Raw genomic sequence first — 121,896 nt, 5'->3', positions numbered from 1 at the left:
TGCTAAAAACTGTGTTTTAAAGTATGGTTAAAAACATTAGAATAACATGAAAAAATACTATAAAAATAAACATATGCTTTAATATTACTAAAACTATACGTAAGTCTTTTATTTTAGTATAAAGATCAAATTTTCAGTAACTGCCACATCCATCTGAATTTAATGTGAAATTATTTAGAAAATTAGTAATTGACATTATAGTGAAACCATCGTTTCTTTGTGGAATGTCATTGAAAAACACGAGAAATATATGCATAATAATATATTTTATTTTGATTACATGTTAATTTTAAAAAGTTTCTTTGTGGAATAACAGTGAAAAACACTCATAATGCAGGCTAAAACAATTATTTTAGAGTGACTTTCAGTAAATCTTTTCGGCGAATTGCTAAAATCTAAAATCTAACATCTAGGCTTTCAGTCCTTTTACTGCACATTATCAGTGAAATGTTCACAGCGTGCAAAAAGTTAGCATTAGTTGAATCTCTTTAAAAAATGATACTTAAACTACTTTTGAACTGTATTTTGTTACATAAATATATAATATAAGTCTAATGAGGTTATCACTTTATTATATGTGTTACTGTTAAGCCACATTTGCAGTATTATGTTCAGTCTTGGGCTTCTTATTTTGGAGAAGATATTGAATTGTTGGAAATGGTTCAGAGAACGGTGCTTGGGGTGGAGAGGTTGTCACGTGAGATATTAAAATCCTTAATTGTTTTCTCTTGATAAAAGAAGAGTTAGAGTGGATCTGACTGAAGGGTTCAAGATGGATCAATATTTTTCACACTTATCAGCGAGAATTAAAGAACTAGAGGACAGAAATATAGATTTAGGAAGCTAAGACAGTTTTATTTTTTTAAATTGGGTGGTTGGTCTATGGAATGAGTTGCTTTTGATCTTTGTGTAGACAGTAAATTTGAATGAATTTAAAAGAAAACCTGATAGGTATATGAATGATAATGGCTGGCTTTACTTTTTTTTTTAAATAGTTTTAGTTTGGCTTAGAGGATAGAACAGGTGAGATGGACCAACAGGACCCTTGTTATGTTATGTAAATAAGAAAGTTTTTGATTTATTATTATTTTTTCATTGTATTGATTTTTAAGATTTTGTGTATATTTCTCAGAAATCTTCATCAGTGCTGTCTAGTCAAAAGAGACTTAATTAGCGCGATAACCCCTCTCAGAACTTACATGTTCATAACGTGGTTGTTTGAAGTGCAAAAATCACATATTTCTGACAACAATCTAGTTCCAGATTTGATGGCTCGTGTTTACTTTCATTGTACCAAATGGTTCCCGAGAGTCTCGACTAATAAGAGGAGGTTTACGTAGTTCTTTAGAATCGTTTCGATAACAGCTTGGAGCTTCGTTTTCCGAAATAGCGTGGCTCCTGTCATGTGACAGCTCTCGTGGTAAACAAATAATTGCCATTAAACACTAGTTATAAATATTGTTGAATGGAGAAAGGCCTAGCATATTTAACGATGTTCCAATAATATTATTTAAAAAACAAATATATATAGAGGGTAACCCGTAAGTCCCTACCCATTATTACATCTTATGTATCCAGTGTATCTGTGTGCTGTCCCTCATTCTCGCAGCAAAGTATACCCACGTACTTGTCACAATACGCTCTTCAAGTATAAATGGTCTTACATCGGCCATATTTCTCTGAAAAACAAAAGGAACAAATTTATAATACATGCGTAATTGAATATAACATAATAACATATGGATGGGTGGGGACTTGTATATATACATACATATTGTATATCTCAGGACGGATGGTAGGGGTATTAACATTTACTAATAAAGTAGAGAACAACGTTTCGACCTTCTTAGGTCATCTTCAGGTTAATCTAAGAAGGTCGAAACATTGTTATCTGCTTTATTAGTAAGTAAAGTTTCTCGTCATCACGAATATATATATATGTAATTACATTCAAATTATCAATATACTTGTAACGATTACCAGTTTTTTCAGAAAAAAAAACCAGAAATATTTTAAAATATCAATAAGAATTTAGAGGAATTTTAGTAATAGAAAATATCCTAAGAAGAAACGATGAATGGCTGGTAAGAGCATCGTTGTTAGTTTGCGAAAGATTTACACTGCAGTCAAGCAGTAGTGAACACAGAGAAACTTGAGCATTTGTTTCAAACGAGTTCTGTTCACACAGTAACAGTGGTGATTGTGTGAAGGAAACGTCACATAATACATAAATTGGCAAACTTCCAAAACAGAATTACTAATAATCCTTCTTTTTAACATTAGTGATTAAATAAGCAAAACAACAACATAAAGAAAAACATTTTAAAGGTCCAATGAGAAGTAAAATACAGAGGTTAAGGTTCAAATCTAATTCCTCCTATGTTTTTGCCGTGTATTGAGCTAGTACTTCGCTAATACGAGAGTATTTTAGAAATAGTGTAGAAGTGTAGTAAACAATGTCATTTTTAGCTGCGGCATAACGGCTCACAGAACGGCTCTGAGTCTTTTTACCAAGTAGAAGCCTTTAACTTATAGTTCTTGATCGATTTGAGATCTAATTACCAACATTTCTATACTATAAATCCTGAACTGATGTCTATTATTGAAATTGACCTTCTGTGACTACGTCATGGTCCTAGCATGAGACATCCTAGTAACTGTTTATTTGTTTTTAAATTTTGCGAAAAGCTTTACGAAGACTATCTGCGTTAGCCGTCTCTACTTTAGCAGTGTAAGACTAGGGGGAAAGCAGCTAGTCATCACCGTCCACCGCCAACTCTTGGGCTACTCTTTTACCACCGAGTACTGAGATTGACTGTCACATTATAACGCACCAACGGAAGAAAGGGCGAGCATGTTTGGTGCGACGATGATTCGAATCTGCGACCCTCAGATTACGAGCCGATCGCTCTAACCACCTGCCCATGCAAAGCCTTTTGTAACTTTATTTGTTTTTTTATTTAATAACTATCGATTCTTCTCAAGATTCTAAACAGGAGTAGTTTTGAAAGGAAACTGTTATAGGACATGTTTTAAATTTAGCATGCTTACGTTTGGCTTAGCACTAAGCTACGTAATGGGTTATCTTCTCTGCCCACTATATTTGAAAAAAATATAGGGGCTTAAAACGGACCTTTGAATTTTATTTCTGGCAATAAATTAACTCATCACAGAGATTGTAGATATAATTATGTAATCGAATATTATCTAATAATTGTTACATTTTTATATAACAATACATATGCTGTATATCAAAATAAATTTAAAACATTAATATAATTATAAGAAATAATTAATATAACTATAAGAAATAAGAAATATAATATATTCTGGGGTTTGTTTATTTGTTGTTAAGCACAAAGCTACACAATGTTTTAGTTTAGTTTAGTTTTTTTAATTTCGCACAAAGCTACACGAGGGCTATTTGCGCTACCTATCTCTAATTTAGCAGTGTAAGGCTAGAGGGAAGGCAGCTACTTCTTACCACCCATCGCCAACTTTTGGGCTACTCTTTTACCAACGAATAGTGGGATTGACCGTAACATTATAACGCCCACACGGCTGAAAAGGCGATCATGTTTGTTGTGACGGGGATTCGAGTTCGCCACCCTCAGATTACGAGTTGAGTGCCTTAACCACTTGGTCATGCTGAGCCACTACACAATGAATTCTCTGTGCTGTCCCCACATCGAGCGCATCGAATCTCGGTATTTATTGTAGTGTTATAAACCTTCAGACTTGTCGCTGAGCCACCTGGTACACATTCAAGGGTTTTACAACAATATACACTAACCTTGGATGTTTATGTGCGAAACTATTCTATTTGCAAGCTCACAAAACATGGTCCTCTAGTGGATCAGCGATAAGTTCATGAGCACTTTACAACCTTAAACCGGAGTGCCCTATGACATAAACAAACAAAATATGCATTTTTGAAGTTCGAGGTGTTCATTAGAGGGAGCTTTAACTATTTATATCATTAATTTAATCCAAGTGGTTAAGGCACTCGATTCGTAATCCGAAGTTTCGAATCCCCGTCACACCAAACATGCTCGCCCTTTCAGCCGTGGTGGCGTTATAATGTGATGGTCAGTCCAATTTTCCTTTGGTAAAAGAGTAGCCCAAGAGTTGACAGTAGGTAGTGATGACTTCTGGTCTTACACTGCTAAACTAGGGATGGCTAGCGCAGATAGCCCTCGCGTAGCTTTACGCGAAATTCAAAAACAAACAAACAACCATTAATTTAATGACAGGTTTTAGCGTTAGAAAGAGCCTATCGATCTATGAGCAACATGCCTAACATTTACGCAAGCATTTCGACTCTACTACAGAAGCGTGTGAGACAATGAATATTTATGAGAGTCAGTTAACGAAACCGAACATGAAAGCTTGTTGAGTAATGAAACAATGTCTGAAGTTCATTTTAATACACTGCAGAATCAGCGACAGATACGATCTAAAGTTATGATAAAGATATTATAATAAACACGAATAGATAGTTCAGAAGAATTGTTAATTAAAATTTTGTTTCTTTTGTGAATTTCGCGCAAAGCTACACGAGGGCCATTTGCGCTAGCCGTCCCTAAGTTAGTAATGTAAGACTAGAGGGAAGGCAGTTAGCCATCAACACCTGCCGCTAACTCTTGGGCTACTCTTTTACCAACGAATAGTGAGATTGACCGTAACATTATAACGCCCCTAAGGCTGAAATGCAGAGCATATTTGGTGTGACGGGAATTCGAACCCGCGACACTCAGATTACGACTAGAGCACCATACCAATCTGACTATGGCAGACCATTAATATTATGCTAATTATTCCTGAATTTTCCAGAAACGTAGCGTAATATGTCAATTTTTGTTTTTTTGTAAGTCATAAAATCCATCTATGTTGAACATGGCAATTTTCGAAAAGCGCGTGGTTTTACTTCCATGGGTTTTGGAATACAATACGGATATATACTTCAAAAAATGTTACTTAACTTAAGGAGTCAAGAGACTTCTTGAAAAGTCAACATGGTTGAAAGCAGCCGCTTCAAATGGTGTTGGACTTCATTTGGGTCATAGTTGTAGACAGTTGTATCTGAGCCATAGGATATCTCTGAATTGGCCGTTTGAACTCATTGTGTGGTTGGTTGATTATTTTAGAGCAAAGACACACTGGACTACCTGCTGGGTCCACCTCGGGAATCGAGCTTCAGATTTTAGTGTTACAAGTCCGTAGACTTACCGGGGAGGGGACCCACTGTGAGTATGGCGTTTTTCAGTTGAGCAAATATTCCTTCACTGTTCATAACAAAGACCCACCCTCCAGCAATGAAGGACCCTACAGTACGAATAGAATATTTCTTAAGTATATTGTATATTTTTAAACTGATGATGGTGCAGAAACAAATGAAAATGAGGAAGTCACATTTTTAAAGAAATTTACGTAACACATGAAAGGTTTTAATTAAAAAGAAATGTATTGTAAAGTTTCAAATTTACGCGATCATTTTTTGATTCATAACTAAATGTGATATAACCTGCCGTTTTGATTCATAACTAAATGTGATATAACCTGCCGTTTTGATTCATAACTAAATGTGATATAACCTGCCGTTTTGATTCATAACTAAATGTGATATAACCTGCCGTTTTGATTCATAACTAAATGTGATATAACCTGCCGTTTTGATTCATAACTAAACGTGGTATAACCTGCCGTTTTGATTCATAACTAAACGTGGTATAACCTGCCGTTTTGATTCATAACTAAATGTGGTATAACCTGCCGTTTTGATTCATAACTAAATGTGATATAACCTGCCGTTTTGATTCATAACTAAATGTGATATAACCTGCCGTTTTGATTCATAACTAAATTTGGTATAACCTGCCGTTTTGATTCATAACTAAATGTGATATAACCTACCGTTTTGATTCATAACTAAATGTGGTATAACCTGCCGTTTTGATTCATAACTAAATGTGATATAACCTACCGTTTTGATTCATAACTAAATGTCGTATAACCTGCCGTTTTGATTCATAACTAAATGTGATATAACCTGCCGTTTTGATTCATAACTAAATGTGGTATAACCTGCCGTTTTGATTCATAACTAAATGTGATATAACCTACCATTTTGATTCATAACTAAATGTGGTATAACCTGCCGTTTTAATTCATAACTAAACGTGGTATAACCTGCCGTTTTGATTCATAACTAAATGTGATATAACCTGGCGTTTTGATTCATAACTAAATGTGGTATAACCTGCCGTTTTGATTCATAACTAAATGTGGTATAACCTGCCGTTTTGATTCATAACTAAATGTGGTATAACCTGCCGTTTTGATTCATAACTAAATGTGATATAACCTACCGTTTTGATTCATAACTAAATGTCGTATAACCTGCCGTTTTGATTCATAACTAAATGTGATATAACCTGCCGTTTTGATTCATAACTAAATGTGGTATAACCTGCCGTTTTGATTCATAACTAAATGTGGTATAACCTGCCGTTTTGATTCATAACTAAATGTGATATAACCTGCCGTTTTGATTCATAACTAAATGTGGTATAACCTGCCGTTTTGATTCATAACTAAATGTGATATAACCTGCCGTTTTGATTCATAACTAAATGTGGTATAACCTGCCGTTTTGATTCATAACTAAATGTGGTATAACCTGCCGTTTTGATTCATAACTAAATGTGATATAACCTGCCGTTTTGATTCATAACTAAATGTGGTATAACCTGCCGTTTTGATTCATAACTAAATGTGATATAACCTACCGTTTTGATTCATAACTAAATGTGATATAACCTGCCGTTTTGATTCATAACTAAATGTGATATAACCTGCCGTTTTGATTCATAACTAAATGTGATATAACCTGCCGTTTTGATTCATAACTAAATGTGATATAACCTGCCGTTGCTCTCCCCTCAGTGACACATCGGTATGTTCTCAAATTTACAACGCTAGTAACCGGGTTTCGATACCCGTGGTTGGCAGACCACAGATAGCCCATTGTGTAACTTTGTGCTCGCCTTCAAATGAAAGACAAGAACAAATACTTATAATTTTTGTATAACAGCGACAGTATTTATTGTAAATGATATTAGAGTTACATTTTTATGTACATTTTACGCCTTCATCATTTTATATTTATATATAGAGTAATTTTCTGTTTCATATCTAATACATCAGTTACCCTGATTAAAAATATTCAAGGGAACCCCACAGTTCGTTATTGGAAGTTCTTTGTTACAGTGATCAAATTTGCTTTATAAAACATCCGGGCAAACTCTTCTCAGTTTACCTTTGAAGAAGAAAGATCCACCTTTCAAAAGTGCTCGGGTTATAGGGTTTTATTCATTTCTATCAAGACTTCTTGGGCCTACGCGTTTTTTCTGACGTCACAACACATCAAAACATAAAAGGTGTGATTTATCATCGGATAAGCCCGCCATGGCCAGATGGGTTAAGGCGTTCGACTCGTAATCTAAAGGTGGCGGGTTCGAATCTCTGTCGCACCAAATATGCTCGCCCTTTCAGCCGTGTGGGCGTTATAATGTACGGTCAATCCCACTAGTCATTGGTAAAAGAGCAGCCCAAGAGTTGGTGGTGGGTGGTGATGACTAGCTGCCTTCCCTCTAGTCTTACACTGCTAAATTATGAACGGCTAGCTCAGATAGCCCTCGAGTAGCGTTGCGCGAAATTCAAAACAAACAAACAAACAATCATCGGATTAAAATCAATCTGTTTATGACATAACAGAGAAAGGTTTTCTTAGTTTGTTTGATAGCTTATAACGTATCGCATATCCTCACTTCTAACATTAGGATTTGCGTTTTTCAGTGACACTAAGTGAATCTCTTTAAAATTGAAACTGTTGGTGATAGTCCAAGATGCTCTAAAGTTAGGCCTCACAGTTGTTAAGTGCTTGATATAGAAGAAATTGTCTCTGTTGTTTGTTATTGCCTATGAACAACAGTAGATACAAACCGAGACCAACGACAAAGAGCCCAGCTATAAAATGGTGGATTATTTGTTATTTACACTTTTTAAAAACATTCTGTACTGTTTTTATGTCAGGGTGACATACTGTGGAAAGGGTCTCAAAATATTTTACCATTTCTAGCGAAAAGTAATAAATCTATTCGTCATACTATCTTGTTTATTAGTTCTTCTCGAAAAGTTTAGTGTTCAGTTATTTGGGTTAATAATATAGATGTTTTTGTTTATAAAAGGTTGAATAGGTCATATAAACTAGGGACAAAAGTTTCTTTCAAACACAAAGGCACTTTGGGCTATCTGCGCTCGATCTACCGCTGTTATCGAACCGCGGATTCTTTTCTTCTAAGTCCCTAAACTTACCCTTGATTTACAGACAGACTCGGACTGTTCGAAATGTCGTCACTTCTGCGTGATCTACTTTCTACTTTCGTAGCTTCGTCCTCCTAGGCCTTTTCTACAGGTGGACCCTAGTGGCACAGCGGTATGTCTTCGGTCTCACAGCGCTGGAAACTGTGTTTCGACACCCGTGGTGATTACAGCACAGATAACCTATTGCACAACTTCGTGCTCAATTACAAACATACAGACCAACTCTACAACTATCATTTTGTATTACACAGCTGTCTTATACTTCAACTTAGTTTATCCATCATGAATATCAGTTATAACAGTAACAGTTAAGCAGAAAAGCTAATGTAGTGACATCTTTTAAAGATCAACCTTGTCGCTTCCGTTGTTTTCAAACTTGATTTTCACTTTTGTTTCGAACATGCATGTGTAAACTAGATGTGTACTTAGAAAGCTCATATGTTGTAATCTAAAGAATGCATAATTTTTCTCGTGATTCATGGCATGTGTACGTTTAATGAACCTTGCGACAATATATAAATTGCAACATTAAGCGTCCTTTACGTGACGTAGTTTTAGTGTCTACTGTCTGACTGACACACTACTGTAAAGTGGAACGAGTAGTTAAAACATGCGACCTTTTGGAAAAATAGATAGTAATATCGATCATTGCAACTCTTAAATTTGATTAAATAATCGTTTTATCGTTTTGTATCTTTTCATTTATTTATCCGTCACTGCTTTTTCAATGGCCTAAAGCATAACAAAATTAATACTATTTTAGTAAGCTATACAGGAATTACATAAAGTCTTAGCGTAAACGGTAATGGAAACTATGAATAGAAGAACATAGTGTAACTGATTTAACTCGTTTTATGAATAGTTCACTTAAACACTGAACGACGTCTTTTATGTTAATTAATTAAAACGAACAACAATTTACAGAAAATTTCAATGTTTTCAATTGAGACATTTTTGAAATCAACGTAGATTTTTTTTTATATTAATTATACGAAAGACGTTTGTGGTAGGAAGTGCTGCTTTCTTTTTTTTTATCAAAATTTCAAAATTATGAGCGGGTAATTCTGAACTCCAGCGGTCTCTGATCTGGATATTTAGCCCTGGTTTCACACAAGGTGTCGTTCAAGTTACAAATACTACCAGGAATAACTTTTCTTTAATTCCAGTTAATAAGCTTGATATGTCTTTCTGCTGTAGGGTAAGGCATATTTTTTTTATTTCATCACTAGGGGCGCTACAGATTCTCATTAGTATTACCTAAAATCAAGTGGATAATCTATGGTAAATTAGGCTGTCGACACTCGCAAAACAAAATGAAAGTTATTTTAAAACTAAATTGCTTTTGTTTTGGAAGTAGACCTTGCAAACGTTCGACACAGTTTCTCCAATCGTGGTTCTTCAAGTAGTCAGTGTAATGCAGTCATATACGTGTTTATATAATGTGATGAATTCACATGTGGCGCGTATTTTTTTGATTGAATATTGGGCTTACACATATATACCCCTATACCCTGGGGGGTCAGGTACACCAGACCTCTTCCTCCTTCCTTTTCATTGTTAGAGTGGACTTGTTAGTATATTTAAAGTCAATACATGAGGGCCAGAGTGATGAACATTACTCAGGCCCTTTTCAGGGCAACGTCCATGTATATTGTACTTTTAGATTATCTAAGTCTAGAACATAGGTGGCCTGTTTTATTTTAGCACTAGTATATATATATATTTTATTGATTTTTAATACTTAATCTTAACTTAATGATATAATGTATAAATTAATCGGGGAGAGGTGTTTAGGTCTCTCTTCATCATATATGCAATATCTGTTTACTTCGCATAACAACTCATTTTTTCTAAATTTTTATCAAAATATTTTATTGTACTATGTAGAAGTCTATCTGGTATTGTTTGTGCATTTGAGTATTTGTGCATGAACTTTGAGGAAGTGGTTTTAGGTACTGTGTATGCTTATGTAATTAGTGTATTCTGTAATGTTTGGAGTTTGGTTTGTATTTGTTTTTCACTTATATTGATCCATGCAGGAGCTGCATAGTCTATTACAGGTCTAATGTATGTCTTGTATATTTTAATGATGTTTTCTGGTGTTGTTCCGTAGTTTTTACCAGTTAGACTCCTAGCATAGTTTATTTTTCTCCAAAGTTTAGTTTTTATGTTATTTACATGTTTTATCCAGGTAAGTTTAGAATCATATGTTAGTCCTAAATATTTTGCAAATGTAGCAGTTTGGAGAAGCTTTCCGTTCATGTAGATCTGAGGTTGAACTTTTTGATGTTTCGTTGATTCTGAAAACATCACTAATTGTGTTTCGCTGCATTTATTTTAATTCTATATTTATGACAGTATTCATTTATTCAATTTAGTTGTGGTTGTATGTTAGTGGCTGCAATTTCTGGTGTTGGGGCATTTTTCCATATTGCTACATCATCAGCGAACTGTGACGAGTATCCATGGTTTGGGTCTTTAAGTGGCATATTATTCACATACATGATGAAGAGAATAGAGACTAACCACCCCTCCTTGAGGGACGCCAGCTTCTGGAGTAAAAAACTCAGAGAAAGTTCCCTCTACATTTTCTAAAAAGTTAGATAACCAGCTAATAATTCCTCGCGGTAGTCCCATTTCATTCATTCGGAACCTTAGACCATCGTGCCATATAGTGTCAAATGCTTTCTTGATATCTAAAAAGTAAGCGATACATTTTTTTTTATTAAAGCTATTTATTATCGTTTTAGATAACCTAATTAACTGATCTGTTTGGTGTTATATCACACGTTTGTTTGTTTTTGAATTTAACGCAAAACTACACAAGGGCTATCTGCGCTAGCCGTCCCTAATTTAGCAGTGTAAGACTAGAGGGAAGGCAGCTAGTCATCACCACCCATCGCCAACGCTTGGGCTACCAACGATTAGTGGGATTGACCGTCACATTATAACGCCCCAACGGCTAAAAGAGCGAGTATGTTCGGTGCGATGGGGATTCGAACCCGCGACCCTCAGATTACGAGTCGAACGCCTTAACTTACCTGGCCATGCCGGGCCTGTTATATTATATAAAGCACGTTTAGTTTTTAATGTTGTACTATGTAAAGCACGTTTAGTGTTTGGTTTGTAGTATGTAAAGTACGTTTAGTGTCTAAAGTTGTAGTGTGTTTAGTTGAGTGAGCGTTTTAAGCCCACCGAGAATTTTCAGTTATTTTCCACATACATGTTGTCAGTCGCATGTATAGTTTTAACAACAGAACGTTAACCATAAATGTGGCTATGTAGCTTTGACCTAGTTATCAACATTACCTTACGATCAGAACAAGATAGGTACTTAGAGCGAAGCTACAAATCAACCTGGCGATGAGTACAGCTATTTAAATATACTTTTCTCACGTTGTGATTTATAAGGGTTAGAATGAATTGTTGGGTTTGGTTTTGGTTTGTTTATGCTATTTTTATCCGCAAGCCTTATTGTTCTGTGTCATTCAACTGTGGTATCACGTACTATTTCTCGTGAGAAAGATTGTTGTACAGGGAATATGCTAAGTAAAAGTAGATAATGCTCTTTCCCATGTCCATTTTTCTATTGGAATGACCAACAGTAACTTGGGTTGGGTTGCACCTATGCATAGAGGGGCGCTACTATGCATTTCTATGTACAATATTATGTTCTCTCTTAATCTGAAACAGAGACTGATGTTCACATTTAGTCTGAGATATAATGAGTTACAGTTACTGCTAGTCAGGGAGATACAGTGAGTTACAATTTGTCTAGGATATATATATAATGAGTTACAGTTTGTTAGAGAGATATAGAGTTACGGTTACAGCTAATCAGGGAGGGTTACGGCTAGTCAATGAGATATAATAGGTTATAATCTATCTAAAAAATATATAAAGAGTTGTGGTTAAAATTATTCCGAAAATTACAGCGAATTGCGGCTAGTTTCAGAAAGTTACTGGTTTAGTTGGTGTAAGTCAGTAGATAAATCTCACTAAAACACGTACTCAAAAGCGCTGTGTATCTTTTGTGCGACTGCGCGAATTAACTGAAAGAGACTCATTTTGCCTGAGTTGCATTGCTTTCAGTCTCCTTCTTCTTGCAAAAGTCCAGTCGTGATAACAGCTCATGCGAGGGTGTTCATACAGTGGTGCACTATAGTCCTGTTGTTTCGATATTTTTAAACTAGAATTTCACTGAAATATGCCTAAACTAGTTGCGTTTTGTAAACAAGGAAAGTCTACTGCCGACTGGATGCGAATATTAAACAAAAGCGTGCCTACTTGAACAGAAATAGGTTAAATAATTTATAATCTCATACATTCGGGAAACGTGAACAACCAACTTTTATTTAAAGATATTTGAGCCCCTTTACATTGGGGCTCAAAACATCTTAATCAGATGATGCACCTTCATTAACTGAAAACTTTCCAGGTTCACTCAGAGAGACATACTGTGCACTCTTTACTTATAACAACTAAACTTCGCTTACTTTCAGTTGATAATGGTTTTACGAGCTTTACGTCAGGGTTTTATTAAAGACGTCATTGGAAATTAAACATTTTCTGAAACTAATGAACGTAGAGAACCTTCACGTCCTGGGCGTCCGATAACTTGTCCATTTTATACTTGGGTATCAAGATGTTATTTTCACTAAACACGAAATCCTTAAAGGTTCAGAGAAAGAATAATGAACATCATGTTGACCTTGATGAATGAAGATAATGTTGTTCAAATGTTTTAATGGCTGAAGAATCGACTGCCTAATAAAGTGTTCCTCAGCTCTGATAACTTTCGGGTCTGGTAATATTATCTCGTATATATAGAGGAAAACATTATACTAATTGTTAGAAGTTTTTGGCTTACAATGTTTCTTCGTTCAGCATAGCCAGGTGGTTAAGGCACTCGACTCGTAATCCAAGGGTCGCGGGTTCGGATTCCCGTCACACCAAACATGCTCGCCCTTTCAGTCTTGGAGGCGTTATAATGTTTGGTCAATCCCACTATTCGTTGGTTAGAGAGTAGCCCAAGAGTTGGCGGTGGGTAGTGATGACTAGCTACCTTCCCTCTAGTCTTGCACAGCTAAATTAGGGACGGCTAGTGCAGATATCCCTCTTGTAGTTTTGCGCGAAATTCAAAACAAACAATGTTTCTTTTTTTAGTTGTGTGTATATTGCAGGGTCGTATTAGTTTTCTAGGAAGAGTTTCGTATTCATATCTACCATAAGTTAATACTTTGTCGAGAAACGCATGTTTTCCCAGTTTAGGTTAATAGCCGTGCTACGTAATGGAAGGATTTATTTATTTTTCTTGAACAAAACCACTCGTTTCTCGAATATGTTTAACAGACATGCAAATGATCGTATATAAGAAGACGTAGCTGGGTGCGTTTCCATGGAGATTGGAGTATTGCCTGCTAGCCATCAAGAACAGTCCAACTGAGACACGAGTTTACAAGACCTAAGTAAATATTCGTTCTTATTTATTACTGCTGTGCATGTAAAACTAACGCTTGAGTCCGCTAGGTGTAATTGTGTGGATTAATGTCTGAACGCCTTCGCATAAATTATTTATGTACCGCATTAAGGATTTGCAAAACACAAATAAGATAAAAAGATCAACCGGACAATGCTAGAGGACAAAAGATATGTAGTTTAATGTTTCAGCGAAAACTAAAATACTGCAAACAGAACCTAAAATCATGCAAATAAAGCCCATTTTATTAAGAATAAATATATCTGCTCTATTTCAAGCAGAAAAACAGCAACCAGGAGAGCAGAAACTAGGGGAAAGAGCAGGAATTGCAAAATTCAGAAAAAAAACAACTTTGTGTGTTATACCAGAAAGATAGTATTATGTACACACCAAATGCGATGTTTTGATACCAAATAAATGTCAACCACAGAGAGGGATATTAATAGTTTGACTTGACTTATTAGCCTGAAGTATGTAAATTAAACCAATAAAGTACCTCTTAACTTTTAAGAAAACCAGTTGGTAGACTTTCTGAGCTGAGTGAGGGAGATTCTGTCCTTGACCGATTAAAAATAATCATTAGATTTGAAATGAGCCATCAATGAGTGAATCAAGTTACTAACATATACTCTAAAAACACACACTAAATTTATCCATACATACATACACATATCTATCTGTCTGTCTTTAGACCCCGTCACATCAAAGATGCTCGCCCTTTCAGCCGTGGGAGCGTTATAATGTTACGGTCAATCCCACTATTCGTTGGTAAAAGAGTAGCCCAAGAGTTGGCGGTGGGTGGTGATGACTAGCTGCCTTCCCTGCTAAATTAGGGACGGCTAGCGCAGATAGCCATCGTGTAGCTTTGCGCGAAATTCAAACCAAACCAAACTGAACTGTCTTAACACAGCTAAGATTATGACGTCAATACATCTCTGTCTCAGACCTTTCCATTGGACAACCATAAGGCAATAAAATGATGACGCTATAGCAACTTCTTGATTACAGAGATATATACAGCAGTAAGTTGGGTAAAGACGCAATAAACGTGAGTAACATTATTGATAAATACAGAAAGATTAATTCCATCTCATTTTTTTACATTAATTTGTAACAAAAGTCAAGTAATACCTTATTTAGAAAATAAGAAATGTTAAAAGCAAATTTATTTTTCGTCCAGTTTAAACGATTCTGTATTTTTTAAAGCTACAGTGTTGTAACGTCCCAGAAGATAAAAATATAGGAGTTATTGTCATTTAAAAAAACCCGATGAAATGGAATAAAACACGCAATTAACTGTAAAAATAAATCCCATTTACCTTTTCCTCTAGCATTTTTAGGCTTACGAAATGCGGGTTCTCAAAATAAATTAGTTGTTGCACGGATCGAACTCCGGATTTCAATGTTGTAAGCCCCTAAGATCACTGCTCTGCCATGGAGATAAAGTCGTGGCACAATGAGACATTTGCGCTACGTTGTATCGGGTGAACGTTTGACTAACAACTGTTTAATTTGGTAAATTATCGGTACACTACACTAACTCTTGTTGCACACTTTCCTGTACAGAATCTAGTGCACATTTCTAATTGGTTGTCATGGTACAACGCTACTGACTTCTCTCTCTTTTCTTCTTTTTATACGTTTTACTAGCCTTAGGCTTTTCAACTTATAGAGGCCCGTTCGAGACAGAACCTTTACGTGTAGTACTTTTATAGTCATAGCCTGAGGCCTTCTCCTAATTAGTGTGAGGCCCTGGACTGCAGCCCGGTGAGCACATGCCTTAATTCGGTGTTGGTGTTACCTAATAGTTAGCGTTACTGGACTATACAATCTAAGAATTTATTATTTGCATCCTATTACCACATAAAAAAAAAAAAAAAAGTGCTACGCATTTCGAGACCGCGAATACGTCATGAGAGTAACGGTGAAACTCCACTACTATTAGATCATGCATAGTAGTCCAGTAGACTAGTTGCTGCTCTTTCATCATTTCGAAATTAGGGGCAGCTATGTGTGGATGGTCCTTCTGTAGCTCTGAGCGAAGCTTCTAGAACCAACAAACGATCACATTTTGGGAAAAGAAATGGTGGAAAACTAAAACACAGCGAAAGCAGTTAATCAAGCACGCTGATCAATCATAGAACCAGTACTTCGTGACAAGTCGCCAAACAAAAATTGTCAAAGTGAATCTTCAATCTTCATGAAAACACTCACTTTCATAAACATCCTTGATACGTACCGACACGTTGTTTAAACGAAAAGGTGAATAAAAATCTAGGGTAAACAGTTTATTCATTAACCCTAAATTGACTGTCCTCATCGACTTTTTAAACACAATTTAAGGTATCTTTGCATTAAACTACCGCTAGAAGAAAATTAGAAACTTAATTTTTTTTCTAAGTTTATTATAAAGAAGTCTGTAACAGTAAAATTACTTAACGTGATAAAACATTTGGGCACAAACGGTAGAGAGAAATATAAAGATAAATCGGAAATTTGAGAGTTAATATAGCTTTTTGAATTAACTAAATTGGCTAACGTTTTAGTTTTTCTTCATTAGATTATTAAATAGAGGCGTGTTGTGAAAAATATGCTGGGATATTTTGATAATAATACTGTTCCTCTAAAATTAATAAAATCTTGCTTGAAGCTCCTAAACAAATGATCTCACATTCCGATTCATGAAACGATATATATAATTGAAATTTTTAATTTGAAAGATACGTTATAAGCAGGTAAAGAGATACCTAGGATCTAGACAGTCATTCTAACTAATATTGAGGCCCAGCATAGCCAGGTGGTTAGAGCACTCGACTCGTAATATGACGGTCGCGGGTTCGAATCTCCGTTATATCAAACATGCTTACCCTTTCAGCTGTGGAAGCGTTATAATGTTATGTTCAATCCCACTATTCGTTGGTAAAAGAGTAGTCCAAGAATTGACAGTGGGTGGTGATGACTAGCTGTCTTCCCACTAACTTTACACTGCTAAATTAGGGACGGCTAGGTGCAGATAGCCCTTGTGTAGGTTTGCGCGAAATTCAAAACAAACAATCTATTACTGAATGCTAACCAGAGGGAAATCAATCAGCACTCAATACCACAAGAGCTTAGGCTAGCATTTTTTAGGGAATAACTACACTGATTGTCCCTCCTTTAATCCATCCACAATTCAATACTTTAACCATTAGACCGTATCAAGAGCAAATGATTAAGCCAGCAATTAGCAAGAGCATCCTCTGTCTGCATTCATGCAGAATTTACATTCCGGTAATTCAGTTGTAAATCTGAAACCTTATAACGCTAAAACCTGGATTTCAATTTCCGTGCTGCATAGCTTTTTGTGCCAAACAACAACAAAAAAACCAAACCAAAAAGACTTAGAAATTAGTTTGATTACTTCAATGTCAAGTTGTTTATTCCTAACTTCGAAAAATAAACGACGTTTAACAAGACAACAACAAAATTAATTAAATAATCAAACTTTTCTTATTGATTGTTTGAGATTAAGCACAAAGTTACACAATGGACTATCTGTGCTCAGCCCACCACGTATATCGAGTGTCTGCAGATATACCGGTTTGCCACTAGGGGCATCATCAAATGGAAAAATATACAAAATCCCTAGACTTATTAGTTGACTTGAACAGATTTCGAATCATGTTAAAACAGTGCAGGTACTAAAAATGGTGTTCGTTATGATAATAATAAAAAGTTCGTTATTAAATTACACTTTTTGTACATAATCGATACCACCCTACAGTTTCTGCACATCAGAAACTTAAGTTGATGAAGCTTTTGGGGAATGTAAATGTATTTCCAATAATAAAAGATGTGTCGTGCTTGAATGGAAACACAGTCGTAAAGAAAAACTATAGTAGGATAAAAAAACCTTTGCAAAAATCTATAAGGCTTAACTCAACAGCTGTAGTGAAATCAATACTTAACCTGGTAATGGTGAACAACTGACTTTTCACTTCCTGTTGGTGTGGGTGTCTGTAGTGTGAGCAGATACGTTGTTGTTAGAAAATTAAATTAACCAAATGTACAGGTCTTTAAACAACAATAGGTTCAAATATACGGGAAGTCATCAGAAGTTCTTTTTTTTGGGGTTTAAGTTGTTGTATAAGTAAGGCTTCTTTAATTTTGCGTTTGTTTATGTTTGTTTCTTTATTTAGTATTTGAGTGTTTCAACCAACTAAAGTAAATACAGCTCACGAATCAAAAAACCACGAAACCATATACTGCTGTATACCATATATTCCGGACATCAGCAAACAAATAACCAACATTTGGCAAAATTAGTAACAAAATATGACATTCCAATTAATACCAAATTTATTCAAAAACCCGGCACAAAACTGAGGTCTATACTATGTAAAAACTACACTGACAAACACCACACCAACATTATTTATAAAATACAATGTGATAACTGCCACGACTTCTATATTGGAGAAACAAGTAGAAAAATGGAAACCAGATTCAAAGAACATAAAAAGTCACCTTCACACGTTTTCGAACACTGCAAGTCAAATAAACACAACATAACCATAGAAAACACTCAAATACTAAATAAAGAAACAAACATAAACAAACGCAAAATTAAAGAAGCCTTACTTATACAACTTAAACCCAAAATAAACCAATATAAAGGAACGCCTTTATACCTCATCAGAAGTTCGCTGAGACGTGCCGGTTTTTAGAATATAAGCTCAAAAAGACGTGTTTTTCAAAATATAGGTTCACAAAGCTCTGCGACTCTTTAGCAGATAAATTACAACCACGTACAGATCTTTAAAAAGTAAATTCACAGGGGCATTTAGGTCACTAGAAAATACGTCAAAAAGACGCAGATTTTAGCAAATACGTTTACAGAGGTCTGCGATTCTTTAGCAGATACGTTTACAGAGACGAGATGTAGTTCACAGAAAGTGAAAGTCTAGAAATAACTTCGAAAAGACGTACAACCTTTAGAAATCCACAGAAATGTGCAACTCTTTATAAAAGTTCTTTTAACCTAAATTAAACTGCACGTAATAAAAAAGTTTGATTTTTGACCCCGTAAGTTGTGTAAAGTTTACCACGTGAATTTGAGTGATGAGTCTTAGCAGTGAGAATTGTGAAGAACCTAAGATTTCCCACAAGCCTTTGGTGCCTCACTCAAAACTGCAGGAAGAGATGATGACATTATCGGTAACTTAATTATGATAGGGGTGAGGGGGTTGGGGAATGTTCAAACAGTTTTATTAACTTACAGTTTCTGGTGCTGACAAATGTTAGACAAAATCAACAAGTTTTATCCCCGGGCGTATTGCTTGGTTTAATAAACACAACTTTTTATTCTAAGTATATGATTTGTACTGTTTTTCGTGTAATTTTCTTTCCGTAATAGAAAAAAACAGAGATCTAAATATATCCAAGTGTTTCTGTTTTTCTGTGAGTATGTTGTGCTCTAAGAAATCACAGAAACAGTTAGTAAACAAAGATATTTACTATTGACGGAAAGTCTTATATATGTTTTAGAGGCTAAGCTAGACGTAAAAAAATATTTTAAAACATTCGGGTTCTATATAAACCTATAAAACTTTACGACACTGAAGTGGTATTTAATGAAATTAAGGCATAAAAGACAACTTTAGTGCGAATTTATTTCGATGGGGCAACAGGAGACAAGAATCAATACGCCATTACAACGTTCTTAAACTACCCTATACCGCAACGTTTAAAGCTGATGTTAGACCATAAAACTAACTTTATAACTCGAATGTTGAGAAGAGATAACGATTCCAGCAGGAAAAGTAATCTCTCAAACTAATAAAACAAAGAATATAATGAAACGGATTTGAACCCTACTACTTTCTACTTTCTCAATCATTAAATTTTATTTTGGTTTAAAATCAGCCCAGCAATGGCTCATCTTAATAATGTAAAACAACAACAACAAAGATAGAACGAATGGTTTATTGTATGTGTTCACTTAGATCTCTAAACAAGTCTTTGAATAAATTACTTTAAGAAACTATAAGGAATAAGACTTACAACTTCTAACGTCATAAAATTAAGGTTGGAAAAAAAGTTACTGACATCACAAAATAACGTTAGATAAAACAGCTTCTGACATCACAAACTAACGTTGGATAAAACAGTTTTTAACATAACAAACTAACGTTGGATAAAACATTTTCTAACATCACAAACTAACGTTGAATAAAATATTTTCTAACATAACAAACTAACGTTGGATAAAATAGTTTCTCACATTACAAAGTAACGTTAGATAAAACAGTTTCTAACATCACAAACTAACGTTGGATAAAATAGTTTCTCACATCAAAAAGTAACGTTAGATAAAACAGTTTCTAACATCGCAAACTAACGTTGGATAAAACGGTTTCTAACATCACAAAGTAACGTAAGATAAAATATTTTCTCTCATCACAAAGTAACGTTAGATAAAACAGCTTCTGACATCACAAACTAACGTTAGATAAAACATTTTCTAACATCACAAACTAACGTTGGATAACATTTTCTAACATCACAAACTAACGTTGGATGAAACAGTTTCTAACATCACAAACTAACGTTGGATGAAACATTTTCTAACATCACAAACTAACGTTGGATGAAACAGTTTCTAACATCACAATCTAGCGTTGGATAAAACAGTTTCTAACATCACAAACTAACGGTACATAAAACAGTTTCTAACATCACAAACTAACGTTTGATAAAACAGTTTCTAACATCACAAACTAACGTTGGATAAAACAGTTTCTAACATCACAAACTAATGTTGGATAAAACAGTTTCTAACATCACAATCTGACGTTGGATAAAACAGTTTCTAACATCAGAAACTAACGTTGGATAAAACAGTTTCTAACATCACAATCTGACGTTGGATAAAACAGTTTCTAACATCAGAAACTAATGTTGGATAAAACAGTTTCTAACATCACAAACTAACGTTGGATAAAATAGCTACTTACGTTACAAATTCACAGAGAAGGAATACATTTATTAAACTACAAATTCACATTGAGTAGATACATCTACTAACATCACAAATTGAAATAAAGCCATTAACATCACAAACTAATCTACTATAGAAAGCAACTGTGTGTTCTGGGATAAAATACACGGTTGTGTATATATATATATCATTTCGTATCTGTTATGTATACGTTTCCACATTTCTTAATCAATCAGCACCAAACGTGTCAAAGTGATACAAGATAATGAGGAAGGCTAAGAAAGGGTTGGACCCTCTTCCATTTTCTATATAAATAAACGTAAATATTTGTTTCTTATTATTTCTTGTAAATAATCCATTCCTTATACGTTTCCATATTTCTTGATTAATCAGCACAAAACGTGACAAAATGAAACTTCTCATTTAATTTCATATCTAATTTCGGGAAAAAAAATACCATAAAAGCACAACTTGATATAGTTGGAATGAGAACGATCATGAAGGGGGTTGGTCCCCCCTTTTAATTTCATATTGAGATAATTTTTAAAAACAGCATGTATTTCTTTTTTATATTGGTGTCTTTCTGTATTTCTATTGCACAGTTAATGTTTATTAAGTTCAGTAAAAATACTTGAGCACCATTTCCTATTGTTTGTTACAAATGAATTGTTTATGCCACCCGTTCAATGGAAGAGTAATCCAAATGATATTGGATAAAACAGCTATTAACAACTCACACTAGACGATATCATCTATAAACATCTCACATCAGATATACCACAAAGGTTGGATAATCACAGATGTCAAAAATTCACATTACGTGGATACAGACAGGTACTTCATTTTCTCACAAGGTGAAAACAGATGAATTAATATAATTATAACATGCTACAAGAACTAACCTCTCCATTACAAAGTCATGTTTGTTTGAAATTAAGCACAAAGCTACACAAAGGGTTATCTGTGTTCTGCCTACTATGGATATTGAAACCCAGTTTCTAGCAGTGTGAGTCTGCAGATGTACCGCTGTGCCACTGGGGAGTAAATAAATTTAGTAACACAAATTTACTGTAAACATAGAAGATATTAATTTTTACAGCTGACACAACAAAACGACCATCAGTTAACTCTTTCATGCATTGAAGTTGATAATCATAATGGTTAAGTTGAATTTGATGTTTGTAATTTTCTTTATGTGATCTTTACCACATTATGTTATTATTATTATGCTAGTTTCATATACAAGAGAACAATATCTTAAAAACATCCATCTGCTTTACACATTACAAGTACTTTTGAATCCCTGATTGAAGGACTGGATAACATCACTAATCTATGGAGGGAAATAGTTCTGGTACGAAAAACAAGTTTACGACCATTTATATAAGCAAATCTCTGTTCAGTACAAGTAAAATAAAGTGTTTCTAAGCAACATAAATCTTTTGCATTGCCTTATATATTAGAAATCAAAGTCTGCAACATACAAAATAAAATTACATCTCTTTGTCTTCATACACCTTAGATACATTTCTAAAGCAGGTGGAAAAACAGAATATCACCAAGAGTCACCACAAAATGGATGGAAACCTAAATGAGACAAACCTGAACTAATTAAATGTATCACACCTCGGTTAGGTGTGACACACTCATCACTGCCTGAAGGGCAGCAAAAATCTTTTGCTCAATCCAGGCTGTTCTTTTCATTAAATCATTATATAAAAAAACACCTCAAAGTCAGCTCTTGTCATTCAAATATTTATCAAGCTTTCTATTAAATTCCACTAAATTAATTCCATCCACCATATATGAAGGCAACCACCCTTTAAGAAATAAAAATCTGTCTTAGTTGGAGATGACTTCTTTCCTGCCACATTGTGTTCCCTAATCTTGCCACTTGCAACATTAAATATAAAAAAAGATGATGCGTCAACACTATAAATTCCCTTAACAATCTTAAACATCTCAATCAGATCCACTCTAAATCTTTCTATCTACAAAGAAAACAAGAGTGATCAGAGAGGTTGCATACTCTCACCCTGTGGTTCTGTTTTGAAATTGCATACATTTATATTTCACCTTCAAAAACTCAGAAAATCCTTTTCAGATCCTGGTTTGGTTTGGTGTGTTTTGAATTTTGCACAAAGCTACATGACGGCTATCTACGCTAGCCATTTATAATTTACCAGTGTAAGACTAGAGGAAAGGCAGTTAGTCATCACCACCTGCCACCAACTCTTGAACTACTCTTTTACCAACGAATAGTGGGATTGACCGTCACATTATAACGCCCACACGGCTAAAAAGGCGAGGATGTTTGGTGTGACAGGTATTCAAACCTGCAACTCTCAGATTATGAGAAGCACTGATGACGTAACTATGGATTTCCCCACGTACCCAGTATGGAGAAGCACTGCACTCAAACTATTGGCAGACGTCGGAGATACAAATATTTTTTATTATTTCAAGCACAAACATGATTATCACAAGTAGCCATTTGGACTATGTCTTATTTATTATCAAAATTTATTTGTATCTCACTAGAAATTTTCTTTTCACCCCTTTCAAGCCCTGGGGGAACAATTTATCACTTTACTGTATAGGCCAATATAATATATAATAATTTGGGAGTTGTAACAAGTCGTAATATTTGTCTATACGTAATAATGTATGAGCGTATAGTCGTAATATATACACCAAAATCATAATGATTACGCTCAAATCGTAATGGTTGGCATCTCTGGATCTAGTGAAAGCCTGGTAGTGTTGTACCAGAGACTAGACTCCTGTCTTTAAAACATGTTTGTTAATATAATTTCCAAACAAGTTGTGCAGTAGTTACTCATAAAGCTGATATATTAGATGATTTTGGAAATGTATTTTAGTTTAAAGTATTTGTGCATTAAATGTTAATAAGGCAGTTTAGAAACACACATTAATACAGTGCAGTGAGAATGATGATAAATGATAAACTGTACTCTTAATCTTCATTCCATATAAACGACCCATCTAACTTCACTGATAATATAAAACTGAAAATATGTGTCTTGCAAGTAACATACAGGTAATCATATTTGTTGCTGTTGGGTTTTTTACCACAAAGCTAAATAAAGGGCAATTAGTGCTCAACAAGGTATCAAAGATTGGATTTTAGGCATTGCAAGCCTACTGATCCCTCGGGGGTGGGGACAATCATGTTTATCATAATTGGTACAAATTTTATTTTTTATTCATGAACATTAAAACCATCAAAACAATTTTTTATTACCTTTTAACTACATGTACTTGAGGCAATAAAACAACAACACACTTTTATTATTTCACTGTTCTTTACAGTGTTATTGAAGTGTTAACTTTTGTGTTACTATTAGAAAACATTTTTAAAAAACAATATCAATAAAAAAATGGGAAAAACTATTAACTTAATGCCAAGCACAGTACAATTAACACACACTGCAAACAAACATATTTTATTGAAAAGAACTGTAACAAATTCCTCGCAGTTTTTAAGCATCACATGAGACTCCTTATATATAAAGTTTACAATAAAAAATTGCACAACCAATCAAGTGGCACAAACTCCATACAATTTAAAAAAAGAACACATTTCATTAGAGAACACAAAAAAAAGCTAAAGGAGAAATCTTCTTGTGTTTATTATACTTAATTCACAAAAGAATAGGAGAAGTTGGAAAATATAGATTCATCACAATGTCACAAGTTATTTGAGCTCAAAGTTTATTCAAAAATACTATATAATGAAATAGGACTACATACAGAAACTTCCAAGACTAAATAAATAAACACATATGTCCTTCTTTACCAGTTCAAGTAAAGCCAAAAGTCAGTTTGTTGTTACAATAATGAAAACAAAATCAGCACAAAACCATTTTTTTGTCATCACAGAACTTTTTTTTAAAAAAACCATTTTATTTTGCAACAATGATAAAAAACCAAAATGTTTTCAAACAATGTTACAAATCAACTAGTAGCATAGGTCTACTAATGACCCTTGTTCCAATTATTTCACTAATTGTTTCTTTCCTCTAACTGAACTTAATTAAAAATGTGCGAATATAATTTTATGAAGTAGAAATTACAAGAAATTATTTGTTCTTATGTTACTACAAAATCTCTTGAAAAGAAACCATAATTAACGACATGATGCTAATGGAATGTTACAAAATAATGAGTGAAATAATTTATTCGACAAGAGTACCTAGTTTTATGGCCACAGGTCAACCCACGAGTAACATTTATCACCATCTAATCTAAGTCAGCTTATCATTAGTAAATAAGGCTATTATTGCAAATGCCATAAAATTATCTCATACTTGATGAAAAGGTACACCTTTAATTATGCATGTTTTTTTTTAATTTCTAAACACTGATGAATAAAGTAGAGTTCATGTAATTTAGAAAATCAGTTACATTTAAAAAATGACATGAAAAATGAAACTGTGATGATCTGTTTTGTTTTGAATTAAGCACAAAGCTACACAATGGGCTATCTGTTCTCTGCCCACTACGGGTACTGACACCCTTATATTAGAGATCGAGTCCACTGGGGGGAAAACCGTGATGAAGGAATGCAATTACTATTTAAACCCACAATCTGTGGGATTAAATATAAAACTTGAAACTACCACACCATCTTGAATGTTAAGTACTTAGATACAAAACCAAGTAAAGAATACAAAATTACTGAAGTAACAGCTCACTTTATGGAAGGGGCAGTTACCCTGAGCAAAACAAAACAATATGTTGTAGTACAAAAAAAAAAAAAATGTATTTTTTTTGTTAACTCTTGCATTTTTAACAGGCCAAAGAAATTTACCTTAGAGGGGTAAGCCAGGTCAAACTAAATTCAGAGTACCTCTAGAATTTTTACTTTGGCTATGTGCATGGAAAAACAACAGGAGCAAACTGGGTGAAATTAGAGTGACCCAGTAATTTGAATATTGGACTGTCCCTAGCCTCCTGAGAAGGAATTCAAGACTAAATTGAAATCAAGTAACAACTGTATGTAGAGCTTCAAAATCAGAACTTCATAATAAAGTAAGTAACAATTTTATTCTCAATTTATATTAAGAGAGTGGATGGCCAGCTTCAGTTAAAACTGTGAAAGATGTCTGGAGTTTGCATTGAGTGCTGTTACAGGTGTATGCCCCTAGCAAGTCAGTTACAGAGAGGGTCAAAATAAGTCAAGAGTATTTTATATGGGATATGAGTATGGGTAAGGTAGGTTACGGAGAGATTAATCTAAGGCCCAACTAACCACAGAGTATTTCAACTGGTAAATATGGTATTGTTATATTATTTTTGGGACCAACTAACCACAGAGTATTTCAACTGGTAAATATGGTATTGTTATATTATTTTTGGGACCAACTAACCACAGAGTATTTCAACTGGTAAATATGGTATTGTTATATTATTTTTGGGACTGATTTAAATGCTGCATGATCAAAAAGTTCTGTATGACAGAAACACGACTGTAAGTACACATACAACAACTGATTGCTATTGCTATGGTTATAAATACAATGGGACATAACACAGTATACTGCATAATTTACAAATATTGATATGTAAGTAGCTTGCACATGTCACATTATAAGTAAGCTGGAAAACTTAAAGACTGCAGTTACAAGTCCACTGCACAAAGTAAGTATACTTTCTTCCTTTCCCAGCATAAAAATCTTTCATAATATACATAAAAAAGTGTCATTCACAAATCAAAAAAATACTTCCAAGTATTTTTAGGGATAAAAGTGTTAATAGAAAAAAATTTAGGAAAACAATAATGATTCAACTTTACAATAAAAGTTACCTTGAATTTAACAGATAAGACAACATCACGTGTTCATGATCAAAAGATCTCCACTACATTATTATAAAAACTTTCCATGCTATTGTTAATTATATGTAATATCCAGAGCAGCTCAGATTTAAGGTGAAAATTAAAATAATTTCTGATTATTCACATTTTATATCACTTTAAACAGAAGAAAAAAATATGTTTAGTTCTTAAGTACCTGAAGCCTGTTATATCTACAAACTGCTTATTTCTTCTGTGATCAATTTTTGTTGCATTACTTGAAGTATCATCTTTAGATTAGATAATTTTTTTTACTTGAATGTAAATATAGACATCTGCACTAGTAAGTACTAAAATTTAATTTCATATCATCTTGAAAGCAATAGTTAAGACTATTTAATATTGATTAACAATATTTTCTGCAAACTAATTTGATATATTTCTTTAGTAATATCAGATAAACCTGATATGGATTATTCTGCATAACAAAATTAATCAATTACTGTACAAGGACATTTCTCCTCCTTGTTTGCAAAGCTTTTGTAGAAGATGTGAATTTGTCATCACTGTTTCTTTATAAAACAAAATCAAATATCCCTCACAAATTTTAATCTATTTACTTTTTGTTTCAGCCCCATTATTTTAAATACATTAATAGCTTGAAATCTGTTGTAGAAACCAACTGTATCTTGAAAGGAAAGAATAAAGAAAACAGATTAGTTGGTTTCTACAACAGATTTCAAGCTATTAATATATTTAAAATAATGGGGCTGAAACAAAAAGTAAATAGATTAAAATTTGTGAGGGATATTTGATTTTGTTTTATAGATTTATTGATTTTGTAGAAACCAACTGTATCTTGAAAGGAAAGAATAAAGAAAACAGATTAGTTATAAATTATATTACAAGAAAAAAAAATATTATAAAGTATGCTACAGTAACCAAAAAAAAAAAAAAAATTGAGGGTTAAAACTTCCAGTAATAAAATAAACAAATGAGGTCAGATTTATTCTTATTTTCTATGTGCTAATGAAGTAGCAAAAAGAAAAATCTGTAGTTTAAAGTTAACTCAATTCTTGGTTGGTAATAACTATATTTTTATTAATTAATCTTACATTTTGATTTGTTTCCTATTTCAAGTGCATGATTTACCTTTGGAGCAAACTACTTATTCTTCAAAACATTTGAAGACTTCAAAAAGATCATATTCACATTATTACCACCTGAAATGATCTGCTTAGACCTTAACATTCAAGCATATCGGCTGGATTGAATCATCACCATGTTAACTGAGATGCATAATGTTTTTACCCATTTACTCTAAATACAAACTACTTCACATCATGTTTGTTTTTACCCATTTACTCTAAATACAAACTACTTCACATCATGTTTCTTTTTACCCATTTACTCTAAATACAAACTACTTCACATCATGTTTCTTTTTACCCATTTACTCTAAATACAAACTACTTCACATCATGTTTGTTTTTACCCATTTACTCTAAATACAAACTACTTCACATCATGTTTGTTTTTACCCATTTACTCTAAATACAAACTACTTCACATCATGTTTCGTTTTACCCATTTACTCTAAATACAAACTACTTCACATCATGTTTAAAAGTTAAAAAAACGAGCATTTTGTTTACCAAATATGCAATCATTTAATTAAAAAATACTTATTATTTTAATATAATTAAATCATGAGTACTTTTATTTTCTTCTGATGCACAGTTTATGAACAAATTTTAGTTTTGTAAACATTTCTTTGGTAGGTCATGCTGAATTTCATCCAGTGGTATTCACTCCACACTGATGACACGAAACATGAGTAAACCATCGTGAATGAATTGTTGGTTTTTTTTTAAGAACTATACACTGTTCCTATCTGACAACACAAGGCTTTCTACATGTTTACATAGAAACCAAAACTTTTCTTTCCACAGTAGATAAGTCAACTAGTATATTTCTCTCTATACCTCTACATTGAGCTATGCTATGCTTCATTTTACTGCCTGGTCGTATCACTAAATCTAAACTGCAGTGCACATTGAGTATAGCTTTACTGGATTTTTAATTACATGTTGCAGTTTTGAATACGATAAAAAGCAGGAACTATCCAAGCTAAGTCGGTACATTATACAAAGGTATGTTCCTTACTTATTCTAGACCAAGGTGTACTCTAAGAAATCAAAATAAGTATGGTCAAGCCATCAGGTGTGATGTAATTAACAGCTTACCTGGCTGGAGGGTTATTTAGTTAGGCTTAGCAACTTTATTGCTTTTATTCCTCTCAGACAATAATTCCCTTCTAATAATTTTAATAGACAGTTCTAAAGATAATTCTGTAGTGAAACATTGTAATGGCACTTCAAAATTCCTATTTTTTTCTATCCTCACTTCCCACCTCCTAACTCTAGTTTACGATACCGTTTTCGTAGGTTAGACACAGGATCCTTAAAGAGCACTGGATCCAAGCGAAGACTTGACCTAACTAATGGCATGTATCCAAATATTTCAACGAAGGTAGTCATGCAGGCCTGCCTTTGAATAAAATGGTCTGGATCATTCCAGGGTATTGGGTACATCTTACCATCCACTACCATACTCTCCTTGTAATTCTTTCGTTGTGTCACTTTGATTGGTGGTAGCTTGGTCACATGACTGACTAGAAAGTTCATTAGAATATCCTCACAATTCTGTGATTGATCTACAGTTTTGTGCAGTACAGTGTGCAGATAGTAGGTATATAAGTAGTTGTAGTATCTGAAAGTAAACATACACAGTAACGGCAGGATACATAAATAACAAGAAGTATGAAGTTTTAATTTTTTAGTAAAAAATTGTTAACTAAATAAAATAATATAATATGTAAAGAGGTTTTAAAGTTCCTAAAATTAACAAATATTGACTGTTCAAAAAGTTATAATACCCGAAAATAAACACAAGTACATATATTTTTGGAGTGTTAAAAAGTAAACATGCGACAGTATAGGTGGTACTAGGAATTGTTCAGGTAATGACAATATAAATTACCCACACATTTCAACACACACCCAGATTACCCATTTGATCCAGGCCTATGTACTAAAGGAGACTAGTTCAATTGTCTTTTTGATTTTTTATGTCTACAGACTGACTGTTGAAAAACTCATTTAAAAAGGTTTTCATGTAGACATGAAAATTGATAAGCTATAGTTTCACACATTTTATATTGTGATAAAGTTTCGCTGTCTAGAATATGTGTAAGTGATTTTATCATTTTATAATTTTTTAATCTTCTCTTAAGAGAAAAATGTAATTAAACCACTATTTGAGAATTCATGGACCTAGTGTGATGTGTTTATTTTTGTTTTGGCTATTTAACATTTGTTTCATTGTTTTTATCAGTTTTCATGTATACATTATCACAATGATGAAGGAATTAAATCTTTTATAAAAGCCATAACTTAGAATGTCTACAGTGGGGTTGGGAGAGGGTCCTTTCTTATTTTATGCTTGGTTAATTCTGTACTGCCTATACAAAAGAATTATAATGTCAGGAGGCTTTAAATACATAAAGTACAAAGCTAATTTATAAACCTTTCAGCAGGGAAGTATAGAGTTAGTTCTCAGGTCATATATATTAAGAAATAATGAGATTCTGTTGAGATGTATGAACTAAGAGATTAAGCATTAGTGTACATGACTCTGTAGCATGTGAGGAAATAGATGAATAAAAAAATTACATTTTCATGCCCTAAACCAAACTTACAACTTTAACACTACCATCTATTAATAAAGAAAATGTTAAAAGTCAGAGTTAACAATGGAGAAGGGAAATATTCCTACATATAGTAAAATCTAAATGAAATAGCACTATGTATATTACAGTGTTATATTATGATCAAAAATTAAAGGAAAGCCCACCAAACCACTTACAGTCCAGTCATGTACCTGCAGTTCTATATCAATTCTATCTTCTATTTAGTGCATTTATGTATAATGCAAAAAAAAGTAAAACTTATTTTTTGGTTATTTATAATTCTTTTAAAACCAATGACATAACAGAAGAAACTGTGTGAAAATAAACTGCTACTTCTCATTGTGTCGTATTCTTCAATTATTTACTCTATCACACAAAATACTGTGAAAATTATTCTAATTATCTGATAATCCAAACAAGTGAAATGGTTGAAAGCTGTTCTCAGCTTTTCTTGGTAAACAGTCACTGCCGATTCAATTGTAGTAAATACAATTATTTCTTAATTTGGTTTCTAAATATACATTTTATCATTTATAGCTATGTACATCTAATAACTTTGTTTTGATGGAATTATTGGAATATAAAACAGAAAATAATAAAACAAAAAATGAGTAAAAAAAAAAAAAGATATATTTGACTGAATGGCCTCTCACATTTTTTTAACTTAAGTACATTAGTATCTGTAACTGTGTTTCATTACAACAGGTCTAGTGTTTTGTTGGAACGTGAGAAGTCAAGAAAATGGTCTATTTGGTGGTTGTTTAGAATAAGTTCCAGCTCTTAAGTACTAGTCTGCACAGACGAATAGCATGTTATTTGTATTTCCCCTAAACATTCTACGTTGATTTGGTTATCCCTTGCCTTATATTTTGTACCAATAAAATATGATTATAGTTCATAATTAAAATGTTTTTTTCATTAATTTGAGAATGGTCTGTAGCTTAATTTGACCATAAATAGATCTCTAAGAGTGTCCTTCCAGAAAATAACTGAGAAACAGGCTCTTACTCCCACAAGCAGAGATTGCTGAAGACTTCTACTGCCAAGGGTAAACACTAAAACTACATAACATTTGCAGCACAAAGAAAGTTATATAACTCTATACAAACACTCCATAATAAATAACATTTAAATTATTTTGAAACATTCACTGAAACAATTATATTTATCAAAGAAGTATGGTAAGTTGATTTGAAATTTACAAAATATCCTTAGACTACAGTATACGATCAAGGAAAGCAATATTCAAGTTAACCTTTCTTGTAGATGTTAAGAAACTCAACTACATACCTTATATGATCAAGGAAAGCAATATTAATGTTAAACTTTCTTGTAGAACTTAACTACATACTGTATTTGACCAAGGAAAGATATATTCACATCAAACCTTCCCTAGAGGTTAAGAAACTTAAGTTAAGGTACTCTATACTTTGACAAAAATTTAATACTTGTGATAGAAAGCAGCTCCAGTAAGAATAATAGAATATTCATTGGTCCATTTACTGGTATACCTCCAGCAAGATTTACTTTCATCCCAGTAATGAGATCGGGCAGGATATCCCACAATCCTCTCTGGATATGACTGCCATACTTTGAAGGCGAAGTCAATCTGTAGGAAACATTACCACGAAATGTATACACATCTTCTTAAGTTTTAAATTAATAGTTTTGAAACTAACAACAACTCTGCTTCAGATAACCAGTATCTTGCATACTCCCAACATTCCACACTGCTTAATGTGTTATCATGAGGAAAATTATTAGTACAATACCCCAAATTTAAATCATCTTGTGTGTTCCCATATGAATAGTTTTCATTACAATACTTCTAATAATTATAATATTTAAAGTATTATTATGGAAGCACTACCACTACACAAAATGTTTAATGTGTTACCATGAGATCTCACCACTTAAAGCAGTACAATGCTAAATGTGCTGACACTGTTTGGTGTGTTACCTTGGGAACATTTTTAATGCACCACTTCCACTGGTCACAGCAATTAATGTATTTACAAACAAAGTATCCTTAGGTAAGTTCAAGAACAGTATCTTGTTCACATTTATAAAAGCAATTTGTCACATTACAAATTTTCACATTATGATATTCCTTTGATAACTTATTACTACCCATATAACACTTTAATATATATTTAGAAGTTGAAGTCATTGTCCACGGATATAACTGAATACAACACTTACTTTTACATAAATATATTTAGTCTCTGGTATAGCTAAATCTTTTTTTTTTTTTTTTTTTCACTGAAATAACTAACAATACTTCCAGAGGTGTCACTAGGCACTGGCACATGGGACCTGTGCCCCTGTTCTACTAAATGGTATTCCAAATCCCTAGTTGGTGTCTCAAAAAATCATAATCAATATTATACTAGACACCAAAGACATTTGTACCTATGCACCCAAATCTTTTAAGTGCCTAGCAGTGTCTTTGCATACTTCTAGTGCATAATAAATATCAAACTACACACAGTTTGGCAGCACAACTATAGTTTACACCAAAGGATGTGCAATTCCAAGACAGTATTAAATAAACTTATTCTCTACTTAAAGGTTTTATTACTCTCACTGATTGGTAAATATCTATTACAGTTCAAGATTAAAGCCTAACTGTTAATCAGACTTGTGTAAAGTAAGTAATTAAGAATGACAACTAAGCCAGTTGCTTGAATTGCTAATAATAATTTTTTCCACAGATTGCACTTGAAATTCCACCTACTGTCTAATGAAAAAACAAAGAAACAAAAAATTCAGTCTATCAAACTAAGGTGTGTATGTAGAAGCATTAGCTAAATAGTAAATAACAGTTTTAAATTAAAGGCTGTTATATCTTCTAAGAATATCGGCACTATTACAACTTACGTCACTGTAATTTGGATAGAAAAAAAAACAGTAAAGAAAGGTAGGCCTACAAATACCTCTTCTGTAGATAGAGCCACATCTTCATCTAGGTTCAATATCGCATCAGTTTGAACAAGGAGATGTGGATGAAAGCGGGAACTGATTGTCTAGATAAATGAAAGATTGATTCATACAAACTGGTTAGTTGTAAAAGATATTTAAATGTTATTCTTGATGTTTACAATCTACCTATCCAAGCAATGATAACGGAAAGCATTTGTTTTTATTTGAAAGAAAAATCAAAAGGTGACAACTCTAAGAATGTTCATTTTTGGATTTCACGCAAAGCTACATGAAAGCTTTCTGTACTAACTATCCCTAGTTTAGCAGTGAAAGACTAGAGGGAAGGCAGCTAGTCATGACCACCCACTGTGAACTTTTGGGCTACTTTTTTTACAAAGAATAGTGTGAATGACCATAATATTATTATGCTCCCACAGCTGAAAAAATCAAGCATATTTAGTGGGATGGGGTGTAGAAACTGTGACTCTCAGATTGCCCTAATCATCTGGTTAGAGTTTAAGATGTATAATGTAAGTTAATTTTTTATCTTCAGCTTGGAAAGAAGAACTTGAAAAATAGTAATTAAAATGATAACATTTTTTGTAAGTTACACTTTTCTACTGTTACTAACATGGTTTAAGACTAACAAGGAAAAGTATATTTTGTGTATGAAATTAAATTATTGGGTATTTCTTACTATATTAAAATTATTGAGATGTTACAAAATGAGTGGGATAAATTAGTTAATTGAACAAATACAACAGAACATAATGGTTTTGAACCCATTGGTCCCTCTTGGCTGTCCCATCCTCTAAACTGAACAAAAACTATTAATAAATAAATTTATAAAAATGCTAAGCCAACCCTTATCATTCATATAGTTATCAAGCTTTCTCTTAAACTCACTTAAATTTACTGCCTCCACAACATCCAATAGCAACTCATTCCAAAGGTCAATCACCCGGTATCCCCTAGTCCTCCTATTCTCACCATTAAATATGAAAAAGATAATGCTTCAATATTATGAATTTCCTTTACAATCCTAAATATCTCAAAGAGATCTTTCATAAATCTTCTTTGTTCAAGAGAAAATAATTTAAGAGATTTCAGCCTCTCTTCATATGACAGTCCCTCCATCTAAGGCACCCTCCACTGTATCCTTTCCAACAGTTTAATGTGGCCCAATCAGTAACATACACAATGAAATCACAACCTCTTTAGAGTTGTATTTAATATTTCTGTGAATGCAACCTAAAATACCATTTGCCTTTCTACTAGCAACAGCATACTCCTTGGATGGCTTAAGAAAATGATCAGCTGTTACACCCAGATTCTGTTTGTTTCATGACACTGTTAAGGTTATTCCCATCAAAATAAAATGATCCAAGTCTTTTGTAAATCAGCAGCATCGTTTTCACAGCTAGCAACACCCAAGGCCTTAATGTCATTTATTGAACATTCCTTCACTTTAATTGCAGTAAATGCACTTGTTTATTTGGGTCACATGTGGAATTCATATATAACAAATTTAGTATAAATTGTTATTAATTCAAGAGATAAGAATAACAGAGAACATCAAACTTGACCTGCCTATTAAAGACATACAGGAGAAAATCAATAATAAATGCCACAGGTATAAGAGTTTTAACCTGGCAGATGGAATAAAAGATTTACATCATTTTCAGTTTTAAAAAAATTACAAATTGTAAAATGGATTATGAAAATCTAATACAGATTTTTTTTTAAAAGTGCAATAAAGGAAAATGTTAAAATGGAGACTGGGCCCTTAAAGGATGGTGATGGCATATTTTTGTTGAATACTATGAGATAACTAAGCTTTTAAATGCTCTCAGGATGGCTGGTATGGGTATCAACACTTACTCATAAAGCAGAGAACAATGTTTCAACCTTCTTAGGTCATCTTCAGGTTAATAAAGAGAGAGAGTTTGCAAACTTGAAGATGACCCAAGAGGATTAAGACGTTGTTCTCTGCCTGATTAGTAAAAGTGTTAATACCCATACCAGCTATCCTGAGATACATTTTTACTTCAAATGGGTTTCTCATCATCACAAATTTTAAATGCTCTATTTTATTTTATAAGAGATGTTTCTAACATTCCTAACATTCACAATTCTATAGTAAATTCTGAGATTAACCTGAATTTTGTACATATCAGTCTCTTGGTGAAAAAAGAAAGGTTGAGAGATTATAATGAAAAAAAGCACTAAGAGCAGACACAGTGTTGAAAAAAAAAGTTTAAAGATCAGATATGTGACATTAGGAGATGATAATAGATAATGGGCAGATGCCTGAGGATTGGAGAATTGTTAATGTTACTTCTATAGTCAATGGGAGTTGTTTTTTTTCTTTTCTGGTACTTATAGACCAGTTAGTCACATTTTTATTGTGGAAATACTTCTATGGTGTGGTAAAGGAAGCTTTGCAAAAGTCAGCTAATAAAATTTAGTGTTATAACAGAAAATTAACACAGATTCACTGAAAGCAAACCTTTTCTTACTAGAGTGTTAACTCTTACCAGGGAGATGGATGATGGAAAGGGCATAGATTTGTTGTATTTAGATTTTCAAGAAGTTTTTAACATGATGCCATACAAAATATTAGCTAAGAAAATCACATTGTTCAGTTCAAGTAAACTAGATCATAGTTTATTGTTAGTGATAAAAGTAAAACAGAATTTTAGGGTGTTTATACTCATAATGAGTATAAGTCATGACAGGTAATTATAGTTGTACACAAATGCTTAGTTAGGCCTTACTTGAAATACTGCATACAGTTTTACCTTCAGTATTTAAGAAAGTGAGACCTTATGCATCCGTGGTATAAACAGGATTAAGTAAGTATCTAAGAGGAAGGCTACAAGAATGAATTTTGGATTGAAAGGGTTATCTTATGAGCAGAGGTTAGACTCTCTTTAAGTTATTTCTTTTAATGAAGAAAGGATAAGAGACAATCTTATTGAAGTGTACAAGATTATACAAGGAGTGAAAGGGTAAATGGCCCTAATTTCTCTGTACTGTGTTCTGAAAACAAAAAAGTGAAAAGACACAAGTATAAAGGTTAGAAAAAGATGTGCAAAATTCCAATTAAAGAGTTTAATTTTTCTACCAGCTTCACTGATTTATAGAATGAGCTGTCACCAACAGTAGAGGCCAGCATGCTACAAGACTTTCAAAGGGAATAAATAATTTTCTGAAAAATAAAGGGTGAGTTTACGTCGTACTTTTTTCAAGGTCACAGCAGTGGATTTGTAGGGACAACCTTAATGAGTCAAACAATCCGTCCTTTTTTTGATGGATAGAATCCCTGTGTTTATATAAAACCTTTTCTGTTTCACAATATGCTTATATGTAAATATAAATATACTGGGTTCTAATATACAAAATGTTTGCTTATAATTATGCACAAAGCTATACAATGGGCTATCTTTGCTCTGCCCACCACGTGTATCGAAACCCGGTTTCTAGTATTATCAATCCGCAACCATCATTTGTGTCACTAGGAGGCTATACAAAGTGAGACATGTTGAAAACATTTTACAGTTTTCAAGCCTCCTGAATAAACAAACCCTTAACAGTTTTAACACTACATAATATTAAATAAATGTTTTAATAGTTTATTCTGTCTAAAGGATATGAGCACAGTATCTGACAAATTGCTGAAGTATTGTTTGTTTGTTTTTGGAATTTCGCACAAAGCTACTCGAGGGCTATCTGTGCTAGCCGTCCCTAATTTAGCAGTGTAAGACGAGAGGGAAGACAGCTAGTCATCACCACCCACCGCCAACTCTTGGGCCACTCTTTTACCAACGAATAGTGGGATTGACCGTCACATTATAACGCCCCCACGGCTGGGAGGGCGGGCATGTTTGGCGCGACGCGGGCGCGAACCCGCGACCCTCGGATTAGGAGTCGCACGCCTTAACGCGCTAGGCCATCCCAGGCCCTTGCTGAAGTATCAAATATTGAAATCTATGCAATATTATATTTATTAACCATCCATTTTGTTGTGAAAACTTTTCCGTATTTAAAACAAGGCGAACTGGACAAAAGTTTTCTTTGTCAAGAGATGAAAAAAATTACTAAAAATGTTATTAAAAATTTAAAATTTGGAAAAAGGGGTGAAAAATTCAAGACACGTTACAATGACAAAAACATTTGATTATGCAACTGAGTTTGATAGTTTTACGTAAAATCCTTAAAGATCGTTACCTTTTGAGTCGGTTGTATGATATTGACTGGAACAGCAACTTGAGGAAATTTACTAACGACAGGGGGCACTGTTTCTCCATTCCACAAAACCATAATCTGCAAATGACATTACTACATATTTTAACAAATGAATTAAAATAACAGAACATCTTTCGCTCTCTCTCCCTTTGTAATTGTACTCTTTTTTATATATAAATAAACAGACAAAATGATAATGTTAGTTGATAAGTATAACTTTTAATAAGATGGTATTTGTTTCTTCAAAGTGATTTTAGCTGACGTTGATCATGGCAGAGAAGTTGAATTTTGATGGAAGGGGAGCAATAACACGAAATGAGGCCCCTCTATTCTCTAACTGTGTATGTGAAAGGATTTGTGGGGAGCATGTAATTTACACTGCTATACTGATATAATGATGATTAATGCAAGCGTAATGAATAATATAAGCCTCTGTCACAATACAAAATCGTTATAACTTCTTACAAGTTGATAAAACATTTTGTAAATATGCCAAAAGTATGCCAACAAGAAAATAGGGATAATACAGCCATATATATGTATATCATCCCAATATCATTTTCAGTATTAAAATGGTTACAAGGTCGGTTATTTCGACAGACCTAATTGCGAGAGTCTGTCATTATGAAGTTCATTATGAAGTCTTGTTTTGATTCAACTTCATTTTCCTTGTACGTAAGTCTGAAGCTCTTAGACAGACCAAGTCGCGATAGTCTGTACTTATCAAGTCTTATTTTGGCTCAACTTCGTTTTCCTTGTTCGTAAGTCTCACGATCTTAGTTACACTACATTAATGCTGACATAACCATAGTATGATGAACATACTGCATACCAACAGTCAATAATATATAACTTCCAACTGCAGCAATATTAAAATCAAGTAAGCATTTTAAAGTATAACATTAGACTTTAACACTGAAAGTCATGTATGAATAAATTATCTATAGCTCAATCATCCCTATATTCATATCTGCATTTTTATTGACACTGCCATCCCTCATTCTCCATTTACAAAATGTTTTATTACTTCTTTTGCAACTTTCCACCTTATTGAAAGTTAGTGTATTCTATGAATGCGTGTAATAAAACTTAATATTATGTGTATTGATTTGTTTTCATTCCTTCATACATAACACAGGCATTGGCTCCTGATAAAGACATAGTCACCTAATGTTCATCTATTATTGGTTGGTAATTCCTGTGTCACCCTGTTCTTAAGCCTTTTAAAGGAATACCAAATTTCTGTGAAAAAGCTAACTTCAAGAGGTAATGGCGACATTCTTTATACTAGATTTTTTTAATTGCTAGTAGTTATTATGACTAAGCGATGACATTCTGCAGTGCCCAGAAACACAAGTGGATTTAAGTTTAAACTGACGTTAGTGATAAAGTAGTTATAGAGATATCTCGACTGAAACAAGAAAAATGAACAACTTGATGGGTTGGTCACTTTCTGGTTAGGTGTCTTAGCGATGATTTCTTGCATTGTTTTGGCGGTTGTTGGGTAGAGAAATAAATCAAAATGAGCGGGAATCATTTTTAAAGTAAAATTCTTTGTCACTTTTGATTTTGTTAGCTTGCATTATTTGTATTATGCCTATCCAGTACTTTGGCCATTCCTACATATGTAGAGTCAACCTAACCTATGATTCAAAAGTAAATGTGGATATTTTTGTCTTTTTTAGAAAGTTCTAGTTGTTTAGCAGTTGATTTAATGTGTTGAGTAATTCGTCAGACTTATCTGTAATCTCGTATAGCTGAATTATAATTATTAAATGAATAATATTGTACAATTATTTGGACTACTATTACAGAAAAGTTAGCTGCTTTAAACATATTACCGTTCATATAACAGATATGTGTGGCATAACCACTGATAAGAAGCATTTCTTTATATTGTATGCGTCTTAAACATCATTCGTTGTCTACTGCGGGGGGGACACACCTCCTGCTCATCTACTTTAATATCTAATACTAAATACTTGTTACGTCAATACCTATGCTGTAAAATACTTCTTGCATTACTAGCATCAAATTGTTATTAACATTCTAACAGGAAATAAATCAAAGCAGCCAGTTGACCATACCAGACTAAGAATTGAAGTTTCCAAGGTTCATCCCACCGTGCCGTTGAACATAACATGCTATTAGACTGACAGTGTTGCCCGTTGACTCACTTAAAAGCTGGACTTAGCTTTCAACCAGTAATTGAAAAACAGGGATGGCTATACATGAACCCTATGGTTCTTTGGCTTTAACGTTTTTTCTCATGAATACAAATAAAGAGCGTTTAAGTTATAATTCCCAATATCAATAAATTAAGTTTAAACAGAAAATCTTATAATTTTATATTACAAGAGACATTTGCTGCTCCATTACTACCAAAAATAACACTGATTTTCTAATTTATCAAAGAAAGCGGATAAATCACTTGGTTTTTCTTACAGGTGTGAGTACCTGTAACACATTACGAGTAAATGCATTACATTACAACTCACCAAAGGTTTTTACTTACTCTTGAAACAAACGAAGATTTGGCAACATTCGTTATTAGACGTGAAAGTGAAGAAGAGGCAGACACGATGGGCATTGTGGCGTAGATAATGGCTGTGAAATTAGATTTTAATGATGTTCCCAGGTGGCGCCAGTGGAAGGGAAAGTCTCGTAGCACATCCGAGAACTGAGGAAGTAATAAAAGTGCTCCAGGATGGGAATTCCAAACAAAATAACTTCGCGCAACGTGATAGTTTATTCTATCTTTAATAATCTAGAAAAAAGGATAAAACAAATAAAAACATATATAATTTGTTATCTTTACAAGAACATAGATTATTTTAAACTACGACTTCTGTAATGTAGTTTATTCTACAAAACTCGTTTTACTTTTTATGTATGGTAAAGTCCCCTGGTGGGACAGGGGTAAGCTTACAGACTTACAAGGCTAGAATCCGGGGTTCCATTCCCCAAAACTGATAAAACAGATAGCCCAGTGTGGCTTAGTTAAGAAGATAAACAAACAATGCATAGTAAGAGAAGGAAAACGTAATGGATTGGTCACAATAAAATAATGTTTCAACCACGTTCACTGATTTTTTTTTTGTATCGGGTTTGTTCAGAATTAAGCACAAAGCTACACAATGGGCTATCTGTGGTCTGTCAACTACGGGTATCGAAACCAGTTTTTTAGCGTTGTATGTCCACAGACATACGTTGTGCTGCTGGGGAACACAATAGGGTTCAAAAAAGACATTTTGGGAACAGACTCGAACACTTTTGTGTAGTAATTTCCGCATTCCAATAAGGCAATTCCATTTCTTTTCAATTCTTTGATATTTCAAATAATAAACCTCAATAACAATTAGCAGTGTCAGATTTGTAGGGGTAATCCATGGGGGCTTGGAACATCAAGGGACCTTCAGCATAGCGATAGTGCATGGGGCCTCTGACCGTCTAAATACGGCCCTACTAATCAGGCTTAGAACTACGCTTCTCGTTTCCTGGACATAACTTATTTCCTAAAGTAGTACTTGTTCGTTAAACTTAGCAGTATTCGGTCTCTAAAAATCATTAACAGAAGCCAGTTATTCTGGATATCGTCTTACACAGTTTGCTTATTGAATTTTTCCTTAAGTTTATTAGAGGGCTGTCTGTATTAGCTGTCCATAATTTTTAAGTAATAAGCTAGAGGGAAGACAGCTAGTGATCACCATCCACCATCAACTCTTGAGCAACACTTGTATGATCGAATGGTGGTACTCACAGCACTTTAGGCAACATGTTCCTATTCCACAACTTGATAGATTAAGTGGGAGTCGAGCGTCTTGACTACCAGATATGCTAGACCTGATTCACACTGACACATAATGCTTACTAATGCATTTAAATCTTAGCTCACTAATGTGTTTTGCACAGGTTCACTTATATTTATAGTTTAACTTTGTCGATTTTCTCTAACACTCTCAATTAGGTTGGCGTTAGTGTTAATAGCGTTCCACAAAACACGGCTTATAAAACATTTACATTAGTGAGTGCTTATATGCCAAATTTGTAGCAAGTTGTTAAAAATAACTTACAAACATTATTTTTTTAAAAGTAATGAGCCCACAATTAACATAATTTTATCTGCAAATGTAGAATTCTAGTTTTAGTCTTGTGCAGACGGTGGATCAGCCGGTAAGTTTGTAGACTTAACAAAACTCAACTCTACGGTTCGATTAACCGCTGCTGACAGAGTGCAGATAGCCCATTATGATCTCTGGGGAGAAAAAAGAAGCAGAGTGTAAAATAATTTTTATGGGAAATAGTGAAAAAACTTTGTTGAAGTGTTAGCATTTGCCACAATGTGTTCCATAACGTTCACATATGCCAATATTTACCAGCCTTCGGTAGATGCATTAATGGCTTGTGTACCAAATTCATACAGACACTATATGGACTTTCCAGCAGGATTCAGGCAGACACTAACAGCTACAAAGTAAAATTCATGCAAATACTAATAGCTTTCCAGCACTCTTACTAAAGACACTACAGCAGATTCTAGTGAAGTTTACGCAGACACTACCAGCTTTCCAAATAAGGCACGATCAGCTTCCCAGTAAAGTTCATATCAATACCAAGAGCTTTCAAATAAAGTCCATAAGGACTCTATAGGAGCTTCCCGGTAAAGTTCATAAAGACTATAGGAGCTTCCCGGTAAAGTTCTATGTTGAATTATCTCTTAACTGTTATACTTAGTTTACAACTACAACTGATCTCAGGACTGTTTAAGAGTTGTCCAAGATTTAATTCTCACATTGTGCTCAGTTGTAATTTGTATGTTTACTTTCAAAACTGTCTTATGTAACGTCCCTTGAAAGTGAAATTGTTAGGGTAGCAATTGGAACTATGACATCAATAATGAAATAATATCACACATCACTTCCTGAAACAGCCAATCGGAGTGAGGCGGTATCCTTTGATCGGTAGAGTGCTGCCCTAGATATTCACTGTTTACTCAACTTTATTTTACTCGACAGAATGCTCTATATTGTTTGGAAACTTTTACCAGTAGGAGATTATTTTTGACACTGCATTATTCATCACACCACGGAGAAGGAGTAGCTATTTCGTTTTCCTGAACTTCTTTGGATGTTTTAATTTCGTAAAGATAATTTAGGTAAATGACCATTACACTGAAATAAGAACATTTAGTCTTACACTGCTAAATTAGGGACGGTTGGGGCAGGTAGCTAGTCATCACCACTCACTGCCAACTCTTGGGCCAACTCTAACCAACGAAAAGTAGGATTAACCGTAACATTATAACGCCCCCAAGGCTGAAATGGCGAGCATGTTTGGTGTGACGGGGATTCGAACCCGCGACCCTCGGATTAAGAGTCGAGCGCCTTAACCACCTGGCCATGCCAGGCCTTCCTGGAACTTAAAATTGTCAGTGTGATATCATCAGTAACGTAAAGATGAGTAAGTTAAGACACAAACTTTACAGACTAACTACAGCTGAGACTGTTTCAAGGGATGAACAGTGTACATGACAATATTGAGGTTGGATGTAAAGGAATAAAATCGATGGAGGAAGTCATCCAACTAGCTCATCAGCGGTACACTACGTTTCAGAAGAATACGAATCACGCTATAACGAGTATGTAGCACGTGCTCGTTCTTCCGGAAACCTCGATAAGGGAGAGCACGCGGTTACCTGGGGAGATGGAGAGCGTACAGTGGGCTTGCATGTACGTCTTTACTAAGTCCATGATTGGATTAGACTCGCAGCTCTAGCAGACACCGTTGTCTGATTTGGGTACCACGCTTCTTATAAAACTAACAACTGTACACTGTAGTGTGATAAACTGTACTTAGAAACCTAACTTCCACACACGCTCTCATAACAAAGTTGTTTTTACTAACATAAGTTGAAACAAGTTTAAAGGCAAAATAGGTTAAAATATACAAAACCAGCAAATATATACGTGTATTTCATAATCCAAACAACGGGTTTCTGTGCAATATGACACATGATAAAACGTGTTTTTTTATCCCAACATGGTATGGTCAGCTAGAACAGGGCCCTTGACTCACAGTTCTCATCCCACAAAAGACGTGCGCTTTTTCAACTACGAAGTCATTATAAATTATAACGTTCTGGTTAATCGTTGGTAAAAGAGTAGCCCAAGAGTCAACGGTGGTTGGTGATGACTAGTCTTTCATTGTTAAATAAGAAACGACTAACGGCCTTCCTTCTAGCCTTTCATTGTTACGTTAAGAAGGGATAGCCTAGATAACCCTCGTGTAGCTTAGTTTTGCGCGTAATTCAAGATAAACCATTTTATCACATAATATGTTTCTATGCTGTACGACACACGAAAATGTATGTTTACTAACCGGGTAGTTTGTGCAAGAAATAAAAAAGTAAATTATTGTTGCAGAAACATGGGTAGCATGTCGATAGAAGTAAAAATAAATCGAAGTTTTATTGTAAAAGATGAAACAAAGCCAGAAACTTCAAACTCCACATATGTGTATATATATACACCAGGTAGGCCCGGCATGGCCAGGTGAGTTAAAGCGCTCGACTCTTAATCCGAGGGACGCGGGTTTGAATCCCCGTCACACCAAACATGCTCGCCCTTTCAGCCGTTGGGGCGTTATAATGTAACGGTCAAACCCACTATTTGTTGGTAAAAGAGTAGCCCAAGAGTTGGCAGTGGGTGGTGATAACCAGCTGCCTTCCCTCTAGTCTTGCACTGCAAAAATTAGGAACGGCTGGCACAGATAGCCCTCGTGTAGCTTTGCGCGAAATTAAAAAACAAACAAACAAATAGACATCAGGAACAAATGAGAAAAACAATAATGATCGAGTAAACATTCAAAATATATTGAAATAAGAGAGAATTTTCAACAGTTGCGGAACGAGAGATTCTTTTTTTTCATTTTTATTAGATATATTATTATGCGCTATCAATATTTAGCGAGGGGTATTCCCCACTTCAATTTTATTCTCATCGAGATCTCTATCTGCCAACTTGAAATTTTTTTTTAGGCAAAATTAATGTATGAGACTTTTGGGCGTAGTAAAATACATTAATTGAAAGTGTTTAACCTCCTAGTCTAAAATTGTAATTAGATCTCAAATCGGTCTAGATATGCCAAAGCTACCAGCTTGAAGTCTGTACTTGATAAAAACAAAACAAAAACTCAAAACTATCATATGAGCCCATTTGAGTTTTCAGAACCTGTTACTTTCCATGGGCTGGAAACTCTTCCTTATCATTACTTTCTTCAGATGTCCAACCATTGGCAAAAAGCATTCATTAGTCCTATCAGTTTCGTCAAAAAGAAACGAATCATTGGGACATGTTGTTGTTGGCTGTCAATTTAATATTATGACTTTTTTTTTTAACTCGCGTTCATAAAGTTTTAAATGTTTTTTCTTTGTGATTAAGAACTAACCAACATACCTAAACCGACTTCCTCCAATGGCACATCAGCATGTCTGTGGACTTGCGCCGCTAGAAACCGAGTTTCAATATTCACGGTGGGCAAAGCACATATCGCTCATTGGGTAGCTTTGTGCTTAATTCAAAACAAACAATCGACCTAAACCAACTCAAACGTACATAGAAATAGCTGATTAATCACGATAAGTGAGCTTCGAACTCTTGATGTTAGCATTTAATTTTAGTTGTTGTTTTTTTTTCTGGTTCTTTAGTTTAGAGTCCGGCATGGCCAGTTGGTTAGGCCGTTCGAGTCGTAATCTGAGAGTCATGAGTTCGAATCTCCATCACACCAAACATGCTCGCATTTTCATCTGTGGGAGCGTTATAATTTGGCGGGTTATCTCACTATTCGTTGGTAAAAAAGTATCCCAAGAATTGGTGGTGGATGATGAAGACCATATTCTGCTAAATTAGGTACGGCTAGCGCAGGTAACCCTCGTGTAGCTTTGCGCGAAATTCAAAAAAAACAAACAAACAAACAATTACTTTAAGCTTGAAAACAACTTCTTGTCGGTAACAAAAATATTCACACCGACACATTCTGTACAGTCCAGCAAACTGGACCAATCATCATTCCTCTACTTACTCCATAATATTAGCTTTTAGTTCGTTTGTTAAGTATCATTAACATAATTTGAGTTTAGTATTTAGTATTTACAGTGTAATTATAAAAAGAAGTTAGGCTAGACAGCAAGCCATGATTAGCATGCGACATTTTGGCTCGATAAAGGCTTCAGTAGAAGGGCCGAAAGCGCGCTAATAAAAAGGATTTCAATGTCGAGAAAAGTCCGAGTATAATTCTACGTAATGATTTACCCACGTTATGAGCCTTAAACAACAACTGCCAGAAATGCATTAATATCGAATTCATCAAGTTGCCCTTATCAGCATGCAGCAATAGAACAACAAGATAGTAAATCAACTTTTAACTCTCCCTGTAACTAGAACAAATATTAACACGTTCTGTCATTCTTGATGACATTGTCTTGAAGGCACGTGCGTAGACAAGCAGTAAAGAGATGATGAAACTATGCTAGACCTCTTCCAACGTTTTGTCTATGACATCATTTATTTATTATACATCAATTTGCTTCTACACGGGTTACCATCCTGTTGTATTTTTCCATTAAGAAACCATAACTTAGACATCGGGTTAACTTTACAGCATTATCAATAATTAAAAAATATTGTTAACATTTCATATAAACATAAAATATGACTAAACCATAGGGTTAATTTTGTAGCATTATCAGTCATTGAACTATATTGTTAACACATAATATAAACACTTGAAACACCTACTGACTTCCCCAAAAGGAGGCCTATGACCGCCTGGAGGAGTCACCTGTTTTAACAACTCAGACCAACATACAGTAGTGTGTTTTCTGTCAGCTATTCAGTGGACACTAAAAGCGCGTCACATGCGGGATTCTTAACGTTGTAATTTGTACTGTCGTTACGTCAGTAAAATGTGCACATACCATGAATCACGAGAAGAATAATGCACTCTGTAGGTTACTTTTAATTTTGGTGTTATTTACTCTTGAAACAAAATCCTTTCGGGAACCCTGCTGATGTACATCTGGTACACAGTACTATTATACATTGTTTAGAAGTAGAACACGGATACACTTCTATGATAAAAGCACATTTTTTCTGATGCTTTATATATATGACAAACTTATTTTTCTCTCAGTTGCTTCAAACAAATAAAAACGTAAAATAAAGAGCCAACATACATGCAATAAACTAAAGTGTTTGTTTAACGAAAAATTTTTACGATGATATGTGTTAAATACGTGATGCGTGTATTTAAATAATATCCTTTTCTAATAACAAAAATTTCAAAGTAAATGTTAAAGTTCTCCGAAAATTATTTGTCTAATAAGCACGTTTATTTTGTTTTAACCAATGTATTAGTACAGAATTAAAAAATAACAATTAACTCACGATACATTTCTTAATGGGACCCAGCATGGCCAGGTGGTTAAGGTACTCAACCTGTAATCTGAGGGTCGCGGGTTCGAATCCCCGTCACACCAAACATGCCCGCCCTTTCACCAGTAGGGGCATTATAATGTGACGGTCAATCCCACTATTCGTTGGTAAAATAATAGCCCAAGAGTTGGCGGTGGGTGGTGATGACTAGCTGCCTTCCCTCTAGTCTTACACTGCTAAATTAGGGACGGCTAGCACAGACAGCCTTCGTGTAGCTTTGCGCGAAATTCAAAACAAACAGACATTTCTTAAAGGAGGAAAATTCCAACCACCTTTCAACAGGTTTCAATGAATGAAGCACCCTTGGAAACAGGTTGTCACTAGCGCTCTAGCTATGACTCCAAATTCTGGCCTCTGACGTGATAATGATACTAAAGACACGTAAATAAATATCTCTATCTACATGAAGGTAACAGTACTTGTTACTAATATAATCCTAAGTACAAATCAGATTATCGTTGTATAAGGCGAGGAACAACGTTAGAGATAAAACACGTGAAAACTGAGAACATGAATTAGGTGATTAAGTCTTTGTGGTTCCAATCTCACAGAATAGGGGTTGCAATCTCGGGATTGTTTTTTCAGCCCTTTCCGGAACGGGGCAGGGGTGTCATTGATATTCCCAATTGTTTTCTTCTTCTCATGGCGATGATACACAACCAAACTGCATGAAACTTTGGGTAAACTTACTGAATAATATACTGTTTTGTCTAAAAATTCGTCTAATTTGTCTCTTTCGTTTTTAGCTGCGGCTCCTTTTTTGTGTTGTTTTTTTACCATATATAAACTTTAAGCCAATAGCTCCATTACCTTTTGACCGATTTGAGATCAAGTTGTAGTTTTGGATTCAAGAATCAAACCCTATCAATTCATGTGTTTGACCACGCCCAAGGCCTCGTGGATTAATTTACTCTAATCCTGCATAAAATAATTTCAATTTCAGGATAGATTCTGATGGGTAATGAAACTGAGTCGGCTATACACGTGCACCAGGTTTGGTATTGCTGGTGCACAAAAATATAACTGATAAAAAGGGTTTGGTTTGTTTTAAATTTCGCGCAAAGCTACATGAGGGCTATCTGCGCTAGCCGTCCTTAATTTAGCAGTGTAAAACTAAAGGATAGGCAGCTAGTTATCACCACCCACCGTCAACTCTTGGGCTACTCTTTTACCAACAAACAGTGGGATTGATCGTCAAATCATAACACTCCACGACTAAAAGGGCGATCATGTTTGGAATGACGTGGATTCGAACCCGAGACCCTAAGATTACAAGTCGAGCGCCCTAACCACATAATCACACCGGGCCTAACAAATATGAATCTGGTATATTAATACATCCTGCACACGTTGAAGATTAGGTGATACGTTTAAGTATTTTTTTAACATGACATTAAATTTTATTCATGAAAATGTTTGGTATAGATAACTTCTATAGCCATCAATGAGAAAATGCTTTACAGAAGTCGCGCACAAACACACACACACACACACATATATATACATACACACATGAACAATCGGATATTAGTAAATAACATATTTCTCCTGTTGGAAAACTGAAGACGAAACAAACAGTTAAAGGAGTCGCTATTCATTCGCTAAATTCCTACAAATATAGAAGACAATTTTCTTTTGAGAGCCTTTTATTTTTTCTATAAAACGTAAAGTTTATAATTACAGAATCTGTACTTATAGTAAAGCTACTAAAGGTATATATCTATGTATTTCAAGACGACTAGTATGGACATTAAAACGTTTATTAAAATAAAGTAGATATCAACGATTCGACCTTTTAAGGCCGTCTTAAGGTTTAAGGAAGTCGAAACGTTGTTCTATACTTTATTATAATAAAAGTTTTAATACCCATACCGGCCATATTGAGATACATTTTTACTTCAAGTGGGTTTCTCCTCATCAAGTACTACTAAGGGTATATTCCAGTCCCTAATTCTGTGTTACTAACCAGAGGAAAGGCAGCTAATCACCAGCATCGTTCCATTCAACATCCAGCTAACAGATTAACTGTCACGCCTATAATGCACCCATGGCTTAAAGTGAGGGAAATATTTTGTAATCGCCAGGACCAAAATCTGAAAATCTATTACCTTTAAAAATCCAGTGTTCCGATTTTTACAATAGGTTTACTGACCTTTACATTAGACCTTTTTTTCCCAATGTACAAAGTAATGTCACGGCGTCTCGAAACTGAAGACATGCGGTTGCTGGCTGTCGTCACGTGCCCTTTGGTTCGTGCGCTACACGCCAGCTTTCATTTTGCATGTAATTAACAAAGTGCTGCTACAAAGAAAACGGCACGTGAACAATGAAGCAGCAAGTTTCCATTAAATACAGAACACGAGTTACACCCTTTTTCTTCGGGCATAAAAGAACAAAATACATTTTCTTTTACAAAATTAATGTAATTAGCATATATGTAATCACTGTGAGTTACCGAACGCTAATGTACAATATGTCAGAACCAACAAACGTGTAGTTTAATAATTTTTAATAAGTTTAATGTTCTTCAATTTGTGATAATTGTAATTATTCAAAACACACGTCATTTTAACTCAAGGATTAGACCCAGCCTTAGATCTTGGGTTAAAATGGCGTATGTTTTGAATACTTGCAATTATCACAGTACTTCAATCTGTGCAAATTGTAATTATTCGAAACATACGTCCTTGTCACATACTTTAACCAAAGAATGTGGGTTGATGATCCGTTACTTCAGAAACGCCCTATACAATGTGGGGCCATGGGTTTCCTGCAAGAGACAATGGTCTAACAAAATTATTCGGCCACATCTGAGTGACCCACAAAATGGAGGTGGGTGTTATTAACTAGCTGTCTTCGCTCTATAGGCCATCACATCAAAACTATTTTGGCCCAAGATGGCCAAGTGGTCAGGGCGTTCAACTCATAATCTAAGTGTTGCCACTTCGAATCCCTCTTCACACCAAACGTACTCGCCCTTTCAATCGGAAGGGGGGGTATAATGTTACAGTAAATTCCACCATTCCTTAGTAAAAATAATAACCTAAGAGCTGGTGGTAGGTGGTGTTGATTGGCTGCTTTCCCTCTAGTCTTACACAACTAAATTACTGACGGCTAGCACAGATAGGCCTCGTGTAGCTTTGCGCGAAATTTAGAGCAAACAAAAACAATGTAAGACCACACACAAGTAGTTCTTTTGTTCAAATAAAGTCCTGGCTCTAAAAAAATATAAATACCACATTACTAACAAGTGCTATACTTCACGAAAATGTCACAAGAAAAGAATCTTGAAACACACATATCATTAACCTTGAACTTAAAACTTACAACAAACTGATAAATGGATTTTCGTTTTGAATTTTAGATTTTGAAGTAGTAAATTTAGCAATGCTTAGATTTTAATCATTTATCACAAACGTCGTTAGTAATACCAAGATATTGAGTGCTGCACTGCGTGCTTTCTTATTACACCTTGGGTATTATGAACATTACATTTAATTATACGTGGACGTATAATAAAACCAGTTAAATTATTAGAGGGCAATCAAATATGCTCAACCTTTAAAACGAACGTGAAGTTAGCCCATATCATGCTCGTAGAAATAACCACTTGGACATCAGAGATTGTAGCACAATACGGAAGAATTCGTTTGTAATTGTTACCACTGATACAGTCTGTGACAAATAGCGGCAAAATTCGCTGGTAACTGACATCACTGTGGAAGTTTGTAAAAATTAGCAACGAATTTCATTGGTATTTGATCCCATCGCTACAGTTTGTGCCAAGCAACGGCGAATTTGTCAGTAATTGATGCCACTGCAAAGGTTTGTGACAAATAACGGCGAAATTCGCTAGTAATTGCAACGATTGCAAGAGTTCGTGACAAAAAGGGGCGAAATTCGCTGGTAATTGACATCACTGTAAAACGTTGGTGACAAAGAGCTGTAATATTCACTAGTAATTGATACTACTACTAGAATTTGTGATGAAATAGCTAGTAACTAATATTACAACTTTTTTTAAATTATACTCCTTAAGCCTTGTACGCTCAACAGATTAATACATCGATAAGTTCAGGGTAGTTTTTCTTTTCTTTTGTGACCAGTCGAATTCACGATGAAATGGCAAACTCAGACAATGTCATTTACAGAAATTCCACAAGATTACATTTTTTTATTATATTAAACACGTGTGTTCAGGCCTTCGGTTATAAACGTATACCTGTTAAATAATCGATAGTCTGTTAGAGATGCACTACATGACCTAAAGTATGTGGACACCCCTTCTAATTAGTGGGCTCCGCTATTTCAGCCACACCTACTGCTAACAGGTACATAAAATCAAGCATATAGCCATGCAATCTCCATAGACAAACATTAGCAGTAGTATGGTTCCTACTAAAGAGCTCAGTGACATTCAACGTGGCACTGTCATAGTATGCCACCTTTCCAACAAGTCAGTTCGACAAATTTCTGCCCTGCTAGAGCTGTCCCAGTCAACTGTAAGTGCTGTTATTGTGAAGTGGAAACGTCTAGGAGCAACAACAACTCAGCCACGAAGCGGTAGGCCCCACAAGCTCACAGAACGGGACCGCCAAGTGCTGAAGCGCGTAAAACCGTCCACAGTTGCAACACTCACTGCCGAGTTCCAAACTGCCTCTGGAAGCAACGTCAGCACAGAAACTGTTCGTCGGGAGCTTCATGAGTGGGTTTCCATGTCCAAGCAGCGGCACACAATCCTGAGATCACCATGCGCAATGCCAAGCGTCGGCTGGAGTGGTGTAATGCACACAGCCATTGGACTCTGGAGCAGTGGAAACGCGTTCTCTGGAGTGATAAACCACGCTTCTCTATCTAGCAGTCTGACGGACGAATCTGGGTTTGGCGGATGCCAGGAGAACGCTACCTGTCTGAATGCACAGTGCCAACTGTAAAGTTTTGTGGAGGAGGAATTTCGGTCTGGGGGTGTTTTTCATGGTTTGGGCTAGGCTCTTTGGTTCCAGTGAAGGGGAAATCTTAATGATACAGCATACAATGACATTCTAGAGAATTGTGTGCTTCCAACTTTGTGGCAACAGTTTGAGGAAGGCCCTTTTTTGTTTCAGCATGACAATGACCTCGTGCACAAAATATGGTCCATAAATACATGATTTGCCGAGACTGATGTGAAAAAACTTGACTGGCGGCCCGCACAGAGCCTTGACCTCAGCCCCATCAAGCACCTTTGGGATGAATTGGTACGCCGACGGCGAGCCAGGCCTTCTCGCCCGACCTCATTAATGCTCTTGTGGCCGAATAGGAGCGAATCCCCACAGTCATGTTTCAAAATCTAGTGAAAAGCTTTCCCAGAATAGCGGAGGCTGTTATAGCAGCAGGGGGGGGGGGCAATTCCATATTAATGCCCATGATTTTGGAATGAGATATTCAATAGGCACATATGAGTGTAATGGTCGGGTATCCACATACATTTGACCATGTAGTGTATCTATCCTGTACAGTCACTTCAGTAAATTATTATAACGTTATGCAATGGTCTAGTCGGTTTCAGTGTATTACATGCAACGTGAGTTCTCAGGATTTTGTCAACAGTGAACATGTTTCAAACCTCAAAACAAAAATAACATTGGCAGTATGAACTTGTGTGACGTGTTTTAAGGCGGAACACCTGAAACAAGTATTTCCACTAATTTTAGCCTTACCTCTAGTGTGGTCACTACAATTTTCTCAACTGACGAAAAATAATTCTCCCAGAGAATCTGTGTACGTTGACGAAGCGCGTGGATACGTGACTTACTAATTGAACGAACAACATCAGGGACCTATAGAAAAAAAACAGCATATATACACATATATTCATGGTTAAGCGTATTATTTTTCAAACTGGACCTTAGTGTAAAATCAGAGAATATAATCTAGGTTTATGAACTGATAAAATTATTTGACACAGTTAACAAATACCTTGATAATTCTGACTGGTCAAGTAGGACATGTGCCTATAATGTTTGTAGCTTGTATTATACAGGTTTATTCTATTAATTCTTATTTAAAAAGTAACATTTAAATTTCCTTCAGTAACACTCATTTTGTTTCACATATATGTTTTAATAATTTATCTTAATCGTACAATGTAAAAAAAAAAATTTTAGTAAATGCAGAAATACTGCTAAGTGTTGTCTCCTACCTGAAGAAGCAATCGTTCATCAGTAGAGATTGTTGCTTTCCTCCAATCAATAACTTCTCCAAATGGGAGCTCCCAACCGTTGCTAAGCAAGACAGGAATACAGCCAGCTTGAAGTGCTTCGAGAAAACGAAAAGACCCAAGACGACGCCCTCTGGGGACAATGCAAAATGTTGCATTTTCCATCAGTAATTGGTAGTCCCATCTGAAAGGTGTAGTAAAAATTAAAATTTAATGGATCTAGTAAATAAAAACAAATCGTTCTGACCATTAACATTATTAAATTCGAACAGTGACTACATCTTTGTAAGAAAAAAAGAAACAAGTAATATATGTTGGCTTTTTTTTCGTAATCAGCAACAAAATGTTACGAATCGATTAACCTCGTCCAGCTGTGAAGATGCTAATGGTTTAAGCAAGACTAGTATGCCATTATTAGTAACGTCACGTATAAATAACGAATTACTAACATATCTCGCCTGTAGACAAAGCTTCTGATTAAATAACATGTAGTTATTAAGAACTTATGGGCCCGGCATAGCCAGGTGGTTAAAGCACTCGAATCGTAATCTGAGGGTCGCACACCAAACATGATCGACCTTTCTTTCGAGGGGGCATTATAATGTGACGGTCAATCCCACTATTCGTTGGTAAAAGAGTAACCCAAGAGCTGGCGGTGGGTGATGGTGACTAGCTGCCTTCCCTCTAGTCTTACTCTGCTATATTAGGGACGGCTAGCGCAGATAGCCCTCGTGTAGCTTTGCGCGAAATTCATAAAACAAACAAGAACTTATGATCAAAGGTTAACTACTCATACCGAATGGAAGTAGAAACGTTACATACGAATTAATAAAAATCATCTCCAGTGATGTTACTTAATTTCACAAATCCATTTATGTAATAGCTTTTTCCTTAGAGCTGCTGAGACATGTGCAATGACAAATAATAATTAATAATAACAGCCTTAATTATGAGTATACTATAGAACCATTCTTTAGAGCGCTGTTTTAGCATAAAGTCACTGAATCTCAAAGATGGATGAGTTTATAGGACTTTGAGGACATACAAAAAAAGTCTTACGTCTTTTTCTTCACTTGAACAAAAAAGAACTTCGGTACATTATGTGCTAAGGATTTCGTTTTTCCATCCTCGTGTTTGGTGTTTCCATTATACATACTTGTCCCTTTTATTGCTACTGACTAGTTATATCAAGCCTATTTATCATGCAGGCAGATAGTTTATCAAACTCAATCATTACATATAGGACGCAAGTTTCTTATCAAACTCATTCATTTCCAAGCTTAAAGTTTGTTTATCAAACCCCTTAATTTCAGAGAACACAGTTCATTGAGCCCTTAATCTCACAGGCTACTGTTTATAAAATACATTAATATCATATGTTCATAAAACATTTTAATTTCATAAGATTCCGTGTTTATAAACTCCTTAGCCTCACGGATTCAGTTTTTATAAACTCCTTTAATCTCAAAGAGTACATATTTTTTATCAAATAACTGATAAAGTATTTTATCTTCGATCATACAAAAAAGTCGTTTTTGTCTTTTTTATTGTTAATATCACGACGTCCTTGAATAGAAATTACCTAAAACAGTTTTGTTTGAGCCTGCATTAAATTCGTAACAACGTTATAAAAAATTATTTGTTTTGGAATTTCGCAACCAGCTAAACGAGGGCTATATGCGTTAGCCGTTCCTAATTTAAGTGTATGAGAAGGCAATTAGTCATCGCCACCCACTGCCAACTCTTGGGCTACTATTTTACCAACGAACAGTGGGATTAACCATTACATAATAACGACCCCAGGCTAATAGGGCGAGAATTTAATTTTGCACAGCTTTTGTAATTTTTAACTCCGCCTGTCCCCAGTGACACAGCGGGATGTCTGCGAAGTTTCAGTGGTAAAATCCGATTTCGATACTCGTGGTGCGAAGAGCATAGACAGCTCATTATGTAGCTTTGTTCGTAATTTGAAACAATAACTCCACCTAACGGCAGTAGTATCGTTTTCACTTGTATGTGTGTGTGTATACAATCTTCATCTAATATTGACAAAATTTGCCTAAAAGGCTTCAGAGTCCCTCAACGGTCAAGTATTTAATTTTTGGTGATGTAGCTCAAAGGTCAAATCCTTTCGTTATAATCGTGACAAGTTGGGAGTTTGAACGACGGTCAAAACTCTAGATGGCCAGTTGGTTAGGGCGTTTGACTCGTAATCTGAGGATCACGGGTTCCAATCCCCGTCACACCAAATATGATTGACCTTTCAGCCGTAGGAGCATTGTAATGTTACGATCAATCCCACTATTCGTTGGTAAAATAGTAGCCCAAGAGTTGGCAGTGAGTAATGATGACTAGCTGCCTTCCCTCTAGTTCAAAAACAAAGAAAACTCTACAACAAACTGAAGCAGAAAGAAGATCTGACACTTCCATATACACTTTTGAAAGCAAGAAGTTGTTTCATGTATAATTTAATTTGGTTACTTCAAAGGTAAAAAAAAATACTGCGGGACGAGTACCAAAAGGGTTATACTCCACCCTCTCCCCGACGAAAGTGTAAATCTGAGGTTTCCTACACAAAATATCCAAGTAATTTCAATCTCAAAACTGATAAATTCAGAATTGGTTTCTTAATGGCTACCTGATGCTTTTCTCTGTAATCGAATTTTCCACACATGATGTGTAATTTATTATTATGCTTAAACGTTATCTTTCTAGCTACCCAAACTTCAAGTTCTTATTTTCTCGGCCCGGCATGACCAGGTGGTTAACGCACCCGACTCGCAATGCTCGCCCTTTCAGCTGTGGGAGCGTTATAATGTTACGGTCAATCCCACTACTCGTTGGTAAAAGAGTAACGCAAGAGTTGATGGCGGGTGGTGATGACTAGATACCTTCCCTCTAGTCTTACACTGCGAAATTAGGGGCATCTAGCGCAGATACCCCTCGAGTCGTTTTGTGCGAAATTCAAAATAAACCAAACCTATTTTCTCATGTTGTTACTACCGAGAATATAAGCACCCGGTGGCTTAGGGATATGTCTAAGGACTTATAACGCTAAACATTGGGTTTCGGTGCCTGTAGTGTGAATGGCACAGATAAGTCATTGTATGGGTTTGTGCTAAAGGACAAGCAAAATTGCGTAACTGCGTGTTTAATAAGAAACAAACGATTTTAAGTTAAACAGGGATTATTTGTGCATTATTTTATAAAGGTTTTTTGTTAGTTCGTCTGTTGTCTGCTAAGTACAAAGCTACAACTGAGATATCTAGGCTTTCTCCACTGCACGTATAGAAACACGGTCTTTAGCGTTATATGTCCTCAAATTTGCCACCCAATCAACGGCGGGAAGGAGAGGGTGCCCAGCTCAAATTACCACTATACATTAATGTGTTGTCAGTCAGTCAGTCAGTAGACATAAAATGTTCTCACATAAGAGAATCTTAACGTTGCAATTTGTAATGTCATAAGGTCAGTAAAACGTGCGCACGTCAAGAATCACGAGAACACTTATATGCTCTGTAAGCCACAATACAGTGTGACATAAGAACGTGAAAAGCAAGTAATAAAAGTATTTGCTGCTGTTAACTTTGGTTTCATTTATTCTTAAAAAAACAACACACACACATCCGGGGACCCTACGAAAATACATCCAATATACACGTACGAGTGTATATGTGTGTGTCTAGTGTGCTATAAAAAAATACGGAATTTAAGAAAGTCGCGATCCTCAAACAGTTGTCAAACAAACAGCTTAGAAAAATGTGTTACACTAACGTCCGAGTCATGTGTATCTCCTCCGTAATTCTAGGAGTTATGTCGTGTGAAACAAAAACATGCATGGGAATTGTGTGTTCCTCTGTGTGACGCCTTCTATGTGCCTAAATAAATATTAAAAATTAAAGAAACTTTGCTGGTAGAACACGTTTATGATGCTTGTTTGTTTTACAGCAAAACAAAGAGGGGGTATTCCTTTTGTGTCCACCAGAGGAATCGAACCCCTGAGTCAAGCGTTGTAAATCCGTAAACTTATTGCTGTTCCACCGGAGGGGGGACCTCCAAGCAGAAGCGTAAACGAATGCACAAAAGCAAGCACGTGCCATTTTTAGAAAGCAAGTCTTCTACTGTTTGTTTTTAAATAGCGTGAGCACGTAGGAAAAATACTGTCACAATGATAACCCTTTAAAAAAAGATTAAAACCCGGCTGAAATATATCAAATATTAATTTGGTTTTCAAAAAGTGTGGGGAGGGGGAGGAGATATCCCGTGGTGCAATTAAAGACCTGGCTGGAATCAATAACACATTAGTAGTTGAACTGCAAAAAAACGTAAGCCTAATTATCACCATGGTTTAATTATTCATAACGCTAGATGAAATAAGTAACGATCTATTTGTAAAGGCGAAGCCACAGACGAGGAAGGTAAACGTTTAGCATGCTTAAAAGGTACTTTCGTGAAATGTGTCATTTAACAGCCCTGTCTTCGTACCTCATCGTTAAAAATTAAAATATTTAATTAATGTTCGTACAAACCCTCGTTTGTTGATTAATCTAACCTGTTGTTTCTCTCGTAACGAAATGTTCTTGAAACCAGATTGATTAAATATTCCAAGCAGCAACACCGCGTAGTTAGTTCAGACTGTCGTTAAAAAAAACTGTCACGTGACCTTTTTCAAAGCCTTCACTGTATAGTGTATATCGACTATCAACAATCGGTATAGGAAATAGTACAGAAATATGCATAATTTGGTAGTCACGCTTAGCATAGCAATAAGAAGAGATTTGGCATTGCGGATTCTTCTCACTGTTAGATTAACGTTACTTGTTATGAGTATCAAACTCTGTATTATGAATTTTATTATTTTGTACCGCAGTCAAATCGTATTATAAGGACTAGCCGATTACTCGTGGCACTAGTGTATATTAGATCCGTGCGTAACGTATTCATGATGTCATGTTTGCACCCTGTGAATGGAGAAAAATAAAGTTCTCTGTGTTGAGAAACAGTAGCAAAACGGGAAAATTGTGTCCCCTATTGCAAATCTAAATGCATACAGGATAAGAATTTCGCGAAGTTGGGGGTTGCATATCGTGTAGTAAAAACGTTTTTCTTGTATCATATACACAAGAGCTCAATTAACTTATTATAAGGCTTCTTTTCGAAACGAAAAGCGTAAAAATAGCGCATTTTCAACACATATACACAGTATTGTCGGAGTACTTGATTAACATGTTGTTTTGGTAAGTCAGGTCAAGATCGTAATGATAGGTTCGTCGACAGTGCAACAAGAACCACCCGCAATTCCATTAAGCGTGCAGCGGCCATGTTAAGTGCTGTATTTGTTCGAGTTTAACGCTAAGTAATGTATAAAATTACATCATATATTATTTTTACAAAATTTTGTCTCCCTTTCCCAACGGTGTCTGCTGAGAGGCCATATCTGTGTTTGACCATAATCAATTTTTACCCTAAAGATGCCCAGATTTAAGGGCAAAATATTGTTAAGTTTGAGAGAATCTTCAAGATTATCTGCGTTAGCCGTCCTTGGTTCGTTGTTTTGAATTTCGTGTACAGCTACACAAGGGCTATCTGCGCTAGCCGTTCTTAATTTAGCAGCGAAAAACTGGATGGAAGGCAGCGAGTTATCACCACTCATCGCCAACGTTTGGGATATTTTTTTTTGTTACCAACGAACAGTTAGATTGACCGTCATATTATAAAGCTACCACGGCTGAATGGGCGAGCACATGTAGTAAAACAGGGATTCGAACCCGCGACCCTCAGACTGCAAGTCAAGCGCCTTAACTACTGAGGCATCTTTATCAGTACTTAAGTGCTTGGAACACTAGCTGTAATACATTGGTAAACAAAAAAATATATTTAAGAGAATATTTTTGTAAATAACATTCTCATATCAACAGAATATAATATACAAGTTACTGAATTGTAAAATAATTCTGCTATCAAGACAAACCCAGAAAACATTCCTCGTAAATTATGATTGAATAACAAAATGATATCACCTGATAACAATATTAATGTACACTAAATAATATTAAAGCGATTACACCCCTATATTCCGAAAATTGAACGTACAAACAACTACTGGTGTATAAACCTAATGTTCATTAAAGTTATTATATTGCATAACAGTAACGTGTATAACTTTATATCACGGAAAAAAGCCAATAACGGTTTAAAGCATATCTGTAATAATTACAGAAACCTAAATTATTGTTACCCATAATTAAAGGTTTCCAATATTTTGAAAAATTATGTGAATTAGTATTATAATAATAGGATGAAGAAAGTTTAATAACAATTAACCAGATGTGTAATTTGATTAGTTTTGTTGAGCGGAAAATTCGATATTCAGTTCAGTCCTTGACAGAAGCCCAGCAGATCTGCTGAAAGTCTACAAGTAAAAGTAAGCTCTCAGTCCATAATAGACTTTCTTTTTGTAGCTCCTGTAATGCACTTTAAATATCTTACTCTAAGTTTTGTCGGTTTTTTTTAAGGATACTGCACTCCTTCTTTTGTCTCTTGAAAACATGGAAAGCACGCGCAATTTGGCAAAAAGTGAGCAAAATCCCGTCAAGGATTTTTAGTGAAGATCATTCTCCAAGAAAATTGTTGCAAGACAAGGGAAGTGAGAAAACGAGTAGGGAAACTTAGCAGAAATGCAAGGCCGCTGTGTCACTTCTTGTTCTGAACAGCTCATTTTACAGTAGAGTTGTGGTCAAGATTTCTACTGTCTCAGCTTGATATATTTAGTGCATGAAATGTAATAATAACATTGAATTGTGTTTTCACGGAAAATTATTTTCTACATAAGATAAGAAATACCTTTAAAATATTTCAGTAATGAACCATGAACCACGTCTTTTTTCATTCAGGTCTAAGCATTTATTCTGGCCTAAGTATAAACCGGAAGTTAAACCGTATGGATCAGGAAAGAGCGGGAACTCTCTCTCTCGTTGTTTTTGTATTTATATGCAGCCAGGAAGATCAGGTGCACTTGACATTTTCCTCCTTCCTTTTGTTTGTTTACGTGAACTGTTTAGTATATTCATAAATATTACGTGAGGGCCAGAGTAACCCGCATTTACTCAGTCCACTTAAACAGTTTTTGTTTTGCTTTTGAATTTCGCGCAAAGCTACACGAGGGCTATCTGTGCTAGCCGTCCCTAATTTAGTGTAAGACTAGAGGGAAGGTAGCTTGTCATCACCACTCACCGCCAACTCTTTTACCAACGAATAGTGGGATTGAACGTACATTATAACGCCCACACAGCTGAAAGGGCGAGCGTGTTTGGAGTGACGGGAATTCGAACCCACGACCCTCAGTATACGAGTTGAGTGCCTTATTCACCCTGGCCATGCCGGGCCAACTCAAACTGTAGCAATATCTTTGGTTTGGTTTTTGGAATTTCGTACAAACCTACTCGAGGGCTATCTGTGCTAGCCGTCCCTAATTTAGCAGTGTAAGACCAGAGGAAAGGCAGCTAGTCATCACCACCCACCGCCAACTCTTGCGCTACTCTTTTACCAACGAATAGTGGGTTTGACCGTTACATTATAACGCCCCAACGGCTGAAAGGGCGAGCATGTTTGGTGTGACGGGGATTCAAACCCGCGACCCATTATAGCCCGTGGGAAAGGGATGCACCTCTTGAAACAATATCTTATAAAAAATATACATTGTTGAATACATAACTCTTAAACTTGTTTGTGCCCTCTTTTGCTGAATAACACTTATTTGTTTGTGAGCAGAAGATCTTCATTGACAGTGACGTGTAACATAACTGCAATGCACCCTTCTGCCCACATATTTCTTAACCAATATCATCCGATCTGAATAGATGCTGGAATCTTATGCTCTTTACGGTCTGAAAATGATTGAAATTCCTTTAGAAGCTTATGTATGTCCTTCAGTATTAAAATCTCAATTTTGAGTAAAATGCGTCGACACGATAGATATGGCAGACAGACTGTGGTTGAAATGTCACTACAGATTATTCTTTTGTGAAATTCTAAGTGAATAAAGAATGTAGTGTTAAGAATATAATAGTTAGTTAGTTAGTTATCACCATTAGATTCCATCTAGGAACATAGGGCCGCAATCGCTTGCGGATTCTTCAACAAGTATTTAAGTGAGTAGGTTGTTAACTCACTGCACCGAGCCGTCCCTAATTTAGCAGTGTAAGACTAGAGGGAAGGCAGCTAGTCATCACCACCCACCGCCAACTCTTAGGCTACTCTTTTACCAACGAATAGTGGGATTGACCGTAACATTATAACGCCCCCACGGCTGGGAGGGCGAGCATGTTTGGCGCGACTCGGGCGCGAACCCGCGACCCTCAGATTACGAAGCGCACGCCTTAACGCGCTAGGCCATGCCAGGCCCAGCAATATCTTTAATCTCCGTGTTGTATGTAGCTGAATACTGTACTACTGTACCCTTTAATTATTATGGAAAACAAGACAAAATGGTGAAAACTGTACTTACACTCTTTGACTTGTAGAATTTTGTTGTAGTGTGTGGTTTGTTCAAACTCAACTATTTACAATAGTTGTTGCAATAACGATATATGGGATATTCTATAAAATATTTTTAATTTTCAATATATGGAAAAGTTTCATATGAATTTAGTTTGTTTTTTAACAACTAAATAGTTATGTCAAATTTGGTCTGGATCGGTCAATTTAGTTAGGGTGTGATACACCCACAGACAGACAGAAAGCCTACCTTGATTCTGGGTAGTTACCGTATTGGTATGGCTTAATATGTACAGCGCATACGCATGAAGAAAGTCCTTTCCCAGAATTTTATATCGAGTTTTGTCTCACTACGCTCACCAGGGCTGGACAAGAAAAATAAGGCAAACTTCACTACTAGTAGCACGAATTTTTCGATATATCAGTCTGCCCCCCCTCCCATTAAAGCCGATTTAATTTTTATAATGAACATATTCGCTATTCCTAAAATACTCAACCCTATTCCATAAAGAGTTAAGATTTTCATTTTAAAAAAAAAGTGTTGCTTTAAGGGGTCATTCCTAAAATATCAATGTGTAACTGCAAATATAATCGGTTTCAAATAGGTCTTCCCTGAATGAAACTAGCACAACGTTATTGGGATTCCAAAAAATCGATGTTAAATCAGTCGGTTATAAAAAAACAACAACATAAAACCAGTGTAATATAGAACTAACCAACGTAAAATAAATGTTATACACAAAGCTAATTCAATGTAAATCAGCCAAAAACAAAAGTTTTACTTTTCAAAGTAAAATAATGTTTACAGTTGTACATTGATTGTACATGACATATTGTGATTATAACTGTAATAAAATATGCTAAAATTACATTACCTAGATATACATATAACACTGGAGGTTATTTCCTATAATTTGCTCATATACAATTATCAAAAAATTTGAATTATGTTAATTAGTGGATGATTCAATTCGAAATCAATAATGTAGTTCTAAACTTTTGTCACTAGTCGATGAGAAACCGAACATCGTTTAGTGATTGTGTTTTTAATTTACGTAATACTGGAGATCTAAAAAATGTTATTTTTTAAAATTTCGCAAAATGTCAATACTATCTGAAAGAGTATATACTGAAGTGTACGACTTCAGGATAACATTTGATAATGTTATCACATAAGTCCAGCAAGTATCAACGTTACGTTTCGATCATAGTGGTAACTTTTGGTTAACTTTCAAATACATTCTGTTCTTCGTACACGCATATAAATATTTAGCTTTATTGGAAAGGGTTTGTTTGTTTTTCAATTTTGCGCAAAGCTACACGAGAGCTATCTGTGGTAGCCGTCCATAATTTAGCAGAGTAAGATCAGAGGGAAGGCAGCTAATCGTCACCACCCACCGTTAACTCTTGGGCTACTCTTTTACCAACGAATAGTGGGATTGAACTTAATTTTATAACGCCCCCACAGCTGAAAGGGTGCACTGGAAATAGGGGAAAAATAAATTATAAATGTGTCCGAATTACGTTCATAACAAAACAATGAAATATTACCGCCGAGTTTTTCAGGAAATAGCCCCTCCCCCCAAAAAACGGAGATACTTCGTGGAATACTGATGGACTCCGTCTTTCCGTTAAATTTTTGACTTCATCGTATAGGGGTTCATTCCCTGAGCAGCCATTATTAGAAAAAAACTATCTATGCCACATGTTTTGTTTTCATACCGGAGCTCTCACCACTCGACTACATAGCATGCTTACTTAGAAACATCAAAGAACACAAGAGTATATGATCGGTACCATTACAATTCGTGTATTTTATTTTATATTCAGTTTCATAAATAACAAACGTGATATGTTCACATTTATATATGCCGGCAGCAAAAAAAAAAAAGAAAGAAAGAAAATTATTGTATTGGCTTCTAAGCGAACACAGTTTTCAAGAAAATATATAACATAGTTTTCCAATAATTATCACGAACAGATGACGCTCCTATTTCCTATTTCATTTCCTTCGACAAATGTTGATTCGCAAATTCTTGATAATGGCAAGAAAAAGTAAACTACAGTTATTTAATTCTGAGAAAATAAAACTTCCATTTCACTGCAGTCTTGTATTTTCTCAACTAAAAAGGCGGTGGTGTTCGTATCATTATTAACGGTTCCGCGGGCTTGAAGATGTTCGCCCTTCCAAATGTAAGGGCATTTTAATATACCGACCAATTCCACTACTTATTGGTAAAGTGTAGTCAAAGAGTTGGCGGTGAATGGTGTTGACTAGCTAACTCCCTCTAGTCTATTAGTTCAAAATTAACGACGGTTAGCGCAGATAGCCCTCGAGTAACTTGGCGCGAACTTCCACATATCACAAACAATAACAATAATAAAGGAATTTCAGTCAAAAGAACAGTAGGACACGACGTGAAAATATTTATTGTTTTTCTAAAACTCACAACTCATCCCATGTTCAAAAACTCTTCCAGTGTAAATACAAAGAATTGAAACTTAGTTTTGTAGCTGAGAATAGATTTAGTTTATTGTTTCGCGAAAGACGATTTCACGAACATTCCCCTGTTTTTTTAGCGACCTGATAATTTTCCAATTTAGAACTTAGATGTTACAGCGAATAGACGCCACACTCTCGGTTCTAAGAAAATAGTTTTACTTTCACTAAATTTTTGACTCATAACTGAACTTACACTTTAAACTTTTCGAGTTTTAAAGAAGAGAAAACTAAACAATACATTTAATCCGAAATACCTCTGCGGATCTACAACGCTAAAAATCATGTTTCAATATCTGAAGGTGGGCAGAACACAGATAGCCCTTTGTACAACATTGTGTTTCACTACAAACAAATAAAACCTGAAATATCAGTTACATAGTCCAGGTGCTCTCTTCCCTCCCGTGGTTCAGCTTTAAGCTAGAAGATTTACAGTGTTAAAATTAGGGGTTCTATCCTTGCAGTGGACATAGCTCAGATACCCCATTGTGTAGCTTTGTATTTAACAATATACATTACGATTTATACTTGATCTATCAAAATTTTCTTTCTTTTTATTTTCAATATACAAAAAAGTATAAAATGAAGAAAACATTATAATCTTCCTAAATGCGACTCTGTGACACTTTTTCGCGCAGGTGTTATGTTACTTTAATATTATTTCGTCGTACTGTTATTTTTACATTACCTCATAACTCTGTCAGCGTTGGAAACTACTAGCAATATTCAAGATCAGGGACGGAACAGCATACAAATGCGTATCCTTTTACCTCATGTGTAATATTGCTGTATCGTTCACGTAACCAACTGTATCTCTCTAAGACTGGTTTTGAAACAGTATGTGTAACTGCACTTCGTTTACTCAAACCTGATACTCGATAGGTAAAGTAGTATATATTATTAAATCTTATGTCGTCTATTAATGGCGGAGAATTCCAGAATTAACCGGAAATTCTGCGTATGTTCAATATAATACGTATATATATAACTGTGTACCATTAGTTCACAAACGCAATTAAGTCGCTCGGTATGGCCAGGTGTCTGGTTAAGGCACTCGACTCGTAATCCGATGGCCGCGGGTTCGAATCCCCGTCACACCAAACATGATCGTCCTTTCAGCCGTGGGGGCATTATAATGTGACGGTCAATCCCACTATTTGTTGGTAAAAGAGTAGCCCAAAAGTTGGCGGTGGGTGGTGATGACTAGTTGGCTTCCCTTTAGTCTTAAACTGCTAAATTAGGGACAACGAGCGCAGATAGCCCTCGTGTAGCTTTGCGCGAAATTTACAAACCAAACCAATTAAGTCGACCTTTCGAGTTTATTTGTTTGTTTCGGTGCAAAGCTACGCAATAAGCTATCTGCGTTCTGTCCAATACGAAGATTCGAACATCTGATTTAAGCGTTATAAGTGACTACTCATATTACTAGCTCACAGGAAGTTCGGGGGGGGGCATCTTTTCGTTTGAACTAAGCGCTCAAGCGTACCAGATGTACAAAACTTTCACACGCAATCTTGTTATAACAATTCAAGGGCTGGTTACTTGATCGGCAAGAACAAAGAGGCATCGTCATATATATTATTGTGGTCCTCTTTAAGTCATCTGTGTTCATTAAGGTCTGGGATAATAATGATGTTAGAATTAATATTGTTAGTTATTGAGCAAACTGTTGGGGCACTGAACGCATTTTAGTAAACATTGGGTTCAAATAACGGTTAAAAATTATCAAATTTTGTCATATAGTCCTCAATAATTTGCAGACCAATGTACTATCATCGAGCAGTAATAACAGCTTTATTTCATATATTGCTACGGTATTCTCAATTGTTAACCTATTGATTAGAAGTTGAATATCTGTATAAATACATATATAAATACACATACACATCTCAGTCATAAACACAGCAAAACTTCAAGTTGATGTCTTATCTCTAAATATGCTGGTTGACCGCTTCTTATCATTTTTCTATTTTTTTTACTTGCAACAAAACTTCAAGTACAATTAATACGACTGTAGGTTAACAATAATCACCAAAACATTCAATATATTGTAAATCAAAATCTTTGGGCCCGATAAACTGATAGTTAATATCTGCATCTTTATCCAGAATTCCACATTTCAATTGTTTCTACTTTCCTTGTTAATTTATTATATCATTTCTTCCTCGTTTTCATTTTCCTTCTTAATTTGTTATATCATTTGTTCCTCATTTTTCTTTTCCTTGTTAATTTGTTACATTATTTATTCTTTGCTTCTTTTCCTTGTTAATTTGTTATACCATTTCTTTCTCTTTCCTTTTCCTTGTGTATTTCTATAAAAAAAAAAATTAAAAATACTAGTTGAAAGATTCTTTTCGAACTTTCATTTATCAGTCGAAAGTTGTGAGAGGCTATGACAAAGTTCTTAACCTTGGATCCAATCTTATTTATACATATCTTAAAATGGCCGAAATATGCCAACTCGGTTCAGCTACATGCTTTGGGTACCAAGGGGAAAAAACAATGACATCTTTAGTATTTAAGATAGAAAAGAGAAAGAACATAAATTTTTCAGCTATGCTATCGGCACGTGGTTCTTAGACCAAAAGGAGCTGCTTCCTCTTTAAAATAGCGTGAAGAAGTCTCCTAGTCGTTGCGGAATTCGAAACGGGTCAGCGGAACAAAGGAGTCACACACTGCATTCCTCATCACCACTTTCTTCTCTCAGTGACGTTGATCAGTTCGGTATTTTACGTCGTACTGTGGTTTGATTAGTTCCCCGTAACGTTTTCGAATGTTTTCATTTATCTGAAATACTTTCTGCTGGCGCAAAGTTTTTCTTTGCTGTATAGTCAACCACACTTTGCATCAGGCGGCGTAATTGCTTCTCTCCCTCCATTTGAGTGTGCTAACGAACAAAAAAAAAAAAACCTAATGAAGTTTAGTTTAGTACTCACAATGATGTTTGTTTGTTTATGAATTTCGCGCAAAGCTACACGAGGGCTATCTGCGCTAGTCGTCCTTAATTTAGCAGTGTACAAGTAGAGGGAAGGCAGCTAGTCATCACCACCTACCGCCAACTCTTGGGTTACTTTTTTACCAACGAATAATGGGATTCGACGACCATTATAACGCCCTCAGAGCTGAAAGGACGAACATGTTTGGTGTGACAAGGATTCGATCTCACGACCCTCAGATTGCAAGTCGAGCACCCTAGCCACCTCAGAATAAAATGGATCTCACGAGGCCAACGAATTAAAAACTGCATTCCTGGGAGTTCAACGGCTTTTGAGACGCTGAACGCAAGAAGCTCGTGCACTTGCCCAAGTTTTCCTCGGTGTTGCTGAGATAACGGGTGTTCAGAAAATGCTGCTTACATACATTTGTGAAAGAAAAGGCTGCACTGCCATAGCGTTCCCCAAAGAGGTTGAAAACTGGTTATTTTGTTTTTGCTCGAACTACGTAGGGAGCGACAGCTCGATAGTATAATGTTCCAGAAGCAATCTCTGGTGTCACTTGGTGTTTGTGGAGATTTATACGATAAAATAGTAACATTTTATTCAAGAGGCAGTTACCATATAGTGATTATCGAGTGACTGAGAATATTATTTCAGCCGTTCGTCAGAGTTTCCACTGAACGTCTATATTTTCAACACTTAAAGGGTATTGTGGACGCTGAGAAATCTGCAGTATGAACACAACCTATGAAATAAAACTTTTACAGTGAGCTTTAAACTAAAAGTATATTTCAAAATACATGGGTACAACCTATGAAGTCAACCCTATACAGAGAGCTTTAAACTGAAAGTCATTTTGAAATATATGGACACAACCTATGAAATAAGTCCTGTACAGCGAGATTTAAACTAAAAGTACATTTCAAAATACATGGGCACAACCTATGAAATCAATCCTATATAGAGAGCTTTAAAATAAAAGTACATTATAAAATATATGGCACAATCTACTCATTGTTTTAACATTAAATGACGCGAAGCTCGAAATCTCTACCCTTTACAGCTCAGTTTAAATACTGTAGGAAACTCACAATTAACACTGTACATCTGTGTGTGATTTAGCAGAAAAGCTTGTTTCATATTTAGGTTACAGCGCGAGGAAAAGAAGAAAGAAAAACAAACGGGCGAATTTCAACATCGGTCTTCTAGTTACTGACAAAGGTTGGTCGAATTTGAAGAGCAGTTTTACGAATGGCTGGTCAAGCGCCTATGACCACATGCAGCTTGTTTGCGTGGTTGCTAGCGTAGCTGTTCCCATAGGTTATGTACTCATCACCATTTGTAGCTGTTCCCATAGGTTATGTACTCATCACCATTTGTTTCTCTGTGCCATTCCTACATTGGGGTCCACTACCATTTCCCACAGTGTAGAAAATGGTGTTACTTTCAAGTAGGTAATCATACTTTCCCTATTAGGTGGCATGTTATGAAGAGAGTTTCAAAATGTTTGACAGAGAAAAAGTAATTATTTCAAAAACTGCATAAAACATCCATTCCATGTGCTCTCCCCTCCAGCTGTGGTTCAACGGCAAGTCTGAGGGTAAAAAAAAACAACGGGTTCCAATACCAGCGGTTAGCCACAACGCAATAAACGGACAAACAGTAATTTATTTTGTGTTTTTACTTATTTATATATTTGAAATTTCGCATCAGCTTTCAACATCATTCACTTGGAAAAACTGAATAAAACTTGTGGTCTAAAGTAGGCTAATAATTTAGGTTACAGTAACTGTTACTAGTAAGATTGTCAAATAAGATTCATCATTATTCGAGTCACGTAACTTGTACTTATTTATATGGTAAAGTATTGTACCTAAACGTTTTAATGCTATAGCATTTTAATTAGGCCCGGCACGGCCAGGTGGTTAAGGCACTCGTCTCGTAATCCGAGGGTCGCGGGTTCGAATCCCTGTCACACCAAACATTCTCGCCCTTTCAGCCGTGGGGACGTTATAATGTTACCATCAATCCCATTATTCGTTGGTAAAAGAGTAACCCAAGAATTGGCGGTGGGTGATGATGACTAGCTGCCTTCCCTCTAGTCTTACACTGCTAAATTAGAGACTGCTAGCGCAGACAACCCTCGTGTAGCTTTGCGCGAAATTCAAAACAAACCAAACCATTTTAGTTAAAATAAATACATATCAAAAACACTTAATTCACTTCACATTAAGTTTAAATAAGCACGGTATACAAAGCGTAAAATCATGTAATTACGCTTAATGTTTCCTTTACTTCTTAACAACAGATCAAACACGGAAATCATGTATTTATGTGTGATGATTTCTTCAATATGTAAAACAGATCAAACATGGAAATATTACAGAAGTTTTAAAACAAGCCGTCCCTGATAGGTCATGGATAAATCATCATTTTCATTTTGAGAGAAAATAACATATACAGCTTTTCATACAAGTTTACCACATCTTTAAAAACATTTCAACTCAAATATCTAAAAACATGTTATTCCATACGGAATGAATAGAGACAAAGGATATAAAAAACACTGACAAGGTGAGCGAGTGAACGGGTTCTAAGTGTTTAGTTACCTTCGTAAAGCCGGCTTTCTTATTAATATTAGCTTGACATTTATACACGAAATAAATTGTTGTACGAAGTTAACTAAACACGCGAATAGTTACAACAGAAGCTAGAGCTGAAAAGGGTTTTACAGTAATTAACCTAACACTTTTTATACCATGTAAGTCACACGGGAGACGAACCTAGTAATACTCACTTTCTAATGCTGATATTGTACACTTTTTGAAACGTTTCGTTTATTGATGGTGTTGAATGACATAAACGCTTGTATTTCACAAGCAAAAAAAAAAAAAAACAAAAAACAAATGTTCCTTACAACCTACAACGACTGAAGAACTGGTTAAAACAAACAGAAAAATTCTCTAAAAAGTGAGAAACCACACACTTAGTTGATAAATTAATTGCCAGTGGCAAAATTCCCTCTTAGATAGGTTATTCCTCTGTTTTTGTTTCCAACTAATATCATCATGTAGGAACATACAGCAGGGAGGGGTCATCAAAACCAGCCAGTATTTTAAACTGTTGAGAATCGGGCTTGACAAAATACAGCAAGTCCTGGTATTACACCATCTGGATTTCATTACTGACAAACTTACAAATGTTCGTAAACGCTCTCTTCCTGATGTCCACTCGATCACTCAAGAAATATACTACACATGGTATAATATGTTTCGTTAAAGCTGGGTTTGGTTTGTTTTGAATTTCGCGCAAAGCTACACAAAGGCTATTTACGCTAGCCGTTCCTAATTTAGAAATGTAAGACTAGAGGGAAGGCAGCTAGTCATCACCACCCACCGCCAACTCTTGGGCTACTCTTTTACCAAATAATAGTGAAATTGACCGTAACATTATAACGTCCCCACGGCTGAAAGGACGAGCATGTTTGGTGTGACGGGGATTTGAACCCGCGACCCTCGAATTACGAGTCGAGCGCCTTAACTACCTGGCCATGCTTGGCCTTATTAAAAAACGCATCTGTACCTGCCATGGAGTTAAAGCTGGGATTTACAAACAAACTGCAATAAATTTTAAATATACAGTACAGGTTACCATGAAAACTTGTTTTCTTAGAGTCAAGCTACTTGCTAATGTAAACTTAAGTGGCGGTTTAAGTCGCATTAGCTACATTTAAGCACAATAACTCAAACGCGTAAGTCTTACGTACGTTAGTATACACGACCAAAGGCCATTAACTACTAGCCTAAGGTCATGGTCTCCTCAGCAATAACGTTTGCCTTCGGATTCGTGGTTCATGTTTTCCTCTTTTTTCCAAGAATTCTGTGGTTTATTCATTATGCCTTCCTCTAGACAGTGGGTATGTTTTCTTATAGCAAAGCCACATCGGGCTCTCTGCTGTGTGCATCGAGGGAGAATCGAACCCTTGATCATAGCGTTGTAAATTCGAAGACTTACCGTTGTCCAACCGAGGGACTCACGTAGACATGAAAGTCCTTACTGAACGTGTGGACTTTTTAAAAAAATCCAGTTTCGTTATTTGCTGTCCTAGCGCATGTGAGCCTTTATTACTGTTCGCAGTTTCTATTTTTATTGGTAACTCAATATCTGCTAAAGTAATCGAAGGTAAGTGTTTTTGAACACCAACCATACGGCTATAAGTGAAACACAGAAAGTAATTAATTACAATAAATGTGCTACAAAATGTTATGTCGTAATGATACACCATCGAAAATGAACTATTTTCTCTGATTGCAACATATAATAACCTCTACCACTATTCCATGAATGGATAACTACAACTAATCACATTCTCTCATATCATTAATGTTTTGTAATTCATGACTAAGAGTTTCTAATGAAAAGCTTGTAATAACATATGATACCAAGAAACTTGATTAAAGGTAAATTTTCAACAAATTTAATAACTGCCTTAAAAACTGTACTTTGGTTAGGTATAATTCCTGTGTGGTTGCCATATTTTTAAACACTTTAGTTTTTGAGTGAAAAATGAAACAAAATATGCGGGTCCTCGAACTCAAGTTCCTCTCGGTCGTTCGGCTGTTTCCGTGAAGTTTTACAACTATGATGTAATAATTGACAAACACGCTTCGTTGCGCGCCGACCATTTTATTCCTTTCAGTGCTGGTGTTTTATGTAAATCTATCGGGTTTTTTTCGGATCACATACTTTGTGAGACTATTTTTTGTTTTGATATTGCTACTTTATGCTTGTTTTATGATAACATGGTTTACTGCGTTGCTTATGTTTGTAAAAACGGTTCGACATCAGACAAAAGCTTCTTTTCATTTCCGTGCAAGGAGAGGGAACCGGCAAGGTGGCGACAGTGGATGCGGAAGGTCAATAGGAAGAACTGGACTCCTTCACACCATGCAAAGCTTTGTCAGGATCACTTTGAACGCTCATGTTTTGTGTCGGATCCCACTGTTTTGGATTCCGTAGGTTTCAAGCCAGGCAGATTGAGACTGAAAAAAACCATCGGCAGTAGACAGGATCGTCCCCACCATCTTTCCTCGTGTAGAGCTTAGGACTGATCTCAGCCTGCAGCGTACAGGTTCCACCCCTCTGAAGCCATCCCTTGCCATCATGAAACGAACAAACTTAAAGGTATGTGTGCAATATAAAGCGATAAACAATAACTAGTATAATATAATAATTTAAAAGTACAAGTTTTTGAAGAATGTAACTAGACATACACATTTCACATTCATGAGCATGTTTTGCATTTGTGGCACATGAAAGTCAGTGAAACCTTGATTTCCTAGTCTAGACATGGACAAATCTATCCCAAATAGAGTACATACTAAGTTTAAAAGCTGGTAGATCATTCTGTAGATGTTTTTGTATCATTTTTAAATATGGAAAAGTTTGAATAATTCCATTTTTCAAATTTAACATTTCATGATAAATTGAAATAAGACTATGTCTTGAACATGTTAAAGAATCAAGTACATGTTATGCATTTTTAAAAACAAAACACTGTGGGCTTGTAAACAATCAAATATAAACTCCATAACATATTTCCATAACTCATCATAATAAAATTAATCTTAACACAGTACTTTGACATTGTCCTATTAAATGTAAATCTCATAAACCTCATAAAGCATGTTGTTTTAATATATAATCTTATATCTTCAGCTTTTAGAGGAAAGTGCTGCTGATGACACAGTGCCTACTTCTGTAGAGGAAGTTGTGATTCAGCCCATCCCTGATGATGACTGCCAAAACTCTAGAGCTGACTCATTTCAGAGTGTGTCTGTTCAGACTCTTGTAATTAGCTCATGATTGTTAGATTCAACATTCATAAGTTGCAATAATTGATGTATAATTTTATTTACATTAATTTGAATCAAACCGTGAAAGAATGTTATTATTTTAATACCTAAATAAAAACCTATTGTTTTAGCCTATCCCAAGTATTCCAAGAGGGCACAGACTGGCTGGTATTCTGTTTCCAGAGGTGTACAGGTATTCCCATCTGACTTGAAGACTGTAGCTACTCAGACAGAAAATCTTCCAACAATAGATTTTGCTTGTGGTACTGGTAAGTTAGTTTGAATATGAATATGAAATTTTCATTCATGATTTAACAATATTCATTAGTCAGATTAGTCTTGTTAATATTATTTTGATTATTTATTATAAACTATTGCTGGTAACAGTACATTGTTCATATACATGTAATTCTTTCACTGATTTTTGCAGAATCATCACCTGCTGCTAAGAAGTCCTCTGTATCACAAGTGACAGATGCTGATGATACTGATGATGTTCATATAAGTGATGATGAAGGTGATGATCCTGACTAAAACTTGTCAGATCTGTATCAAAAGTAACTGTTCTAGGTTCGTTCAGAGTAGGTTCGAATTGATATGGTGCTACTCGACACTGTTCAGAACACAAAGTCAAAACTGGCTCCGCCTCTGTTTCTCTATATGCACTAGCCATGTTTATTTACATTCAACGCGCTAGCGTTGGCAGTTTGTTTGGCAACTATTACGTCAAAGTACTTTTCCTAGCGGCAAAAGTAAAAACTAAACCGTTCGGATTGCTGCTCGGAAAGGGCTCTTTCTGCACCAAGTTCTATGTTCATATTAGTTTGAATATGAATATGACACTTTCATTCATGATTTAACAATATTCATTAGTCAGATTAGTCTTGTTAATATTATTTTGATTATTTATTATAAACTATTGCTGGTAACAGTACATTGTTCATATACATGTAATTCTTTCACTGATTTTTGCAGAATCATCACCTGCTGCTAAGAAGTCCTCTGTATCACAAGTGACAGATGCTGATGATACTGATGATGTTCATATAAGTGATGATGAAGGTGATGATCCTGACTAAAACTTGTCAGATCTGTATCAAAAGTAACTGTTCTAGGTTCGTTCAGAGTAGGTTCGAATTGATATGGTGCTACTCGACACTGTTCAGAACACAAAGTCAAAACTGGCTCCGCCTCTGTTTCTCTATATGCACTAGCCATGTTTATTTACATTCAACGCGCTAGCGTTGGCAGTTTGTTTGGCAACTATTACGTCACAGTACTTTTCCTAGCGGCAAAAGTAAAAACTAAACCGTTCGGATTGCTGCTCGGAAAGGGCTCTTTCTGCACCAAGTTCTATGTTTCATTTATTAGCACATATTTTTATAACAAATGTGAACCTGCAAAATTAATCAGTATGAGTAGTTCTTTTGACTGCAAAGTTTTCTTTTTTCTGTAAAATTCACCTTTAACACCCGTGTGTTTACATATAGTTGTGAGATGGCAGCTGTCAAAGGGATTTCCATTTAACAAGTACTCTTATAATTCCTTTTCGTTTTAATCCCATATTGACAGTTAGATTAACTAGCTCACTCTGGTTGAAGGGCAACATTATATTAGCTTGTGTTAACAAGCTCACTCTGGTGTAAGGGCAACATTATATCAGTTAGGTTGTGTTAACTAGCTCACTCTTGTGGAAGGGCAACATTACATCAGTTAATCAGGTTGTGTTAACTAGCTCTCTCTGGTGGAAGGGCAACATTACATCAGTTAGTCAGGTTGTGTTAACCAGCTCACTCTTGTGGAAGGGCAACATTACATCAGTTAGTCAGGTTGTGTTAACTAGCTCACTCTGGTGGAAGAGTAAGATTATATCAGTTAGTCATGTTGTGTTAAGTAGTTCACTCTTGTGGAAGGTTAAGATTATATCATGAAATCAAGGAATAAAAAGTGAGAAACATCGAGCTTGTTGTTTGAAACAATCAACTAAACAACTCACGTTCACAGTCTGTTTATCACAAGTCTACAGTCCACTAAGATTTTCCCTATATGTCGCTGTTGTGGATTTATTTGTGTCTGTTCTGGTTGTACGTTTATTATATTTTTTTCTCTACCTCATGACTTTACAAGTGACGTAAGTTTAAATTATCCAAGGCAATTTAAATGTTCATTTTGTGTCATATAAACAGGAAGACTCAGAATTAACAAATCATATAAATGTTAACGTTTTGCACTGATATGCTCGTTGACTCTTGTATAAATCCTATACCGGAGTTATCTGCAGTAGCCCTCCCTAATTTTGAAAGGATTGCTTGTAAAAAAAGATCCCCCCACACCCATCGCAAATTTGGACTGCTCTTTATCAACTAATAATAGGCTTAACCGCCACATTATTATATGAGAGGGCAAATGTGACGGGGTTCCAATCCGCGACCCGCAAATTACAAATCGAATACTCTAATCACTAGGTCATGCTAGGCTTTACAGTGATAGTCTGATTGATTGAAGTTAAGCACGGATATTGAAATCCAATTTCTATCGTTGTAAGTCTACAGACGTACTGCTGTGCCACTGAGGGCAGAAATGATCTTTTTGTTTTAATTTCCTGCAAAGCTACACGAGGGTTGTCTGCGCTAGCAGTCTCTAATTTAGCAGTGTAAGACTAGAGGGAAGGCAGCTAGTCATCATCACCCACCGCCAATTCTTGGGTTACTCTTTTACCAACGAATAATGGGAATGACCATCAAATTATAACGCCCCGACGACTGAAAGTGCGAGCGTGTTTGATGTGACGGGGAGTCGAACCCGCGACCCTTAGACTACGAGTCGAGTGCCCTAATCACTTGGCCACGCCGGGCCAAATTAGGCAAGGATAGCGCAGATAGTCTTCGTGTAGCTAGCTATGTGCGAAATTAAAACCAAATCGAGTAATTTTTGCATCACGATATTTTAACATTCTAAACAATACATATTTAACACATTTTCTTTCTAACAATTATTATGCAAGTTGCACTTATTGTGAAGTTCAAAAGATGAATTAATTTTTATATTAATTACACTGACTAAATTTTTAATTATTTAAAATTATCTCTTAACATTTAGTTTCTAAATTGAAATTTGCAATAATAATCAAAATTTATGCCACTGTATTTCCATTAAATACTGTGTATTATTTTATATAAATATTCATATTGTTGTAGTTCCATTAAATAATTTATTATAAAGATTTGTGCTGTTATAGTTCTATGACGCTCAGTGCTATTTCTGTAATTTTCTGGTACTTTAACACACGTTTAATGTGAAATTAAGTAACGTTGGTTATAAATGACTTTGCTTATATGAATCTTTCTCGTCGAAGGTTTCCTTTGGTATTTCATAATAGTGCACGTGTTTTTAATTCGTATTTCGCATATTGTTGACAACACGGTGTTTTCCAATATAACTGGCTCTATGAATTACATCTTTCTTAATACTGCAATATGTAAGGCACGTGTATAATTCCACCAAAACATACAAAAATTAGCACTTAAATATTTATTCCCGAAAGCTTTATGAGAAAAATTTCCAACTGAAAAAAACAAAACAAAAATCGTTATAACAATGTTCAACTGCTGTTACATTTCTCATAATTTATCCTGAATCTTTTACAAAAAGTATGATTTACTTATCACTATCGTAGTGTTCGCTAATGGCATTATTTTACCGTGATGCCAAACAAATGAATATTTTATACTGCACATTTTAATTTTAAAAGTTAAAATGTATCCTCATAAGAACTTTCCAAGCTGTATCCAACATAATGGCTCCAAACAAGTGAACAGAAACTCAGTTCTTAGCTTATGTAACGGAAAATGTCTAACAATAGCTTCGTTAGGACGACGCTTTCTTTCTGGTTCTATTTATTGAATACGGGGAGAAATCAAAACGAAAACTATACCGTTCTCTGGTAAAAACTATATTAGTTGTCCAAGAAACATTCGATGAAATCCGAAGACAACATGGATAAAAATCCAGAAAGCCACGGACTTCACGGATTCGGGAAGTCCAGCATTAAAATCTTGACTGGTTGATCCATTTGTTAAAATAAGTAAACGTTATATTACATAAGAAGTCTATTTTAGAAATATGTGAACAATTTACAATACAACAAACAATTTTTTCATTGCGGTCTTCTTTAAATTGACTTATATATACAAGATATAACTGCGAACCATAATTAGGCCACTTATATCCATCCATGTATTTAGTTATCTAACTATCTATCTACACACACACACACATGTAATTAAGTTGTTTCGATAAACAGAAAATTATATATCCAAATGTTACAAAAACAAACCAAACTATTCAGATCTCTTACAATCTCTATTTAAAATCCGGTTTCTTCAAAAACTTCAGATTCTACAGCTCTTCGTCAGATCACACGATTCTGAGATAATTACAGTAATTTACCAAAGTTGGGATAACATTTTAAAATCAGTAATAAAAAAAGGTCTGTTTGTTTCAAGTTAAGCACGGCGGGTATCAAAAACGAGTTTCTAGCGTTCCTAAGTAACACAGGCATTCCGGTGTGTCATTAGGCCTTAAAATTTTAACTGTTGCAGTTTTGGCTTTCTTGTTTCAATAGTTTTGTATCATTAAAACATTCTATTTTACTATAGCTAGCTAGGTTTTATTATATATGGATCCCTACTTGTCTTTAATTTTATTTTTAATACTATTAATAATTATAGCATCACCATCGCTTTCATCAGAACGTAAACTAACTGGCCCGAAATTTGATACGTACGTAATTCGAAAATAAACGCTGAATGCAATTTCAAAGTTTGTGTTAATTGTGAGTTGCCAAATAAGTTCATAATATCAGACAGCCAGAATCATAATTGTAATAACAGAGAAATAAATCTAGATAGGGGGCAATTTCCTCTTTCAAAGGAGGTGGCCATATTTCGTAACTACGCCACTGCTCATGCGCAATCGTAATAAATATATTCAAATTTCTTACCAAGTACACGAATATATCAAGTAGATTCCAACGTAAATATTAGTCTAGTAATAAAACATTAAATATGGAGAGAGAGAGAGATAAACGAAGTTATTTAACTTTTTATTTGTTTTTAGAGCTAAGCCATCCTGACTTATCTTCCGTGTCTAACGCGAAGACCCAACACCCTTATTTAATCCTCACCGCTGGTTCACAGGAATCCTAAACGTTTCCAAACAGACCCACTTTCATGAAATTATTACTCTGGTCTTTATTTATTTATTCTTATTTGTTTACGTAAACAAATGTATATATATATATATATATACACACACACACACGAACCAAAATTAATATTATAAGTCATGGTATTTAACTAAATTCAAACTCGATACAACTTGAAGTGGAATAAATAATATATAATTTTATAACAAAACAAATAATAAGATCACGCAGCACCATGGAACTAAAATGCATCGTTCTCAGAGGAGCTTCATACGTTAAACTGAAAAACTGTGAAGGTTTGTGGAGAACTGTTATACAACCTTCTCCAGAACAAAGCAATAATGGAACTTAAAGACTAGCTATATTTGCAAAAACGGCTCGTTTGGGTTGAGAAAATATTTTACATAGAAGAGCGAACATTTTTCTACTTGTTTCTTCAATATAGAAGTCGTGGCAGTTATCACATTGTATTTTATAAATAATGTTGGTATGGTGTTTGTCAGTGTAGTTTTTACATAGTATAGTCTTCAGTTTTGTGCCTGGTTTTTGAATAAATTTGGTATTAACTGGAATGTCATACTTTGTTACTACTTTTTGTCAAATAAACACAACATAACCATAGAAAACACTCAAATACTAAATAAAGAAACAAACATAAACAAACGCAAAATTAAAGAAGCCTTACTTATACAACAACTTAAACCCAAAATAAACCAATATAAAGGAACGCCTTTATACCTATATTAAATATAATAAAATAAAATTATATATTCAAACATCTAACACCGCCCTCTACATTCCAACACTCAGTTACACAACCCCTTCCAAACATGTGGTCAGCTTCCGGTCAGTTACCTCTTTCTTTCTTTGTGAACCTGACGATGATCGAAGAAGGTCGAAACGTTGTTCGCTCTTCTATGTAAGATATTTTCTCAACCCAAACGAGCCGTTTTTGCATATACATTTCTCAACAAGTGGGTTTTCTCGACATCACTGATTAAAGACTTGCTGCTTATGCTGGAGGTGCGCGCTACGAAAAGGATAATGGAGAGTCGGTAGATGGACGAAACTATGACTACCGGAGGATATAACTCACACCTGAACATAGACTTAAAATGCCCCATAGTGATTTATTTGAAAGATGTTGTTCTGAATTAAGCACAAAGCTACACAATGGGCTATCTCTGCTCTGCCCACCACGGGTATCGAAACCCGGTTTTTAGCGTTGTAAGTCCGCAGACATACCGCTGAGCCACTAGGGAACCTCATTTGAAAGAATTAAAGCTCACACCGCTAAAACTAGGTTTCGATACTCTTGATGGGCACAACACAGACAACCCGTTGTTGTTTAACTTTGAGCGTAATATGAAACAGACAAAATTAAAAATAAACAAGTTTTACCTTACAAATATGACTACTGTTAAGCATCACAGTAACAATTAACTATTAACGTGGAAACATGACTCGTACAGTATATATACAAACAGGCCTCACTGGGTTCTGACAGCGGACGCAACCAAACACGTTTACAAAAAGGGAATCATGGTGTAAAGTTTGCGCGTTTCTGGCTGATACAAACAACACCCCACGTTGATCTATGACTTACCGCCCTTGTATGGTTGTGGGTGTGGTAGTAATCCCACAATATAAATTAAATTTAAAAACACAACAAAACATTACACATATTATATACTCTTAACAGTCTACACATTAAAATACACCCAACCACCCCTGAACAATAACATGAACAGTAACATGATATCATTTAATATAAAACCCTTTAGTTTAAGAACAGTAAACAATATAATCTCTCAACATTTACTCTTTTATGATTATTACCCGTAACAAGAACCTAAAAAATATATTTTATTGCGCCTGGAATGACCAGCAAATTGAAATAGTCGCCTGTGGAGCAAGGGTAGGAGTTGTCTAATAATAATCTACCCTATCCCTTACCTCTTAGTAATGAAACTCGAGAAATATGGTAATAGTTGTGTGGAAAAAAACTAATGAACAACGTAATGGGCTTTTTAAGTCCCTTTAAAATGACTGAGAAACCGCTAGAGGGCATTCTAAGCTGTAGATTAGTTATTCACGTGTCATATATTGGAGTAAGTGTATTCAAGAGACCATTTCAAAAAATGAAAAGAGGTGAATTGGTTTGGTTTGTTTTGAATTTTAGTACAAAGCTACACGAGAGCTAACTGAGCCGTCCCTAATCTAGCAGTATAATACTAGAGGGTAGGCAGCTAGACATCACTACCCACCGCCAACTCTTGGGCTACTCTTTTATCAACGAATAGTGGGATTGACCGTACATTATAACGCCCCCACGGCTGAAATGGCAAAACTATTTGGTGTGACGAGGATTTGAACCCGTGACCTTCAGATTACGAGTCGAGTGCCTTAACCACATGGCCATGCCAGGCCACTTGTAAAACAGAATGGAAGAATTTCGTCATGACGCTTGATTAACGTAACCACGGGTTGCTTTTTTTTTTTCGACGAATATTGATGTGCAAGAAAACACATTGTTAGTTGGTAGTCTAACAAAAGCTGTTTTCACACTTATGATCCGCACCACTATATGTTGTGGTATAAGCATTAGGTGTCCACAGTTCAGTCATCATGTTTTTAAATGTTATAGACAGTAACATGTGGTAATCTGTTTACCATGACGCTGACATTGCACGTGTTTAAAAGTCTCACACTCCCGACAAACAACGTGCAATTTGCTTACAGCTAACGTTCCCAACAGGCACGGCAAGGATATCTCTCCAAACAATGAAATCCTACAATGTTCGCACATAACTTCACAAGTCATTTATCATAACATCAGTGACGACTGTGTCACGTTTCACAGCAGAATAGTTCTGAAAACTTTATTTAACAAAGTTGTTAAATCGAATCAACACGTATACAAATCCATGAATATTCATATATACTGAAAAATTTAAACCGACTGGGTGTTCATAGCTACACTCTTCTCATAACACACTTCTCACAGATTCGTTTTATCTACGTGCGTTATCATTTGTACTGCGTTGACTTCGCCTTATTTGAAGGGATTATTAATTTATCGTTGAACATACACCATATTGTTACAGATACATACTAGTTAGGCCTTTGTCTCAAACAAATTACTGGGTCTCCCTTGAAATACAGTTACCCTTAAATAAAATATAAACACGCTCCTGAATCTAGATCAGTGGTTCTCAACCTTTTTTATGCCCCGCACCCCAATAAAAATTTTAATATATTCTCGCACCCCTCACAGTAAGTATTTATTTAAGAATAAAGGTGAAGGTGGCCATAACAAATTTTTATAATTAGTTTTTAATGATATATAAACAAAAACGAAACATTTGGAAAAAGAAAAAATATTACAACAAACTAAAAGTTGCATAAACCCGACATGACCTATAAAAAATAAATTTTCATCCATGCATGAAATGAAATTTCTTTGAATTTGAAATGTCCAAATGTTCATAAGCAAATTTAAATTTAATGACTCTTTTGTTCCTGTTTATTTCTTACGAGTTTCTCAAAGCGTGGCACTTTTTTGCCACGATTTCTAGATTTTGTCTTGATTGACAAAAGGGCACTAAATCTAAACTCGCAAAAGTATATCGTCACGAATGGGTTTGTTTGTTTGTTTGTTTGGAAATTTCGCACAAAGCTACTCGAGGGCTATCTGTGCTAGCCGTCCCTAATTTAGCAGTGTAAGACTAGAGGGAAGGCAGCTAGTCATCACCACCCACCGCCAACTCTTGGGCTACTCTTTACCAACGAATAGTGGGATTGACCGTCACATTATACACCCCAACGGCTGGAAGGGCGAGCATGTTTAGCGCGACGCGAAGAGACCCTCGGATTACGAGTCGCACGCCTTAAGGCCATGTATGGGATAAGCACATTTAGTGCTTTTTAACAAGGTCTTAGAAACATGTATATTGCCAAACACCAATATTGTTCCAAAGTCTGCTTTTAAACTGCATTTCAAGAACTCGATTTGTGCGCAGTTCAATAAGATCTTCCTTCAGTTCTTCATCATCTGACATATTATCCAAATTGAAGGAATATGGATTCATAATCCATTCTTCAGAAGTTTCCAGTTCTCCTCCAAAATATCCATCAAATGACTTTGATAGTATTTCCAAATGATTCACAATTTCTTCAGACACACATGGAATTAGGGACTCATTCTCACCTATCATTTCTTCGAGTGATGGAAAATTTGAAAGATTCCCTCTTTTTAACTCGTCGACCCCAAACATGTAACTTTTCTTTGAAAGCATTTAACTTTTCGCAGCATTTCAATATGTTTATGTTTTTCCCTTGAAAAGATACACTCAGGTCATTCATACGAGTGAAAATATCACTCAAATAGGCTAGCATTTGGTTGAATTCTTGTGATTCTATTTCTCCGGGCAGATTATCATCACGTTCCTTCAGAAAAGTTTTGACTTCTTCTTGCAGTTCAAAGAAGCGCGTTAAAGCTCTCCCACGTGACAGCCAGCGGACTTCTGTGTGGAAAAGCAAAACTGAATGTTCACTTCCAAAATCTTCACAAAGCGACTTGAAGAGGCGGTGATTCAGAGCGCGACCCCTAATCCAGTTGATGGTCTTCACAGAAGTGTCAAGGACCTTTTTCAACTTTCGAGGCAATGTTTTTGATGCCAAAGCATGTCGATGAAGAAAACAGTGAGTGCCTTGCAAGTGGGGAATCTCTTGTTTCATCAGTGCAAAAAAATCCTGATTTATTTCCTAGCATAGCAGGGGCACCGTCGGTACACACAGAACCAATAATTTGGATATCTAAATCATATTTTGCAAAGAAGTCCTTCACACACTGGAAGACATGTTTCCATTTTGTGGTTGTTTTCAGATCTTCACAGAACAGGAAATCTTCCATTATGGCACCATCATGGACATACCTTACTAGTGCGATGAGTTGACTGCAATTTGCAACATCAGTTGTTTCGTACAATTGGAGAGAGTTTTTCAAGGGACTAGCCCTGATATCTGCGATAACTTGGTCCAAAATGTCCGAACTCAAATAATCAATTCGGTTTTGAATAACATTATTTGATATCGGCACTAATTTAAGCTTGTAAGGGGCTTCTTTTCCCAGAACAATTGTTGCCATTTCTAATGCACACGGTTTTATCTCCTCTTCTGCAATTGTATGGGACTTCTTTGATTTGGCTACATTATACGCCACGTGGTATAAAGCCATCAGCAGTGGTTTGTCAGCAGATATAAAACCTAATTTTGGAAGGGTTGCTCGAGAATCAAAGCGGGCCCTTCTACCTTTCAACGATTCAACATCATGGCCTGCAACAACAGCTCCACCATGCCGATTGTTGAAGTGTTCCTGCAGATTAGATGGCTTCAAATTTGCGTTTGGAAGGACAGCGTCACAAAGCATGAACTGGGGTTTTTGCAGATCCTCAGTTGTTCCGATGAAAGTGAAACCAAACTTCACATAATCATCATTCCATTTCCTTTTCTTTGACATAATGAAGTTTTTTTGCACGAACACAGAATCAACAATGCACTGATTACCATAGCATCACGCATGGGTTTATATACTCTGCGAAACTTTCTAGAACATTCTCGAATATACGTCACATGACGTCATCGATTAATTCTGGATACTTCTGGAAGTTTCTCGAGTCACGATTACGTGAATACAGAACATAAATAAATAATAGACACTTTAAGACGGCGTTCATGAACGTAACCTAATTAGTTGTGCCGAGTATTTAGGTCACGTTTATGTTTCATGTGTTCTTTGTTAACAGTTGTACATTAAGATCTCGGTCTGCGCCGGTGACGGTAGAAACAATAGTTTATCGTAACAAGGTAAAAAGCTACGTCTGTAACAAGAAAAATAAGAAATAAAAATCGAACGTAATTTTTGAATATATAGGACAGTACCCTTAATATAAACAAAAAAAAAAAACTGAAATGTTATCTCGCACACCCTGGAACGCTCTCTTGCACCCCTGGTTGGGAACCACTGATCTAGATTAATTATACATGAACTAATGTAAGACAACTTGTCTACTCTAGAAGGCAGTTCGACATGATGGTACGTTTAGTTTGGTTTGTTTTGAATTTCGCGCAAAGCTACACGAGGTCTATCTGCGCTCGCCATCCCTAATTTAACAGTGTAAGAATAGAGGGAAGGCAGCTAGTCATCACTACCCACCGCCAACACTTAGGCTACTCTTTTACCAACGAATAGTGGGATTGATTGTCACATTATAACGTCCCCACGGCTGAAAGGGCGAACAAATTTGGTGAGACAGGGATTCGAAGATCAAAACAGATTGGTGTGATTCTAATTTCTTTCGATACTTTTTCATGAACAAAGACACTGTTTGAAAGATCCCCTGGTAGAGGGCAGTGATAAGTTACTGACTGGGGTTCGATTCCCCGCGGTGGAGACAACAGATCGTCCAGTGTGGTTTTGCTGTGAAACAAACTGCTTGAAATATGTGTGTCGGGCCCAGCGTAGCTAGATGGTTGGGGCGCTCGTCTCGCAATCTGAGGGTCGTAGGTTCAAATCCCAAATCTGGTCTTACACTGCTAAATGGTGCTAAATAGGGGCTAGTGCAGATAACCCTCTTACAGCTGTATACTAGAAAATGTCCTCCAATAATGGCACAATGGTATGTCTGCGGACTTCCAACGGTAAAAATCGGATTTCGATATCCGTGGTGGTCAAAGCGCCGATAGACCTTTGTGTAGCTTGGTGCTTAATTCAAAACAACAACAACAACATGCTAGAAAAATTATACTTAACAGCACACCACAAATAAACTTGATAAAACCAGTGTTTAAAACTATATACTAAGTTTTGTTGTCATGCCACTACCTAAAAAGCGTAGAGAATTGTCAAAAGAGCTGCGGGTTCACATAAAAGCTTTACGTGACACTGATTGGACTCTCCAACAAATTACTCTGGACTTGAAATGCTCCCCAAATAGTATTAAGAACACCCTAGACAGTGAGACCGGCACAGGTATATTTGAAAATAAGAAAGGAAGAGGCAGAACAACTAAATTGAATGATACTGATGTTAAATATTTTCTGTCATCCCGCCTTCAGGATAGAAGGATCCTGATAGAAGGATCATAGACTGTCATTGATCTCAAGCAATAGATAAATAATCATGTTCCAAATGACAGAAAAGTGTCCAATCTACAGATATCAATATGAGTCAACGACAATGGAATATTTGGTTATATAACAGTTTAAAAACCTTTACTTCGATCTCCAACTGTTATTATGAAACTGACATTTGCTAAAAAGTACAAAAACTGGACTGTTAATGATTTGAAAAGGGTGTTATGGACAGATGAGTCCAAGTTTGAAATATTTAATATTTGGTTCAAAGCGTAGGTCGTACATCTGGCAGAAGAAAGGTGAAAAATACTAACCTTAAAGCATAGCACCTACCATGAAACAAGGTGATGGCAGTGTGATAGGTTTCTCTTCTGAGGTGACAGGAGTTATTTAAAAAATAGATGGAATAATGGACCAGCAAAAGTACCATCATATACTGTACCGTCATGGTATACGCAGTAGTCTGTGTATTATTGCTAAAGGATTCTATTAACACCTATTTAAAAATTACTTAGCTAAGAAAGAAGCTGCTGGAGTCACTCATATGATACATCGCTCCCCCGTCCCCCCCTCCACATAGCCCCAATCTCAAACTAACTGAGCAGATCTGATATTTTATTAATCAAAAACTTGATAAATCAATGTTTACTTCCAAAGAAATTTTATGGGAGTGTATGAAAGGCATTCAAAGTAAAATTCCAAAGGACACTTTGATTAAATGTATTGCAATAATGCTCGAAAGACTGTCTCTAGTTCTTAAAGCGAAAGGGGGGGGACACAAAACATTAACTGTTTGCTGGATTAAAGCAATTTCAGCGAGTTTCTGTTGTAAAAAAATATGATTATTATTAAAATATTGATGTTTCACCTGTGATTTACCTTCCACTATTCTTTGAAAGTAGCCTAAAACCAAATTTTTGACTTTGTCTTTACACTTGCACTTACTGTATCATTTCCTGTACATAAAGAAAATAATAATAATAGTAAAATAGAAATACGTGGTCGCTCTTTACACTCTTTCTTTATAGACTGTGAATTTGTCCTTCGAATCATTCAAGTTCTGGAAGTGCGTAAAGGAACAAGCAAACAAATATGCACGGTTCAGACTACGTGTGACTATAGTAACAGTCGTTCTATTCAGAAGTAAATTAAAAATAGGATAATTTAAGGTTATATAGCAACAAGTGATTGTATTACATCAGTACTTAACTATTTTTTTTAATTAACCACAAAGCTACACAATGGATTGTCTGTGCTCTAACCATCACGGGTATCGAAACAGGTTTATGTGCCAATGGGGGGCTGCTATACAAGGACTACTTGCTCGTAGCTGATCCGATTTTAAAATAACAGACAAGAAAGAAAGTAGTCGTTAACAGTGCCCACTGTCAACTCTTAGGCTACTGTTTTGTTAGAAAAACAGTGGTATTTGACTGTCACTCTTATGGCGCACCCATGATCCTAAAGCGTGGAGCGCATTTTAACAACACGACGCGAATCATGGAAGTTAAGAGCACTGCACGTTGACTCTAATTTTTGAAATTTCTATATAAGCCTAATTACATCTAAGTTTAAAATTCAAGTTAGAACAGCAATTTGAAAAAGTTATAAAATTAATATATATACGTTTTCCACAAATTAAGATATACTTAAGATAGAAGACACAAACTACAAACAAGCTGTTCGATTTTGATTGTGGAAAAATAAAACGAAGTGTTTTTAGACAGACATTAAATATTACGCAATTAATATTAGAAAACAAAATAATTAGACATAAATCAACTGTAGAATTATATAGATTTCTGTTGTTACAGATATCTGAAACAACAGCGCAGTGAATATGATGTCTCATCACTATGTTTGAAATGCACGTGAAGCATCTGTATATGCATATCTGTTCAGTGTCTGCAAGATGTCTGTATATTGGTTCACTGCATTGTGTAATGATGTTTAATGTACTGTATACTGGTTCACTACACTGTATAGTGATGTTGAATGCACTGTATACTGGTTCACTACATTTTATAGTAATGTTGAATGCACTGTATATTGGTTCACTACATTCCATAGTGATGTTGAATGCACTGTATATTGGTACACTACATTGTGGAGTGATGTTGAATGCACTGTATATTGGTTCGCTACATTGCATAGTGATGTTGAATGTAATATTACTTACCAAGACTTATATTAAAGTCAGTAACATTGACTACATCCACCACATCTGAAGGCAACCAATTGCAGATACCATCGATCCTGTTAGAAACATAAAGATGATATCGTTGAAGATGACTTTTCCCAAGTCGAGACTTACCAAGTCTTACCATTATCATAATTAAAGGCAGAACGATATAACGCATCGATAATATTAATAATTTTTCTTAACAATCTCAAACAACTTAATCAGGTCCCCTCTATCTCTTAATTTTCCAAGAGAAAACAAGTTCAGAAATCTTAAACTGCCCCTCAGTGACACAGCAGTATGTCTACGTACTTACATCGCGAAAAACCGGGTTTCGGTATGTGTGGTGGACAGAGCACAGATAGCCCATATTGTGTAGCTTTGTGCTTAATTCTATGCAAACAAACAAGATTTTAAACTACCCTCATAAGATAACGTTTCCTTACCAGGCGCTATTCTAGTAGCCCTCCTCTAAACCTTTTTCAACAATTTAATATCCTTTCGAGGTAAAAACCCCAAAATAGAAACAATACTTCAAATGTAGCCTAACTAATGACATGCAATGACATAATAACCATTTTAGACTTGCTTTCAACATTTCTTTAGACACGACCTAAAATACTTGCCTTGCTACTCAATGACGACAACAGTACATTATTTGGATGTTTCTTCCTTAAAACTGTTTAGGTTATTCAAACCCAAACTATACTTTAAATCAAATTATGATAACCCAAACGTATTATCTTGAATTTATCATAATTAAAGCCCATCTACCAATTAATTCTCTTAACCCACCAAATAATCCAAATCTTTTTGCAAAGCAGTAGCATCCTCCTCACAGCCAGCAACACACAGAACTGTAATGCCATCACTAAATGTAAACAATCCATCACTATTATTCATTCCTTCGTCTATGTAACTGCCGTGACACAAAACGAGCATAGGTCCTAACACTGAGCCCTGAGGTACCCCACTGGTTACATTAATCCAGTTTGTCTGAACTCCGTACATAACAACCATCTGCTTTCTTCCATCTAGCTTGTCTTCTATCCAATGAGCCAACCTATCCCCCATTCCTAGAAATATAATTTTCTTAACTCGACTTTTTATGTGTCACCTTGAAATCCATTACTGAAGATTCGAGTTTCGCTTAAACTAGAGCTCATAAGGCCAGCTGGGACACAACAAACGCAGTAGTGGCCATTTGTTACAACGACAGTTGTTATGGCATGAACGCAGACGTGTAGTTCAAATAAATTTTTCTTGAAAACACCCATGGGACTGTCTTAACAATTCCATTAAACCAAATATTAATATCTTATGGCACACAATTAACAATAATGCTACAATGAAAATGCTCCAAAAATAATTAATAAATCAGCTTGAGCAACTGGATGACTTTTGACCAACGTTTCAATTATGCACCTCTCTCATGGAGCTGTAATATCAAAACACAAACAAGAAACTCTTGAACTTCAGATGACAATCTAATTCTAGCCTGAAGATATACTGAGCATGTGAAGTTGTTGCAAATTGTTTACCGTGTTTTAAACTGCGATTATTATGAATAATAGAACAGGCGCAGTTTTCGCCGAAATCTCTATGAATATTTTAGACACAATCTTTAAAAGTGGTCAGAAAACGACCGGCCTACTGCCAGAAATATGAAATAAATATATCGACGATATTTTTCGTATCTGGAACTACTGTTTGAAATACTTACTAAAACTACAGATCATTCAGATTAATTCTTATTCCAAGTTTACTATACTTGAGAAGAAACAAACAACTAGGGCCCTAATGTGTCAATAAGAACATAACACATATCTCTCATTAAAATAAATCTTAAAAATTTAATAATTTTAACAATTTGATTCCATTATTCAAAACAGATTATAAAAGTGGCTATAACTGGAAGACCAAATCGCTCCAACAGCACAATACAGAGGTACAAAACACCTGAAGGCTATATGCTACTGCTGATTTTTTACCCTAATTTTTATATACTCTCAATTTTCAACATACACAAACAGGCCTGGCATGGCCAAGCGCGTGAGGCGTGCGACTCGTAATCCGAGGGTCGCGGGTTCGCGCCCGCGTCGCGCTAAACATGCTCGCCCTCCCAGCCGTGGGGTCGTATAATGTGACGGTCAATCGCACTATTCGTTGGTAAAAGAGTAGCCCAAGAGTTGGCGGTGGGTGGTGATGACTAGCTACCTTCCCTCTAGTCTTACACTGCTAAATTAAGGACGGCTAGCACAGATAGCCCTCGAGTAGCTTTGTGCGAAATTCCAAAACAAACAAACATACACAAACAAACGAACAGCGACGTCTACAAAAAAAGTAAACCTAGTCATTCCGTACATCAGTAACATAATAATAACAACAGAAGGCTAATAAAACCATCTTCACTTTTCATCAGTAACACTTCTTCCATTCCGTTTTTGTCTCGATAATTTTGTTTTCCTAAAAGCAACACAGCCGCATTAATAAACAAATACGAGTCAATAAAGAAGTTATTGAGTTGAATATTATTGAAATAAACATATTTCTCCAACATCGAGTGAACCTTGCCCTTTCATCATCAAAATACAAAAGATCTTACAAAAAAGAAAATAACCAGGGAATAACCTTCAACAGGGAAAGATAACCTCCAACCAATAGTGACAAAATAAGCTATATACAATCATCCTTCCTTGGTAGATATTGTGCAACAAGCTCAGAACAATATTATGCCTGTAGCTACCTTCAAAGTGTTCCTGTCTCTTATCCTACTGCTGACTATCGTGATGCTTCGACCTTCCTTAACGAATCACAGGTGAGGTCGTTCGCTCTCATTTGAAAGCTAAACATAAAAAAGTGATAGCAGTAGCATAAAAGGTTAACAATTACTTAATAAATGGGCCCGGCATGACCAAGTGGTTAAGAAGTGCGACTCGTAATCTAAGGGTCACAGGTTCGAATCCCCGTCACACCAAACATGCTCGCTCTTTCAACTGTGGGGCATTATAATGTGCGGTCAATCCCACTATTCATTAATAAAAGAGTAGCCCAAGAGTTGGCGGTGGGTGGTGATGACTAGCTGTCTCCCTTCTAGTCTTACATTGCTAAATTAGGGACGGCTAGCGCAGATAGCCCTCGAGTAGCTTTGCGCGAGATTCAAAACAAACCAAACAAAAACTTAATAAACGATACTGAGAATGTGGCTTTATTGGTACATATTAAATTCACTCTTAGCGGGTAGGTTTTAGAACTAATTAGTATAGACTTTAGGATGCTGTATTTCACACTAAGATTTATCAATCAACAAACAGAAATTTATCTCGAAAAGACACGTCCACAACCACCCTCTTTGGGAGTTTCCGGATTGAATTTACTTTTGATATTCAACAAATTATAATTTAAAAACACCTCCTGGCTCTTGAGGTACGTTTTAAATTTGAAATGGTTATGGGGCGCAATTGTGTAATTGTTACCTAGGTGACAGATGCAAGGAATGGTTCGCGAAGAACAGAAAACACACTGGGATAAACATTAATAAAGACTCGAGATTGTAAACGGAAAATATGTTTTAAATATTCCTACCTAATCACTAACTGTGTTAATAGTGAGAATAATAAAAACACTTCAAGATGTTTTAAATATTCCTACGTAATTACTAATTGTAGTAATAGTGAGGATAATAAAAACACTTCAGGCATTTTTAAAAATAAGCGATGTTAAGCTACAAGAGACTCTTTGGCGTTTTCGGTTTGACGTATTTATCAAAGATATATGTGTGTGTTTTGTTATAGCAAAGCCACATCGGGCTATCTTCTGAATCTACTGAGGGAATCGAACCCCTGATTTTAGCCTTGTAAATCTGTAGACTTACTGCTGTACCAGCGGGGGACTTCTCAAAGGTAAGAGCTGCTGAAGAGACTCTGTATACAGTAACTAAACAAAGAACAAAATATTTACGTAGGCCTTAAACACACACTTCGATAACAACCAAAAAGTAGATTGGTCTACACTGAACAGACCTTACTTATCTGTTCACTAACAGCCTCTTTCGAACTCACTGTACCGATGATCGAATATTTTTTGTCAAAACCATTTTACGTAAAATAAAAACAAAAATCTTAAGAACAAAATATCTTGTTGGTACTTAACAAAAATAAAAAACACAATGTATTAAGAAAATTGGGCCGGCGAAAAAATAGTGGTATTATTGAAAATACATGGCTCATGGCATGGACATGTACAATTATTAACCAGGATACAGAGCTTGTGGTATGGACATTTTAATAAATCATTTTGGACACAGGGTTCACGATATGAGCACCTACATATATTATTCAGGATTCAGGGCTCATGGTATAAGTACCTCTATAAATCATCCAGGATGTACGACTTTTAATATGCACACGCATAATACAAAGATATCAACACAAATAGAAATGATAAACGAGTACAAATTAAAATTGATATCTACAACCACCACACTAGACGGTATCCAGGTAACGAATCCAGTTTAAAACGATTCAAGGTACTGTCCTTCGTAACTACAGCTAAGTGATTGGTAATGTTCATTGCGTACCAGTCCAGTTCAGGACGTTCTATGTTTCTTATTACATATGAAAACTCAAACATAACTACCATTATTTTACCAATTTTAAGACATGGCCACTGAACACTGCTAATGATATATATATATCAAAATTTGTTTTATCACTCACACAAATAAAAACATCAACTGTTGCATTACGAATCTTAAAAAGCAGTTTTCGAAATCTCTACAGTATGAAAAGTGTTGTTATCAAAGCATGACTACTACTGTTTCAGCATCTTTAAGACATGATTGAGATTATCGTATAGACTACTAACCATGAAAACCATTTGACCACCATAAATTTTAGTGATTAAGTAAGTTTTCATCAATTTCAGTTTTTTGGTAGCTTTGATTTTCCACAAATAAACAGAACAGGCAACAGTAGAAGAGTTGCCAGTGCACCATATACACTTGGGAACAAATATATGATTTTATGTACTGAAAGTGGTATAAAAATTAATTTTGAATTGTTACACTCGGTTCAAAATGGGCCCATTTCTAAATTACACACTTTTAAGTTTGTTTTTTTAAGTTTCGCGAAAGCCACACGAGGGCTATCTGCGCTAGCCGTCCCTAATTTAACAGCGTAAGACTAGACGGAAGGCAGCGAGTCATCACCACCCATTGCCAACTCTTGGGCTACTCTTTTACCAACGAATAGTGGGACTGACCGTAACGTTATAACGCCCCCACGGTTGAAAGGAGGAGCATGTTTGGTCTTAAGTATGAGCTTTGAAACTTAGATCAATGATAAGAATGCGCCAGTCACTGCGCAGGAACAGATGTGTATAGACGTACTGAAATGTAATAACCATCCCTCTACCGTTTTGACATCACTCATACTGCACATTTTGTTTCCCTTATTTAATTCTTTTTTATTTTTAGAAACTCAAATTTCCCATTTATTTCATATTTTCTTATTATTATCTATTTTCTCATTATCCATAGATACTGCTGTCCTATAAGAACATCACTAATTTGTTTCACTACTAAGGCTAGCTGCGATTACTACTGTTACTACAAGAGTAAAAAAAAATTAAGTAAGAAATTAAGAAATAGCAGTACCAAAAAGTAAAGAAACGAATGGCTGACATTAAATTACAATACTTGGCAGTTTTTGAGATGGTGCAAATTCAAAAGAGGGTGAGGCCATTCCCCCCATTCCTATTTCATGTTTTGCTTTGAACTTTGATCCAATTACAGACTTGAGTTTAATGAGTAGCTAATCCTTTCCAAATATTCAATAAATTTTAAAATTTCAAAAATCAGCGGTTTTGATACCTTACTTTTGGCCCACAGGTTACCTACCAATCAGATAGCTATAAATAACTACTGGAGCTTCCTGCCTCACTTCTGACGTCACACATTCCCCCCCTTATGATGTCTTGTGTTTCGTTAGGGTTATGTAGTTTGATTAGATACACGTATCTGTATTTAGCTGCTGAAACAAAGTTTACAACAGAGATATTTAGCTATATACGCTTCTCATTTAGTTTCAACAATTACCAAGTTACAAAAAAGTACAAGAAATAAGGAATGGGAAGAATGATGGCCAAATCCACTTTGAAGTTGCAAAGTGTTAAAATCCACTAAGTGTTGCAATGTTACCCAATCCATCCCTACTTTGGTTCCTTAGCTTATAGTTCTCCCACTCATGTTACCCATTTTTTAATTAACTTTATAAATAATTGTATTCCTTTTTTTTGTACGAATGTGATGGGGCTCTAGGCCTATCCTTCTCATAATTTTTCTTAGAGCTATCTCTCAACATTTCTCAGCTTTAGCTGATATCCTTGCCATAGTTTTTCTTCCATCTGACCATGGCGGCTGTCTTTTCTTTGGCTGGGTTAATGGATAAGGCCTGTTTCACACATTCAACATTATTGTTTCTAACTTTATTACTGCAGTGATAATCTCTTCACTGGGACAAGGTTATAAATAAGATTTTTTTTTCTTCTCTCATTTTGTTTCCTTGAAAGGTATATTTCAAAAATAGTACTGCTTCAAGCACAACATTAGATATCAATTGGTCACACTCGGTTTGAAAACAATACAAAGTTAAATTATGCAAATTATCTTTCTTGTTTTAAGTCAGAAGTACAGAACTGAAAATTTCACTTTCAAAATTAGATCATAGTTAGAACCTAGATCTGGAGAATCTGCGTAGTTCGCGTTTTTGTTTTTTATCTAGTTGATACAGCTGCAGAGAGATCAAACAGCGCATGCGCATGAACAACTGTGCGCCCGCACGTAATATAAGGGCGAGTTTTATTTGGCAACTCACGGTGCGTGACCGTAATCATAGAATACTAATGCATTGTTAGTTTTTAGTAGTGTTGCAAAATGGTTATTGTTATTACCAGAGTTATAAGTTTAACTAAGAAACACGCTTTTAGTTAAGGTAGCGTACGTCATTCATGTTCATTTAGATTTGGATAACATGAAGGAAGGAGAGAGGTGTGCCAGTCAGTCAGGTTGACAAATCTTTGGTTCTGTAAGATGTTTATTTTTACTCTTACGACTTTCTCAAGAGTTTTGGTGCTTGTTACTCTGCAACTGGTGCTTTGTTTACTACTTAAGAATGTGTGCAAAGTGCTTATAAAGTTTTGTTTACAGTGTTTGAAGTTTTAACTTGTATCACACATTTGACTATAAGTACTACCGTATTTATCATATTAATATTCATCACTTGGTTTATGTTATTTAAAGTTCAGTGTATAACTCATGTAGTAATAGTTTTAGAACAAAGTTGATATTGTTATTTTTATTTCTTATCATTAAAATTAACAGCAAGTAAGAATGCATGAAGCTCAAGCTATAATTCGATTTACTAATTATCGTTAGTTTAAGACCGGTTTTGTAGATTCTAACAGCTCAAAGCTTCCGTGGATAAGGGCAAATCAAAAAAAAAAAAAAAGGCTTCTTCTAATGGTGACTTCTAAAAGTAGAATTCCCCAAAACAGGTCAAACTCGGTAAGTGAAGAATCAAATTACAGACTAGCTTTTACGTTCCTTTCTCGTTAAAGTTTATAATTTTGGTGATGAAATTAAAAACAACATCATTTTAGACAGCTTTCCCTCCTAAGCACTTAGAAGAATAAATTAATAGCAATTACATGTACGTATTTTTTCCAATACTGAATGAAGCATGTCTAAAAAATTTACACATCTAGCAACTAACATTCATAATTACCTAAACATTTACACTTACGTTCCGGATATATCACTTTAATTAACTGGATTATAACCAGTCCATGAAGTGGGAAAAAGAAAAAAACAGGAAGTTCTGTGAAAATTTAGAAACTGAAAAAACAAAAGTTTGGTTTGGTTTGTTTGGAATTTCGCGCAAAGCTATACGAGGGCTATCTGCGTTAGCCGTCTCTAATTTAGCAGTGTAAGACTAGAGGGAAGATAGCAGGATAGTACCCCGCCTCATCCCACTGTACTTCAGGCATTGATTATAGATAAGCTGAAGTAAAAAACTGAAACTTAGGTAACATGCTTGGATTAAAAAGTAAGCAATTTAAATACTACAGGGAGATTTATTTGTTTGTAATCAAACACAAAGCTACACAGTAAGCTATTTGTGCTCTGCTCACCACCGGTATCGAAACCCAGTTTCTTGTGATGCGAGTTGTGCCAGTAAAAAAAAGGGGGGTATATACAGAAGAACGACCGGAAAGATAGGTAGATGTAACTTTCTGACAAACATATACACGTGTATACTATTCGAAAAGAAGAACCATTGCTTACATTCAAAAATTGGTAAGTGGTATTGTATATACTACATTTACGGTTATTTTATGGTAAAATATCTATACTCGTGTCTCATAACCATGGTTGGCTGAGAATATCCAGTCATACAATAGTATTTAGCACGCCAGAATAACTGTTGTTAACTGTTATTGCCAATGTTATAAGTGAAATGAAGAAAAAGTTATTTAAGCTAGTTAGAGTACCTTAATCATCTGCATTTAGATTTGCATAAGGTAAAGGTAGTAGAAAGTTATGTCTTCCAACAATGTTAGTCAATCATTTATATTTTGTATTTGTGGTTTCGTGAAATTTTTGTTTTTGTCAAGTGCTCTAGTGACTTGTTATTCTGCAGTTGTGTTGTTTTACACTTAACGTGTTAACTGTTTACACGATACAGAAAAAAACAACAATAGATATTTTCGAGGGTCCATGATTCACGGCCTATTGCCACAAAATCTCACTCAGCACTTTGAAGTCATGTGTGTGAGCTATAATATGAGAGTTAACTTCCGATATTCAATCAAGTAAGAGTTGCCAAACAGTTAATAATGGATGATGTGGCCCATACTGTCTTCCCTCTAGTGCAGATAGCTCTTGTGTAACTTTAAAAGGAAATTTATGAAACAAACTTGTGTCTATGTTGCAGAGCTCATAAAGCTGATCTTGTACACAAAATATAGACCTTAAACTGTGATGTTATTGACAGGGTAGAACTAGTGTAGACCTCAGATAGTGATGATGTTATTGACAGGGTAGGACTAGTGTAGACCTCAGATAGTGATGATGTTATTGACAGGGTAGGACTAGTGTAGACCTCAGATAGTGATGATGTTATTGACAGGGTAGGACTAGTGTAGACCTCAGATAGTGATGATGTTATTGACAGGGTAGAACTAGTGTAGACCTCAGATAGTGATGATGTTATTGACAGGGTAGAACTAGTGTAGACCTCAGATAGTGATGATGTTATTGACAGGGTAAAACTAGTGTAGACCTTAGATAGTGATGATGTTATTGACAGGGTAGAACTAGTGTAGACCTTAGATAGTGATGATGTTATTGACAGGGTAGAACTAGTGTAGACCTTAGATAGTGATGATGTTATTGACAGGGTAGAAGACCTTAGATAGTGATAGTGACAGGGTAGAACTAGTGTAGACAGTGATGATGTTATTGACAGGGTAGAATTAGTGTAGACCTTAGACAGTGATGATGTTATTGACAGGGTAGAATTAGTGTAGACCTTAGACAGTGATGATGTTATTGACAGGGTAGAATTAGTGTAGACCTTAGATAGTGATGATGTTATTGACAGGGTAGAACTAGTGTAGACCTTAAATTGTGGTGATCTTATTGATATTGTTAGGTTACTGTAAACCTCAGATGATGGTAACTGGTGGTAACGTTATTCATAAAAGTTAAGCTATTCAGTGTCAGTTAATTAAGTGTCTCTTATTTGGGCGTTGAAAAAAAAAACAATCGAAAAGTGGAGAAGCCTCAAGTCATGTGACAAAACATGACAGCTTGGATATTTTTATTCGTATAAGCATAAGTACTTAACATAAACAAAAGAATTTCGGTATAAAAATTCATCAATACACTAAACGTTAAAACATCAATAACGTGACCTTTGCCTTAGTGCAGTATATTCCACACTGGGGGGGAGGGGGAGTGATGTACGGGTGGCTGGAAGGGGGCGTGACCGTTTGGTAAAATAACCCAAATATAACAACAACAAAATTAAAATAAAGTAGTTTCATACACAAATCTTTGAAATACTATACGGAAACTTGTAAAAATAAGCAAGTTGTATGCCAAAACACTCAAATTTATTCTCAATGGATCTATTTTATTTTTATAGATTCTAGCCAATAAAGTGTATCTTGGAGGGCAGGTCACGATTATCCAACAGTGAAACTGAAACTTTAACAACAATACTGGGGAGTAACGTTTTTCTTCCACTTCTTTTCATTCCTTTTCGGTGACTAGGATTGGTTTGAATTTTGCACAAAGCTACACCAGGGCTATCTGCGCTAGCCATCTCTAATTTAGCAGTGAAAGACGAGACTTAAGACAGATAGCTAGTCATAACCACCAATCGCCAACCGTTGGGTTACTCTGTTGTCAACGAATAGTGGAATTGATCGTAACATTATAACGACCCCACAATTGAAAGAGCGATCATGTTTGGTTGGATGGGGAATCGAATCCATGCATCTCAGATTGCGAGTAAAGAGCCCTAACCACCTACCAGTACAGGCCGGGCTTCGGTGATTAGCCAGGCCTATAATGTGATAATTTAAAGATTAATTGAAAACGAAATTACAAAAAAAAACCGTAAATAATTTTAAATGTCCTCCTTCACCATATCAATTTTTCACTATTTTTCGTTTCAAAATACACTTCTTCGTTAAAAGTTTTGCACTATCATGCAACGTTGCAGTTGCTGTTGGTAACTAATGTTTACATTAATGTCCTATCGATGGTGATGTTTTATAAACTACAGGAACCGAGTCAGTTGTTTAAGCAATAGAATTGTTGATACAAGGTGTTCCCATCCTTTTAATCGGACCCGGCATGGCCAGGTGGTTAAGATACTCGAGTCGTAATCCGAGAATCGCGGGTTCAAATCCCCGTCACACCAAACATGCTCGCTCTTTCAGTAATGGAAACGTTATAAAGTAACGGTCAGTCTCACTATTCATTGATAAAAGAGTAGCCCAAGAGTTGGCGGTGGGTTGGTGATGACTAGCTGCCTTCCCTCTATTCTTACACTGGTAAGTTATGGACGGCTAACGCAGATATCCCTCGTGTGGCTTTGCGCGAAATTCAAAAAACAAACCTTTTAATCCACATCAATGTTCGCGCACTGTCTAGCCACATTGTCTGGCTGCTAATTACTTCGTATAATAAAGCTACAACATTGTAACACAGTTTATGAAATATAAAAGGCTGTCGTGACGATAATCTCTGTGGATTTTATTGATTTGTTTCCTCTTATTTGACGAAATTTAATCGAACTGAAAGAAATGCCTGCTATAAGCAGAGAAGGGGAAGTTTCATATATGAGCAACTACTGAGCATGTCTAACTAACTACGTGAAAGCTCGTGAAATTTATCTTTTAAAAAAGTTAACCGTTGATAAATAAGCGAGCTAACAGTTCAGGCTTTCTCGCTATAAACTATTGCTTCATTTTTGATTTTATTTTAAAATGTATTATTTGTTATGCACACACCTGAACAATGTGCTTCTTATGATCCGCCGCCCACGCGCATCTAAACCCGATTTTGCTTTTAGACTTACCGTTAAGCCACCAGGTGGATATAAAGGGTCAGAGGATATAACGTTATCACATATTCGTAAAATTGGATTTAGAAAGGAATATATATTTGATACCACTGACACAAGAGTTTCAATCTTGCTTTAAAATGGCCGATTTAAATTCATATGAAGGTAGAATTGAGCACATATTCCTGTGAGGTATACCTGTTCTAAGTTTGGTCGACCACTTCTCATTTGTTGTTGTTATTTTTGTATAAGAATGATTTGATAAACAGTAGTGTGTCTACAATGAGTCAGTAACATTATTCTATTGCTTTGAGCCCCCCGATAATACAGCGGTAAGTCTACAAATTTACAACGCGAAAATCAGAGATTCGATTCCCCTCAGTGGGCACAGCAGATAGCCCGATGTGGCTTTGCTATAAGAAAAACACACACACACACTACTGCTTTGTAAGGGGCGAGGTAGCTTTTCAACAGGTTTCTTTATTATTATTATTTTGCGCAAAGCTACATGAGGGTTATCTGCGCCTATTCCGTCCTTAATTTAGTATTGTAAGACTAGAACCATCACCACCCACCGCCAACTCTTAGGCTACTCTTTTACCAACGAATAGTGGAATTGATCGTCACAAGCCCCTGAGGCTAAAAAGGCGAGCATATTTGCGAGTCGAGCGCCCTAACAACCTGGCAATGACGGGCCACTTTTCAACAGAACGCGTCATTGTAGTTTGATAACACTACCATTTTCATTCAGTAGACAGTATTGGACGGGCAGCACCACCCTGCTCACTTAACCAAGGTTTTAGTCTATCGACCAATAAACTCATTGGCGCAGCAAGCGTCCCCCTCTTCTTTCAATTTATTCCAGTAAACACACATAAAGATTAGGAAAATTGTTCTCGGGAAAACGGAATAATGCATTAAAATTAATTCCAAACTCAAGAGATTCCTGGACCCATATATGAGGCCTGAACGAAGTGGGTGCACATACGGAATATAAAACCTTATCCTTCCACATACAATTTTGTCTCCTACGCCTCTGAAACTACCTTTAGTTTAAAACTAGCAGATTCTCGTAGAAATATTACGGCCAAATTAATATTGCAGCAGTACTTTTGTAAATACAGGATTTCTAGAATAATATAAAATAATACTTACTGCAGACACTGAAATCTGCAAGTCCACTTGTCTTAATACTAACATTAGTTAAGCCTTTATTATCGACAGCCGACATTTCATAAAAATATAAAGCAACTATAACTTTGGTAAGTTTTGCGTTTTAGTTTAATTAGGGCTAAACATTTCCGCACATAGCATTATTATTAAATTATCTAGTACTATTCTACGACGTAACGTTAAGACCTTTTCAAAATACTTTGATACGTTGCATAAACTGTATACTAAAGTATATTTACGTCCTTTCTGGCGTAACTTAACGATAGAACAAAACTATTTTTTTCGATCAATTGTAGAATACTTGCTTCTATTCGACAGGAAGCCAAACTACGTCAGTTAGGTAATAAGTTATGACATCAGTGCGTGACCGAGCTAAAATCACGGGTTCCTCGGTGGGCTCAGCAGATAGCCTGATGTGGCTTTGCTATAAGAAAAACATACACACAAACACACGCGTAACCGATAGACTGACAGATACACACTGTGTTTTATACTATTAGATTATAAACACTGTTTGCTCTAGGTGAATAAAAATGTCCTGTCATAGAGTAAATCCTCAAGTAGGAATCAGATGTGTAGAATAAAAATAAATTTTAAGATACAAAGATGGAATATATATGCGTCTAAAACTTCTAACATGGTATAATAATAGGATAATAGTTTTATTTTTATTTTCTTTTAGGTTTTGTGAGTTCAACCACAATAACATTTACAACACGTATATAACATGCAAATATGAGACTTGCATCACACTTAGTGTTAAAAGACATGCGTTGTATGAGTGTAACAAACCCATACACAGAAGACAACTATTCCTATAAAGCACAATTAACAGGAGTTGAGAATAAACGACACTATTAACCCTTAAACAGCGGAAATGTTGAAGGTAGCAGCGTCAATTGATGATGGCCACCGTTTAAGGGATAATCAGTAATTTCAAGCCTGGGACAAACGAGCCAACTTGTGTCATTCGTTTATTACTCAAATTACGAACATTAGCGATAATTAAAATTCACATTCGTGATTTAAAAGTTGATGAATTTTCGATTCGGTCCCTTTCTGTGTGTATGGGGGGAGAATCTTTAATTAAATTGTCAAATTAATTAAAGGTATTCGAGAATTTTTAGCACAAACGAACGTGAAAGTACCAAAACAGAAACACGAAAATTTTCCCGGTTTCAATTTAATTTGAAGGATTATAAGGTTAAAAATCTAGTTTCGATGCCAGATAATTCGAAGTGCAGCCTTGTGTTAAACTAGTATGACGTATAATTTGGCAACTGGAAGCATCATCAAATTCTGATGAAGCTAGACATATCACAACTATACATTATCCTAATAATTAATGACATCGTCTTAATCAATAGTATAAAAAACATAACAGCGTATAAATGTTTTATCAGGTGACGACCCCGTTCAATACTCGGGGAAAGACATAAGCGATCCCAAGAGATAATACAAGGGCAAATGATCCGAAAACCGGTTCCGCTGTTAACGTTACAGCCCGAGGGTTTCTAAGGGCACATGATAGGTTTAATGACAATTGGTCCAATCCTTCTCCGATTATAAACCGAATCAGAAACACACGGACTTTACGTCAAATAATGAGTTACAATCAGAATCAAGATGAACCAGTAACATCACGAAAATCCATTATTTATCACTTGATAACGATTTGACTTTTGGATGGTTTCACCAGATGTCTACGACGTTAATACTGCAGAAAGGAAACAAATTGAAATTATTCATTTGTCTCGTTAGTCAAGTGACAATCGTTAACACTAATGAAAGCGTGCACCAAAAACCAGTGAGCTCTAAATGACAATTTGAACCAAACCCTCTTTACTTAATCTAAGTATTCTGGTTGGAATTCCCTAATCACACAGACGAACTGAAACGTAATACAGAGGCGAACATATATTGTACTGTACAACAACACAGTTCCAACTCTTATACCAAAGTAGGCACGTAATATAAATATAAATTATAAATTACCCTTCATTTAATACCTAACCCACATATATATCTTTCCTATACATGTATACTTGCATAAAAAGTTCCCAATGACCCCATACAAAGTTTATAACAACTTTGTACACTGACATCAAAACACAAAAAGTGGCACATTTCGAATATTATTTTCTTCCTCTCGTGCTTCCCAGTGGCACAGCGGCATGTCTGGTGGTCAGAGCGCATACAGCCCATTTTGTAGTTTTGTGCTTAATTCTAAACAACAAAACAAACTTCCCCTCGTGAGCACTTCACCCAAAAATTAATTGTTCGTTAGACAGAAAGACACTGAGGTGAAATGCATCAGGACTGCCCGACCGCAGTTTCATGACGATTGTTTTTTGTTTTTGAATTTCGCGCAAAGCTACACGAGGGCTGAGTGTTGTTATTAAAACATTTTCCGATTACTCAACTCCAAAACGAAGTTACCAACTAAACTAACCTCTTTAACAATGATGAACTCTTTCAAAGGAGGCTAAGTTCACTGTGAAGTAGTTCAAAAATCTAAAAAAGCCAACCACTAACAAACTAACAAAATTCACACGTGCTCGTAATAATTATATAAGAAGATTTTACAGAACCCTAGAGAAATGTTTAGGGTAGTACCAGTCCAACTGTTAAATTACCATGAGCACCTAGTAAAAAAACAACAACATTAACCTGAAATCTTAAACACACCGATACTTTTAGGTATTGTAAAGTAATTTCATCTACTGTGTTGTTGGTAATATCAACTTTAGTGTTTTTTGTCAAGACATGTCTCAAACACGGTGTAATGTCTTTTTCTTTTTTAACACCAAACTATTATATCATTGCTCAAAGCCACATCATAAAATCAGACCTTAAAGTCATCGAATCTTAAAACTACGAAACATTTAATACGCACAATCTTTCCTTGCCAAACGTGTTAACTAAGAAACATGTAATACGCACAATCTTTCCTTGCCAAACGTGTTAACTACGAAACACGTAATAGGCACAATCTTTCCTTACCAAACGTGTTAACTACGAAACATGTAATACGCAAATCTTTCCTTACCAAACGTGTTAACTACGAAACATGTAATACGCAAATCTTTCCTTAACAAACGTGTTAACTACGAAACATGCAATACCCATAATCTTTCCTTACCAAACGTGTTTCCTAATAGAAATAAGTCATTGAAAAGGAAACAAAAGCTATAAAACTTGTTGTCAGTAGAAAACAAATATGTATATTACACACACCACAAATACAAATGCTACATCTAGTGCCAACAGGGGCGTAGCCAGAAATGGCCATTGGGAGGGGGGTTCATTTAATTGCTTGATGTAAGCGCCGCAGGCGCAAAGCCATGTTAATGGGGTCCGAGGTCATGTCCCCCGGGAAATTTTTTAATAAAAACATAAAAGAAAAGCCTGAATTATGCATTCTGAGACCATTTTTTTGACAAATTTCAGAATGGCACACTGAGGTATTTGTTTTATTTTTTTAATCATAAATAAATATATAGGCCTACATATATAATATATAACTTGAAGTTATCAGGCCCAGCAAAGTAGGCCTACAGTTCTGTCATCAACATATAAAATATAGAGTCACTCAGGAGAGTGCAAAATATATGTATAGTGTCTATAATCTGTATTCAAATATTATGGACAGTGTATGTTCAGATTCCCTGGATTTCAAGAATTAACTTCACAAATAAACAGTTGGTGGCACCGTGGCAGGCTGGCAGCACCATGGCCCTAACCTAGTACCATTGGCGCTATCTATAGTGAATGATTCACTATAGATGGCGCCAATGGAACTGTGAATGTGACGTTAACAAACAGAAGTTGCGATAAACAATCATTCACTATGTCAAGCCTGAAAAAGCAAATGACACTGCATGGGTTCTTTAAACCCATTCATGAGGCTGAACCTGATCAATCTGCTGTAGCCAATCAGACTGAATCAGAATTGTCAACTGAATTGTCAGAGTCATCACCATGGCCTTCTACCAGTGCTGCCACTACCACCTCAGGTCCAGTCTGGGACATTGGAAATTACATTTCTGATGATGTCAGCATTGGTAAACAGGTAAGTCGATTCCTCATTATACTAATTTTGTATTAAAAATCATGCAAACACTCTGATGAGTTTTAGACTGAATATTCATTGCTACTAGTGATTGTAGGCCTACAGCCACAGGATGTTAGGCCTGCTCTGTGAAGTACAGCTCTACGCCTTTCTCTTTGAGATTATTGTACTCTGATCACAAACTTTCCTATATACAAAATAACTTAATTAGAACTACGTCTTTCTGTCTCTTTTAGATAAACGCTGAAACCAAAAAATGCCTCCTTGAGAATGCCTGGAAGCCAGGGAGTGATTATGTTTTCCCCCAGTATGATCCAAGAAAGCTGCGTTTTCAGCATCGTTGGCTTTCACAGTGGAGATGGCTACTCTGCAGTCAATATGCAAAGGGTGCTTTTTGCAAGCACTGCTGTCTTTTTGCTCCTGATGATGCTGGTATTGGAAGCCAGAAATTTGAACAACTAGTGAAACTTCCATACACAAACTGGAAGAAGGCTGTTGAAGACTTCAAGACACATGAATTGAAACAGTACCACCAAGACAGCAAAGAAAAAGCTAACAATTTTCTACAGGTCGTAAACACAAGTTCATCTGTGCACTTGTAGCTTGATGCAATTTACAAGCAAGAAATTGAACAGAACCGGCAATATTTAATGCCTATTATTGATACTGTATTGCTGTGTGGGAGACAGGGTTTAGCTTTGAGGGGAAAATGTGATTCTGGTCCAATGTTTGTTGGTGAAACTGATGAGGAGCCCATCAATAATGATGGGGATTTTCGGGCACTTTTGTGCTACAGGGAAAAGGGTGATGTCAAGCTTTCAGCAAGCTTCAAGAGCACAAAGATTGTTTTTTGATTTTGAATTTCGCGCAAAGCTACTCGAGGGCTATCTGCGCTAGCCGTCCCTAATTTAGCAGTGTAAGATTAGAGGGAAGGCAGCTAGTCATCACCACCACCGCCAACTCTTGGGCTACTCTTTTACCAACGAATAGTGGGATTGACTGTAACATTATAACGCCCCCACAGCTGAGAGGGCGAGCATGCTTGGTGTGACCAGGATTCGAACCTGCGGAGTACGAAGAGGAATGCTACATATCCGAGTCCTCAAATTCAAAATGAAATCATCACTGCCTATGATACTCATGTTCTTGATGCTTTGGTCAACAGGGTTAATGCTGAAAAGTGTTTCTCAATATTAGCTGATGAAACAACAGATATTTCAGGCATTGAACAGTTTTTGCTGTGTGTTAGATATTTGCATGCCAATGACAACTCTGTTGCAATGAGAGAAGATTTTTTGCAATTTATACCTGTTTATGATATGACAGGCAGAAACTTGGCTGATGTTGTCATAACCAATTTGACAAAATATGGTATTAACATGGCTTACCTGCAAGGACAAGGGTACGACGGTGCTGCCTCTATGAGTGGGAAATTCAATGATGTCCAGAGACACATAACTGATAAATTCCCACTTGCACCCTATGTACACTGCAGTGCCCATTTCCTAAACTTGGCAATTTCTGATGCTTGTGAAGAAGTTCCTGTGCGAAATTGCATGGGAATAATTTCTAGCATTGAAAACTTTCTCAATACACCTAAACGAAAATACGTTTTGCCTCTTTCGGTGGAGAATAAAGCACCTGAGTCGAAAAAAAAACGTTTGAAAGATCTCTGCCCCACCCGGTGGGTTGAGAGGCATGACTCAGTCATTGTCTTTCTAGAATTAATCCATGCAGTTGCAGATGTCCTTGAGACCATATCAAGTTAGCAAGACAGAGATTCTGCCACGCAAGCCAATCAACTGTTGTGTTCTATAACACAGCCAGAATTCAACATCACTCTACTTACCATTGGTAAATTGTTTTCCTTTAGTTTACATCTGTGCAACTTACTACAGCAACAGAACATTGATTTAGGTGCTGCGATGCATCACGCAGAAATAGTGGAAGATTTAATCCGTTCACTCAGAAATAATACTGTGAATGAATTTAACAACATTTTCTGTGAAGCTCAAACTCTGTGTAGTTAGCTTCAAATTGACATCATAATGCCAAGGCAGGCTAAAAGACAGATGCACCTTGCTAACCCAAAAACCACTAGCCCTGAGGAGTACTTTCGTATTGTTGTATTTGTACCATTTGTTGATCACTTTCTTTCACAAATATGTGACCGTCTGTCCAGTCACAAAACTCTCCTTACAGACTTCATGTGTCTACTACTATCAGGATCTACCACAGAACTGTCATAACCTACAGCACAACAATGTGACCAATTAAAGAGTTGGTCAAGATATACAAGGCTGACATTGACAGCACTTCATTAGCTGCAGTAGGTGAACTTAGGGTTTGGTACAAATCACTTGCGAACAACAGACCAATAAATGTCATATATGCATATGCAATGTGCAATGCAGAAATGTTCCCAGTCATTTCTAGACTGTTGAAAGTATTTGCCACGCTGCCTGTGTCAACGAACTCAGTGGAGCGTTCGTTTTCAAATCTCAGAAGACTCAAAACGTATTTGAGAAATGCCACCACTGAAGATCAATTGAATGGCCCGGCATCATTATACATTCACCGTGATATTAAAGTTGAACCAAACTGTATTGTAGATGTCCTGGCAAGAACGAACAGGCGTTTGAGCCTTTCATAGCTATTCGATTATATTTCTCTAGTTCTGACAAAACTTGCTGTATTAAAAGAGTGTTCAATCAGAAATTTGCATTTGACCATTTGTTGTGTGTGAAATTATCTGCCATGTAATCACGGATCTTTATGAAACTTCACAGGTGGCAACTGAACTTGTCTAAAAAGTTTGGGTCCATGGGGGGGGTTAACCCCAATCCCCCGGGCTACGCCCCTGAGTGCCAACGAGGCCTTTCTTTCAATACCATTTACCTTCAGTGTGGTTAGAATGCTACTAATATTGTCAAACTACTTAACAACAACTATTTCGGTGCGATCTGGATTAAGCTAATCCCGAGATTTTTTTATATATTTTCACGTAAATCCTACACATCAGAATTAGGGTAAAGAATTCTTAACGCTTTTCTAGCCGCGGCATAACGGCTCATAAAACGACTCTCAGTTTTTTCAAGTATAAACTTTTAGCTCATAGTTCCATCATCATCCCTTGACCGATTTGAGATCTAATTACAGGTTTGTGATCAGGATGTCAAAGTCTTCAACTGACGCACTTGACTATACTCAAAGCCTCATGAATTAATATACTATAATCCTACCTAAAATAATGTCAATTTGAGGGTAGACTAGTGGAGATCCTGATCAGTAATAAAATCAAATCGGGTATAGCCACGCTTGGTATTACTGGCACACGGACATATAGTAATGAAATGGTTGGAGAGGGAGTTTCCTAGAGTAAATGCCTCTTGTTTACCATTATTAGTTAGGTTTACTTAACGTGCTCCTCATTTACAAAAACTGGTGAAGCTAGCTAATAATATTTTGCCTGGAGTAGGTTGGCTAAGGAACCACAGTATCAACGTCAATCATTCGAACTCTTGAGTGAGAGTACAGAAATCAGCACAGTAATGTCTCAACCGCATCATATCTGCTACATCTAACGTTGACAAGACCTTTCGCCTAACTCTAGGAATCTTCAGGCCAACAGGGATTCAACAGACGAGGCAGTTTGTAGAGATATTATTTATACTAATAAACTGCCTCAGTAACCATCGCTTCGATTTAAACTTGTGACATCTAAATTTTATCCGTTTTTATTTAAGTCAGTGCACACCTGAAGACTGTTCCAAGTGATAGTAATGAACAAAGATTACAAAAAGTGGCATACAGCAACCATTAATCAGACAAAAAATAAAACGATTATCGGAGATAAAAATTCAAAAGTACAATTTCAGTTTTGTTAAGAGAACAAACTGCGAAAAAAGAATTGAAAAACGTGTGAAGGGGTTTGGAGGTTACACTTCATCCTTATCTGTGCTGAGAGTCCAACTAATGTACCGACAAAAACGAACAAAAACGCACGAGGACTTGACCTAAATTATGTTATTCCCCGTCAATGCAAGTTACTGGAAAAACTGTAATGGTACAACGAGAGATTCTTCTTTCTATGACAGGGGTTGGGTCCTTTTATTCATTGAGAAGGACGAATATCAGCCAGTAATGTTCGCATTCACGCATTTTCAACGCGTAAATGCACAAATAAATTACTATATATATGCGCGTGTCGGGAAAACAGGATGAAAATTACTTTCATGTTGCTGTTTGATTGTACACTATTCAATAAAACTGAGACTGTCGTCTATAATTTGTTTAGATTTGGCAATAAAACATCCATGTTCCTGTCTGTGATGTTGTGGGAAGGGATCTTCTGACCCACTGTGCAGAATTTACCACGAATGACTCGTATGTTCAAAATCTTATTCTACTTGCAGCTAATAAGTGATATATGAAGTTAACTTGGATACCACGTAGATGGTAGTATTTGAAACGCTATTCATATTATCAAACCACCCTATGATATGCCCTAGTCTCAAATTTCATAGCTAACTGAAATAATTTAATTTTAGAGAATGAAACGCGATCAACAAAGAGACAGAAAAATACAGTCCAGAAAGTTAAACGTCTGTAAATTGCTTTGTGACCCAATCAAAATTAAGATCATTCGTGAAATGAATTCGCGGCATATTCAAAGAATAATTTCTAATACACAGAAAAGCCAGTGAGTTTTGGTAACACTACGTTCCAACAATGACTTTTATAATGTTGTTTAGCAACAAAAGAATACCCTAATATTATTGTTAGTGTATGTACTGAAAAATGTGTTGATTTCTTAATTTAGTCTCCACTGATTAAAGATGTTTCTTTTTTAATTTTAAAAAGTGATAATATAACAGAAAATAGTTCAGAAACAATTTAAATTTAAAACTGAATCGATATTTTTAATTTCATAATACATTTTATGCACTTGGCTCTAGTTAATTCCAACAATCACTAAATTTACACTGCTTCACGCCCTCTCCCGCACCCCTCTTCATTAAACTCGTAATAGTTAAACAATAATCGAAGTATTCTACCTGGATAAACAAATTTTGGCTTTTATAACTTCTCATATTTCGAGAAATCAACAGTAATGTGGCGTGACACACACTGTCTGTTATCTAGGTTAGGTTATTTGACAAAGGTCTGTGCCCACTTATAACTGACAAAACCGCTGGACCGATTATCACGAAACTTTTAGCATTAACCTACCCCAGGGGAGCAACATAGATACCATATTATATACATCAGCTATTTACCCTTATGATTACTAGGATTTATGTTACTGAAGTTTCTCACGTAGTATCCCTCTAACAGGTGATATTGAAACTAATGAAATTTTTCATTCAACACTTTAAATTTACCTAAGGTTTACACTGTACACACACACACACACACACACATATATATATATACAGTCGATTAATAAATTTATTGTAAGTTTTATACAATGTTAATAGCTTTTTTCTGTTACTCCTAACTGGCTTCCATTTATATCAATACGTCGTTTTGCAGTGTGTTTTCGCTTTCACTGTGTTGGTATTTGGATAATTGTGTGGAATACCCTGGAGGGTCAGGTGCAGTAGACCTTGGAGGAACAGTGTGTTTTGCAACTACTCTTGTTTGTTTTTGAATTTCGCGCAAAGCTATTCTAGGCCTATCTGCGCTAGCTGTTCATAATTTAGCAGTGTAAGACGAGATAAAAGGCAGCTAGCTAGTCATCACTACTCGCCGCCAACTGTTGGGCTACTCTATTACTAACGAATAGTGGGATTTACCGTTACATTATAACGCCCACCACGGCTGAAAGGGCGAGCATGTTTGGTGTGACGGGAATTCGAACCCTCGATCATCAGATTACGAGTCGAATGCCTTAACCACCTGGCCATGCCGAGCCCTCAACTATTCTATCAGGCTCTTCAACTGTTACTTAGTTTATTATTATTAATTTATTTACAGTTTCTGTGTCTTTCTTTAATTACCATGAATTAACTTTACGTTATTTTATTTCCGTTTTATTATTTTTTAATTATTATATTCCTAAGTTTTAATTCGTTTTTCTTGACCTCTACACCAGACTTTTCATTATATTTGTGTACACACATATGAAATAACCTCAAATGACAAGTTCACCTTCAAATTTGATATTATTTCTAATTTTATGGAGAAATTAGTTCAATAGCAATTTCCTTATTTAGTTTCGTCCAGACCGATTAACAACAAATTCAGCGGCCATTCATTGCTTTGTCTCCCTTTCTTTGTATAATGTTGGACAGTTTCCTAGCCCTGACTAACCGAAAAGATTCAGAGTTCGTTACATTTACAAATCTACTCCCTCAGAAAAGGTAGGATTTCCCTGAACCACCCTAAGCTACGGTTACGAAATGCTCATAACACTTATTTTTTTTCACGATAAATTGTTTAATTATATAGAGAATTTTCTAACAATGCGACTTATGTTTGTGTGTGTTTTTATAGCAAAGCCACATCGGGCTATCTGCTGAGCCAACGAGGGGAATCGAACCCCTGATTTTAGCGTTGTAAATCCGTAGACTTACTGCTGCACTAGGGGGACTGCGATTTATGAATATGTCAGAAAAACATTATGAAGTCATGTCCTCTTCAAATATCATTTTTCTTATTTATTTTCTTTGGTAACTTATTATAATTAATTAAATATAAATATCAGTAACTTCTTCATATTTGAATGGTCTCCATGTATCTGCAACTCTGTTGAAAGATCTACGCTCAGCACGGCCAGGTGGTTAAGGCACTCGACTCGTAATCCGAGGGTTGCGGGTTCGAATCCCCGTCACACCAAACATGCTCGCTCTTTCAACTGTGGGGGGGGTTATGATGTGACGGTCAATCCCACTATTCGTTGGTAAAAGAGTAGCCTAAGAGTTGGCGGTGGGTGGTAATGACTAGTTACATTCCATCTAGTCTAAACACTGCTAAATTAGGAACGGCTAGCGCGGATAGCCCTCGTGTAGCTTTGCGCGAAATTCAAAACAAACCAAAAGATCTGGTTTTTTTTGTAAGATTTAGTTTTAAACTATATTTTGCGTTAAGTAGTTTCCCGTACTAAAATCCTCTCGAAACTTATAGAGATGGTCTATATAAGAAATATTATTTTGTGTTTCAGTGATTCGTATGCGTTTTAATCGAGTGCATTCCTTATTTTTTGTTTTAAAAAATCCAGCATTTCATAAAGGAAAATCCATTTGAAATGATAATAAATGTTTTGGTATATTCCCATGTTGTACTAATTATTGAAAACATTCTATGCGTTTTTCACCGGACTAAGGGAATAAAACGGTGTTAAAAACAGGAAAAAACTTGTTACTATAATTTTATGACAAGAATAATTGATTATAGTTTCTCCTAACTTAGGCCCCCTTCAGTGGCACAGCGGCATGTCTGCGGACTCACACTGCTGGAGAGCCGGTTTTGATACCTGTGTTGGGCAAAGCACAGATAGCCCATTGTGAGCTTTGTGCTCAATTCCAAATAACCAATCAATCAACTTTTAACTTGGATTATTATAAACGAACATCTACTTTGTAACGTGTAAACTTGCTAAGCATACAACAGGTTATGTGGGTTATACCAAGTGGGTATCAAAACATGATTTTTTACGTTCTTTTCCGTCCTATTTACTATAAAGCCACGGGAGAGAAGGTGAGATTTTTATTCTCTAATTACGTACATGTATATTTATATATATGTATGTATTAATTTTTTTTGTTCATAACAATTTCATATTAGTTACATTACAGAGAAAATATTATCATTAGACGTCAAAGCTCTAGCCTTTATAAAAACATTCAACACTAAATTGTAATCTCTATACAATAAAAAATAAAACCACAAGGCAAATAAATAACAAAACTATTACCATACAAGTTATTATATTGATTCATCCCATCCAACCAAGGTAATTCAGTTAAACAAAATAAAAATAAAACTTTTTAAAATTTAGGTCCAAGTTATTTATAATTTGTATGCTTGAATTTGTTGTCTTGTACTGTTGTTGTAAAAATGTGTAATTTATTAAGTACAGTTAGTAAACATTAGTATTTGGATAGTTCAAAGCCGACACAGTAGATTTGATACTAAAATTAACACGAGGTTTAAACTTTTAAAAATCTCACCTGTCATATTCTTTGTTATCTCTCTCGCATCGTTCATCTTTCATTTGTTTCCATGACTTCCCATGACGACACGTTGTAACAATAATTATATCTTTATTATTATGTATATGATGCAAAGAATTCCTTGTTTCTGAACCAATGCCATGCACATATCTCTTACCTTTAAATACTAATGTATATCTTTTATTTACGGGAAAATTATTTGAAGTCATAGTCCCACGCTTACCACCTTTCTTGGGGTGATGTTTGGGGAACAAAGGAATGGAAATGTCAAAATTTGGTCTGAATTTTGATACTGATGTGCTTGCCTTTGCTATCATAGCTTGTCCAACATTGAAGCCCATATTTTCAACATAGTCAGGCCACGTACCTGAATAAAGGTTAAATAACAAATGATTTCTGCCATTGTCCCAGTACTTCGCCTGCTGATGTAGTTTTAACTGTATGTTTTTAACATAGTCTGGACTGAGGTGATCTCTGTCTAACGTGTCTAAAGAAAGAATAAACAAGCATGCTTGACTAGGATCCTCTGTATAGAATCTCGACTCTTGAATAATACTTAAGATTTTTTGGTACGCTGGTGATATACTATCCTTAGTTGGGTAAATATACACTTTAAAGTCATCAACGCAACGGAAAAAATCAAAACATGTATCCATACTACACGTGAGAGCGTCAGAACTTCGCCTTTCTTCTCTTCTGAGCCGCGAGGAAGCGGCCGAGTCTTTCTCTCTGTATAATTCTCGGATATCCAAATAACCACGAACCCTGTGTTTCGTGAGCTTAAAATCTTTGGTTTTCTTGTCGCCATTTTTCAATAAATGATACCCACCTAAATAACACAACAAAAGAAAAGCACAGCTAATAAGAACTAAAAAGTAACGTTTTTTAGCCTTCATGGAATAATTAAGGCAGTTTTTCACTGCGTTTCACATTACTGAAGTAGGACTGTCAACTTCAACAGCCGATTTCTCCTTCGCCAAACGCTAACGTGAGACTACACTATTGTAACCAGCATGAAGTTACTCGTCGCCATTTTCGTTTGAACACACGCGTGAGGCTCGTTCTGAGTCGGCGCAACGACAGACAAGTCCACATTCTTACACGGGGGGGAAAGAAACGTATTCTCTTTATTTGTCAAAAAGGTTAAATTTGTTGTAACGTACGTAATAAAATAAAAACTTATAAATTATTATTTATATTACAAATGTTCATGTTTATATAAAATACTTATTCCTAAGAGCTTATGAATGAAAATAAAGCAGATTATGTTATAATGTATCAATCATACATCTTTCCCGCTAAGACAGCGATAAATTATCGGACATAACCGAATGTAGATTTGTTCTAAAAAAAAAAAGTATATTCAGTGCCGACAAGGCTTTTCGCTATGTACCACATCTCTTCATGTCGGCTAAGGTACGACAGGCATAGTTGTGATCTAAGTGCTATTTGCATTGTAAACTTTCATGAACAACGAATGTTATAGTAGGAACTAGTTTAACCACAATACTTGTAAATATTATTAAATCGTTTGTTTTTTTTTAATTCATGTTGAAGTATTAAAACTGATTCAGCAGTTAGGGTGTGTGCTTTTTCTTATAGCAAAGCCACATTGGACTATCTGCTGTGTTCACTGAGGGGAATCGAGCCTCTAATTTAACTTTGTAAATCCGTGAACGTACCACTGTACCAGTGGGGAACAAAAAAAAAAAAAAAAAGGGCGAACATGTTTGTGTGACGGGGATTCGAATTCGCGACCCTCAAATTGCGAGTTGAACTCTCTAACCAAATGGTCATGCCGGGCCTTAGCGACTAGATCATCTGGCTTTAAACTAGGCAGTCTAGTTTCCGCTATTTGTACTTAAATAAAGTTTTATTTTGGGGAACTGAAAACTAGGGATGGTGGCAGACAGCCCTTCAGTTTAATTTCACATAATAACGTTACCCTCCCCCCAGTGGTACAGCAGTATGTCAGCAGACTTACAACGCTAGAAATCAGGTTTCGATACCCCGTGGTGGGCAGAGCTCTTTGTGTAGCTTTACTCTTAACTACAAACAAAACTAACAGTACTCCAAGAAAGACAGCTTGCCGCCATTTAATGATTTTGGTGTTGTTGTTGTTTCGCGTTATATTTTTACTTTGTGTACTTATTGTCACAGTATTTAAAAGTGTTTGAACCTTAAACAGTTACATGTCTCTATCTCAGTGAGGGTAAAGTTCAATACCTGATATACAACTAGTTTAGTTAAGGACAATAATAGTATGTGTAGTATATATTTTGTTTTGAGACTATATAATAATCTATTTAAAATATATACGTGTTCACATGAATATATCCAGCTAGATAAGAACTGACTGAGCGTGCATATAATGAATGTATCAAGATGAACAAGAGCTTACTAAATATGGTTATATGACTGTAACCACATAAACAACAGTTTACTGGATATACTAATATGACTGTAATCACATAAACAAAAATTCACTGACCATCATTATGATATAAAACAATGATCTAAATCTACGATTTCACAAATAATTTTTTACTTCGTTCATATAATATAATATTAATAAATATGGGCAGAGAAGTAGGAAAATAAATGTCTATGTTCACTATTTCAGCATCTTTAATCATTCAATTTTAATATTTACTTTTCAGTGGAACGATTGCTAAATACGTTTCGTACAAGCAAGAAGAGTACCAAAAAATGGCCAGTTTTTTTGGGGAAGAGGAGATTTTACGAATATTAGATGCTGTAAAAATACTTGAAATATGGAGTGTTCTAAAAACTTTTAAATTATATGCACTGTAACGAATTTTACAGAATGTGTTTCAGATGTTGTCATTTTAATATGAAAAAAGTTTGAATTCACAGCAGGATTAACTCGATCCTTCTTATGCTTTGGCCATAATCAGTCATGCGTATATAAACATGAAAAATTTGTACTCCCAACATTTCGCTTATTAGATTTGTTCTAGAAAAAGTAAAAGACGTAAAGAAATGATGTCAACTCACGTAGCATTCTATTTTGAAAGAGATATAGACAGGAAGGGGATTTTGAAATCGATACTTTACGTGAAATGCTAGTCTTAAAATCCCATTTTATTACCTGATTGCACTTTATTACGTTTTACGCCACATTAAATTTGAACAAAATTCAGTTGCTGTGAATTACCGAGAAGTTTAATACAACAATATCAAAGCAACAATGGTCAGAAATAGTAAGTTCTCTGTTAGGACTACCGTATAACCCGTCAAAAAATAACTGGGATTGTATTATCAACTTCACCCCTTAGTATACCCTAACCATACATTACATAGTTAACTGATATAAATATATTTTGAGAAATCAATACTTGACCAACAAAAAGTTAGAAAAGTGCAGCTCGGACAGTCTAAGTACCTTTGATACCCAATTAAAATTAAGATCTTTCATGAAATTAATTCGTGGCATATTCACAGAATAGTTATTGGTAAAAAATCAGTTAGATTAGCAACTTCTAATATATAGAAAAGCCAGTACGTTTTGGTAATAGTATGTTAGAACAATGGCTTTTATGTCATGTTGTATAAGAATAAAAGTACTACTTGATATTGTTGTGTGTGTTTCTTATAGGAAAGCCATATCAGGTTATCTGCTGAGTCCACCGAGGGAAATCGAACCCCTGATTTTAGCGTTGTAAATCCGTAGACTTACCTCTATAGTAGTGGGGGACTTTAAATTTGTTGTTAGTTATTTATGCTGGAAATATAAAATGAAGTGTAGAGACAGTAAAACCGGAAAAAAATATTTGTTGATTTATTAATTTAGGATTAAAGAGATTTTTCTGTTATTAAAAATGTTGGTTATGTAACAAAAATAATTTAATTTAGAAACGATTTAAGTTTAAAACTGAGTCTCTATATTTACTTTTATGATAAATGTTATGCACCATACTAGATTATCCCACACTACAGCTGTACTTTATGTTTATTATACTAACATTCACTACACTTATAAGGTTTTACGGCATCAGAATCCCTCACGGCCCCTTTGTACCCCAATCACTAAAATCATAATAAGCAGACAATAATCAAACTATTTTATCTTGATAAATACAATTTGGTTTGTATGATTCCCCTATATCGAAAAATCAAACGTGACACACACTGGCTTTTGTATAACCTTACAGGAGATTAAAATTTTTATCAGTTTTATTGTGATTCATTGTTACACAATTTAACGATAAACATAAAAAACATATGTTATTGTTTTTTTTACGACTGGACAATTTTACATTAAGTACTTCTTATTGAAAGTAGAAAAGTGTGCACAGTAATATATCAAACATACCATGTTTACTACAAAAAACTGCTCAAAACTGAAAATTTTCAGACTGGCTGAAATACAAGAACCACAATTGTGGTTGAGATGACATAAAGCAATTGTAGATATTATTATGGTGTTAACCGCCTTTTTAAACGGATGAAGAATGATTATAATTAATTATCCGTGCCATAAAAGATTAATATTAGGTCTATTATATTCATAGGCCTGGCATGGCCTAGCGCGTAAGGCGTGCGACTCGTAATCCGAGGGTCGTGCGTTCGCGCCCGCGTCGCGCCAAACATGCGCCGTGGGGGCGTTATAATGTGAGGGTCAATCCCACTATTCGTTGGTAAAAGAGTAGCCTAAGAGTTGGCGGTGGGTGGTGATGACTAGCTGCCTTCCCTCTAGTCTTACACTGCTAAATTAGGGACGGCTCGGTGCAGTGAGCTAACAACCTACTCACTTAAATACTTGTTGAAGAATCCGCAAGCGATTGCGGCCCTATGTTCCTAGATGGAATCTAATGGTGATAACTAACTAACTATTATATTCTTAACACTACATTCTTTATTCACTTAGAATTTCACAAAAGAATAATCTGTAATGACATTTCAACCACAGTCTGTCTGCCATATCTATCGTGTCGACGCATTTTACTCAAAATTGAGATTTTAATACTGAAGGACATACATAAGCTTCTAAAGGAATTTCAATCATTTTCAGACCGTAAAGAGCATAAGATTCCAGCATCTATTCAGATCGGATGATATTGGTTAAGAAATATGTGGGCAGAAGGGTGCATTGCAGTTATGTTACACGTCACTGTCAATGAAGATCTTCTGCTCACAAACAAATAAGTGTTATTCAGCAAAAGAGGGCACAAACAAGTTTAAGAGTTATGTATTCAACAATGTCTATTTTTATAAGATATTGTTTCAAGAGGTGCATCCCTTTCCCACGGGCTATAATGTAAGAATACTGAGATTAATCGAAACAGTTGCTACTAGCTTCGAAAATGTAAAGAATGTTAAATCGATTTATGACATAATGGATATTTACGAAAGGAAAGGTATTTGTTTCTGAACAAAGTATATCTAAGTAATTTAGCAGAAAGAAAAAAATGAAAAACAATTATAGGAAATATGAACCATTAGCCAAAATTCATTCATCAGCCATACAAAGAAGTAATATAAGAGATGAAACAGAATCCGATTTGATAATCCAATATTAAGGCATGCCAAGAATGTGGATGTTATGAACGCTTAAACCTTAGAGTCCAGAAGCCTAAAGTGTTGAAAAAGGTTGTTCTTCCACATTGGCAGTTATCGAGGTTGATGATAAAGAGTGGACAGCTCAACGTCTAAACGGACTTCTCAATAATATAAACATAGAAATGGTTACTTACATTAAATAACGGTGATATATCTTCTCTTTACATTTTGCTACTGTTACTGGAATTTACTCTTGGAACATTTAGATCATTTTTATGCGCTGTACCATCATGTCAAGGATTTCTTACCTTACATAGTAATATGGTATTAGTACCAATTATTGATTATCTAGTTTCTGCACTGTCATGGCGGTAACACTTGGTCCAAGATATCTAATATTAGCTTGTTGTAACAATTTCTTTGTTTTATGTCGTTTTTCGACTGCAAAGATATTTCAATACTTTCTGAGTCTGTGTTGAAACTAGTTAGAGCAAGAATATCTATCTATTGGTGGCCAAATTGTGATCTCGTCTAAAACTGATCAGTGCAATCAGGGAACTGAGGTTACGAGGTGAGGCCTCCATTGGACGCAGAAATACAGGCACACTTTCTTTGTTCACTTTTTCTTGGCTTTCATCCTGAAAAGTCAGCAGAGATTCATCTTAAGAAACGAGAAGTGGGCGAATTGTTCATTTATCCAACACAGGCGATTATCCACTTGTCTATGTCTGATTTGTTTATGTTGTATTTCAACAAAGATGATTTTCAAACTTAAAATTCAGTTAAATTATCAACTACGGAACACTCCCCTTCTTTTCTCTAGTGTTTCACTGCTAAATTAGGGATGACTAGCGCAGTTAGTCCTCATGTAGCTTTGTGTGAAATTCAAACCAAACCGTACCTGTTTACCCTAAATGGCTGAGAGGTAAATCTTAGGATTCGTGCGATAAACAACCGGGTTTCGATGCCCCTGATGGGCACAGCACAGATAACTCATTTCCCGCAAAGACAGCGATAAATTATCGGACATAACCGAATGTAGATTTGTTCTAAAAAAAAAAAGTATATTCAGTGCCGACAAGGCTTTTCGCTGTGTACCACAACTCTTCATGTCGGCTAAGGTACGACAGGCATAGTTGTAATCTAAGTGCTATTTGCATTGTAAACTTTCATGAACAACGAATGTTATAGTAGGAGTACAAACAAACCTAGCTATTTTATTCGTGAGTATAGGATTAATTGAAGTTGGTGTATTTCTATTGACATCTTTATTTATGCACTGTGATGGATAATTCAGATAAATTTTAATGCTTAAACTTTTTATTTATTAATTTTAAATCTTCTATATGAACGTTTACACAATATGTCATGGTTGAATTCCGGTTGATAACAAATAGTGTCTTCCTGAATTATTTTCCTTGTTAAATAAATAGTTTTTGTTTACTTGGTTTTATTTATCTCATTTTACGATTCGTGAATCAGGATATTTTCAATTTTTACCATGAAAAAGTATATTTTGTTTTTTTTCTGTCCTTCTTTGTTGTTATTTTCTATTTCACATAAAAATATTGGTCTGGAAACGTGATTCTCTGTCAATTCTGAAAAAAACGACATTATTGTTGTCAACCTGGTCAAGAAATACCATTTCTTTCCTCTCTAATGGAAAGAAAGATATTACCGTAACAGGGTTCGGGTTGGTTCTGAATTTCGCGAAAAGCTACACAAGGGCTATGCGCCCTAGTTATCCCTAATTTAGCGGTGAAAGATTAGGGGGAAGGCAGCTAGTCAACACCATCCACGGCCAACTCTTGGGCTACTCTTTTACCAACAAATAGTACGATTGAACGTAACATAGTGACATTCCCACGGCTGAAAAGTCGAGCGTGTTTGGTGTGACGAGCATTCGAGCCCGCGATCCCAAGACTGCGAATCGACTGTCCTAACCATCTGGCCATGCCGGGCTCTCTTGTACTAGTCAACAGCAAACTAAGTTAAGACAAATCAAATTCATATGATGTAGGTTTACAAACAATGCATTTTTTTAAATTGTTGTGCCTTTTTGGTGTTAGATACAAAAATATCACAAAAATGTTAGTTATATCGTGCGATGCCTCCTGAGAACAGTTGCACAATGCAGCTGTTTTCTGGTAAAGAAATCAAGTGAACAATCGCATAGTACGACTATAGACATATATGTGTTGACATGTTTTCTGCGTGCATGAACTCCGTATTTTGTCAGGCTTTGAAATCGAGAGCTAAAAAACTTATCAGTTTCTTTGTTTCTTGATGTGAAACAAAACCAGTTTAAAGTTTACTTTCGGGCAATAATTCTAATATCAGGTTAAGGGATTCACGCTGGCTACTTGATCACATCATGAAAAGAAGAGAACAATAGGCGAAGAAGAAATATATAAATTATGAAAAAAGAAAAAGAGAAAAATAAGATAATAAAGTTTTTAACTAATTTCAATACACGAGAAGGCTTGGCATAGCCAGGTGGTTAAGGTGCTTGACTCGTAATCCGAGAGTTGTGGGTTCGTATTCCCGTCACAGGCCGTCCATCTAACGTCTGCCCCATAGGTTTGGTCCTTTTAGCTCCAAAAGATATATTAGTTCGTGTACAAACTAATTAACAAATCCAGAACATGAATTTATATAGTGTTATAAGTTACTGTTTTATGACATTACATAATCTTAGGTAAACACTGCATTAGCTTAACCACGCTCTTTACTAAGACGTTTTTAAATTCATGTAAGTAGCTTGCTGTGACCAAGGATTACCAATAAATATTAAATTCATTCCCTCATCAAAGATAAATTCAGAGGAAGTGGGTTTCCATTTCGTGTGCACTCAGTCCATAAAAGGCGATAACTTCCACTTTGTACATTGTATAATGTTTCAACGTATACAGTTGCAATAACTGCTATGTCTTGTAGCGTATAATATTTTAACATCTTTGGCTAAAATAACTTATCTCTATTACCTTGTGTCGTTTCATTCTTTTGAGTTGCAATGACTGCTATGTCTTGTAACGTGTGATATTTTAACATCCTTAGTTGCAATAACTTACCTCTTGTAGCGTGTGACGTTTTATTGTCTTTAGTTCCTTATAACCCGCAACATAAGCATCATTTGTGACACAACTGGCGTAAACAGGTTAAAAATAACTTGCTGTTAACAGATTCTCTCATCATCGTGTCGTGAGAAGGAAATAGATTATACAACAAGCGTCAACATCTGCGTCATAATTTTGGATTACAGAAGACAATTATATGACACCCACCATTGCCTACATCATAGTCTAGGACTATAGAATACAGTTAATTATACAACACCCATCACTGCTTAAATCACAGTCTAGGACTATATAATATAATTCATTATACAACACCCATCACTGCTTAAATCACAGTCTAGGACTATAGAAGACAGTTAATTTATGTGATACCCATCATTGCTTATATCATAGTACAGAACTACTGAAGACAATAAATTATATGACACTGATCAGTGTCTGCACCATATAAAGTTGTTTTATTTCAAAAGTGTCTATAAAGTTAAGCCACTGTGCTATCCTACTGTATTGGTGTTATTAGGTTCATGGTTGAAACTACGATTTTGTCTTAGCTATTATTGCTTATATAACCTCAGGCAATCCCCAAGGAGTAGCATGAGGTGTTGTAGTTTGTACTATAACCCCTATGTTACTTTGAGGAGCGCCTGAGGGTGC

General features: G+C 35.5%; 1 protein-coding gene and 1 long non-coding RNA gene across 3 annotated transcripts; both read right to left on the bottom strand.

The window, feature by feature from the left end:
* Positions 1-246: 246 nt before the first annotated feature.
* On the bottom strand, positions 247-16,174 carry LOC143252568 (uncharacterized). Of its 2 annotated transcripts, none has more exons than XR_013029047.1 (3): positions 15,184-16,174; positions 8,377-8,565; positions 247-1,679 (listed from the first exon to the last, which is right to left on the bottom strand). It is a non-coding gene; the product is annotated as an uncharacterized LOC143252568 (long non-coding RNA). The 2 variants fall into 2 exon arrangements; XR_013029048.1 differs by lacking the exon at positions 247-1,679 and adding an exon at positions 4,904-5,325.
* Positions 16,175-24,294: 8,120 nt separating this feature from the next.
* On the bottom strand, positions 24,295-113,699 carry LOC143252565 (exostosin-1-like). The gene is made up of 8 exons (XM_076504905.1): positions 112,640-113,699; positions 53,255-53,456; positions 52,773-52,892; positions 40,098-40,349; positions 37,565-37,660; positions 33,349-33,438; positions 31,861-32,021; positions 24,295-29,433 (listed from the first exon to the last, which is right to left on the bottom strand). Exons 1-8 carry the CDS (start codon positions 113,536-113,538, stop codon positions 29,064-29,066), a joined length of 2,190 nt encoding a protein of 729 aa, XP_076361020.1. The 5' UTR covers positions 113,539-113,699; the 3' UTR covers positions 24,295-29,063.
* Between the last annotated feature and the right edge of the window lie 8,197 nt (positions 113,700-121,896).

The sequence above is a fragment of the Tachypleus tridentatus genome, chromosome 6 (assembly GCF_004210375.1).
Source record: "Tachypleus tridentatus isolate NWPU-2018 chromosome 6, ASM421037v1, whole genome shotgun sequence".
NCBI classification, from domain to species: Eukaryota; Metazoa; Arthropoda; class Merostomata; order Xiphosura; family Limulidae; genus Tachypleus; species Tachypleus tridentatus.
Note: the sequence above shows the minus strand (reverse complement) of the source record. Positions and strands in the feature narration are given on the sequence as shown.

Bases quoted from the DNA above. Each gene is read 5' to 3' on its own strand.
- LOC143252565 (XM_076504905.1), bottom strand. From the start codon at position 113,538: ATGAAGGCTAAAAAACGTTACTTTTTAGTTCTTATTAGCTGTGCTTTT. The intron at 52,893-53,254 runs GTAGGAGACAAC...TTTTTTCTATAG, and splicing joins ATGAACGATTGCTTCTTCAG to GTCCCTGATGTTGTTCGTTC. The intron at 33,439-37,564 runs GTAACGATCTTT...TCATTTATCTAG, and splicing joins TCATACAACCGACTCAAAAG to ACAATCAGTTCCCGCTTTCA.